This window comes from Mustelus asterias, unplaced genomic scaffold (genome assembly GCF_964213995.1).
Source record: "Mustelus asterias unplaced genomic scaffold, sMusAst1.hap1.1 HAP1_SCAFFOLD_740, whole genome shotgun sequence".
Lineage (NCBI taxonomy): Eukaryota > Metazoa > Chordata > Chondrichthyes > Carcharhiniformes > Triakidae > Mustelus > Mustelus asterias.
In genome coordinates, this window is record NW_027590689.1 from 68933 (window position 1) to 208000 (window position 139068).

Consider the following 139068-nt stretch of genomic DNA (forward strand, 5'->3'; position numbering starts at 1 on the left):
GAGCAGATTCAGGATTGAGTTGAGGAGGAACTTCTTCACCCAAAGGGTTGTGACTTTGTGGAATTCCCTGTCCAGTGAAGCAGTTGGGACTACCTGATTGAGAGTTTTAAGGCAAAGGTAGATGGATTTTTGAACAGTAAAGGAATTAAGGGCTGTGGTGAGCGGGTGGGTAAGTGGAGCTGAGTCCATGAAAAGATCAGCCATGATCTAATTGAATGGCGGAGCAGGGTTGAAGGGCCAAATGGCCTACTCCTGCTCTGAGTTCTTGTGTTCTTTTTAAAAATCAATATATTTTAGCCTGAGTTCCTGCACAGATTCTGCAGATTCCAGACTATAGCCAGTACACATGGTTGCATACCCATGGTTCATGGAATCATAGAATCCATACAGTGCAGAAAGAGGTCATTCAGCCCATTGAGCTTGCACTGGCAACATCCCACCCAGGCCCTATTCCTGTCAGCCCCATTGCCAAATTCCCTGACACTCAAGGAACAATTGCGCATGTAACCTGCACATCTTTGGACTGTGGGAGGAAATTGCACAGACACGGGAAGAATGCGCAAACTCCACAAAGACAGTTACCCAAGGCTGGAATTAAACCCAGGTCCCTGGTGCTGTGAGGCGGCAGTGCTAACCACTGTGCCACCATGCTGCCCACATAGAAACATAGAAGATCGGAGCAAGAGGAGGGAGGCCATTTGGCTATTCGAGCCTGCTCCACCATTCACTGAGATCATGGCTGGTCATCCAACTCAATAGCTTAATCCTGCTTTTTGCCCATAACCTTTGATCCTATTTGCCCCAAGTGCTATATCCAGCCGCCTCTTGAATGCATTCAATGTTTTGGCATCAACTACTTCCTGTGGTAATGAATTTCACAGGTTTACCACTCTTTGGGTGAAGAAATGTCTCCTCATCTCCGTCCTAAATGGTCTATCTTGAATCCTCAGACTGTGATCCCTGGTTCTGGACTCCCCCACCATCGGGAACATCCGCCCTGCATCTATCCTATCTAGGCCTGTTAGAATTTTATAAGTCTCTATGAAATCGTCCCTCATTCATCTGAACTCCAGCGAAAACAATCCTAACCGAGTCAATCTCTCCTCATACATCAATCCCGCCATCCCTGGAATCCGCCGAGTTAACCTTCGCTGCATTCCCTCGAGAGCAAGAACGTCCTTCCTCAGAAAAGGAGACCAAAACTGCACACAATACTTTAGGTGTGGCCTCACCGAGGCCCTGTATAGTTGCTACAACACATCCCTGCTGCTGTACTCAAAAACTCTCGCGATGAAGGCCATCATGCCATTTGCCGCCTTTACCGCCTGCTACACCTGCATGCTTACCTGAAGTGACTGGTGCACAAGGAAACCCAGGTCCCGCTGCACACTCCCCTCTCCCAATTTACAGCCATTCAGGTAGTAATCTCCGCCTTGTTTTTGCTTCCAAAGTGAATAACCTCACACTTATCCTAATTATACTGCATCTGCCATTGATTAGCCCACTCACCCAACCTGTCCAGATCATTCTGAAGGATCTCTGCATCCTGGTCGCAGTTCACCCTCCCACCCAACTTGGCTTCGTCTGCAAACTTTGAGATGTTACATTTTGTTCCCTCATCCAAATCATGAATATATATTGTGAATAACTGGGGTCCCAGCACTGATCCCTGTGGCACCCTACTAGTTACTGCCTGCCAATTTGAAAAGCACCCATTAATTCCTATTTGTTGTTTCCTCTCTGCCGATCAGTTTTCTATCCATCTCAATACACTTCCTCCAATCCCATGCACTTTAATCTTGCACAATAATCTCTTGCGCGGAAGTTTGTCAAACGCTTTCTGAAAGTCCAAATATACCACATCTACTGGTTCCCCCTTGTCAACTCTACTAGTTACATCTTCAAAGAATTCCAACAGATTTGTCAAATCCACGCTGACTGTCTGATCCTGCCACTGCTTTCTAAATGCTATAAAATCCTTGATCGTGGATTCGAGACTTTTCCCCACTACCAGTGTTAAGCTTACTGGTCTATTATTCCCTGTTTTCTCTCTACCTCCCTTTTTGAATATTGGAGTGACATTCGCTACCCTCCAATCTGCAGGGACTGTTCCAGAGTCTATAGAATCCTGGAAGATGATCACCAATGCATCTACTATTTCTAGAGCCACTTCCTTCCGTACTCTGGGATGTAGATTATCAGGCCCTGGGGATTTATCTGCCTTCAATCTCATCAGCTTTCCCAGTACCACTGCTCTACTAATATTGATCTCCCTCAGTTCTTCCCTCTCACTCAATCTTGCATACGCCAACATTTCTGGTATCTCATTTGTGTCCTCTTTTGTAAAGACAGAACCAAAGTATATATTCAGTTGTTCGGCCATTTCTTTGTCCCCTCTTATACATTTCCCCGTTTTTGTCTGCAGAGGACCTACATTTGTCTTCACCAACCTCTTTCTCTTTACATATCTATAGAAACTCTTAGTGTCTATCTTTATGTTCCCTGCAAACTTACTTCCGTACTGTATTTTCCCCATCTTAATCAATCCCTTGGTCCTTCTTTGCTGAAATCTAAACTGCTCCCAATCCTCAGACCTATTATTTTTCTTGGCCAATCTGTATGCTTCTTCCTTAGAGCAGATATGCTCTCTAATTTCCTTTATAAGCCATGGATTGGCCCACTTACAACATCAGGTTAAAGTCCAACAGATTTATTTGGTAGCACAAGCTTTCAGAGTGTCGCTCCTTCTTCAGGTGAGTGAAGAGTTGTGTTCACAAACAGGGCATGCATAGACACAGATTCAATTTACAAGATAATGGTTGGAATGCGAGTCTTTACAGGTAATCAAGTCTTTACAGGTACAGACGATGTGAGTGGAGAGAGGGTTAAGCACAGGTTAAAGAGGTGCGAACTGTCTCAGCCAGGACAGTCAGTGATATTTTGCAAGCCCAGGCAAGTTGTGGGGGTTACAGGTAGTGTGATATGAACCCAAGATCCCGGTTGAGGCCATCCTCAATGGATGAATGAAGACTGCTCGACAATCGCCAGGCAGGAGTGTTCTCTTCCTGTTGGGGAACACTTCAGCAGTCACGGGCATTCAGCCTCTGATCTTCGGGTAAGCGTTCTCCAAGGTGGCCTTCACGATACACGACAATGCAGAATTGCCGAGCAAAAACTGATAGCCAAGTTGCGCACACACGAGAACGGCCTCAACCAGGATCTTGGCCTTGACTCTAGCTGCAAGCCTCTTGAGGAACCATCACCCTCACCAATGTCCAGAACAGAGAACTCAATTGTTTATGGGATGGACTCGGGGGACTCCTGCATTAGGCTATCTGCCTGATGCTTCTAGATTGACTATTGCGTCTCTGTACTCTTTTAACTTGTAGTGTGATCGATCACCACCTTAAATGTGCTATCCATGACTCGGTCTCATAGCTGCGTCATATTAACTTCAGTTGTCTCACAAGCTCTGAAATCCAGAGCTCAAGTTTCTGGTGACACTTCCTTAACTTGTAGGCATGTAGGCCACAGGAAGCAACCACAACTTTCCACATGTTAAATGATGAACATTCCATGTCGCCAAATTATCCTGCCTGCCTTACCGTTACAGATTACCCATTATAAACTTGGAGATTAGAAACCCTAGACTGTACTGTTCCTAATACTACTAATAAAACCTCACAACGACTGCTAAAGTATCCGAGTTTTGAAAGTTGTGAGCAAAATGCTACAACCAGTCTCTTGCCTGTTTTCTCGGAATGTGACTGATCCATCGAGCATTAGATATTTTAAACTGGTCTACCACTCTCCGTGCTTTTTCAAGCTCAGTTAAGGTAGCTACTTGCATAAAAAGCACCTCCTCCCAATTCCCTCATTCACCAAATTCCCAAGTTCTCACCCTGTGACGAGCTGCAATCAGTGATCAGCTGCTGTTTTCATGCTTGCTCACTTAAAACAGTGTAATGATTATAAGTAAAGATGGAGTGGAACACGAAGGTTTGCAGAGTTTAACTGTAATAGTACATCGGGCAGTAAGATCTATGCAGAGAATGGTAGTAAAAAAATTAAAGGCTCTATCTGAATCAGTATGGGTGGAAATTAGGAATAGCAAGGGTGAGTAAATACTGGTGGGAGTAGTTTATAGGCCTCCTAACAATAGTTGCACCACTGGACAGAGGAATAAACAAGAAACCCTTGGGGCTTGTAGTAAAGATGATGGCTGAGATTTTCTGCTCCCTTTTGCATTGGGCAGGTTTGGTGGTGAGAGTTGCGAGAAGTCTTTAGACGTGATAAATGACATAGATTTAGGGCGCGATTGCCCCTCCTCCCATTGGTGGCTGGTCACATTTCCTGTGTTCAACATCGGAATCTCAATGTAATATATTTGCATATCATTATCGGGCCCATAAGTTGGAATCATGCCCCCACGTCAAATTAAACTCAGAATGGTTTCAAGAGACACAAGCAGACCAGACCTCCGAGGGCAACTTGGAGTTGAGTGAATTCAAGCTGGCACCTGTGAATCGGCTCTACATCTTCGTTTTGGGGTGGTGGGGGCACAGGCAGCTTTCTTGGCGGCTTTGTGGTGCCGGTGCTTCAATGCAAGCCTGAAGAGAGGGATATGAAGGGAAGCCTGGGGCAAAGGTTTCCAGGGAGGGGATGGAAGGGAAAGCCAGAGAACCGTCCAATTTTTGATCAGTGGAGGGCCCCCTGATCTCGGCACCTGAGATTGCTGGTTCACCTCTCCTTGCATGACATCCTGCCTCTTAACTTTCTTAAAACCCTTAATTTATTGGAAAATACAGTGGGAAAACCTGGCGAGGCAGCTGGTGGGCTATCCTCCGTTTTTCCTGCCTGAGACAACACCTGGAAAAGAAATGGGAAAATTCTGCCCAGGAACAGCATATGGCAGAATGAGAGTTACTTTTCAGTGACCAGAAAGGCTGCACCGAATGATCTTTTGGCAAATGAGCTCTTCAAATTCAGATACACGCACTCAGATCTGATGGGACGCAAGAAGCTAATTTTTTTTAAAAAATCCATGCAAAATTATTTGGTATAATAAATTGCCTTGTTATATCATCAAAGGTTTCAAGATCTTCTTCATATATATGTCATTGTTATGTCATTGGAATAATGCTGATCTGTATCCACGTCGTAACATTGGGTATAGCAACGATAAGTTATTAACCGAGGCAACATATAAGAGCCACATCAGCTAATTCTACATGGCATTTTAACATAACAGCCCTCATGCTCTTCCATGTGTAATCGACAGCTGCAGGTACATTGTGGCATTTTTACAGCAGATGTAAATTGTGTACTTATACTACATCATCATATTTTCATAAATATGTTTTCCAAAATGAAAATTGCACTCTTTGGCAATTAATACTACTGAATTACGAATTTAGTTTACAATTCTGTCAGAATAAAAATGAAATGTTTGTTTATTTTTAGCGTTATTTTCGTAAAATGCGGAAGAGATTAAAGAAGGCTGAAACGTGGAAAAATCCAATTAATGGTAATGTTGGAATTAATGAAAATTTGTAAAGTTTGCAACCAATTTTGGAGATTAAAACATATTAATTGTGTAGTTATTGATAATTCTGACATTTCTCTACTCTTTGACTTAGAGTCAACTGAAACAGAGCAAGAGCTGGAAATTGACAAATGTGTGCCCTTACGTAAATATAAACGAGGTTTACATCGCATGAAAAAGTAAGTTTTAAATTTCAAAAGATGTTCCAGAAAAGCATCAACAAGTACATGCCATTTTTCCTATTCATTTGCTAAAATCAGACATCTCAATGAAACTATAGTAGTTATTTTGGTGACTTCAGACAAAGGACAATCACTTTCAGATGTCCATGTAATAATGGTAGCAGAGCAATGATGAATAACTTTCATAGAGCACTATGAAGCATATGTAGCTGTCAGGAAAGCAATATGTTGAGCATCAAAAATATATTGTACCTTCCTCAAGGAATAGTGTTGAAAAAATGATTATAAAGTGCACGTTGTGTGTAATGTTTCTGTTGCTGGCAGGAGCCAGGTTTTTGTCCAAACTAGCAATATGTAAACAAGAAAGCAAATTTATCAAACTTTTCTCCCTTTCGATTCCTTACTTCAAGGGAAAATTAATGAGGATTTAGAACGTATTATTAGTTCAGGAATTAGCATGGTTTGTTAAAGGCACATTGTATTGGCAAATTTTACTAGTTTTTTGAAAAACGAAGTGTGTATGGATTTTCAGAGGTATTCAGTCAAGTATCTCAAAAGAAGCTTGTCAGAAAAATATAAGTATGTTATATACAAGAAAAAATAAGTGATTAGTTTCGGGGGTTTTTCAGAGGCTAAGTATTGAGCTTAACTTTAGCTAATACAAAGACTCGCAACACAGTATCCTGGCGAAGGAAGTTTCTTTATTGACCAACGCAAGCTGGGAAAAGAAGGGTTGGGCAGTCCAACTCTTCTCTGAAGTTACATCACAGCGGCAGTACAATTATACAACTTCCAAAAGACATTTTACTCGCCTTCTGGCTCATCATCATTAATACAGATCAGTCATGATTAGTAAATGCCATATACCTTGGCCAATCACAGTTATTCTCTGATAGCATGGAAACAATAGGTTCTAGCGGTTTCTGCCTGACTTTCCCATGGCCACCTTCCTGGATTCTTCTCTGGCTTATTCATTAGCTGTCTGGAATCAGTAGTCTGTCCTTGTTCAATGAATATCTCATTCACTGAGCTGTCTGGTACCCATGCTGATAAGGGCTATGCTTCTATGGGTGTATTGTTATCAGGAATGTGGTTCACTTTACTGGCCTATTTCCCACAATGCCTTCGAACCCTGTGCCTTTAGCCAAGATCCATGCCTGTTCAATAATACTTTCAAAAATACATGTTTGAATGATCTAACTGTGGTTATATGTGTTACTATGCAGACAGTACCTCTGTAACATATATATGAAGCAGTCTGTGATTCTTATCTTAAGTTAATCCACTCTGTTCTAATAGTCTTTATTGGTGTTTTAAATCCCAGAATAATTTGAAGTCCTCCAATAATGAGAAAGTTAGTTCACGGACAAGTAATTTAAGGCAAATGAATATTGCTTTGATGAGAGAACATTTGGAATTGATGTTACAGGGAACAGTGCTGGCTCTACTTGTATTTTTGTTGTAGATAAATGATTTTGATTTGGTCAAAAAGGACATAATTTTGAAATTTGTTGATACAAAAACAAAGGATGTAACAAATCGCAAGAGGAACTATATAGATTTCAGAATGACAGCAATTTAGCTACTTGTTTTCAGCCACTCTGATCTCTGTTAAATAGGAATTGGTGCGATAATGGATGAACCAGACACAAGACAGGATAAAACCCCTGGGCCGATGGATTCTATCCCCACACATTAAGAGAAGTTGGGGCAGAGTTAAGGAAGAGCTAGCAGAAGCACTATTAAATATCATTAGAAGATGGAATAGTGCCATAAGTTTAACAGTTAACGTGATGCCTAGATTTGAAAACTTGTTTAAGAACAAGTTCAGGGAACAATAGGCCAAATAGGTTAACTTCAGCAGTAAGAAAGATAATGGAAACCTTATCAAAGATGGTGATATAGTAGTAATCCGGAGGCCCAGGCTAATGCGCTGGTGACATGGCGACATATCCCTCCAAAGAACAGTACAGCACAGGAAACAGGCCCTTTGGCCCCCAAAGCCTGAGCTGCTCATTGGTCCAACTAGACCAATCGTTTGTATCCCTCCATTCCCAGGCTGCTCATGTGACTATCCAGGTAAGTCTTAAACGATGTTAGCATGTCTGCCTCCACCACCCTACTTGGCAGCGCATTCCAGGCCCCCACCACCCTATGTGTAAAAAACATCCCTCTAATATCGGAGTTATACTTCGCCCCTCTCACCTTGAGCCCGTGACCCCTCGTGATCGTCACTTCTGATCTGGGAAAAAGCTTCCCACCATTCACCCTATCCATCCCCTTCATAATCTTGTACACCTCTATTCGATCTCCCCATATTCTCCATCTTTCCAGGGAGAACAACCCCAGTTTACCCAATCTCTCCTCGTAGCTAAGACCCTCCATACCAGGCAACATCCTGGTAAACCTTCTCTGCACTCTCTCTAACGCCTCCACGTCCTTCTGGTAGTGCGGCGACCAAAACAATGCTGTGGGTCTGGAGTCACCTATAGGCAGCTTTCCTTCCCTAAAGGATGTTAGTGAACCAGATGGATTTCTGTAACAATCAATTATCGTTTCATGGTCACCATTACTTAGACTAGGGGAACGCTCGGGGTCCTGCTCCAGGTGAAAGGCCTGAGCTCCTCTGGAAGGGTGTCCGTCTCCCATGGACCAACCAGGAGTCCGGAGCACTTGGCCCAGTTGATCCTGGCGGAGGATGCGGCGGAGTACACTGCCTGGCATTCTCGCATCCTCCGCAGGTCAGCCGGGTCCGTGAACATGAGGAGCACGTCATTGGCGTAAGCCGACAGGACCACCCCTACGTCCGGGCCGCGCAGAGTCAGACCCGACAACCTCCTCCGCAAGAGGCGCAGGAATGGCTCGGTGCAAATCGAATACAGTTGGCCGGACAAGGGGCAGCCCTGCCGTACTCCTCTCCCAAAACGAAGGGGCGAGGACTCATCAGGTATTTCTTTCGATACCAACCAAATAAACAAACTCAAACTAACTTAGGGACAAATTAAAAGGGGCAGCTCCCCAAAAAGAAGGGGGAACAGCCCGAACCAAAAACAAAGTCGAAAGGAAACTTAAAACATCAACCCAAAAGGTGATTATCAGGGTCGATAATACACCCCATCCCCTGCGGTGCCCAGCGGTCGCGGAAGGCGTCAACTGCGCCGGTGGACACCGTATGCTCCCTCTCCAGAGACACCTGGCCGCGAATGAGCCGCGGTAGAGGGGCAGACAGTCAGGATGGACGGGCCCGTTGATCGCTCGCTGCGTGGACCTATTGATGGCGCATCTCGCCAGGCCCAGGAGTAGGTTCACGAGGAGGTCGGCATCCCGATCCGCCCCTCTCTGCACCAGGTGCCCGTAGATCAGGAGCGTGGGACTGAAGTGTAAACAAAACATCAGTAAAAGGTGTTTGAGGAAACCAAAAAGGGTGTGCAGTCTCAAACACAGAACATAGACATGGTCCACGGACTCCACAAGGCCACAAAAAGGGCAGTCTTGGGAGCCCGTGAACCGGAAAAACCTACGGTTGTACGGCACTGCTGCGTGCAGCACCCTCCACCCCAGGTCCCCAAGATAATTGGGGGAGATCCCTCCGTAGAGGGACCTCCACTGGGGACCTCCGCCGCCTGGCGGCAACAAGGCCCGCCAAGATGTATCCGGGCGACAGGCGAGGACGCGGTAATGAAAGGTGTGCAGCAGCAGCCCGTACAGGAAACGCCTCTGCGTGGTGGAAAAGGGCACGGAGGACATTTCCGCGAGGCAGCACATGCAGTGGGGCACCTGACCCGGGGGGGGGGGAGGTTTAGGCTTTGGACCAATGTGAAATTCCGTCCGAGCAGGGAAACGCTTGGGCAGGATCCCACCGCACGCCTCCAGACCGCGTGCGCACTCAGGGCCGAGCACGACCGTCTTAAGGTCTTGGATGGCTTTGGCCGCGCGCCAGACGGCCACCCCCGCGCGCTCAGCCAGCATGTGGGGGCTCATCCAGCCCGCTCCTCCGCCATCCAGCACGTCCCCGATCCTGGTCACCCCGCCGTCCGCGGCCCTCCTCTCCGCCAGCCACCTGAAGTTGTAAGGCTGGAGGTGCGGATTCCTGAGCAACGGCTCTCGCACAAGAGCCGCTACTCCTGACGGGGGAGAGCTGCGTCGCGAGGCGACTGCGTTCCAGACCGTAAGGAGGTCCTGGTAAAAGACGGGCAACTCCCGCAAGGAGGTCGGAATACGCCCCAGGTTGATATGCAGGAGCTGCACGTCGTAGTTGAGGCCATGCAACTGGCGGAAAAAATACGTCGCCATCGTGGAGGAGGCTCGACGTAAAGGTATCTCTGCAGGGTCTGGAGGGGGAAGGTCGCTACCTATGTGCGGAGGCACACCAGACCTTGTCCGCCCTCCTCAAGCGGGAGATGCAGAAGCTCGGCAGAGACCCAGTGCAGTCGGTTGTCCCAGAAGAACCGCACGACGGCTTACTGCATTTCGGTGACAAAGCCAGGGGGAGGGGTCAAAGTGACCAGCCAGTGCCACAGCATGGAGGCGACCAGCTGGTTTATGATGAGAACTCGTGCCCTGTAGGACAGCACTCGGAGCAGTCCTGTCCAGCGACCCAGGCGGGCGGAGACTTTGGCCTCCAGCTCCTGCCAGTTTGCCGGCCAGGATTCCTCGGCTGGGCAGAGATGGACCCCCAGGTAGAGGAGGTTGGTCCTGCTCCAGGTGAAAGGCCTGAGCTCCTCCGGAAGGGGGTCCGTCTCCCACGGACCAACCAGGAGTCCGGAGCACTTGGCCCAGTTGATCCTGGCAGAGGACGCGGCGGAGTACACCACCTGGCATTCTCGCATCCTCCGCAGGTCAGCCGGGTCCGTGAACGTGAGGAGCACGTCATCGGCGTAGGCCGACAGGACCACCCCTACATCCGGGCCGCGCAGAGTCAAACCCAACAACCTCCTCCGCAAGAGGCGCAGGAATGGCACCACGCACACAGAATAAAGTTGGTCGGACAGGGGGCAGCCCTGCCGTACTCCTCTCCCAAAGCGAAGGGGCGAGGACTCATCAGGTAGTTCATACTCGAGCAAGCCAACCTCATTACCCTGGCTGAAGCCATCACAGCTACCTCACCCTGGATCCCATGAGGTTTAACCTTATGCAACAACCTACCGTGCGGTACCTTGTCAAAGGCCTTGCTAAAGTTCATGTAGACAACATCAACTGCACTGCCCTCCCCATATCCACCTTGGTTACCTCTTCAAAAAACTCAATCAAATTTGTGAGACATGATTTTCCACTCACAAAGCCATGCTGACTGTCCCTAATCTCTCAATGCCTATAGATCCTGTCTCTCAGAATACCTTCCAACAACTTACTCACTACAGATGTGAGGCTCACCAGCCTGTAGTTCCCAGGCATTTCCCTGCAGCGCTTTTTAAACAAAGGCACGACATTTACCACCCTGCAATCTTCAGGCACCTCACCTGTGGCTGTCAATGATTCAAACATCTCTGCTCGGGGACCCGCAATTTCCTCCCGAGCCTCCCACAACGTCCTGGAATACACTTCATCAGATCCCGGGGATTTATCTACCTTGATGCTCTTTAAGACTTCCAGCGCTTCCTTCTCTTTATATGTACAGTCCTCAAGACATCATTATTTCCCCAAGTTCCCGAGCATCCACGCCTTTCTCAACAGTAAATACTGATGAGAAATATTCATTTCGGATCTCACCCATCTCTTGTAGATCCGCACATAGATGACCTTGTTGATCCTTAAGAGGCCCTACTCTCTCCCTTATTACTCTTTTGCCCTTCATGTATCTGTAAAATCTCTATTTGGATTCTCCTTTGCCTTATCTGCCAAAGCAATCATGTCCCCTTTTTGCCCTCCTGATTTCTTTCTTAACTCTACTTGTATACCCTCTATGCTCTTCAAGTGATCCACTTGATCCCTGGTGTTGTTAAACTTCTTACTGTGTTTACCCCAGTCCAACGCCGGCATCTCCACATCATTATTTCATATTACCAGATCTAGATAGCCTGCTGCCTGGTTGGTTCTCAGAAACTCTCTCAAAAAAACCTTCATGGACTCATCTTCTGCTACCTCTGCCCATCTGATGCGCCCAACCTATATGTAGATTAAAATCATCCATGACTATTGCTGCAGCCTTCTTTCAAGCCCCCATTAATTCTCCCTTTCACTTTTAGGGCATAGAGGAGGCCTGTAAACTACTCCCTCAAGCTTCATTTCTGCCTTTTACTATTTCTTACCTGTAGCCAGACTGATTCTCCATCTTGATCTGAGCTCATCTTTCCCTCTATGACATTGTACTCATGTCATACTTAAGAGCTACTCCTCCACATTTTCTTAACTTGCTGCCCAAAAGAAAGGTCACCCTTGAATATTCAGGTCCCAGCCCTTTCCTCACCTTGCCTTAAATGACTAGTCTATGCAATGAACGTATACTTTCACAGTATTGTTAGGTAGGGCCAAAGTTTTTGATGTAGCAAGAATGAAGGATCGGTAATATAGCTGCAAGTCAGATTGGTGTGTAGTTCAAAGATGGTGGTCCCATGTGCTCTTGTTCTTCTGGGAGTTTGAGAGGAGCTGTCGAATAAATTTTGGAAAGTTGTTTAGTGAAGCCTATTCATAGAATAATAAAATCCCTGCAGTGTAGAAAAGCCATTTGGCCCATCAAGTCTGCACTGACTCTGACAGAATATCTTATCAAGGCCCACCCCCCACCCTATCCCTGTAACCCCCACACATTTACCCTGCTAATCCCCCTTACCTACACATCTTGGGACACTAAGGGGCAATTTAGCTCAGCCAATCCTTTTAACCTGCGCATCTTTGGACTGGCGGTATCAATAGTGGAATGGATATTTAGAGTGATGGATGAGACTATTTGTCACATGGACTACTTTGTCTTGGATGGTATTGAGATTTGAATCTTGTTGTCCCTGCACCCATCCAGGCAAGTCAAATATTTTTCATTACACTTGTGACTTGTGTCTTTTTAGGCTTTGGGGAGTCAGGAAGTCAGTGGTTCACTGCAAAATACTCAGCCTCTGAATTGGTTTAGTAGCCATGGCATTTATATGGCTGACCTAATTAAATTTCTGCTCAGTGTTGATGGTGGGTGGTATAGTTGCAATATCCACATCATTGCCATGTAACTGGGACCAATATAGCACCTATACATCCTACAGCAGATCCTGGTAGTGAGAATAGCACAGGGACAGGAAGGTACCAAGATGAGCCTGGAGCCTGAATTCTTCCACAGCCTTGGTGGGACGAAACCTGGAGTATTATGTATAGCTTTGGTCTCCTTATCAAGGAAGGATATACCTAACATAGAGAGAGTGCAACAAAGGCTGACCAGGCAAATTCCTGAGATGGTGGGATTGTTTTGAGGAAAGATTGAGGAAACTGGGCCTGTACTCTAGAGTTTAGAAGAATGAGAGTTGGAGCCTGATTTTACCATCACATTGCGCCCGTTTCCGGGTGTGAAAACCTGGTAAAGTCGGGCATGAGGCAGGTAGTATGATCCGTGCCCCGCCTCCCCCTTTACCAAGGCCCAAAAATGGCCACGATTGGGACCGGGCGCGACGGCCATTTAAATGCGTTTGCATGCATTTCAGTTGACTTAATGGGCTGCATGCCTAACTTTACCAGCATTTCTCCCTTTACCACTACGTTCGTCCATCTGGAATTGGCGTGAAATAGACATGCTCTATGGAAGTCCGATTTGGACGCTCCATCAGTGAGGGTTCGTGAGGAGATAAGTGCTTGGCGTCTGACAGTTCTCTGCTTGAGATTGATGGGGCGGGGGGATGGTGGGTCCACTGCCACTCTGCTTGAGATCGGTGGTGACGGGGAACGGGGGGGTCCGCTGCCACTCTGCCTGAGATCCGAGGCGAGGGGGGGAGGAGGTCCACTGCCAATCTGCTTGAGATCGGTGGTGTAGTGCGGGGGGGGGGGTTGGTCTGCTGCCACTCTGCCTGAGATCAGTGGCGGGGGGTAAGGAGGGGTCCGCTGTCACTCCGCCCGAGATCGAAGGGGGAGGGTGGATCACTGCCTGAGATTGGTCGGGGGGAAGTGGAGGTTCGCTGCCCTTCTGCTTGAGATCGATGGGGGGGAGAGTGGGAGAGGAGGGGCCCACGATTGGTCTGGGTGGCAGGGGGTTGGGGGATAAGGGGGTCAGTAATGTTGGGGAGGTGGTGGGACATTGTCTGTGGGGTGGTGGGGGGGGGCCTGGAGGGATGTGGCTAAAAGGCTACATTCTGTCAGTAGTTGGAGGCGCCGATCGGAGCTGCAGGGTTGTGGGCGCATTGAGCCCTGCTCACAGGCTTGTGCAGCGTGATTCGGAATCGTTGATATTTTTTCGGGCAGTATGTGTATGGGAGTGCCTGAGAACAGGTCTAAAAGTCAGATCTGAAACACTCCCAGATTCAGCACTTAGAATCAAAATGGTAAAATAGGGCCCTTGATCTCATGGAAGTGCATGAAATTCTTACAGGGCTTGAAAGGTAGATGCAGGAAGGATATTTTTCCTGGTTGAGGGGATATCTAGTATCTGTATCAGGCGGCACTGTCTCAGAATAAGGGGTAGACCATTTCGGGTTGAAATAAGGAATTACTTCAATCAGAGGGTGGTGAACCTTTGGTTCCCTGTACTTCAGAGTGCTGTGGAAGCTCAGTCATTTGAGTATGTTCAAGACTGAGGTTTATAGATTTCTAGATACCAATCACATCAAGGAATATGGGGATAGTGTGGGAAGATGAGATTGAGGTAGACGGTCAGCCATGATGCAGTTAAATGGCAGAGCAGGCTGGAGGGGCCAAATTGCCTGCTCCTGTGTTCTTGGGTTCATTGAACAACCCTTAACCTGAGCTATTCCTGATCCCCACTTCCATGCATTCCCATTCCAAAATCACTTCTTAGAATCCTTCCACTTCAATAAAGCTCTGCTAATTAATTAACAATAATATAAATGGTATGTGGCATTGCAGGATCAGCAGCCACTATAAAAATGCTCCATAGACCAGCTAATAATTGGAAATGCTTTCACATTTTAATGGCTTACTATGATGCCATAACGTAATATTCTCAGCGGTGCGAGTTCATAATATTCCTAAATTTTACTTCTGGCTACGCTATGCTTCTACAAGTTGTATTGCAGTGGTTTTAGCAAGGAAAATGTAAAAATGCTGCTGCTCAGAAGAAGGCTGTAAATATGTTCATGATTAGTAATCTCGAGGAATTGAGAACTCCGAGATCGACTGCAGTTTGCAGTGTTTCAGCCCAGATGTTGTGCACATCAATCAGGGGTATTTGAACGATCAAACACGTTGTTTTATTGAGAGAGAGAGCAGCATATGCCAACCACATCTGTGATACTTATACCCCTGTAATAGAGAGAGTCTAAATCAGCATTCTGACTGATGCTGGAAATCTATAACTGAACTTCCGATATAGGAAGTCACCATCAACCAAGTCCAAGGAAAAGGTGATGGTTTCGCCAAAGCCTGATTGACTGACATCTATGTGGATTTGACTATAGATTTGGCTGTCACTCAGCTCGTATTATTCCACTTTAGACTTAAAATCTGGTTTGAAACTCCTGGATGCTGCATTGCATGAGTACATTGACGGAGGTGTCAGATTCAGGATAAGATGTTAAACCAAGGTCCCGTCTGCTCTCAAGTGAAAGTAAAAGATCCCATCACATTATTTTGAATGTAATTTGTTATGTATTTATCCTCCCATCCAAGTAAATTAGCATAGTGGTAATGTCACAGAATTAGTAATCCAGATACCAGAACAGGAGTCCATTTTCCACCACAACAGCTGGTGAAATTACTAACAAGTTCAGTTAGTAAATCTGGAATAAAAAGATAGTCATGTAATGGTGACCACTTGATTGTTTTAAAGATTTATCCAGTTCCCTAATATCCACTTTAGGGAAGGAAATCTGACATCCATGCATGAAATGGTCTCGCAAGCAACTTAATTACATCATCTTCCACATCATACTTCTTCGGTTGTATCTTCACATGGTGCTGACTCTCATCTCTGTCTTTAGATTTTAGCCCTTCCTGTCCTTCATCATCTAAGAAGCTATCAACTTTCTCCATATCTTCCTCTGGCCAGGGACCCCCTTTGAAGCGCCAGGTTTTGAAGAGCACAGTAGACTATGATTATGTGGGGTACCTTCTACAGGTTCTTGCAGAGCCCCATCCCCACCTGAGCGGTCCAAACATTCAAAGTGATGTTTTTGGATTAAGGTGCTAATGGTCTGCTCGATGATGGATTGTGTCAATCTATGCGCCAGATACACTTCTCAACTGAAGAACTCTGAGGTCGACACGTGGGTGTCTAGAGACATCGTTTGATTCGTTACCACTTATCCCCACGCAGCCAGCCCTGTAATTACTGAGTCCCTTCGATGCAAAGTATCTGGGAGTGACTCAGGATGTATGTGAATCATGGGAACTCCCAGGGTACCTGTTACAAACATGTTCTATGTCCTTCCGATGATTGCACACCAATGGTCAGTGAGTGAAACCTTTTCCTGTTGATGAACATCAAGAGCTGCTGCCATGGAGCTCTCAAAGCTATATGTGTGCAATCTGCACCTTGAACTCGAGCATATCCTGAGATCGCTGCAAACCCCAGAAATCGAACAGCCTGAATAGCTTCATCACATGTGAATTTCAGTAGAGGGCATATGTCACCTGCTCGATACATTTATGTGCCAAGGACTGAGATGCTGCATAGGTTCCCTCTGGATGCTTGCAATGATCCTCAGACAAAGAAATTGAGTGCACCAGTGATCTTCAGTTTGATTGGCAGGAGATGTCCTCCCAGATCATGGGGTGTTTGATCCTCCCACACTATGTGGCAATTCTGATCCACTACATACCTTGACAGATGCAGATATATGTGACATTGTCTTTGCTCATCTCCAGAAAGGAGAGACTTTTCGATATACCCTTGGTTGTGCAGGTGGCCTCCATTAGATGGGTCTAAACTCCTCATCCTCTGGGTGGCACTGGGGCTCCCCTGAACCATGGACCTCAGGCGAGGCCTCCTCTGGAAGATGGGCTAGACGGTGCGGGGCCCTTCTCCCCTCAATTGAATCACTGCCATCAAGAAGGCAGCAATGAGCACCAGGTTCCATTATTCAATACTCCTTCACCCTGGGACTGTTAGATGTGAATGAACAAAGTATACTTTCAAGTCAGGATGTGGAGGTAGTTTGAGATAAACATTAGTGTTCTTATGTATCTGCTGCCCTTTTTTTTTATAGATGATAGTGGTTGTGGGTTAGGTAGGTGCTGTCAATGGAGCCTTGGTGAGTTCCAGCAATGCACCTTTCATATGGTATGTACTGTTGCCGTTGTGCCTCACTGATGAAGGGAATTAATGTTTGTGGAAGAAGTGTCAATGAAGAGGGCTGTTTTGCCCTGGATGGTGTTGAGCTTCTTGAAGAAGGTATTGGCAGTCCAAATAAGGGGAGAATATTCTATAACGCTCCTGACTTATGCCTTGTAGATTGTGGACAGGCCTTGGGGAAGGAAGTCAAAAGGTGAATTGCCACAGTATTCCCAGCTCCTGACCTGTTCTTATAGTCATTATGTTTATATGGCTAATCCAGTTCAGGCTTTGATCATTGTTAAATCCCTGGATGTCGATGGTGGGGGATTCAGCGATGGTAGTGCCATTGAATGTCATGGGGAGATGGTTATTGGCATGAATGTTACTTGCCACTTGTCGGCCCAAGCCTGGATATTGTCCATTGTCTTGCTGCATATGTAAGAAGTTTAACAACAGCAGGTTAAAGTCTAACAGTTTTATTTGGTAGCAAAAGCCACACAAGCTTTCGGAGCCTTAAGCCCCTTCTTCAGGTGAGTGGGAATTCTGTTCACAAACAGGGCATATAAAGACACAAACTCAATTTACATGAATAATGGTTGGAATGCAAATACTTACAGCTAATCAAGTCTTTGAGATACAAACAATGTGAGTGGAGAGAGCATCAAGAGAGGCTAAAGAGATGTGTATTGCCTCCAGACAGGACAGCCAGTGAGACTCTGTAGGTCCAGGCAAGCTGTGGGGGTTACAAATAGTGTGACATGAACCCAATATCCCGGTTGAGGCCGTCCTCATGTGTGTGGAACTTGGCTATCAGTTTCTGTTCAGCGACTCTGCGCCATCGTGTGTCGTGAAGGCCGCCTTAGAGAACGCTTACCTGAATATCAGAGGCCGAATGCCCATGACCGCTGAAGTGCTCCCCAACAGGAAGAGAACAGTCTTGCCTGGTGATTGTCGAGCGGTGTTCATTCATCCGTTGTCGCAGCGTCTGCATGGTTTCCCCAATGTACCATGCCTCGGGACATCCTTTCCTGCAGCGTATCAGGTAGACAACGTTGGCCGAGTTGCAAGACTATGTACCGTGTACCTGGTGGATGGTGTTCTCACGTGAGATGATGGCACCTGTGTCGATGATCCGGCACGTCTTGCAGAGGTTGCTGTGGCAGGGTTGTGTGGTGTCGTGGTCACTGTTCTCCTGAAGGCTGGGTAGTTTGCTGCGGACAATGGTCTGTTTGAGGTTGTGCGGTTGTTTGAAGGCAAGAAGTGGGGGTGTGGGGATGGCCTTGGCGAGATGTTCGTCTTCATCAATGACATGTTGAAGGCTCCGGAGGAGATGCCGTAGCTTCTCTGCTCCGGGGAAGTACTGGAAGGCGAAGGGTACTCTGTCCACCGTGTCCCGTGTTTGTTTTCTGAGGAGGTCTGTGCGGTTTTTCGCTGTGGCGCGTCGGAACTGTCGAATGATGAGTCGAGCTCCATATCCTGTTCTTATGAGGGCATCTTTCAGCGTCTGGAGGTGTCTGTTGCGATCCTCCTCATCCGAGCAGATCCTGTGTATACGGATGGCTTCTTTAACGTGTTTAGGGTGGAAGTTGGAGAAGTGGAGCATCGTGAGGTTATCCGTGGGCTTGCGGTATAGTGAGGTGCTGAGGTGACCATCCTTAATGGAGATGCGTGTGTCCAAGAATGCAACAGATTCCGGAGAGTAGTCCATGGTGAGTCTGATGGTGGGATGGAATTTCATTATATCGTTGTTTCGGTGATTGTTCACCACGAGTCCCAAGGAAGAAAATGTCATCGATGTATCTAGTGTATGGCATCGGTTGAAGGTCCTGTGCGGTGAAGAAGTCTTGTTTGAACCTGTGCATGAAGATGTTGGCATATTGAGGTGCGAATTTGGTCCCCATGGCTGTTCCGTGTGTCTGGATGACGAACTGGTTGTTGAAGGTGAAGATATTGTGGTCCAGGATGAAGCGGATGAGTTGTAAAATTGCATCTGGAAACTGGCAGTTGTCGGCGCTGAGCACTGAGGCCGTTGCAGCAATGCCATCGTCATGGGGGATGCTGTTGTAGAGTGCCGAGACATCCATTGTGACGAGGAGCGCTCCTGGTTCAACTGCTCCATGTGTGCCGAGTTTCTGTAGGAAGTCCGTCGTGTCGCGACAAAAGCTGGGGGTTCTTTGTACAATGGGTTTCGGGATGCCCTCGACATAGCGGGAGAGGTTCTCGCACAGGATCCCATTGCCCGATACGATGGGACGGCCGGGTGTGTTTGCCTTGTGTATGTTCGGGAGGCAGTAGAGATCTCCAATGCAGGGAGTACGTGGGATGAGAGCACGGAGGGTGCTCTGAAGGTCCGGATCAAAGGTCTTGATCAGAGTGTTGAGTTGACGGGTGTGTTCTTTGGTCGGATCGGCGGGTAACTGTCTGTAGTGTTCCTCGTTGTTTAGTTGTCGGTACACTTCTTTGCAGTCATCCGTTCTGTTCAGTATGATGATGGCCCCTCCTTTGCTGGTTTGATAATGTTGCGGTTGGTCTTGAGAGCGTGGATGGCGTTGCGTTGTACTTGGGTGATGTTCGGGGCTGTCTTGTGAGTGCGGCTGATGAATTTGGTGTTGCCGCACCTCCTGATGGCTTGGGCATACATGTCAAGTCGAGGGCAGCGGCCTTCCGGAGGAGTCCAATTCGACTCTTTCCTCTTCGGATGCACTGCGGATCTCTCTGTCGGCTGTTCCGGTTCATTGTCTGTCTCATTGTGTTTGCTGTTGTCCTCTTGGGGTTTGTGGAAGAACTCCCGCAGCCTCATTCGCCTGATGAATTCATGTGTCTGCTGCGAGACTGATGTGGTCTATTTTGGTGGTGGGGCAAAAATTAAGCCTTCGGCTGAGAACTTCGATTTCATCTGGTTGAAGTGTGCAGTCAGACAAGTTGACAATGGACTTCCCTGCAGTGGTACTGTTTTCGACTGTGGTACCGGGGAAGGCTTGGTTGCTGCTGGTGGTGATGCCGAGTTTCTCAAGTTTCCTGTTCTTGGTGTGCATGTAGATGGTGTAGTTCCTTTGTCTAGTCTGCTTGGCAGAGTTTCGCAGCTGGGCTGCATCCTGAGCGCAAGTTGAGAATGTGGACTCTATCTTGGTTTCCAGGCTGCGGCGTTTGCTGTTGAGCTGGTGTACGAGGTGTTTGAGGAGTGTGAGAGAGGTGCGACGGCAAAGTCTCTCAGCGTAGTCTGTTATAGTTTGACGTGAGTGGGTTCGTGATCTGTAGTCCTTTTGGTATCTTGTCTGCTTTCTTGCATCTTTGTAGAAACTTGATGTCTGTGTCGATATGCGCGATCTTCTTGGAGATCCTCTCCACTTGGAGGTGGCAGTTTGCGGTGTCGATGGTAGTCATGATGTGGAGATGCCGGCGTTGGACTGGGGTAAACACAGTAAGAAGTTTAACAACATCAGGTTAAAGTCCAACAGGTTTATTTGGTAGCAAAAGCCACACAAACTTTCGGAGCCTTAAGCCCCTTCTTCAGGTGAGTGGGAATTCTGTTCACAAACAGGGCATATAAAGACACAAACTCAATTTACATGAATAATGGTTGGAATGCGAATGCTTACAGCTAATCAAGTCTTTGAGATACAAACAATGTGAGTGGAGAGAGCATCAAGAGAGGCTAAAGAGATGTGTATTGTCTCCAGACAGGACAGCCAGTGAGACTCTGCAGGTCCAGTCAAGCTGTGGGGATTACAAATCGTGTGATATGAACGCAATATCCCGGTTGAGGCCGTCCTCATGTGTGCAGAACTTGGCTATCAGTTTCTGCTCAGCGACTCTGCGCCGTCGTGTGTCCTGAAGGCTGCCTTGAAGAACGCTTACCCGAATATCAGAGGCCGAATGCCCGTGACCGCTGAAATGCTCCCCAACAGGAAGAGAACAGTCTTGCCTGGTGATTGTCGAGCGGTGTTCATATGGACATGGATTGCTTTCTCATCTGAGGAATCATGAATGGTGCTGAACATTGTGTAAACGTCACCAGACCTCTCCAGTTCAGAGTTTATGATGAAGGAAGGTCATTAATGAAGCAGTTGTTAATAGTTGGGTCTTGGACATTACCCTGAAGAACTCGATGACTCCTGCAGTCTCTTTCTGACACACATCAAAAGGGGACGGCTCCAATTGCAGGTTCTCAAGGAAATCTTTCTCCCAGCTCGAGCATCATTTCAATGTTGAGTACCAATGCAGTTCGAGGGTGCCCCCTGAAAGCAACCCAGTCCTGGGCTCCTTCCACACTTCTCAGACCCATGCTGTGCAGGCTTTGATTTCAAACTGTAACAACTTCAGGCTATGGTGCTGCAACCTTTTTGTTTAAAGACGAGCTGCAAACCTCTCCTTGTCACTTTTCGGGTTCCTCCAAATTTCCTGCAACTCCACAATTGTAGGAAAATGTCCTTCTGGTTATTCTTATAAGGAAAGGTTCGGTAGAGATGTGCGGGGGAAATGTTTTACACAGAGTGGTGGGGGTCTGGAATGCACTGCCAAGTGAGATGGTTGAGGCAGACATGTTAGCGACATTTAAGACTTATCTGGATAAACATATGAACAGCTGGGGAATAGAGGGATACAGACGGTTGGTCAAGATAGAACAACGTGATCAGCCCAGGCTTTGAGAGCCAAAGGGCCTGTTCCTGTGCTGTACTGTTCTTTATTCTCCAGCTTCCGAGTAACCCGAGATCCCATTGTAATTGTAATGAACATTTCAGCCACCTGAACTCATCAATACCATAGGTCATGTCCCATGTAGACCTCACCCCTCCCAATCTTGAGGATCTGTACACTATCATATACCGAGGACAACGCGCCACACACACACACACACAAAGTTTGACTATTCCTCTTTATCATGTTTTCCTGATTTACAAGCTCCCCTAACCGTACCATCTGCAACTCAGTACTGAGCCAGACAAGCCTATGGCCACTGATGGTAAGACCATGTTCATGCCCTGCATACTAAGCCGTACCTTATCCAAATTGAGCACTTAAACTTTGTCCCTCCCTGGGATAGTACAGTAATGTACATGTCTTGCATAGTGCTGTAGCCTGGTCCTGGAAGCCTCAAGACTGTCTTTAACATCTCACCGAATGTGAGGTCGACTCAGCCCAACAACTGTTTTTCATTTCTCACCTTGATCCCCTCGCCCTGACTAGTGATTATGACTTTCTTTCAAGGAGCTCTCCACTTCCTCTTTATACTCTCCCAGCCCCCACCTCCATTTGTCACTGTGCGATCTATCTCACCAGCCGCAGCAAACCTTGTATCGACCAATCTAATTTCTCACTAAGGTGATGCAAGATTAGAAGGTGGAACCAGCAAATAGACTTATATTGAGTATTCATGACATGGTAATGTACCCAAATGGCATTCCTGTCATGGATCAGTGGGAAACCCAACTCGCCATTTGTCTACCATGAATGTGGTGAGGGGAAAATTCCAAATTAATTTCCTGCCAGAAATCTGATTTTCGGCTTCTCTCTGTATTTTCTGCTCCTGCCCAACATGAAACCCGCCACAGGCAGGACCAGAAAATTCAGCCCTATGAAACTGAGTGACAATCTACGAAATCTTGTACTTGTTCTTTAAAATGTACATTTGTGAGAAGTTGCCTGTATAACATTGTTCTGTTAATATATATTGATGAGATAATTTGAATTATTTTTAATGTGTTGACTTGTATGTATTGCAACTAAACAGAAAACAACGTAATGCAAGAGAAGAATTTGACAAGTCAAAGTTTGAAGAAGGTGAAGGAGCACTAAATGAAAAAGCATTACATCAAAGCTCCAATGAGATACCTTTACGTGATCATCATCGCCATTGCGGCAAGGATACATCCCTTCATTCATTTGGCTCAGTTACATCTGAAAAATTAAATTACAAAAAGTCCAGCTCAGTTTCTGATACCTCTTCTCTTAACAATGCTTTAAACGGTGGTGGAAAGAGCTGTATCGCCTCATCAGACTTGAAACAAAAATGCTCAGAACAGAATTTGTTCGAAAACTACACCTCGATTGGAACAAACACATCTGACCAGTTCTCTTCTGAAGAAATATGGAGGATGACTCTGAGCATTACATGGCGAAGTACTGATGAGCAGTGCACAGTTACGAGTAATACTGTGTATGAAACCTTGAGTGAAATAGAAACATCAGGATGCATGCCATCCTCCTGTCTAACATCCCCACCAGGCCAGACCTTGCTTGCCTCCACAGCAATAATTGACAAAATAAAAAGCGTGCCAGTACAGAATGATTTTATAAACAATAATTACACTAATGGTCTTCATGTAACAGTCTTCCCAGACTCAGAGACAAAACAGATGGAATCATTAGACGTTTCTAACTTAAAGAACCAGCTACCTTTGCCTGAAATTTACCATTTGGGAGAACATGAAAAATATGCATTGGCAAGCAATACTAATTTTCATGTTTATCCACGCATTCAGAAAGTTGCTTTGCTGACCAAAGAAAATGTTGAAAAATTTGAGTTACTTCAGCTCAGAAGAAAACTTCATTCTGTTTCAACACCAGTTACTGAAGAGTTGGAAATTGACAAAAAAATTCAGGGAGTGAATGGAGAAGTTCAGCAAATGGAAAATGCGAATGATCAACCAATACCTTCAGTTCCTCCAAGCTTCCCTAATAACCGGGTTGGTACTCTTGAGCTGAATGTTGCTCAGATGGCATTAGAAGGTCAGTGGGGATTGCCATTTATGCATAAGAAGTCACTTTCACTGATACTGCTTCCACTGTTATCCTTACCTAAGAAATCATGTATTGAACTCATCGGAAAGGATTTGAAAATGCCAGCCCTTCTGGAACCTGACATTTATGACTTGGAATTTAATTTGCAAAGGAGGATTGGAATTCATCAGTGGAGACCAATATTAATCAAGGGGGTTAACCTCATAGATTCTGTTAATGTGAACATAATGAAGTCACTTCCAGAACCATTCAATGAAAGCCATGTATTGATTATTCCACCAGTCTCCATTTTTAGCACTCAGACATTGGTTAATTTAAAACCTCAATATCTTGATACGAAACAGGCTCCACCATCTGTGACCCAAGCAATGGATTCTAAACAAATTAATTGTTTTGATGAGATCAAAACAGACAGAGCTGAATTTAGAACACAACAAAAAGCAAGTAACAGCCATTCATCATTTCAGTTTAGTAAATCTTGCAGCACTGACATAGCCATGCCGATAGAGAAGGTTCAGAACATTACAAATGAATCTGAAATGTACGTTGCTGAGGAACAGTTTGAAATTCCATCTGATATTCAAGAATCAGTCAGCAGTGTTCACCCAAATGAAATACCTTTAATTAACTTTACTCCTCTTGATAGAAGAAGTCAGAGGCCAAGGCCGCGATGTGTATCATTTATTGAGCAAGATGCTGTTGATTGCTTGGAGATGAAATTAAAGCAAAGACTTATTTCCCATCTCTGGCAATATCCAATTTCCTTTGAAAATTCAGTGAGAAAGGTGACTCCTAAAGAAACATTCACAACCAAGGCAAATGATGCCCAAATAAAGCCAGTTCATGTGGAATCAGTTTTCATTGATGACAAAACAAGGGACAGTCTTGAATGGCATGTTACACAGGGACAGCTCGAACACAACTGGGATTTATCCACAGATTTCCAGAAGCCAGCAGAAGCATCCCTTTCTTCAGTTAATTTGATTTCTTCACCGCTAAGTCTAATTGATACGGTTACTACCACCGAATTACCATTCGTAACTCCAGAACATAAAAAAATTGAAAGAAATGTGAATAGAAGAATTACAAGTAATAGGTGGAGTTCCTCCAGGTTTGTCCAGCAAACCTTAAATGGTTATAACGTTCCTGCACCGCTACAATCAAAAAGCACTGATAGAAATAATTCAGTGTTCAATAACACTGATATATCATATTCTTCTAAAATCATTCCCTATCAGGAAAACATGCTTCAGAATGAAAGCAAAAGCATGCTTCTGTCACTTGAACGTAATCATAGGAATGGAGAAACAAAAAACTTAAAAGAGGGATTTGCTGTTACCAGCTTCAGGCCAGAATATGAAAATAAATTAATTATGTGCTTAACAAAACAAAAGGTTGAAATGAAGCTAAATTGTTTACCAAATCCGGTATTGGAATCGTATAATGATTCCTATTTTCTAACGTCAAAGAAACGTTTACCAGTATTGATTAGAGTTGGAAAAGGATATAAAAAGTCAAGGCCATTGTATATATCTTTTATGGAACATGATGCCGTTGCTCGATTGGAGGTAAACTTAAGCCAAAAGCTTATTTCAAGTTTGTTGGGATTCCCAACTTCATATGAAAAGTCCTTGGAAATAATGATCCCTAAAGCACCACCATTACCTCCACAACTTAAGACACGTGCGACTAAAATAGAACCCACCAGTACAGAAACTACTTTCCTTGAAGATAAGGTCAGAAACTATCTGGAAAGGCATGTTATACAGATAAAACTTCAGTTTAATTGGGGTCTACCAACAGAAATTCAGAGATCAAGAGATGCACTCATTCCACCTGCACCAAAGTTGATTTCTTCCCAGCTAAATCCACTGCCTTGTTCACAGTTAGCTGTTGTCCTAACTGAACTGACAGTTATAAGTGATAATCATAAGAAAATGTTGGACTGCAATATGAAGAAAAAGATCATTAATAATAGACGGGGTCTCCTTCCCAATGTTGTGCAGAGATCGTCAATTAATTTCTTTGATTTTAGTTTAATAAAAGATCTCATTGCCCATTCAGCCATTATAAAAAGAAAAGCAATGTCTGTCAGCAGTGAACATCGTAAGGAGATACTGCAATACACCCCACAATTGCCATTTCTAAAGAATAAAAGTAGGAGGAAAAACATAGATCTCAAGAAGATAGAACTTAAAGAAGTGTTCATGTGCATAGCAAAACAATGTTTAGCCATTAAAATGGATTATCTTCCTAATATAGTAAAAGAGATGTACAAAGTCACATATCCTTTAGAATCAAGAAAAGATTTACCAAAATTAATTACATTTGGCAAAGGTAATAAGAAACTACGGCCATGTTATATACCTTTTTTTGAGCAGGAGGCAGTCGATCGCTTGGAGCTGAACCTAAAGCACAAACGGATTTGCCATCTCTGGGGGCTTGAGACATTACATGCAAAGTCATTACGGATGATGATTTCTAAGGTACTACCTGTTCCTCCAGTAATCAAGGCAACTGACGCTACAATACTACCTACGGCTGTAAAGACTTCTTTTATTACTAATAAAGCCAGGTTGATTTTAGAGTGGCACGTTACACAAAAAAAACTTGGAAGTAACGGGAGTTTTCCGTTACATATTCAAAGATCACAAGAAGCATTCATTCCACCTGCTCCAAAACTAATTAATTCACAGATCAACCCATGTCCTAATTTTGATGTGAATGTTGTTACAATTGATCCTGCATTTCTCGACGTTGGAAATCAGAAACGAATGGAACTGAATGTAAAAAAACGGATCATAAATCATCATTGGGGTCTCCCGAAGCTTGTTCATTTGTCTTTAGAGAGTTTTATGTCTCATGCACCATCAGTAAAGGGTATCAAGTCACAGTCAGAAATATCAGAAGAAAGTGAGGTTTTGTTAAAGAGTAAGTTTAAAACAAGTTGTTTGCAAAGCAAGTTGATACAACTCAAGAGAGAAAAAACGTCTGCACCATTCTGTGACCAAGCTATCAAATTAATGAAAGTGAAGAGAAAACCAATGTTATCTGTGATTGCTACCCTGGAATCGCAGCATAAAGATCAGTTAGATATGTGTTTAATAAAACAATGTCTCGAAATAAAACTGGACAATTTACCAGCAATTGTACAAGAATGCTACAAAAATACATACCCCCCAACACCAAAAAAAACTTTAACAAAATCTTTTCCACCTGGTGAAGGTTGTAAGAAAACAAGGCCGTGGTATATACCATTTTTTGAACAGAATGCTGTTGATCACTTGGAAATGAATTTGAAGATCAAACACATTTCCTACCTATGGGGATTTCAAACTCCACATGAAGAGTCAATAGAAATGATGATTCCCGAAGCTCCATCTGCACTTCCAGCACTCAAAGCAAATCGAGGCCAAGTACTGCCTGTGTCCATGGGAACCACTTTTATTAGCAAAGAAGTCAGAGATAAATTTGAATGGCATGTTACTCGAAAGAAACTTCAACACAATTGGGGCAAGCCATCATATTATCAGAAGTCAGTAGAAGCATTCATTCCAGTTGCTCCAAAGTTGGTTCCATCTCGGCTGAGCCCAAAAGCTGATTCTGTTTTGGTCATTACTCTATGTGAGTTGCCATTTGTAGATGTTGAAATTAATAAAATGTTGGAGCTGAACACCAGAAAAAAAACCATCAATCAAAGGCGGGGTCTCCCTAATTTTTTTCAGTCATCTTTAAGAAAATTTGTTGCTTCTGCACCATCAATGAATGATATTATGGAGTCAAAAAACATGGCAAGAAAGAAACCAAAAGCCAATAACATTGAAATAGAGAATAATGAAATGAGCTTTCAACAGAAAATGTTTGTACAACCACAAAGAGAAAAGACGTTCTCAGTACAATACAGAACAGGTAAAAGGAATTCAAAAACAGCTAAATTAGGTGAGCAGTTTGTCTTTGCTCATCTGAAACAAAAAGTTAAAAATAAACTGGATGTATGCTTGATGAAGCAATGTCTAGAAATGCGCATGGACTGCTTGCCAGAAAGAGTGAAGCAGTTTTATAAAGTCACCTATTATCCGACCTCAAAGACATCATTACCACAGCTAATTGTACCCAGAAATGGATTCAAAAAGCCAAGAGCAATGTATATATCTTTTATGGAACAGGATGTTATCGATCACTTAGAACTTAATTTAAAACACAAACAGATGACCAATTCTTTGGGACTTGCAACTCTGTATGAGGAATCAGTGGAAATGATGATTCCTAAAGCACCACCTATGCCACCACCTTTCAAGATGAATGGAGCTCAAATAGAGCCTGTGGGTGTGGAAATTAATTTCTCCAATGATGAAGTTCGAAAAGACCTTGAAAGGCATATTACACAGAAAAAGCTTCAGCAAAAGTGGGGTTTACCACTACATATTCAGAGATCACAAGAAGCTTTAATTCCACCTGCTCCAAAACTAATATTATCTGAGTTAAATCCCCAGCCTAATTTTGTGACTGTCTTTGCCCCGCCTGAGCCAACATTCCTTCACAATGAACATAAAAAAAGACTGGAGTTCAGTCTAATGAAGAGAGCTGTAAATCAGAAATTAGGCCTACCCAAGCTCATTATGTCATCTTTAAGTAATTTTATGGCTCCTGCTCCATCAGTGAAGGACTTCATGCTACAAACTGAAATAATTAAAGACAAGAAAAAATTGAGCAACACTCCCATTGAAAAGGTAAAGAGTGATCTGTTTCCTCGAGGCATATTTCCACTGCGCATTCGAAGAAAGATTTTGTTGCCACAATCTAAAAGAAGTAGTAATAACAAGACATCAAACAAAATAGATGATTTTGCTGGTCTGAAATCAGCACAGAAAGATAAACTATGTATATGCTTAACAAAGCAAAGCCTACAAATCAAAATGCACAGTGTTCCAGAACTCGTAAAACGTTTGTATAAAGATACCTATCCTGTGCAATTAAAGAAATGTCTTCCAAGGCTAATTACACCTGGTGAAGGATTCAAAAAGCCAAGATCGTTGTATATATCTTTTATCGAACAGGAGTCTGTTGATCGTTTAGAATTCAACTTCAAGCACAAACAGATTATTCATCTCTGGGCACAGGACACACTGTATGAAAAGTCAGTCAAAATGCTGGTTGCTAAAGGACCAAATGTGTCGCCAATACGTAAATCAAATGGAGTTCAAATTGTAACTGTAGGTATGGAAACATCTTTCATTAACAATGATGTTAGAGACAAAATGGAATGGCATATTACGAGAAAAAAACTAGAGAATAATTGGGGCTTTCCATTCCATATTCAGAAATCAATGGATACATTTATTCCATCGGCTCCGAAATTGGTTTCCTCTGAGCTAAAGCCACATTGTATTCATGATATAATTGTGACATCAACTGAACCACTTATTATAAGTGCTGAAGATGGAAATAGATTGGAAATGAATACAAAGAAAAAGATCATAAATCAAAAATGGGGTCTCCCAAATCTTATTCAGACATCCTTGAAGGACTTAATTACTCCAACGCCATCACTACAAAGTGACACATTACAGTCAGGAAGCATAAAAGGAAGTAAAACATTCACTCACAATGTCATAGATCTTAATTCAAAAATTACTGCAGGGCACAAGAAGGAAAAGTTCCCTTCACTGCTTTGCCAGAAAGTTTATAAAAGAGCAAACTTTAAGAAGATAAGTGCATTCCCAGATTCTTCCAATCTCAAATCAGAATGTAAAGATAAACTAAATATGTGTTTATTAAAGCAAACTCTTGATATTAAAACACATAATTTACCTGACATTGTACAGGGATTTTATGAACGTACTTACCCTACAGCAGCAAAAAAAGAATTACCAAAACTTATTGTTTCCAATGAAGGTTGCAAAAAACAAAGACCATGGTGCCTACCATTTATTGAACAAGATGTTATTGATCATTTAGAGCTGAACTTAAAGCACAAGCAGATTATCCACCTTTGGAGACTTGAAACTGTATATGATAAATCAATCAAAATGATGATTCCGAAAGGACCACCTATGCCTCCTGCAATCAAAGCAAGTGAAACTAAAGTAGAACCTGTGGGTATGGAAAGCACTTTCATTGAATATGATGTTAGGAGCAGAATAGAATGGCACATTACACAGCAGAAACTTCAACAGAACTGGGGCTTACCGTTGCATATTCAATTGTCAGCAGAAACCTTTATTCCACCTGCTCCAAAACTGATTCCATCCCATCTATATCTACAGTTTAGCTTTGAAGTAATTGTTGCTCCAACTGAAATTACATTTCTAAGTAAAGGACTTAGGAAATTATTAGAACTTAATACAAAGAAGAAGATAATAAATCACAAATGGGGTCTTCCAATACTTATTCAGTCTTCATTAAGAAAGTTCATAGCCCTTTCTACATCAAGAAAAGATTTAGTGTTACAGTCAGGAATAGTCGAAGCCAACGAAACAGAACCCAGCAATATTGATAGAAGAAGTAGGATGAGAATTCCTTCGCAAATGCACAAAAGTAAAGATGGTAGCAAAGACACAACACCGAGCAAAACAGCTGAAGTGGCCATTTTGTTCAACTTCAAACAAGAGTATACAGATAAACTTAATATGTGCTTCGGAAAAATGTGTCTAGAAATTAACATGCATTGTTTACCAGAAATAGTAAAAGAATCTTATAAAAAAAATTATCCTTCCATGTCAAAGAAGCTATTAAGGAAGATTATTGCACCTGGTGATGTATATAAAAAGCCACGTTCATTATATATAGCGTTTATTGAGCAGAGTGCAGTTGATCGTTTGGAGCTGAACCTAAAGCATAAACGCATTTGCTATCTCTGGGGACTTGTAACCCTAAATGATAAATCATTGGAAATGATGATCGCTGAAGTGCCACCTATGCCTCCAGCAATCGAGTCAAGTGGAGCTAAAATAGAACAAGTGGGTAGGGAAACAACATTCATTGATCGCAAAGTGAGAGACAACTTTGAAAGATATGTTATGCAGAAAAAACTCCAGAAAACCTGGGGATTACCATTAGATGTTCAGATGTCAGAAGAAGCATTTATTCCACTTGCTCCAAAGCTAATCCCATCCCAGTTAAAACAAGAGCCTGCTTTTTCAGTCGTAGTTATTTCACCCGAGCTGCCATTTCTTCGTAATGAGCATAAGAAAATATTGGAGATGAATACAAAGAAAAAGATGATCAATTACAGATGGGGTCTTCCTAATCTTATCCAATCCTCTTTGAATAAGTTTATAACTACTGTTCCAGATGCATGCTGCAACATTAATGTGGGCAATAAAGAAAACAAAATGTTTCTTCACAACACATTGACAGCAATCAGAAGGGGGAAATCATCAGCGCTACAATATGAAAAGAATAACAAAAGCAAGAAAACTAAAAAAATGGATGAGAAATTTTCACTTGCGAACTTCAAACCAGAATTGAAAGACAAACTTGAAATTTGTTTAACAAAGCTGTCTCTAGAGATTAAGACCGGGTGCTTACCTAAAATGTTAAAGGAATTTTATAAAAATAGCTATCCTTCGCAATCGAGGCAATCTTTGCCAAAGCTCATAGCACTTGGTAAAGGACTAAAAAAGCCAAGACCGCATTGTTTACCATTTATTGAACAGAATGCTGTTAATCACTTGGAGATGAATTTAAAGCACAAACTGATTACCCATCTATGTAAATTTCCAAATCTTTATCAAGAATCAATTGAAATAATGATGTCTAAAGGTCCATCTGAACCTCTAATCATCAAGAGAAGTACAGCTCTAGTATACCCTGTTGGTAAAGAAACAAGGTTCGTTGATGATAAAGTTAGAGACAGACTGGAATGGCACATTACACAGAAGAAACTTCAAAATGGTAATTGGGGATTACCATTACTTATTCAGAAATCACAAGAAACATTTATTCCACCTGCTCCAAAGCTAATTCCTTCGGAGCTAAAACCACCGCCTGGTTTTCCTTTGGTTTTTGTTTCACCTGAAATGGTTTTCTTAATCTCAGAACATAGAAAAAGACTTGAGCTGAATACAAGAAAAAGAATCCTAAATTACAAGTGGGGCCTCCCCAGTGCTATTCAATCGTCTTTAAGTAATTTCCTAGCTTCTCCTATGCTGCAATCTGAAGTGTTGGAAAAAAGCAAAATATCTTCCAGCAATAGTCAAATGGAAGATGTACAAGTCGATGCCTCAATTAACACATTTTTACAGACGAAGAAAATAAAACTGTCTTCAAAACAGAGTCAGAACTATAGCAGTAATCTGAAACCTTGCAATGTAGAAGAGATACGGCTTTCCCCTATACTCAACCAAGAAAGTAAGAACAAGGTAGAAATATGTTTGATAAAACAGTGCCTTGAAATTAAAAATAGTGGTCTTCCAGAAATAGTGAATGAGATGTATAAAGCCACCTACCCTTCACTGTCAAAAAAGCCTTTTTCAAAACCAGTTGCCCCTGGCAAAAGATTTAGAAAGCCAAGATTGTCATACATATCTTTTATTGAACAGGATGCTGTTAATCATTTAGAACTGAACTTAAAGCACAAATTGCTTACCCATCTCTGGGGATATACAACCCAATATGAACAATCAATGGCAATTATGATTCCAAAAGTACCACCGGAGCCTCCAGTGATCAAAGCAAATGGAGTCCAAATAGAATTTGTGGGTCAGAAAACAACCTTCATTGACAATAAAACGAAGGACTTAATAGAATGGCACATAACACAGAAGAAACTTCAGCACAACTGGGATTTTCCACTCCATGTTCGAAGATCACAAGAAAACTTTATTCCACCTGCCCCAAAATTAATTCCATCACAGTTAAAACAAGAGGTTTTTTTGGTGAAGATCTGTGTGCCGGTTGAACTGCCCTTCCTTAGTAATGGACACCGGAAAATACTAGAAAGGAATACAAGATAAAGAATTATAAGTTGCACATGCGACATTCCGAAGATCATTCAGTTATCTGTAAAGAATTTTATACCTGTTGTCCCAAAAACAGAAGATTTAATTCTACAGCCACAAGATGCGGCAATGCCCATTTTCATTGTGCCTACTTCAGACAGTATTATCCAATTAAGAAAATTGCCTTTATCAAAGTATCAAAAAAGCACAGAAGTGGAAAAAAATATCGAGGTATTTTCTTCTGATAATCACGGCGTTACATGTAGAGGTTCTATAGATTTCTGCTTAATAAAGCAGTGTTTAGAAATTAAAACAGAGCACCTACCTGAACTGGTAATGAATACCTACAGTGCTCTCAATGCTCAGACATCAAAGAAGATTTTGCCTAAAGCTATTTTACCTGGCATAGGTTTTAAAAAACAAAGATCAACATATATGCCTTTTATTGAACAAAAAGCAATTGATCGTTTGGAATTGAATTTAATGCACAAACAGATTACACATCAGTGGGGATTTCCAACTCCCTATAAAGGATCATTGGAAATGATGATTCCAGTGGTACCAGCATTGCCTCCAATAATCAAAGCCAGTGGAGCTCAAATAGAGCCTGTGGGTATGGAAAACAACTTCCTTTACAAGAAAATAAGAGACAAGCTCGAACTGCAAATAACACAGAAGAAACTTCAGTACAATTGGGGCTTACCTTTGCACATTCAAAGATCGCTAGAAGTCTTAATTCCACCTGCTCCAAAACTTATTCTAACCCAGTTAAATTCCCAGCTTGATAGTGCAATAGCTGTTGCTCCTTTTGAACCGGCATTTGTTACTGACGAACATAGGCAAACCCTGAATCAAAATATAAAGAAAAGGATCATAAATCAAAATTGGGGTCTTCCAAAAGTTATTAACTCATCTTTAAAGCAGTTTATGGGTCCTACTCCATATGATGAAAGCTTCGTCCAACAATCAGAAAATGTTAAAGAAAGCAGCACAGTATTCAATAGTGCCAATTTGGGTAGAAGTTATGAAATATTTTCTCGGGGCACAACCTTGCGACTGAAAGGAGGAAAATTAGGTTCACAATTTGGAACAGACGAAATGCACATAAATAAAGTGAAAGAGATAGCTGCCAATGTTATCCTTAGATTGAAGTCTGACAAAAACCTTGATATGAGTGTGCTAAGGCAGTGTCTGGAAATTAAAACTGAATGCTTGCCTAAACTGGTAGAAGAGTTCTACAAATGTACCTATCCTTCAGTGTCAAAGAAATCTTTACCAAAGCTTATTGCACCTGGGAAGGGAATTAAAAAATCAAGAATCAGGTATATACCTTTTACTGAACAAGATGATATTGATCAGATAGAAATGAACTTGAAGCACAGGCAACTTTTATATCTCTGGGGACTTGAAACACAGTATGAAAAGTCAGTAGAAATGATGATTCCCAAGGGACCACCCATTCCTCCATCAATTAAGGCTAGTAGATTTCAAATTAAATCTGTACCTGGACAAACTTCTTTTTCTGATGAAACCAGCAACTTTCTAGAATGGCATATTTTGCAGAAAAAGCTTCAGTGTCCTTGGGGTTTCCCATCACATGTTCAAAGATCAGCAGAAGCATTTATTCCACCAGCTCCGAAGCTGATTTTAGCCCGGCTCAATCCAGGGTTTAATGTTGAAATAGTTATTGTTCCAATCGAGTTAGAATTCATGAATGATCAGCTGAAAAAGGCACTAGAAGTTAATATAAAGAAAAGGATTGTAAATCACGTATGGGGCATTCCCAGGCTTGTTGAGGCATCTTTAAATGAATTTATGGCACCTCCTCCACCTATAAGGGATTTTGTAGAACAATTTAAAATTAAAAAACAGCATAGAATGAAGTCCAGAAAGAAAGGCTTATCAAATGCTGATAAAACAGTTTCTTCTTCGTGCACATCTCTTCTGAACAAAGAACAAAATAATACTTCATACTATGGAAATTTGAAGGGAAGTGTCCAAATGAAAAAGAGAGAAAGGAGGAAGTCTACTCTTACTGAACTTGTACCAGAATGTAGTAATAAGTTAAATATGTGTGTGATAAAACAAAGTCTATCTATTAAACTGGATTGTCTTCCTGAACTGGTGAAGGAATTGTACAAACAAAGTTATCCTCCAGCATTGAAGAAATCATTACCAAAGCTGAGAACACATGTTGAAGGATTTAAAAGAACAAGATTACCATATATTCTGTTTGCTGAACAGGATATCATTCATCACTTAGGTACAAACTTAAAGCACAAACAGATTAATAACCTTTGGGGCATTGCAACTACATTTGACAAGTCAGTAGAAATGATGATTCCTAAAGCACCATCTTTGCTTCCAGCAATCAAACCAAGTGAAGCTAAAATAGAGCACATAGGTATGGAATTAGCCTTTCAGTCTACTGAAACCATTGAAATCCTGGAATGGCACATCACAGCAAAAAGATTTCAATCCCATTGGGGCATACCATTGCATATCCAAAGATCAATAGACAAGTTCATTCCATCACCTCCAAAACTGGTTCTGTCCCAATTTAGCCAGTATCTTGATATTGATATTGCTGTTTCTGTAAATGAGCTAATATTCCTAAGTGAGGAATTTAAGGAAGCATTGGAAATAAATACAAACAACCGGATCATAAATCACAGACAGGGTCTTCCCAATATTATCCAGGCCTCATTTAAGAGCTTTATAACTCCTTTTCCATCAGTAAAGGATTTCATGCCACTGGTACAGACTGGAGAAGGAAGTACAACAGCACTGAATAGATCTGAACTGAGCAAAATTGATACAGATGTATCTGCTAAACAGAGGTTATGTGCAAGCACAGTTTCTTCACCAAATTGTAAAGATGGTAAAGGCAGTGTAAGTAGCATGGAAACATTTCCAGTCAATCCAAACTTGGAACCTAAAGATGAAGTGGATACAGATATGACAAAGCAATCTTTGGAACTGCAATCAGTGCACAGATGTTCTTACACAAGTAAATGTTTGCTGAAGCTAAATACCCCTTATAGAAGATTCAAAAAACAAAACCGAAAGAGTAAATGGAGTGATGATTGTCTTGAATTAGAGTGTTCCATAGCCTCACCCAGTTATAGGCCAAAATGCATGAAAACTGTGGGCTCTTCAACTTGGACAACAGATCCAAAATTGGCTGATTTGACATATAAACCAGTGACTATTGTGGGACTGTCTTTAGGTCCAACAATGATGGGAGCAAATGCACCTTTATCCCCCATGACTGTGCAGGAGGATTTCAACATTTATCTGAAACAAAACATGGGTTCCGTTTTATTGCCACGTCTCATTCCTTCTGCTGATTGTGAAGAAACCTCATCAAAAAGTGCAAGAGAGATTGGGAATGATGTGTCCTGTTCAGAACAATTGACTGAGGAAGCAAAAAGTCATATTCAACAAGGTGAAGAACATGGATATGTTAAAATAATTGCAGGAGCTATTGTTAAAAATCAGAATGAAGAAGAAAAGGTGCAAGTTGATCTATCGGAAATAATTTGTGCACAGCGATCACCTACAAGACCTTGTGACACCTTGCAAGAGAGAATAATGATTACATCTCAAGATCCTGATGATGGAAACTACTTGTGTGTTTCTGATGAGGAAGTCTATGATGATTATTATGAAAACTTCAATAAATCATACCATACTTCCAGAACCCATGTTGCGAAGAAAAAGTCCAAGAAAACTTTTCAAAGTCGGTATTCAAATCAAACAAAGCTAGATAAAACTTTGGTGAATTCAAAGAGTAAATTTTCCAAGCCAGACTGTCAGAGATCAAGAATATTTAAACATGAAGAAGGGAGAAAACCTGAGTTATGTAACGAAAGCACTCTTTTTGTTAGCCCAACTGAAGAACTGTGTTGGTCAGACACAGACCAAAAGGAGAAATGTTCCTCTTACTCCTCATATTGTGACCAACCAGAAAGTCCAATGTCAACAAGAGAAATTTCTCACAGTTGTAGACATGATGAAAGGTCCCCACAAAGTTCCACATCTCATAATCCAGGATGTCAGCAAGTATTGTCGCATGAGGATTCTCCATTTGCAACAAATGAAGACTGTGAAGGTACAGTGTAAGATGATGTTTTTGTCAGACAGTTGAATGATATAAACATGTACAATTGACTTATTTTTTTTACTTTCAAAGTTTGTATAAGTAAAATGTAATTTAAGATATTTAGTTGTGAGCATCCTAAATTAACTAAAATTGGTAGACATTTTATGTTGTCCTAATTTGGAACTATGATATGGATAGCTTTATGTTGTAAGTGTTAAGAATTGGGGAAAATTAAGATTAACAGATGAAATTGGAATATAATACAAGGGAATTGATAAAGGCACCTGTTTGAAGGGATGTTTTGATGGGGAAATTAGCATCAACTATGTGACTGGGGGAAACAATGGGGTGTAGAAGAGGTGACTTCACAGTGGAAAGATAAGGGAATTGGCACTGTCAGAGGGTAAGAATGACACATCCATAACACAATAACTGGAGAAAGGCAGCAGTTACTGTTCACAGCCACACCCTTTAAAAACAGAGATGAGGAGGAATTTCTTCAGCCAGAGAGTGGTGAATCTGTGGAACTCTTTGCCGCAGAGGGCTGTGGAGGTCAGGTCATTGAGTGTCTTTAAGACAGCGATAGATAGGTTCTTGATTAATAAGGGGATCGGGGTTATGGGGAAAAGGCAGGAGAATGGGGATGAGAAAAAAATCGGCCATGATTGAATGGCGGAGCAGACTCGATGGGCCGAGTGGCCTAATTCTGCTCCTATGTCTTATTCTATCTTCATTAGAATAGTTAATACAGCTTGCACCGATTTCTGGTGTGGAGCTGAGAGGTCCGGAAATCTGGCGGCCGGACACTCGTAGAGGCCATGGCACCCAGCGGGGAACCTGCTAAATGGCCTCCACGTGAGTCTCTCGGCAGCGCAGCGGGCTGGGAGAATTGCCCACCCCTTCTCCTGGAGTCCTGTGTACACTTTTGGTCTCCTTACCAAAGAAAGGGAATACTGCCCCAGAGGGATTGCAGTGATGATTCGATCGGCTGATTCCTGGGAATCAGGATTGTCCTATAGGAAAGATTAAGTAGCCTATATTCCCTTACAGTTTAGAAAAGTGAGAGATGATCTCATTGAAACATGTAAAATTCTTAAAGGGCTTGAAAGGTCATTGCTGGGAAGATGTTTCTCTGGCTGGAGAGCATAGAACAAGAGGTCACAGTCTTAGAATAAGGGAATGGCAATTTTGGACAAAGATGAAAAATATTTACTCAAAGAGTTTGTATCTTTAGAAACTCCACCTGAGAAGGCTGTGGATGATTGTTGGTTGAGTAAATTCAAGTGAGAGATCTTGGATACCAAAGAGTTAAGGGGTATGGGTTACTCACTGAAGTTGTTTAAAATCTCTCCTGTTAAACTTCCAGGTCATATACAATCAATGCATGATTACACTAATAAGGAAGAACTAAATAAATGTCTGTATAACTTCAACTAATAGGTAGACATTGATCTTACCAGTACTTAAGTGATGAGGATGACTTTCATAGTTGGCATGCGTATCAGATTTCTTATCACACACCACCCTCTTTGGTATTTAGTTGCTGTCTCTTCATTATAACCTTTAGGTCTCCTGTACCAGTGGGTCTCCTTCTGGGTCTCTCTCAAAGGCACTGATCATGTTACCATTCTCTGCCTTGGGAAACCACAGTTCCGATGATTTCCATATTGTCTCCTTTTACCATCGAATTTCAGTGCTAATTTTCACATTCTAAGATATTCTATTCTCTATTGGTACACTAGCTCTCTGGAGAGACATTTGTTTGTGTTACTTCACTTCTTACAGCACTCAATGTCCGAGTGAATCTATGCAAGTCTATCACGCCACATATGTTAATTTACTGGAGCAGGCATTGCCACACCTGCATTGCATTCTTTTATTATGTCAATGAATTTCTAACTCTTCAGGACTTACTTTCTAAATTATCAATCTGATGTATCATTGCTGCATATTTTATTTATTTTACGATCTAAGGCACCCAATCTAAATTTATTTCTTATCCTGTAGTGTACTTTCAGGATAATAAAAAATGCCCCCAATGACTGTATGCATGTACTGATGTTGTATTCTTGAGCCTTACTTTCGAGAAAGGTCGCAGATAACATCACTGAATTGTATTGAATCAATACATCTCAGTTTAACATCTCATCCGAAAGACGATTGAGTAATTACTTGCACCATATTTATAGTGTTTGCATCTTAACCCTTTAACCTCACTTTAAGCCATTGAATGTAATGTCGAACAGAATTAATTTGATGGCATCAATAACATGAATGAAAACTATAGCACCTTTAGAAACCAAGTCATGCAGACTGTACATTATTTTGAATGGCACAGAACTTGATAACAGATACAGATTGCATCATAGATTTGAGTTCATACTTAATTTATATTTTTCTGTTTTAGTCTATTACCGATGTGAGAGTCCAGTGGTATTTCACACAGTACACGAGGAAGAATAAAACAAGAAAACGTGAAACGGGTAATGTATGTGTAATATTCAGTTTTTAATAGCCATTTATTACTTGCCAGAGTGACATCCTAATAACATGGAAAATTGTTTTCTTGAATTGCAGGTTCATCAGCAGGATTTCACAAGACAGGACATCGATGAAGTAAATGAATATCTTTTTGCCTGCTGATATGATTTCATATCATCACGTGTAACATTTCACTTGCTTCAATAAACATCAAAATGGCAAAGTGAATCATTCCTGATCGCCTTGTAGATCATTGCAAAAATAATTTGAAAAGAGATTGTGAATGCGAAATAGTGACAGTCAGTCTTGAAACATTCACATACCAGCAACTTAAATTTTCACATAGGGTGGAATTTTACACTCTTGCTGACAAATTTGGAAGGGGACGTTGATGATGGGGGTTGTTAAATCCAACTTGTAGTCTGCCTACATGGTCCCTCGTAATCATAATTATGTGAGGAGAGTGGGGGTTGATATATATGCTGGATCATGCCCCTTTAAGAGAATGGGTCAGGTGACCTGGAACTCAAGCTCCACCCTGGATGGTGCTTGCCTAGGCAGAATGTGCTACGATGAAGATTATTGTCATAAACTGTTCCACTCACTCCCACTCACCTGACGAAGGAGCAGCGCTCCGAAAGCTAGTGGCGTTTGCTCCCAAATAAACCTGTTGGACTTTAACCTGGTGATGTTAGACTCCTTACTGTGTTCTTCCATTGAGCCAATGTCTAATCCAATTTACTACCTCTCCATGTATCCCGAGCGACTGAACCTTCCTGACTAAACTCCCATGCGGGGCCTTGTCAAAGGCCTTACTGAAGTCCATGTCGACGACATCCACTGCCTTCCCTTCATCTACTTTCCTCGTAGTCTCCTTGAAAAACTCTAATAGATTGGTTAAACATGACCTACCGCGCACAAAGCCATGTTGACTCTCCCTAATAAGTCCCTGTCTATCCAAATATTTGTAGATCCTATCTCTTAATACTCCTTCCAATAATTTACCTACTACTGACGTCAAACTTACCGGCCTATAATTTCCCGCATTACTTTTTGATCCTTTTTTAAAGAACGGAACAACATGAGCTATTCTCCAATCATCCGGCACCTCACCCGTGGATACCGACATTTTAAATATATCTGCCAGGGCCACTGCAATTTCAACACTAGTCTCGTTGAAGGTCCGAGGGAATACCCTGTGCGATCCTGGGGATTTATAGAACATAGAAAAGCTACAGCACAAACAGGCCCTTCAGCCCACAAGTTGCGCCGAACAATTTCCTTACCTTCGAGGCTCATCTATATCCCTCTATCTTACTAACCTCCATGAACCTATCCAAAAGTCTCTTAAAAGACTCAATCGAATCCGCTTTCACCACCACTACCGGCAGCCGATTCCACGCACCCACCACCCTCTGAGTGAAAAACTTACCCCTAACATCTCTATACCTACTCCCCAGCACCCTAAACCTGTGGCCTCTCGTGACAACCATTTCAGCACTGGGTAAAAGCCTGTGAGAATCCACTCTATCAATACCTCTCAACATCTTATACACCTCTATCAGGTCACCTCTCATCCTTTGCCTCTCCAAGGAGAATAGACCTAGCTCTCTCAACCTATCCTCATAAGGCATACCACTTAATCCCGGCAACATCCTCGTAAATCTCCTCTGCACCCGTTCTATGGCTTCCACATCCTCTCTGTAATGAGGCGACCAGAACTGGGCACAGTACTCCAGGTGGGGTCTGACCAGGATCCTATACAGCTGCAGCATTATCTCCCGATTTCTAAACTCAATTCCTCTTGATGAAGGCCAGTATTCCATACGCCTTCTTAACCACAGCCTCTACCTGCGACGCCGCTTTGAGCGTCCTATGAACCCAGACCCCAAGATCCCCCTGTTCTTCCACACTGCCAAGCGTCTTACCCTTAATATATTCTTCCATCCTATTCGACCTGCCAAAATGAACCACCACACACTTATCTGGGTTGAAGTCCATCTGCCACTTCTCCGCCCAGTCTTGCATCTTATCTATGTGTCGTTGCAACTGCTGGCATCTCTCTGCACTATCCACAACACCTCCAACCTTTGTGTCATCAGCAAACTTGCCAACCCACTTCCACTTCCTCATCCAGGCCATTTATAAAAATCACAAAGAGCAAGGGTCCCTTAACAGATCCCTGGGGCACCCCACTGGTGATCGATCTCCACTCTGAAAAAGACCCATCTACAACCACGCTTTGCCTTCTGTGGGCAAGCCAGTTCTGAATCCACAAAGCAACGTCCCCTTGTATCCCATGCCCCTTCACTTTCTCCATAAGCCTTGCATGAGGCACCTTATCAAACGCCTTACTGAAATCCATATAAACCACTTCTACCGCTCTTCCCCCGTCTAAGTGTCCAGTCACATCTTCAAAAAGCTCAAATCAGACTCGTAAGGCATGATCTGCCTCGGACAAAGCCGTGCTGGCTACTTCTGATCATACTATTTCTTTCCAAATGTTCATAAATCCTGCCTCTCAGGATCTTCTCCATCAACTTACCTGCCACTGAGGTTAGACTCACCGGTCTATAATTTCCTGGGCTATCTCTTCTCCCTTTCTTGAATAACGGAACCACATCCGCCATCCTCCAATCCTCTGGAACCTCTCCCGTCTCCATTGACGATGCAAAGATCATCGCCTGAGGATCAGCAATCTCTTCCCTCGCCTCCCACAGTAACCTGGGGTACATCCCATCCGGTCCTGGCGATTTATCTAACTTGATGCTTTTCAACAGCTCCAACACATCCTCTTTCCTAATGCCCACATGCTCAATCTTCTCAGTCCACTGCAAGTCTGCGCTGCAACTACCAAGATCCTTTTCCACTGTGAATACTGAAGCAAAGTATTCATTGAGTACCTCTGCTATTTCAACCGGTTCAATACAGACTTTCCCACCGTCACATTTGATATGTCCTACTCCTTCACATCTTATCCTCTTACTCTTCACATACTTGCAGAATGCCTTGGGGTTTTCCTTTATCCTGTCTGCCAAGGCCTTCTCATGTCCCCTCCTGGCTCTTCTAATTTCCCTCTTTAGTTCCTTCCTACTCGTCGTATACTCTTCTAGATTTCGAACATTACCTAGCTCCCTGAACCTTTTGTAGGCTTTTCTTTTCTTCCTGGCTAAATCCGTTACAGCTTTCGTGCACCGCGGTTCCTGTAACCTCCCATAACTCCCCTGTCGCACTGGAACATTGCCGTGCAGAGCTCCAGACAAATTTTCCTTGAAAATTTGCCACATTTCTTCCGTACATTTCCCTGAGAAAACCTCCTTCCAATTTATGCCTCTAATTTCCTGCCTAATCGCATCATAGTTGCCCTTACTCCAGATCAACACTTTCCTAGCTCGGCTGATCCTATCTCCCTCCAATGCGAGTGTAAAGGAGATAGAGTTATGATCACTATCCCCAAAATGCTCTCCCATTGATAGATCTGACACCTGCCCAGGTTCATTCCCTAATATCAAATCAAGCACAGCCTCTCCTCTTGTAGGCTTATCCACTTACAGTGTCAGGAAGCTCTCCTGAACACACCTAACAAACTCCTCTCCATCTAAACCCCTTACCCTAGGGATATTCCAATCGATATTTGGGAAATTAAAATCTCCCATCACAACCACTCTGTTATTATCACATCTCTCCAGAATCTGCTTCCCAATCTGCTCCTCCACATCTCTGCTACTATTGGGCGGCCTATAGAAAACACCCAGTAAAGTTACCGACCCCTTCCCGTTCCTAACCTCCACCCACAGAGATTCCGTAGACAGTCCTTCCGTGGCATCCATCTTTTCTACAGCTGTGACACTATCCCTGATCAACATTGCCACTCCCCCACCTTTTTTGCATCTTTCCCTGTCCCTCCTGAAACATCTGAAACCCGGCACTTGAAGTACCCAGTCCTGACCCTGAGATAACCAAGTCTCTGTAATGGCCACCACATCACACTTCCAAGCAGCGATCCACACTCTGAGTTCATCCATTTTGTTCACTATACTCCTTGTGTTAAAATAAACACACGTCAACCCTTCGGTCTGAGAGCTCCCCTTCCCCTTCACCTGCCTATCCTCCCTCTCACACTGCCGACCAGCCCCTCTTACTTTTACTCTAACCTCCTCTCTCCCAGTCACCACATTTTGATTCCCACCCCCCAACCATTGTAGTTTAAACCGTCCCCAGTAACCTTAGCAAACCTTCCCGCCAGAATATTGGTCCCCCTGGGATTGAAGTGAAACCCGTCCGTTTTGTACAGGTCGCACCTGCCCCTAAAGAGGTCCCAATGATCCAGGAACCTGAATCCCTGCCCCCTGCTCCAATCCCTCAGCCACTCATTCATCTTCCACCTTATTCCGTTCCTTCCCTCACTGTCTCGTGGCACAGGTAGCAATCCTGAGATTACGACCTTCGTGTTCCTTTTACTTAACTTCCCACCTAACTCCCGATATTCTCTTTTCATAACCCCTTCCCCTTTCCTGCCTATGTCGGCAGTACCAGTATGCACCACAACCTCTGGCTCCTCTCCCTCCCACTTAAGGATTTCTTGAACCCTGTCGGAAACATCCTTGATCCCGGCTCCAGGGAGGCAAACCATCATCTGCGTTTCTCGACTTCTTCCACAGAAACGCCTGTCTGACCCCCTCACTGTGGAGTCCCCACTCGCCTTCCGACTCCTTTCCTTTCCTTTTTTTGCTACAGGGCTGGACTCCGCACAGGAGGCACGACCACTGCTGCTTCTCCCAAGTGGGCTGTCGCCCCCAACAGTACTCAAACAAGAGTACTTATTCTTAAGGGGCACAACCACTGGGCTACTCTGATCCACCTGACTCTTCTCTTTCCTAACTGTGACCCACTCGCCTGATCCTTGTGGCCCCGGTGTTACCACCTGTATATAACTCCTATCTATCACCTCCTTGTTTTCCATGACCAGATGAATGTCCTCGAGCTGCAGCTCCAGTTCCCTAACTCGGTCCCTTAGGAGCCACAGCTCAATACACCTCGCGCAGATATGTACCTCTGGGAGGTTAGGCGACTCCACGACCTCCCACATCCGGCACTGAGCACAGCAAGCTGGCTTCACATTCATATTTCCCTTTTTCCTCAGAATCCGCAGGGGAAGAAATAAGAGTTAAACGTTGCAGCCCCCCGACCTACCCTGCCTCTGCCTGTTTACGCTGAAGCCCGCTGAGCCAAAGCCTTTCAGCTCTCACTCTGCTCCCTTCTTACTCCACTACCCGCTCTCAACGTTGCCCACTGTATACTGCAGCTTGCTTTTTAAACCTCCTGCACGCTTAAAAAAAAACTAAATTCCTTCCCAGGTCGCCCCGCGGGCAGCCTACTTCCGCTTTTCAAATCTAAACTCCTAAAACGACAAACCCCGCGAAAAAGTAAGTAAAAATAATCAATTTCTTACCCCTTTAGCTGAACACACAAATCGCTCCTCTCTTCTTTGCTCCTGTCGAACTCCTCCCCTTTAATCTGTATAGGTTCCATGACTTGTTTGCCTTATTTCCGTAGATTCCATGCCAGCTTCCTTAGTAAATACAGATGCAAAAAACCCATTTAATATCTCCCCCATTTCTTTTGGTCCCATACATAGCCGACCACTCTGATCTTCAAGAGCACCAATTTTATCCCTTACTATCCTTTTGCTCTTAAAATACCTGTAGAAGCTCTCAGGATTATCCTTCACCTTATCTGCCAAAACAACCTCATGTCTTCTTTTAGTCCTCCTGATTTCTTTTTTAAGTAGTTTCTTGCCCTTTTTATACTCCTCAAGCATCTTATTTGCTCCCTATTGCCTTTACATGTCATACATCTCTCTCTTCTTTATCAGAGTTCCAATATCCCTCGAGAACCAAGGTTCCTTATTCTTATTCACTTTGCCAGATTGGCATTGCCCAGGGCCAGGGTGGCACTGCTCAAGGGGCACATCCCCTTGCCCTTGGCCTCCCTGGGGAGCTCTGTGGCCTCCAGTTCCAATGGCGAGGCGAAGTTGACTGCTCCCCTTTCATGGGGAGCATGTCTATTCCTCGCCGACACGAACCTTTCCTGGCGAGGTCATAATGGCAGTAGAACCCGGACGATTGAGCACTGGACTCGATAAGCAGATGTTGAACAGCATTTAAATAAATTTAAATACATTAACTTGCTTCTCCTCCATTTCTGGCGAGAGGTTGACCGCGCCGGAAATCCGGCGCTCGTAAAATGGCACCGGGCGCGCAAACTGGTGGCAATCGCACTAATCACTTTACCCCCCACTGTACCGCGTCCAAAAACGGGCACAACGGGTAAAATCACCCCGTCAGGAACAACCTGGAGCCCCAGTTCTCCCTCCACCTTTTGCACTTTCTTCAACAGCATCTCCAGAGAGCACCTTCGACTGACAGCCAAGCAGCACAGCATCTCCAGCTCCTTGTATCTCGTGACACGTACCATCGGACTGACCAGACCCACCAGATCACCCGGTGAGATGACCCGAAGTCCAGAACCAGCCCTAGACGAGAGGGGAAGCCCAAATGGACAAACTGCAGATCCTGAAACATCAGCCAAAAAGACCGAGGAACAGCCTTATTGAACAGGTATTACCAGTCTTTTCAGACAAATAGTTTAAATGTAGTAATAGGGATCTTTGGATAGGGTGCAGCACACTGTTTACTCAGAGATTTAAGACTATTTACTGAAGAGTCCTGTAAAAAGAGTGATAGTTTTATAATTTAATTAAGTACAATAGTAGAGTCTGATAAATATTGGGCGGTATTTTACCATTTTTTGTGCAAGTGCTGGGCGGACTTGAAACATGGAGAATTTCAGATCTGTCTTTTGAGCTCGTTGTTCGCGTCCAATCCTCGTTGCAGAAGCCTGTGGGCAGGGATTAACATGCCCAAAACCCTGCAGCTTCAATCAGAGTCTCCAACTGCGCACGCACAAAAAACAAATAATGCTGCTCCCCTGCCAGATCCCTCCCGGGCTGGATAATGCCTCCCCCGGCCCACACGGACATTGGAACCCCCCCCAACATTACTGACCCCCTTACTGCCCGCCACCCAGACAGATCACGCCCATCCCCCCAGTGATCGCAGACAGAGTGGCAGTGGACCCTCTCATCCCCCCACCGACCACAGGCAGAGTGACAGCGACTCCACCCCCCCGCCCCCCCCACCCCCCCTCCGACCTTGGACCCTCCTGCACAAGGCCCCCATCTCCCCATGATCCCCATGACTCCGATCACTGTATGCCACCTCCCTCTCATCATAGAGGCACAGACCAACACGCACATCAGCACACCTGCAAGTGCTCACTTGCTTTCCCATCAAGCTAACAAGCAAACTGAATTTAACTTGCTGGAATACTCTCCCAAACTGTCTGCAGCTGATCTGCCCTAACAAGGCTCCAAAAAACCCCAAGGATGGACAGGCAGGCAGACAGTGCAGGAACAAGTGGCAAAGTCAGCGCCCAGATTCACTGAGGGTGACCTCAGCAGGTTGCTGAATGCTGCAGTGGCAAGGCAGGGCGCACTCTTCCCCCCAGCAGGAGGCAAACCCAGGGGAGCTGACGGGAAAGCAGCCTGGGAGGCAGTTTCTGCCTCAGTGCCATGGCACTGGCCCCCAGAACTGCGAAGCAGTGTCACAAAAAGGTCAATGACCTCATCCGGGCAGCAAGGGTGAGTGGTTAACCCCATCTAACATCTTTCCCCAAATCGCCCCCAGATCCTCCTATCCCCAGCACCCTGAATTCTTCCAGCCCCTGACCCCAAAGCATCTCCTCCCTCCCCCCCACTCCCAAGAGTACCACTGCGCTTGCCCTCTGAGGACCACCACTTGATACTCTGCAGGAGTCACACCATCATTTATTTCATGGCTCCTATCTCCACAGGAGAAGAATGCCCATAACACTCGTGAAAGGGCGGACAGGGAGTGGTGATCCTCATCACCGGGTCCTCACCTCCTTCGAGAAGTGCGTGCTGGAGCTATCCAGAGAGGAGGACATCCGAGTTGCCAGTGTCAGCATGGACGGGCTGGAGTCGAGAAGTGAACACCTGTCAATTTTCCATTCAATTTAAGTCAATTATAAGGGGCATAGGTTTTGGGTGCAAGGGGCAAGATTTAAAGGAGCTGCATGAAGTATTTTTATTTACACAGAGGGAGGTGGGTGCCTGGGACTCGCTGCCGGGAGAGGTCGTGGAAGCAGATATGATCGTGACCTTTAAGAAATTTTGAAAGAAGTTTGACAAATACTTGAATGGGATGGGTATAGAGGCATATGGTCCCCGGAAGGGTTGGGAGTTACAATTCAGATGGCAACATGGTCGCTGCAGGCTTGGAGGGCCAAAGGGCTTGTTTCTATGCTGTAATTTTCTTTATGCTTTGTTCTCCGTTCAATGGAGAAATGTGAATCAAGTTTTTTGAATCCCAGATTCCTCTCCTTCCCTTGCACTTACCTTGTGTACAGTATTGCAGGAGCAGATCCGGATGCTGCAGAGCCATCTGGAATTGAGGCCCCTACTACAGCTCCAGCCCATCCTGAGACTGACAGCTCCAAAGACTCCTTGGAGGAAGCGGGTGAAGGGACCTCCGAGGGTGGCACCTTTTTGGTGTAGCTTCCACTTCACAACTCACGATTCCAGATACTCTCACATCGGTGGGTCCAGTTAGTGTTGAAGTTTCTGGGTCACTCTCTGGTGAGCACGACACATCTGATAAGGTAAATCGGGTGAAAGAGGGAACGTTCAAGACCTCTGGCATGTGGGGGCCTGCTGGAAGTGAGGACTCAGCTGGCCCCAGGCTTCTCTCTCAGCTGCTGGAGATGCAGCAACAGAGCCAGGGAATGCAGGAGGCGCTGACAGCCACACTGGATGGACTGCGAGGCTGTTGGGAGGAATCTCAAAGCTTTCAGACGGACCAGCTATTGCCTGTCTTGCGTGGTTCCCAGGCCAACGCTGCAAGGGTTGCATCCGCGGTGGAAAGCCAAGGGCAGGGATTCCTCACCATGAGTGGCAGGCTCCAAGTGATGGCCGAGTCACAACAGATTCCCAGAGGGCCACAGCTGAGTCACAGCTGAGGGATTCAATAGGCTTCTCGAGGTTCTGCGGCCCATGGCTGAGAGGTTCGAGAGCTTGCACAAGACCCAGCGGAACAGCGCTGAGACACAGAGGGCAATGGCAGCAGCCCTTGGGAATGTGGCCCAGTCACAGAGGGTCATGGCTGAGGGACTGCAGAGCATGGCCCACTCTCAGAGGGCACTTGCTGCAGCCATTGACAGGTGGGCCCTCGACTCAGGTGGCCATCACAGAGAGCTCGACCACCATGGGCAGAACGTAGGTGGACTCCAGGTTTGGTAGGGCCAGGTGACGCCAGAGCTTCTGGAGCTCACTGCAGAAGCACCATTATCCCATAGAGTGACCCAGGGGCCCACAGGAACCCCAAGGGAAGAGGAAGGGCTGGAGCCTATTCCGGAGCCTTCCAGCCACGAGACTGTGGCTGTGGCTACACCTTCTGACTCCCCCCTTCCTGACACCGGGGCATCTCAGGGGCAGCGGGATGAAGAGGGTGTCACGGGTACATCCCAGACACCTGGAAGGCGGCCAGGCCTTCAAGGTCCAGGCCCTCCAGAGGATGCCCACCAAGCACATCACAGGCCATGGGGCAAGGTAGGCAGCTGGCCCCCTCCACTTCGGATGTACATTCTGGGGAGACACAAATACATCGTGGTAAGCCACGTAAGGTTAGGAAGTTGTAGTTGCACTGAGATGGCACAGGTGAAGAGCTGCACTGGTTACATAGATTTTTAAGCACCTTACAGTTTTCTGTTCACACGTTTTTCTGTTGGCACTTTTTATTTAGACACTTATTGTAAACAATAAATGTTTTTTCACCACCCACCTGTGACTAATTTGTCTCAGATTTGCTTCGAACGGGGATGCAGTTACCCTGACAGTCGCCGGTGGGATCCTTCATGTTGATGTCAGCTGGGGAGGCCCCTCAATGCTGTGTCACTGAGAAAATGAAGCCATTGGTTCCCCAGAACCCACGAGCGATTCCCTCCCCTCCCCCACTCCACCCGCCCCGAGACTCCTGTATGGGGGTTCACTGATCCCTTACTCACTACACAGACGTGGGCCCAGGTGCCAGCATGCATATGGAGCTCAGGTAGGAGTCAGACTAATTTGCACCAGGGCATCATCATCATGGTGCTGAGCGAGTTGATGTCAACCTCCTGCCTGCCAAAGAAACTTGCTAACACAGCATACCCAGGCTCACCACTCTGGTGTTACAATGTTTCAGGAAACAGTAGGATTTGGGGGTGGGGGCAGAATGGAACCCACGAGCAGAAACACAGGCCCCTTGTAAGCGAAGCACCTGGTGATCAGGTCCTCCCTCATCGCCCTCGCATGTCTGAATCTTGCTGCCAGCCCTCCAGCGTCTGGGTGGTGTTACTCGGTGTGGTCCTCCTCCTCTTCCTCCTCCTCCTCCTGCTGGGCAGCCTCCTCCCCAGCGACGCCCGGCGGGTCAGCCTCCACGTCTTCTTCCTCCAGTAAGTCAACTCTCTGCTGCGCCAGGTTGTGAAGGACACAGCACACCACCACGATGGTGGAAGAAATCAGGGGGGCGCTGTATTGTAGGGCCCCGCCAGAGTGGTCCAGGCACTGGAACCGCATTTTCAGGAGCGCGATGCACCTCTATTATAGAGCGGGTGACAACATGGGCCTCATTACAGCAGGTGTCCACCTCAGTCTCAGGCCTCCGCACCAGTCATCAGTCAAGTCCAAAGCGGGTTACCAATGTCACCCATGAGCCATCCCTGCACCCTGGGCTCCTTCTCAAAGGCCTCCAGTATGTCTGAGCTCCTCAGAATAAAACTGTCATGCACGCTGCCGGGGCTTTTGGTGCAGACGTGCGTGATTTCATCTTGTCACAAACCAACTTAAGGAGTGGAACCCCTTTCTATTGATGAATCATCGTGGATTCCTGACCAGGGCCTTGAGGGCAACGTGGGTGCAGTCTATAGCCCCCTGCATATTGGGCATACCTGCAATGGCCACGAATCCTGCAGCCCAGGGTTCCCGCTGAGCCTGATCCAGGTGAAATTTGACATATTGGCCAACCCGGGCATAAGGGCATTCATGACCTCATTGACACAGGTATGGAGAGCTGATGGTGAAATGCTACATACAACTCCGCTGGGAGTCTGGAAGGAGCCCGTGGCACAACAGTTTAAAGCGGCTGTCAATTTGACAGCCACCGAGAGTGGATGTCCACCCTGCCCCAAGGTACCAGATCCTGCAACAAGTGGCACAGGTGTTGCACTGTCTCCTTTCAGAGCTGGAACGGTCGGTGGCACATGGTGTGCAACATTTGTTCAAACGACACTCATGTGCGGAATTACTGGGATCTTTGAAAGCTATCCCGTTCGTTTCAGGCTGGGTCCTGATGTTCCTGGCTCCACAGTAGTAAAATAAAAATAATATTTGGTCCCTTTTGTGTAGGTGTTACCAATACGTTTTTGGTTAGTCTGCATTGCATGATGTAAATAGGGAGAGCATTGTCAGAGCATACTCCTAACTTAAGTTAAAATTTGCAACCAGAGTCTTGCAGCAGCGCACCATTCCTATTTTCATATTTGAACATACTCCGACTTCAAATTATTGGGCATGCTGTTTTCCCATTTACAGGTAGCTTAAAAATTGCATTCCGGAGAAAGGAGCAGTGATTGACCCCATAATGTGAAGGAGATGCTGAAGCATATTATTAAAAACAAATGTACTTTCAATGAAATATTGCTTTTAATGAAAGTGTCCACCGTCTGATACATCTGTATAAAATCCACTTGTAAGACATGAAAGTTGAATTATTTTATGCTTGAATTTAATTTCTCAGAAAAATGTATTGTAGAAAAATCTGTAAAGGTCTGCTTTTATACTTTGCTAGAAATATGCACTTTTAGAGTGAACTTCTATGAATATTACAGTTGTTACTCTTAACGTTGCTTTTTAACAGCAAAGCACTAGCCTGGTAAACATTTACAATTATGTGCTGATTAAGAAGCAGTTTTAAATTAACTTATAAATTGACCACAGGAAGATAACTTCTATTTCTAATTCTTGTTGCATAATCACAAAGACTTAATGTAATCACATATAAATTACAACACCGAAACAGGCTATTTGGCCCAACTTTAGAATATGGCATGGCCGATATCAAAGGTGTCATTTACTGCCATCCCTCGTTCTGAGAAAGTGGTGATGGGTTTTCTTCCTGAACTGTTGCAGTCCCTGTAGTAAAGGGACTCCTCGGTGCTATTAAGTCGGAACAGGAAATTTCAAGGATTTGGATCTCGTGACAATGAAAGAACGGTAATTCATATTTTCAAATGGTAGGTAAAATAACATTATAAAAGATATAGCGAGATTAACATGTAATTTAAAGGACCTTATCAGAGTAAAGATAGAGAGCTTTTAATTTTAGAAAGCATGAACTTTGAGGAGATCTTTAAAATAATGACAGCATTAGTCTTGGCCCATATGAACAATAATTTGAGGTTGGTAGACTTTGGAGGACCAGATCACATAAATATTATTTGGGTAAGAAGTAGTTTAGATGTCAAGAGGTATTTTTCCCACTTATTGACCAATAGAACAAGTTATAATCCAGAAGACCAGGTGAAGGATAGAACTGAAGCCAAACTTTTACAAGCATTAATTTACAGAGATATACGTTATACAGTTACCTCCTCAGCCAAAAACCACAGTTTCAGTCTGTTTCTTTCTATAGAGGCACAAATGAATTCCCCAGTTAATGTATACAGTTAAATACAATTAATATACAAGCTATTGTATGCTCCAATTGTTCAAAAAGGAATTGAAAGATTTTTTACTGTGGTCAAGTCTGTATATCGGTGAATTTGTCTCCCAACCATAGATTGCTATTAAGATTTGAAGAGGTGGCATAATTGTTGATACATTAGTCATGGCTCACGATAGTCCAAAACCATCTTGATTCATGAACTGACCCCTTAGATTGGAAAACTTCCAATTTCACTCCATTATTTAGGAGAGTTAAACTAGGAAATTATAGGTCATCAGCCTAACGCTGTTTTAGAGAAGCTACTAAAATAGAATGAACAGAATCCCGACAGTCGAGTCTGCACCGACCACAATCCCACCCAGGACCTGTTCCCGTAACCCCACGTATTTACCCTGCTAGTCCCCCTGACACTAAGTGTCAATTTAGCATGGCCAATCCACCTAATCTGCACATCTTTGGACTGTGGGAGGAAACTGGAGCACCCGGAGGAAACCCACACAGACACGAGGAGAATGTGCAAACTCCACACAGAGTGTGGAGGCCGGAATTGAACCCGGGTCCTTGGCTCTGTGAAGCAACAGTGCTAACCGCTGTGCCATCCCCATCTGTTAATGGGGTAAGATGACAGAACATCTGGACAAATATCGATCTGATCAGGAAGGGCCAGCATGGAACTGCAAATGTTGAACAAACCTCGCAAATTTTTGAGAAGGTAACTGTCATGATAATTGAGTGATTGTTGTCGTGGACTCTAATATTAGGTACAATATGGTACACTCTGCTTCACAGGGTTCCCTGACCTGGGGTTTGAAAGTCAGAAAGTACATGTAAGAAAAGTTGTAACAAGGCTTCAGATGCTTTGCAGTTGTGTGTTCATGTCTTGAAAATTAGTTAGTTTACAGCAATGATGTCGGTCATCCTGCATCATAAAAACAAGACGGGGGGTGTAATTTACCCGGCCCGCTATGCTGCTCGAGTAGCGCAGTGTGATGGGAAAAACCGACGAGAAGATGCCGGTCACGACTTTCCAAGACTGTTTTGTATGGCACAATCAGTCTCGCGCCAGGATACGGTGCGAAGCTGATTACCCGATTGAAATTGACATTTGAATCGCATTAGTGAGCCCGTGACGGCATTGTCTGGGCTTGCTCATGTTTCTGACTCTGCCGGGGGATGTTCCCATCAGTGGGGATTAAAGCTCAGGGCGGATCCAGTCTGCAGGCAGACCGATCGGGGGCGGGGGCAGGAGGCGGGGGCAGTGGCGGGGGAGGTGGGGAGAACCGCTGCTCTGCGATCAGTGGGGTGAGAGGGGGATGATCAGGGCTGGCCATGGTGGGCGGGGCCGGGGGGGTGCGATCAGGGCTGGTCATTGGGGAGGAGGTGTCGGGGCCGGCTATTGGGGGTGTTCTGGAAGCTAATGGGAGGCTGGCAGTTCGGGAGGCAGTGCGCATGTGCCAATCTCCCTACCGGGCCGCAATCCCCCGCCCCAGGCAGACTCTGTGAAGCATGGAGTGCTGGAAATTCAAACAACTAACTTTGCCCAAAAAACAGATGGGAAAATCTCCTGTTTTTACGCCCGTCGGGCATGTAGTTTTCTTTTGGGAAAATCGCCCCATGGTGTTGGAAGTGAACTAAAGACAAAATGGACGCTCTGAAAAGACAGACAGAGCTCAGTTTGGAGGGTAACCTTGCCGACAACTGGAGGAGATTCTAGCAGCGCTTCGACCTGTACCTCACAGCGACAGGCAGTAATATGAAACACTCGCAGGTACAGTTTTTTTCCTTTCTTCATGTCGTAGGGAAGAAGCCCTAGAAGTTTATAACACATTCACATTTGAAAGTAATAGAAAATGAAATTACTTGAAAGAAGGAATGGAAAAATTTAAAGCTTACTGCAGTCCTAAGAAAAACATCAGATGTGAAAGATACAATTTTTTTGTGTGCATGCACGGCAGTACGTAACGGAGTTGAGAAGACTAGCTAAATCCTGTGAATTTGGAGAGCTTGAACAATCACTCGTCTGAGATTAAAACATTTAAATGGAGTTGATGTGGAACAGACCATTATGTACATAGTTGTCCAGCCTCCGGAAAGCAGTGCAAGAACTGTGATAAACGAAATCACTCTGCAAAGATGTGTAACTCAAAGAAAGTGCACTCGAGTGCAACTGATGTCACAGACACTGAAACTGAACCTTTGGTTCAGTAACAGCAAATTCTATAGACAAATGGAAGGTTGGTTTAAAAATTGTCAAAAATTTAACATAGAAGCAGCTGCTCCTCATAGTTGAAGGGTCAATAACAAAGGGGCATAATTTTAATGTGTGGGCAGGAGATTTAGAAGAAATTTGCAAAAAGCTCTTTCACTCAGAGGGTGGTAGGAGTTTGGAATGCACAGCCTCGGAGGGTAGGAGAGGTGGGAAACTTCATAACCTTTAAAAAGTATGTGGATGAGCACTTGAAACGTCATAACATTCAAGGCTATGGGCCAAGCCCTGGAAAGTGGGATTAGTGTAGATTTAGTGTAGTTTCGTTGGTGCAAAGTTGATGGGCTGAAGGGCCCCTTCTATACTGTATGACTCCCAACAGGATGGTGAATTTCAAGCTTGACACAGGTGCACAAGCAAATACCATTACCATCAGCTTTCATTGTAAGATAAGTAAAAAAAACAGCTAACTAAAACAAAAGTGAAGTTGTCTACCTACACAGGTGCAAAAGTTGCTGCAGAAGCCGAATGCACACTTCAAGTGAACTACACAAAATGGTCACAAGCACTTCCATTTATCGTAGTAAAAAATTATTCTTCAAATCAAAGCTGGTGAAAATCTGAAGCCAATCAAGAGAATAATGACTGCCACGTCTGCTGACACCCTGAGTAAGTTCAAAGTGTGTTCAAGGCGATTGGTTGCCTAAAGGGAGAACACACCATCACGGTTGATTAAACCGTGATACCCAAAATACATCCCCTCAGGAAAGTACCAGTAATGCTGAGAGTTGGACAGAATGGAGAAGCTTCCCATCGTAAAGAAAATTGAAGAACCAACGAAGTGGGTAACCCACTTGTTGGGATTCAGCAGGTCTGTCTGGATCCCAGAGACCTAAATTGGGCAGTAGAAAGAGAGCATTATCAGTGCCCACAGTAGAAGAGATCATGTTTAAGCTTGCTGATGCTAAATACTGTTCAGTCTTGGATGCAAGTTCAGGCTTCTGGCTGGATGAACGCAGTTCCTTTCTCTGTATGTTCAATACACCCATACAGGCTACAGATTTTTATGTTTACCTTTTGGTGTTAATTCAGCTCCTGAGGTGTTCCATGGGACAGTGAAGCAGCTGTTTGAAGGGTTAGAGTGTGTAGAAACCTACACTGACAAATGTGCTGGTCTGGGGAGCTATACAAGAAGAACATAACCACAGAATGAGGTGGAGCTGAGAAGAGCAAGAGAAAGGAACTTCAAGTGGAAGAAGCAAAAGTGTGAAATAGCTCCCTTGGGACATGTGCTAACAAGTTAGGAACTGAAACCAGAGCAAAATTGAAGCAGTCGTGAAGTTCCCACCCACAACATGTAAGAAAGACTTGGAGAGGTTTTTAGACATGTTGATCTGTCTTGGGAAATACATTCCATAAATGTCAGACCTGACAGCACCTCACAGAGTTTCCACAAAATTATGTGGAGTGGCATGGGGAACAATGTCACCAAGAAGCTTTGATCAGTCTAAAGAAAACACTGACCCAGATACCAGTGTTAAAATATTACAATGTCAATCAACCAGTCAAGATATCAGCGGATATCTTGACAGGCTGATTGAAAATGTTCTGGGAGCTGTCCTCTTGCAAAATAAGACAGAAGTGGTGGTATGCTTCAAAGGCAATGACTGAAACAACAACATTATGCCCAAATAGATCAATAAATACGAGCAATTGTGTTTGGCTCGGAACGTTTCCACCAGTTTATCCATGACAAAGACCTGGAGGTAGAGTCTGATCATAGGCCTTTGAAAACTATACTTAAAAGCTCCTGAACTGAAGCAAGAATCCAAAGGTTAATGCTGCATCTGCAGAAGCACCAGGTCTGATTTAAATACAAACCAGGCAAAGAAATGTACATCGCAGACAACCTGTCACATGTATATCTATCCATCACGGAAGAAAAGGACAAAGAAACGGAAGCGCATGTTCACATGCTGACAAAACACTGACCTGCGACTATAACCAAACTGGATGAGATCAGGGAAGCGACCAAGAATTACGTCACCCTTTGAAGATGGCAGTGACTTGTACAAATTGGCTGACTCACAAGCCAGAGAAGAGCCTCTTCTTCTGTACAAGAACTTTTGCGAGGAACTTCATGTAGCAGAAAAGATAGTAATTCCTGTCACACTGAGGAAAGAAATGGTGCAACACATACATGAAAGTTACCTCAGCATAGAAACATGCAAGAAAAGAACTCAACATGTAATGTATTGGCCTGGAATGGGAAGACAAATTGGGGAAATGGTGAACCCTTGTGCCGTGTGCCAAAAGTACGCTAAATGACAACAAAAAGAACCACTTCAACCAAACACTGTTCGAGAAAGACCATGGCTGAAAATTGGAATGGACCTGTTCACATTAGACAACAGTTGAGTCCCTACTAGCTGTTGAGTATTACTGAGTTTTTAATTTATGCTGTTAAGAGGATAGTAAGAGCATCACTTTTTTTTTGCTCACCATGGCATACCTGAAGTGCTCATCTCATGTAACAGTGCACAATTCTCAGGCACTGAGTTTTGCAAATTTGCACAGGATTCAGAGTTTTGGCACAATACATCAAGTCCCAAATATCTACAATCCAATGAAATGGTGGAACATATCATGCAGACCTTAAAACATCTGTTGAAGAAGGCAAAGGTAGACAAAAGAGACCTCTACCTATTGAATTGAACATGGGAGAGACACTGAGGATTCTGCAGGAAGGGATCTGGAATCCTGCCGTTGTCACAGGAATCACAGACCAAGGTCTTGCACAGCGGAGACTCCAAATGGACAACAGTATAGGAGAAACTGGAAATTCCTATGGACAACAAAAGAAATGTGACCCTGCTCTGAACCAGTACATGTAGCAAAAGATCAAGAAGCAGAATCCACCGGTGAAGCAATAGATAACCAGACAAAGCCTGAGACTCCTGAAAAATACCTCAGAACATCCAGTGAAAGAATTGTGTACCACAGAGATATTGAGATGAATAAAAGATCAAACAGACTGATCAAAACAGTGTGAAAGAGTAAATAAGAGATTCTGTGTACACGAGTCGGCAGTATTCACAATCTATTTTGTTTTAACAGAGACTCGCCAGAAGTGCTTCTGGTTTATAAAAAGGAAATATTATGATAATATGTGGATTATGGTTGTGGACTCAAGTATTAGGTACAATATGGTACACTCTACAGATCAGGTAACATATGTGAGGGAAGGTTGCAACAAGGCTGTAAATGCCTTGTCATTGTGTGTTCATGTTCTGAAAATGTTATTAATAAAATTGGTATCAGTCATCCTGCGTCATAAAAACAAGACAGTAACAAATGTAAGAATGGAATACCAGTGGATTTTATTTATTTCAACAAGTTTGCAACAAGATCCTCATAAAAAGATCATTAACAAAACTGAGAAAGCATGGATTGGTAACAATTTATTGGCTTGAATAGAGAGTTTGTTGGGAGTAGGAGACAGGGATAGGGATAACGGCTATGTATTCTGATTGGGAGGATGTGATCAGAGGGGCTGGATTTTACGACCCCGCCAATAATATGCTCATCCATCACACACTCTGAATAAAGAGTTACACACATCACCCTATTTTGCAGTCCCAGCAGCACTCACTACTGAGCACTCAGCACTAGAGCTGTCGGCCAAGATTGGACTGCAGCGGAAGCTCTCATGGAGGCAACTTATTTGTACTGAGGAGCGGAAGTCCGACTCTCATCTTGTTGAGGATGCTCAGAGTGAGTTGTGGCTGTGGAACAAGCCTGGTTTAAAGTTGGTAGATTTGCAGGGAACAACTTCCAGAGTGATGAACTAAACACCCTCCCCCCACTGTAAAATCCAGTCCATGGTGGGGGATTTGTGCTGGGGCCTCAGATTTTCAATTGGAACTGAAAATGTAGATTTGCTGGCAGTACTGAATTAGATGAAACATTAGATTATGTAAATAGGAGCAGAAAATTGCAAGAATACATTGATACATTTAGTGAAAAAAATTGTAGTTGGTGGCGCTTCTACTCTCGACCTAAGAAATATTGTTATACTTGCTAAGAGGCAAAAAACTAGAAACTGTAGATGAGCTGAAATGTTTAGATGTCCAACTTAAGAAGCAATGAAAACCTGGAGCACGGGTACAAAAGAATTCAAAGGCCTGATAAAATGTCGGCCCTTACTTTTAAGAGGGTTGCAATACAAATGGATGGCAGAGCTCTGGTCAGACACAATTTGTCACAATCAGGCACTGTTTTAAGACCTGGGCTGAAAGGTCCTCAAGAAGGAAATATTGGCCTTGGATGGAATGCAATGCAGATTCACCCAAATTATTTAGGATCTAAAAGGATTAAAATATGAACTTAGATTGCAAAAATTAAGATTGTATGTCCTTGACTATAGAAGATTAAGGGCTGATCCAATTTGGGTGTTTAAGAGGACCAAGTATATTTAAATAATCAAATAAATCGGTAGGATTCCCTGTTCTGGATTCCCCCATCAACTCCTCTGATGGGGGAATCCAGAACAATGCCGCATAATCTTAAAATCAGAGCTAGATCATTCAAACATGGTATCAGAAAGCATTAATTGTTTCCACAAAAAGCTGTTGAGGCTCGGTCAATTAAAATTCTGAAACTGTGATTTGTAGATCTCTGTTAGGCAAAATTATAAAAGTTACAGAATCAAGGTGAGAAGATGGAATGAAGAAATGGAAGAACCAAGACCTACTGGAATGACAGAGCAGGCTCAAGAAACTGAATGGGCTCCTGTTCTTATGTTTAAAATTATTCACAAAACATTTTTCCTCTTCTGAGTGGCCCAACAATTTCCAATTATTACATGCTTTTTCTTTGTCACTATGTTTGCAGCACATTTTGTTTTAAGTAATATAAGTAAGCCGACCATTGCTGTTTGTTTCTTCTTCAGTCATTGATTGCAGCCTAAATATTGAGATAAAAGTCTTCTGTCAGTTGTGAAGTTGCTGCCTGATGTGGGATAATAAGAGTAGTGAGATTTTTTTAAATCAGTACACATTAAGGCACTGACAGAATTAGCAACATTCAGTTAAATGACTTGAAAATAAGCTGGCAAGAAGCAATTTCCACTTATGGGATGCAGTGATTGATTCAAATAAGTGATTATGATTGTAAAATATTTAATGCTGATAATTTAAATATTATTGTTGATTTTGAGGAATATTGTTCACTTTGGTCAAAAAGCATTTTACACCAGGGAGCAATGTGGAAGGAGGATTGTGCAAGGGGTGGGGGAAGGGCAAACACTAAGGGACTATGTGGAAGGAGGGTCGTGCAAGGAGTGGGGTGGGTTAAGGGTAAGGGAACCTGAACCAAAATGGGACCAGCGTCCTCGCAGGGAGATTTGCTAATACCGTTGGGGAGGGTTTAAACTAATTTGGCAAGGGGGTACGATCGAGAGAGAAGGTTCAGCCTTTTGGAGGTGTACCTCCAAAATTAGAAGAGACAGCAAGTGAATCAGGAAGGCATAGAAGTTATGGACCACTTAAGGAACAAGGGAGTTTGGCAAGATTTGATGGTATCTTAATGCAAGAAGTCTGACAACAAGGCAGATGAGTTAAGGGCATATAAATTAAACATGGGGGTATGATGTCACTAAAACAGAGGTAGGATTGACAACTCAATATTCTATATCGGATCTTCAGTCGAGCAGTGAAGGAGGTGAAAAAGGAGGGGGTGTCACAATTTTGATAAGGAAATCAGTTAGAGCAGTAAAGAGTTAGTGTCTTCAAATGAAGCCATATGGGTAGAACTTAAAAATCAAGAAGAAGCAATCAGATTGCTGGGAATGTTCCATAGGTCCCCTAATCGTCTGAGAGAAATAGAAAGCAGATATGTCGGCAAATTTCAGAGAAGTGTAAAAATAATAGGGAGTGATAGTGACGGATTTCAACTTCACCAACGTTAACTGGGATAGTCATAGTGTGAAAGATTTAGAGGGAGCGGAATTTTTAAAGTGCACCCAGGAAAATCTTTTAAGCCAGTATGTAGAAGATCTTACAAGAGAGGGGATGATGCTGGACTTCAATTTATGTAAGTGGTTGAAGTATCAGTCGGAGGATATTTTGCAGACATCGATAATAATTCTGTTAGATTCAAGATTGTTATGGAAAAGGACAAAGATGGGCCTGAAATCTAAGTTCTAAACTGGAGAAAGGCCAATTTTAATAAGATCAGATATGATTTGAGCATAGTGGAGTAGTAGCAGACACTTTTAAGTAAATCTGTGACAGAAAGGTGGGACGCATTCAAGAAGGAAACAGGGAGCATATAGGGCCAATATGTTCTAAGAAAGAAAAACAGTGGGACCAATAAATCCAGTGAGTCCTGGATATCGAGGGACATAATACAGCATTGGACAAAGAGAAAAAGAGAGGCTTTTGGTTGATATCAAGGTCTCAAAACAGCAGAAGCCCTCGAGTATAGAATGTGGAAGAGGGAACTTAAAAAGGAAGTTGGGAGAACAAAAAGGGGACATGAAAGGATACTGGCAGATAAAATAAAGGAAAATCATAAGTTGTTTTACAAGTACATTCATAGTAAAAGGAGAACTGTGGAAAGAACAGGGCCCATTAAAGACCACAGTGGTAATTTGTGTGTGGAGCCGGAGGATGTAGGTAAGGTTCGAAATAAATACTTTGTGTCAGTATTCATGAGTGAAAGGGACATTGCAGGTATAGAAATCATGGAAAAGGACTGTGATACAATTAAAGTAGTCCCATCCCCAAGCACAGCACCTACCATTTTCGCAAGGTGGAAGGCGGGACGGGGGGGGGGGGGGGGGGGGGCGGGTGGGGGGGGGGGGGGGGGGGGGGGGGCGGTGGGGGGGGGGGGGGGGGGGAGGCGGCAGGCGGGGGGCAGTTTTGGGGGTGGATTCCAAGTTGCACATCTGTGGCTCACTGAGGCTGCTGCCCATATTAAACAACAGCTGTCTCCATTCATGTCTGATTTTTGTTAGTAAGAAGTTTAACAACACCAGGTTAAAGTCCAACAGGTTTATTTGGTAGCAAAAGCCACACAAGCTTTCGAAGCTCTAAGTGGCTGTCTTGTCTGGAGACAATACACATCTTTTTAGCCTGTCTTGATGCTCTCTCCACTCCCATTGTTTTGTTTCTTAAAGACTTGATTAGTTGTAAGTATTCGCATTCCAACCATTATTCATGTAAATTGAGTCTGTGTCTTTATAAACTCTGTTTGTGAACAGAATTCCCACTCACCTGAAGAAGGGGCTTAGAGCTTCGAAAGCTTGTGTGGCTTTTGCTACCAAATAAACCTGTTGGACTTTAACCTGGTGTTGTTAAACTTCTTACTGTGTTTACCCCAGTCCAACGCCGGCATCTCCACATCATGATTTTTGTTAGCCAAGAGAAAAAAATAGCAGGCAAATCTGATAGGAGCAGATCTAAGCTTTGTCGAGTTGCTTGAATATGTAGGACATTCTTTTGGTTATGGTCACAGGACACCTTGGTGGTCAGGTGTCCTTTTGTGTTGTTAAAAGTAGGTATGAATATATGCAAAAAACAAACTCATTGGAACTATCAAGCAGATTTGAACTGTCAAAACCAACTGTCTAAAGGAGCTGTTGAGGTATTTAAAACTCCCATCCTTTATTTGTGAATAAAACTGGAGTGTTAAAAAAAATCAATGCTTGCTATATCACTATCTTGACTTAAGCCTGAGGATTATCATTACTGGATTAGTGCTGCATGAATGATTTAATAAACTTCCATTATCACAGTGGAGTGTCTGCCATTTCAGTCATTTGACAGTCCTGAGTAGTTATCACCTCTTTGAAGTGGGACCAGGAATACTTGATTTTATAAGTAATGAAATGAAATTAAATGGTTTTTAAAATCAGCATTTTCTTTTCAAATAGTGAATTCTTCAGTAGACCCATAAGAACTTTATTTGATCTCATCTTAACACAAATCCTGAGGTCTTTCTATGACAGATACTGGATGGATTGGCATAGTGTAAAGAAAAAGGATGGTGGGTGGGGAATGGAATGCTATGAGTTGGCATAAAGGGGCTATAAAGGGCCATGTAGAGTGGATGGAGGAAATAGCTTTCCATAGATGCTCTAAGGAGCCATGGGAGGTGGGTAAATGGCATGGGGAGTGTGAAGGTTGGAGGGATGTTATTGTTTTCATTTAAAATGTCAACGCAGTGCTGAAACACTGAGGCAAGCCATCCACCCAGCCCACATCCACACCCAGCAGCCTCTGCATAGTTTCCAAAAATTATGGCCTGAATGTTTGTTCTCAGGTCAGGTTGAAAGTGCACTGAATTCCCATCCCCCTTCTATTAAGTCCTGAGTCAGAATGCTTGTAGGCTACCTTCCCACCTAAAAGCTCCAAATCTTGTTGGGTTTGCCTGCGGCTCTCTGAAGTGGAGAGGTGGTCCCTCGTTCAAAGGCACTATGTGTCCTACTGAGGCACCTGGAATCAGGAAGGTGGGGCCTCAGAGTGAGCCATCCTTGCTGGTGATCCCACACCTCCCTCCCCCCATCTCCAATGACCAGCATTCCCCTTCCAGGGAACCCCACTGACCTGATTCCAGAGGATTAATTGTTGATTCCCAGTGCATTACTGGGAGTGGGCAGCTCTCCTCATGGTGCTGCCGAACTACAAAGCTGTCAGCCTCGAGATTGGGATTTCTGCCTGACGTGGGCCTTACTTCAGTGGGAGCCCTGATGGTTTCGGAATAGTATCAAGCCTCCTGTGTAGAGGTAATGTGGAGCTCCCATTGGTTCTCCATTGGGTGGTTTCCATGTCCCTGCTATTAAATTTCACTCATAGCTTTGTAAAAGGTACTGATCTATTGGAGATTAAATAATCACTCATCAGGTTTATAAATCAACCGTCCATCCATATTAGTTCAGGTTTTAAGAATAGCAACACATGATTTTTATAACAAATTGCTTGGATTAAAGGGTTTCTCTCGATTTGAAATTAATGTTCTGCCTTGTGGTGCCCAGAAGTCCGAAATGACCATGCTATTTTAGACAAATGCAGTAGCTTTCATCCAATGTGTTGCAAATCAATGTTATTGTTGCCATGGTGCAGATTGTAGTGCAGAGTGAGTGATGTGGTATTTGACAATATAGTTCCTAAATCATTTTAGAGTAATATAACAATATAACAGTACAGTTGGCATGAGTGTGAATTGATCCCCGGAACTCTTTGTATTAAAATTCTCATCGGGAACTACATTGATTTGAGGAATTTACAAATACAGAATGACCAATTTTCTATGCAACCATTCCCAGATAATACAAGCCAAATATTATCTCGCTCCTGTTAGTGCATTTGTTTCAGAAATTGTGAAGCAAATAGGTTAAAAGTACACTTCTATTGATGTTTGACTCTGTATTTCTTAAATCAGTTTGTCGCATAACATGTTTTCAGGTTCCTATTCTTTTGAAATAACTTCCTCTTGAAAGAAATTTGAACCCTAAACGTGTCTCTCAGAATATGGTGCAAGTCCTGTAGGTGTCCTGTTCCTCTGACCCTGACATACTGTTTACCCCTGACCTTGCCAGCGCACAGTGCTGTGCCTCACTCACTCCCTCTTGGTGTGTGTGATCCCTGGCGATTGCTGCTCGCTGGAAGGATCAGCGCGGGAAGGCGAGCAGCTGAGATCAAGCTGCACATTGGGCTTCAGCGGGCGGGGGTAATGGCGCTTCATCTGGACGACTCCTTCCCTTACCAGAGTCTGCTGCTGAAGAAGGAGACGGGCGCCGCGTCTTTCCTCGCCCGGTACCCGGAGTACGACGGCAGGGGGGTTCTGATCGCTGTCTTGGACACGGGAGTGGATCCGGGAGCACAAGGACTGCAGGTAAAGGCAGGCGATCGCAAGCTCGGCATCGTGAAGCCTCGGCCTCGTACACAACACAGCCACGTAGACTTTTAGAAGCAGCATTAAATCGACCACCATTCACCTTGGAAGCAAGATATTATTATCTTACACCACATTTAATACATGTAAAATAGCATTTGATTACAACCCGGATGTGTTAATAAATTATTGGATGGTGGTGATCAAGACTTAACTGGCCTCTTTCAAATTAAGAAGTTTAACAACACCAGGTTAAAGTCCAACAGGTTTATTTGGTAGCAAAAGCCACACAAGCTTTCGAGGCTCTGAGCCCCTTCTTCAGGTGAGTGGGAATTCTGTTCACAAACAGAACTTATAAGACACAGACTCAATTTACATGAATAATGGTTGGAATGCGAATACTTACAACTAATCCAGTCTTTAAGAAACAAAACAATGGGAGTGGAGAGAGCATCAAGACAGGCTAAAAAGATGTGTATTGTCTCCAGACAAGACAGCCAGTGAAACTCTGCAGGTCCACGCAACTGTGGGAGTTACAAATAGTGTGACATAAATTCTGATTCTAGGATCGCATGATAAAGACTCAGGAGGAAAAAAGCAGAAATATTTATGTGAAATAGTGTGACATAAACCCAATATCCCGGTTGAGGCCGTCCTTGTGTGTGCGGAACCTGGCTATCAGTTTCTGCTCCGCGACTCTGCGCTGTCGTGTGTCGCGAAGGCCGCCTTGGAGAACGCTTACCCGAATATCAGAGGCCGAATGCCCGTGACCGCTGAAGTGCTCCCCAACAGGAAGAGAACAGTCTTGCCTGGTGATTGTCGAGCGGTGTTCATTCATCCGTTGTCGCAGCGTCTGCATAGTTTCCCCAATGTACCATGCCTCGGGACATCCTTTCTTGCAGCGTATCAGGTAGACAACGTTGGCCGAGTTGCAAGAGTATGTACCGTGTACCTGGTGGATGGTGTTCTCACGTGAGATGATGGCATCTGTGTCGATGATCCGGCACGTCTTGCAGAGGTTGCTGTGGCAGGGTTGTGTGGTGTCTTGGTCACTGTTCTCCTGAAGGCTGGGTAGTTTGCTGCGGACAATGGTCTGTTTGAGGTTGTGCGGTTGTTTGAAGGCAAGAAGTGGGGGTGTGGGGATGGCCTTGGCGAGATGTTCGTCTTCATCAATGACATGTTGAAGGCTCCGGAGGAGATGCCGTAGCTTCTCCGCTCCGGGGAAGTACTGGACAACGAAGGGTACTCTGTCCACTGTGTCCCGTGTTTGTCTTCTGAGGAGGTCGGTGCGGTTTTTCGCTGTGGCGCGTTGGAACTGTTGATCAATGAGTCTAGCGCCATATCCTGTTCTTATGAGGGCATCTTTCAGCGTCTGGAGGTGTCTGTTGCGATCCTCCTCATCCGAGCAGATCCTGTGTATACGGAGGGCTTGTCCGTAGGGGATGGCTTCTTTAACGTGTTTAGGGTGGAAGCTGGAGAAGTGGAGCATCGTGAGGTTATCCGTGGGCTTGCGGTACAGTGAGGTGCTGAGGTGACCGTCCTTAATGGAGATGCGCGTGTCCAAGAATGCAACCGATTCCGGAGAGTAGTCTATGGTGAGCCTGATGGTGGGATGGAACTTGTTGATGTCATCATAGAGTTGTTTCAGTGATTGTTCACCATGAGTCCAAAGGAAGAAAATGTCATCGATGTATCTAGTGTATAGCACCGGTTGAAGGTCCCGTGCGGTGAAGAAGTCTTGTTCGAACCTGTGCATGAAGATGTTGGCATATTGAGGTGCAAATTTGGTCCCCATGGCTGTTCCGTGTGTCTGGATGAAGAACTGGTTGTTGAAGGTGAAGATATTGTGGTCCAGGATGAAGCGGATGAGATGTAAAATTGCATCTGGAAACTGGCAGTTGTTGGCGCTGAGCACTGAGGCCGTTGCAGCAATGCCATCGTCATGGGGGATGCTGGTGTAGAGTGCTGAGACATCCATTGTGACGAGGAGCGCTCCTGGTTCAACTGCTCCATGTGTGCCGAGTTTCTGTAGGAAGTCCGTCGTGTCGCGACAAAAGCTGGGGGTTCTTTGTACAATGGGTTTCAGGATGCCCTCGACATAGCCGGAGAGGTTCTCGCACAGGGTCCCATTGCCCGATACGATGGGACGGCCGGGTGTGTTTGCCTTGTGTATCTTCGGGAGGCAGTAGAGATCTCCAACGCGGGGAGTACGTGGGATGAGAGCACGGAGGGTGTTCTGAAGGTCCGGATCAAAGGTCTTGATCAGAGTGTTGAGTTGACGGGTGTGTTCTTTGGTCGGATCTGCAGGTAACTGTCTGTAGTGTTCCTCGTTGTTGAGTTGTCGGTACACTTCTTTGCAGTAATCCGTTCTGTTCAGTATGACGATGGCCCCTCCTTTGTCTGCTGGTTTGATGACAATGTTGCGGTTGGTCTTGAGAGCGTGGATGGCGTTACGTTGTGCTTGGGTGATGTTCGGGGCTGTCTTGTGAGTGCGGCTGATGAATTTGGTGTTGACGCACCTCCTGACGGCTTGGGCATACATGTCAAGTCGAGGGCAGCGGCCTTCCGGAGCAGTCCAATTCGACTCTTTCCTCTTCGGATGCACTGCGGATCTCTCTGTCGGCTGTTCCAGTTCATTGGCTTTCAAATGTGCAGTTTTAACACTTTGCTCCTCTCATCACTGTGAGGTTATTAATTCGTGCATATTTATTCACTCATTTTGATATTCCCACTTGATTAGTATCGTAGTATTCGTATAGTATATTAGATAACTGGCTGGACCAAGTATACTGGATATTGAGTTCACTCTTTGAGACCAATTTCCTCTGTGCCATGAATAGTATAAGTTTATTATGACTGTTAGAAGATTGTGGAGAGATGTGTGTATGCATATATATATACATACACACACACACCCTTGGTCAGCTGGAATTTGGGGAAGGGATGTGTATTATAACAGTACTTGTGCTCAATTTCCAGTGACCGGAAACTACAGGCTTTCCTCTTGACAGTGCTATGACAATGCACAAGCCGAATTTCATGTTTGATCTAGAGTGGAATTTTGCGATATAAATAATTTTTCCAGTCACCCTTTTATTTCTTAGCAAGGTACCAAGGTTACACTTTAACGTACGGTTAAAAAGTTGTATAAATTATTTCATCCTTCATTGCATATTGTTTATAATTGCCCGTGGAAGCAATTGATCTATTATATCATTTTGGAATAAACAGACAATGCAGTTTCCAATATGACCTCAAGAAAAATAAAGTTTGTTTTCAGGTTCCAAAGAATATTATGTCACCCTCTCCCCTCCACCCTTCTCCAAAAAAAAAACAAACTTCCCTGCCTGCTGATAAGTCAGAAAATGAAGGGAAAGTGACAGCTTCCAAAAATTAGGATACCTTTTAAATGTGGTGTTAATTAGGAACCCAGTTGTGTACTACATACAGAAAAACGAAGAACTGGATGTAGTTTGATCCTAAATTTCTAAAATTAGATTGGTAAGTTATTAAAGTGAAGTTGAGGTCATCATAGACTTTTGACCTTTTCATTTCACTCATTTAAGCACATTTTAAAGTGTAATTAAATTAGAAGGCCAAAATCTTGTTTTTAAATATTTTTACATGTATTGAACTGGAAATAATGCCTCATACACAATTATGGTTGATCATTCCAGTTACTTTCATGTAACTGTCACAGGACATAATGGATGTGAAAACTTAGAAACATTTTTGCTGCGGAAAGAGCTCATTTGGTCATCTTGGCCATGCCAATTGGGAAAATTGTCACCCAGTCCAATCTCTCCTTCCAGCTCTTGGTCTCGAGCCCTGTAAGTTAAGACGTTTAAAGTGCATATCCAGATTTTTCTTAAATGTGATGTTGCCTCTACTATGCTTCCAGGTGGTTAGTTCCAGAATCCCATCACACTCTGGTTGGCAAAATTGTATTGCCACTTTCTCTAATCCTTCTGCCAATTTATGCCCCCTGGTTATTTCTGCAAACAGAAATTGGTCATTCCTATTGTTGGAGTAAAATTGAGACTGTTCAAGCCATTATTGTGACTTATAAAACTTTTTAAGCCATCATTGTGAATGTAAAACTTTTTAAGACAAGAAAAGTTGTGTATGTAACTTTTGCACTCTGTGGTTAACCACAAACACTCGAGCCTTGACTAGTGACAAGCTGGGGTGAGCCATGTCTCATTTTTAGTGTAAAAGTGCAAAGCAAGCAGGAATAGTCAGACAGCAAAGGACAAGAATAGTTAGGTCGCTCAGGGGCAGATGGCCTGAAATTGGCCTAGAACAGTGAGGTATTTTCAACGAAATGTGATTGGGAGTTATTGATAACTAACTATTGGCAAGGGGCACACTTGGCCAAACTATGTAACCGCCTACGGCTTGATGCAAAACTGCTGATGTTTGCGATGTTTTAACGGATATAAATGCACTTGCTGCCAAGCCAGATTGAGGAACTCTGCCCAGAGATCCTCCCAAAGCTTCGATTCAATAAACTGCATGTTGAATCTCAAGTCTGATCTCCGAGTGGTGACTTTTCCCACAACACCTATCGACGCCATCTAGGCTCTTCATACTTTTATACAATTGAGTTAAATCTGCCCTTAGGTCCTATTTTCCAAAGAAAACAACTCTAGCTTATCTAAAGGAGCTAATTACATTAGCTGATGTAAGCCTGCTATTCAAAAAGGGAGTTAGAGAGAAAACAGGGAACTATAGACCGGTGAGTCGAACTCTAGTTGCTAGAGGCTATTATCAAGGATTTCATAACTCGGCATTTAGAAGGCAGTGGTATAATCAGACAAAGTCAGCATGGATTTACAAAAGGGAAATCCTGCTTGACGAATCTATTGAAATTCTTTGAGGATGTAACTAGTAGAGTTGACCAAGGAGAAGCAGTGGATGTGGTTTATTTGGACTTTCAGAAGGCTTTTGACAAGGTCTCACATAACAGACTACCATGTAAAGTTAAAGCACATGAGATTGTAGGTAATGTCTTGAGATGGATAGAAAACTGGTTAGCAGCAAGGAAGCAAAGAGTAATAAATGGGTCTTTTTCCGATTGGCAGTCAGTGACTCGTGGGGTTCTGCAGGGATCTGTGCTAGGACCCCAACTGTTCACATATATTAATGATTTGGAAGAGGGAACTGAGTGTATTATCCCCAAATTTGCAGATGATACAAAGTTGGGTGGGAGAGTGAGCTGTGAGGAGGATCCAGAAGTGGGGATCAGGATATTGAATTTGATGACCAGCCATGATCAAAGTGAATGGTGGAGCAGGCTCGAAGGGCCGAATGGCCCATTCCTGTTTCTATGTTAATCTTCACTTGTAGCTAAAATTTCCTGTTCTTGGACTACATCAAATACTCTACCCTAGTTGACTCTCCTTGTTATTACCTGAACAAGTTGAATCATATTAGTCTGAAATGAGACCTATCTTTAACAAATCCACGCTGACTGCCCCTGGCTGATGAGTACCTCGAAATGACAATTTATTTGGTTTCTCAGAATTCTTTCACTTGCCCACCATTGAGGTTTGGCTGACTGGTCTGTAATTACTTGTACTATCCTGTGTCCCTTTTTATACAGCAGTATAACATTAGCAGTCCTCCAGTAATACCCCTGCAGCAAGAGAGGATTGGAATAAGATGGTCAGAACCACTGCTATTTCTTCCCTTGCTTTAGCAGTCAAAGCAAAAATTGAAAATTTTGACTGGTCCATTGGTGATGGTATTATTTGATGTCAAACAATTTTATATGTCTCTATGTGTATCATATCAGTTGTCAGGTACCTTTATATTTTTTAATTGTTATATGATGCAAAAAGGTTAAGTTAATTTTAGGTGAACTGAGCTAGATGGAATCTCAGCTTTATAACAACCGACAAAACTTAATACTTTTAAAGTAATTTTGATAGATGAAAATACGTGTCGGGGGATATGTAAATAAAAAGTCTTGTGTATGGTACACATTTCCTGTGCACAAATCTTTTAAGATTTTACCTCAACATTTATAATAACAGTTGGTTAAAAAAACACTGTAATTGGTTTCCTGTCAGGGTGTAGATGCAAGTTCCTGCCTTTTGTGGTGCAAATTGATGAGCAGAGGCATTCTACCAATTTTCACTCAATGTGAAGGTAACTTTGATTTTTAATCAATCTTATCTCATTTAAATTTTTTAAAAATTATTTTCTTTTATTATTCTCTCCCTTGCCACCGTCTGAAATTCTTCACAATTCCTATCCATGATGCAGCCTCAAGTCATGGGCCAATTTTTTTCCGCCTTATTCAGCTTTGCATTGCAACTCTCGTGTCAGACGTAGACCAGGTTCAAGTTCCGTTCCTGTCCTCTTCCTCATAGACACTGTACTGTTCCCTTCTAACACTTGCCTCAGCTTTCTGCACATAATCAGCTGGGCAGCAATATGCACATTTTAAAAACATAATATTTCATAAACTTAGATCAACTTTTTTGATGAAATAACTTTTGTATGTATATAGACAGAGACAATCATTTACAGAGCATTTTTTAACCAGTTGCCCATTATAAATGTTGATGTAAAATCCTGGAAGTGTGTACCATACCCAAACTTTTGAATTATATGTCTCCCCAACATGTTTTTCATGCATCAGAATTACATCCAAAGCATTTAGTTTTATTGCTTATTATAAATAATTTAGATTCCATCCAGTGCCATTGTTTTTCATGTTTATTACTGACCATAGAACCATTGAAAATTACAGCTCAGAAACAGGCCTTTTGGCCCTTCTTGTCTGTGCCGAACCATTTTTTGCCTAGTCCCACTGACCTGCACTTGGACCATATCCCTCCACACCCCTCTCATCCATGAAACCGTCCAAGTTTTTCTTAAATGTTAAAAGCATTTACCACTTTATCTGGCAGCTTATTCCACACTCCCACCACTCTCTGCGTGAAGAAGCCCCCCTAATATTCCCTTTAAACTTTTCTCCTTTCACCCTTAACCCATGCCCTCTGGCTTTTTTCTCCCCTCGCCTCAGTGGAAAAAGCCTGCTTGCATTCACTCTATCTATACCCATCAAAATCTTATACACCTCTATCAAATCTCCCCTCATTCTTCTGGGCTCCAGGGAATAAAGTCCCAACCTATTCAATCTCTCTCTGTAACTCAGCTTCTCAAGTCCCGGCAACATCCTTGTGAACCTTCTCTGCACTCTTTCAACCTTATTTACATCCTTCCTGTAACTAGGTGACCAAAACTGTACACAATATTCTAAATTCGGCCTCACCAATGCCTTAGATAACCTGACCATAACACTCCAACCTTTATACTCGATACTCCGATTTATAAAGGCCAATGTACCAAAGGCACTCTTTACGACCCTATCCACCTGTGACGTCACTTTTAGGGAATTCTGTACCTGTATTCCCAGATTCCTCTGTTCAACTGCACTCTTCAGAGTCCTACCATTTACCCTGTACGTTCTACTTTGGTTTGTCCTTCCAAAGTGCAATATCTCACACTTGTCTGCGTTAAATTGCATTTGCCATTTTTCAGCTCATTTTTCGAGATGGTCCAAATCCCTCTACAAGCTTTGAAAACCTTCCTCACTGTCCACTACACGTCCAATCTTTGTATCATCAGCAAATTTGCTGATCCAATTTACCACATTATCATCCAGATCATTGATATAGATGACAAACAACAATGGACCCAACACTGATCCCTGCGGCACACCACTAGTCACAGGCCTCCACTCAGAGAAGCAATCCTCCACAACCACTCTCTGGCTTCTTCCATTGAGTCAGTGTCTAATCCAATTTACTACCTCCCCATGTATACCCAGCGACTGAACCTTCCTAACTAACCTCCCATGAGGGACCTTGTCAAAGGCCTTGCTGAAATCTCGGTGGACAACATCCACTGCCTTCCCTTCATCCACTTTCCTGGTAACCTCCTCGAAAAACTCTTAATAGATTGGTCAAACATGACCTACCACACACAAAGCCATGTTTACTCTCCCTAATAAGTCCCTGTCTATCCAAATATTTGTAGATCCTATCCCTTATCACACCTTCCAATAACTTGCCCACCACCGATGTCAAACTTACTGTTCTATAATTTCCCGGATTTCTTTTGGAACTTTTTTGGAACAACGGAACAACATGAGCCACCCTCCAATCATCCAGCACCTCCCCCGTGAATACTGACATTTTAAATATGTCTGCCACGGCCCCTGCAAGTTAAACACTACCTTCCCTCAAGGTCCGTGGGAATATCCTATCCGGTCCTGGGGATTTATCCACTCTGATTTGCCTCAAGACAGCAAGCACCTCCTCCCCTTTAATCTGTAAAGGTTCCGTGACTTCCCTACCTGTTTGCCCTATTTCCGTAGACTCCATGCCCACTTCCTCAGTAACTACGGATGCAAAAAAACCATTTAGTATCTCCCCCATCTCTTTTGGTTCTATACACAGTCTACCATTCTGGTCTTCAAGAGGACCAATTAAAATTCTCCTGAACACATTTTACAAACTCTACCCCGTCTAAACCTTTAACAGTATGCAAGTCCCAATCTATATGTGGAAAATTAAAATCCCCTACTATCACAACTTTGTGTTTCTTGCAGTTGTCAGCTATCTCTCTGCTGATTTGCTCCTCCAGTTCTCGCTGACTATTGGGTGGTCTATAATACAACCCCATTAATGTGGTCATACCATTCCTGTTTCTCAGCTCCACCCATAGGGCCTCTGTAGACAAGCTCCCTAATCTATCCTGCCTGAGTACCGCTGTAACATTTTCCCAGACCGACAATGCCACCCCCCCCCCCCCCCCCGCCCCCACCTTTTGTCCCTCTGCCTCTATCCCGCCTCTATCCCTCTTGTTGCTGTGGAGAAAGGCAGAGCTGTGACTGGTGACAGGATTTTTGGGGTAAGAATTAGTTTTAAGTACTTTTCCGCGGGTGTTATTTATTTATTTAATTTAGTTTTAAATTTTGGCGCGCAACCGGCAGTGGCCGCGGGGTTTACTGGGAAGGGTCAAAAGTTCTATATAAGTCAGTTAGTTGGGAGGTTAGTCCTCTTGTTGCTGTGGAGAAAGGCAGAGCTGTGACTGGTGACAGGATTTTTGGGGTAAGAATTAGTTTTAAGTACTTTTCCGCGGGTGTTATTTATTTATTTAATTTAGTTTTAAATTTTGGCGCGCAACCGGCAGTGGCCGCGGGGTTTACTGGGAAGGGTCTCTTGAGTTTTTTTTTTAGTGCACAGGAGGTTTAAAAGGCAGGTCCCACTATCTAGCGGGCAGCGTTGGGAGCGGGCAGCGGAGTGAGACGGAGCTGAGTGAGAACTGAGGGGCTTTGGCTCATCGGGCTTAGGCAGAAAGGGCGAGCAGGGGTGAGTTTCTTATTTTAAAAAAATTTTATTTATAAGTTACTTTTCTCCGGGTACCTTGGTAGAAATAATTTGGAACAGAGAGGAATAATCTTCATTCACTTTTTTCCCTGTGTTTAAAAGGGCAATTATGACTGTCAGGCCAGTATGTTGTTCCCAATGTAGGATGTGGGAGGTCCTGGAGGCTCCTAGCCTCCCGGACGACCATATCTGTGCTGGGTGTGTTGAGCTGCGGTTCCTAAGGGACCATGTTAGGGAACTGGAATTGCAGCTCGAGGACCTTCGCCGGGTTAGGGATAGTGAGGAGGTCATTGACAGGAGCTATCGGCAGGTGGTCACACCGGGACCACGGGAGGAGGGTAACTGGGTAACAGTGAGGAAGGAGAAAGCTCGGGTGATGGTGAGCACCCCGGTGGATGTGCCCCTTAATAATAAGTACTCCTGTCTGAGTACTACTGGGGTGGACAGCCCACCTGGGGGAAGCAGCGGTGGCAGTGTCTCTGGAGCTGAGCCTGGCCCAGTAGTGCAAAGGGGTAAGGAAAGGAGGGTAGTGCTAATTGGGGACTCTACGGTGAGAGGGTCAGATAGGCGTTTTTGCGGACACAGACGGGACTCTCGGATGGTGGTTTGCCTCCCTGGTGCAGGGGTCCGGGATGTCTCTGGTCGAGTCCCAGAAATCCTGAAGGGGGAGGGAGAGGAGCCCAAGGTCGTGATGCATATAGGTACTGCTGACATCGGTAGGAAGAGGGAAGGGGTCATGAAAAGAGAATATAGGGAGTTGGGTAGACAGCTGAGAAAGAGGAATGCAAAGGTAGTAATCTCGGGATTGCTGCCTGTGCCGCGGGAGAGTGAGAACAGGAATCGGTGGAGAATTAATGCGTGGCTGAGGGACTGGAGCAAGGGACAAGGATTTGGGTACTTGGATCATTGGGACCTCTTTAGGGGCAGGTGTGACCTGTTTAAAAAAGACGGGTGGCACTTGAATCCCAGGGGGACCAATATCCTGGCGGGAAGGTTGGCTAAGGCTACTGGTGAGACTTTAAACTAGAAAGGTTGGGGGGAGGGAATCGAAATGAGGGGACTGAGAGCGAGGAGGTTAGCTCGCAAATAGATAAGGAATGTAGACAGGGTAAGAGGGAGGTTAGACGAGTGAGGGAGAAGGGAAGTGCTCAGGCTGAAGGTCTGAGATGTGTCTATTTTAATGCCAGGAGTGTAGTGAATAAAGTGGATGAGCTTGGAGCGTGGATTGCTGCTTCGAATTGTGATGTGGTGGCCATTACGGAGACTTGGATGTCTCAGGGACAGGACTGGGTGCTTCAGGTGCCGGGTTTTAGATGTTTCAGGAAGGACAGGGAGGGAGGCAAGAGAGGGGGGGGAGTGGCACTGTTGATCAGGGATAGTGTCACGGCTGTAGAGAAGGTGGACGCCGTGGAGGGACTGACTACGGAATCTCTGTGGGTGGAGGTTAGGAACAGGAAGGGGTCGGTAACTTTGCTGGGTGTTTTCTATAGGCCGCCCAATAGTAACAGAGATGTTGAGGAGCAGATGGGGAAACAGATCCTGGAGAGATGTAGGAATAACAGAGTTGTTGTGATGGGAGATTTTAATTTCCCAAACATAGATTGGAATATCCCTAGGGCTAGGGGTTTGGATGGAGAGGAGTTTGTTAGGTGTGTCCAGGAGAGTTTCCTGACACAGTATGTGGATAAGCCTACTAGAGGAGAGGCTGTTCTTGATCTGGTGCTGGCTAATGAACCTGGACAGGTGGAGGATCTCTCGGTGGGTGAGCATCTTGGGGATAGCGATCATAATTCTATCTCCTTCACGATAGCATTGGAAAGAGATAGGGTCAGGCAGGCTAGGAAAGTGTTTCTCTGGAGTAAAGGGAAATACAGTGTCATCAGGGAGGAAATTAGACGGGTAAATTGGAAGGAGGCATTCTTGGGGAAAAGTACCGAAGGAAAGTGGAGGATTTTCAAGGAATGTTTGTCTGGAGCTCTGCATGACAACGTTCCGATGAGACAGGGGGGTGTTGGTAGGGTACGGGAACCGTGGTGCACGAAGGTTGTGATGAACCTGGTAAATAAGAAAAGAGAGGCGTACAGAAGGTTCAGAGAGCTAGGAGGTGTTAAGGATTTAGAGGAGTATACGCGATGTAGGAAGGAGCTTAAGAAGGAAATTAGGAGAGCGAGAAGGGGTCATGAGAAGACCTTGGCGGGTAAGATTAAGGAGAATCCCAAGGCTTTCTACAAATATGTCAAGAGTAAAAGGATGAGATGTGAAGGCATAGGACCCTTAAAAGGTGAAGGGGGAAAAGTTTGTGCGGAACCGTTAGAAATGGCGGAGGTGCTTAATGAATACTTTACCTCGGTATTCACGGTGGAAAGGGATCTGGGTGGTTGTACTGCTGGATTGCGGAGGACAGAAAGGATCGAGCATGTGGACATAAAGAAAGAGGATGTGTTGGAACTATTGAATGGCATCAAGGTTGGTAAGTCGCCGGGACCGGATGGGATGTACCCCAGGTTACTGTGGGAGGCGAGGGAGGAGATTGCGGAGCCTTTGGCGATGATCTTTGCATCGTCGATGGAGACGGGAGAGGTTCCGGAGGATTGGAGGATTGCGGATGTGGTCCCTATATTCAAGAAAGGGAACAGGGACAGCCCGGGAAATTACCGACCGGTGAGTCTAACCTCAGTGGTTGGTAAGTTGATGGAGAGGATCCTGAGAGACAGGATTTATGATCATCTAGAGAAGTTTAGTATGATCAAAAGTAGTCAGCACGGCTTTGTCAGGGGCAGGTCGTGCCTTACGAGCCTGGTTGAGTTCTTTGAAAATGTGACCAAGCACATTGACGAAGGAAGAGCGGTGGATGTGGTCTATATGGACTTCAGCAAAGCGTTCGATAAGGTCCCCCATGCAAGACTTCTTGAGAAAGTGAGAGGGCATGGGATCCAAGGGGCTGTTGCCTTGTGGATCCAGAACTGGCTTGCCTGCAGAAGGCAGAGAGTGGCTGTGGAGGGGTCTTTCTCTGCATGGAGGTCAGTGACCAGTGGAGTGCCCCAGGGATCTGTTCTGGGACCCTTGCTGTTTGTCATTTTCATAAATGACCTGGATGAGGAAGTGGAGGGATGGGTTGGTAAGTTTGCTGACGACACCAAGGTAGGTGGTGTTGTGGATAGTTTGGAGGGATGTCAGAAGTTGCAGCGAGACATAGATAGAATGCAAGACTGGGCGGAGAAGTGGCAGATGGACTTCAACCCGGATAAGTGTGTAGTGATCCATTTTGGCAGATCCAATGGGATGGAGCAGCAGTATAAAATGAAGGGTACCATTCTTAGCAGTGTAGAGGATCAGAAGGACCTTGGGGTCCGGGTCCATAGGACTCTTAAATCGGCCTCGCAGGTGGAGGATGCGGTCAAGAAGGCGTATGGCGTACTGGCCTTCATTAATCGAGGGATTGAGTTTAGGAGTCGGGAGATAATGCTGCAGCTTTATAGGACCCTGGTTAGACCCCACTTGGAGTACTGCGCGCAGTTCTGGTCACCTCATTACAGGAAAGATGTTGAAGCCATTGAAAGGGTGCAGAGGAGATTTACAAGGATGTTGCCTGGATTGGGGGGCATGCCTTATGAGGATAGGTTGAGGGAGCTTGGTCTCTTCTCCCTGGAGAGACGAAGGATGAGAGGTGACCTGATAGAGGTTTACAAGATGTTGAGGGGTCTGGATAGGGTGGACTCTCAGAGGCTATTTCCAAGGGCTGAAATGGTTGCTACGAGAGGACACAGGTTTAAGGTGCTGGGGGGTAGGTACAGGGGGGATGTCAGGGGTAAGTTTTTCACTCAGAGGGTGGTGGGTGAGTGGAATCGGCTGACGTCGGTGGTGGTGGAGGCAAACTCGTTGGGGTCTTTTAAGAGACTTCTGGATGAGTACATGGGATTTAATGGGATTGAGGGCTATAGATAGGCCTAGAGGTGGGGATGTGATCGGCGCAACTTGTGGGCCGAAGGGCCTGTTTGTGCTGTGGCTTTCTATGTTCTATGTTCTATGAAACATTGGAACCCTGGAACATTGAGCTGCCAGTTCTGCCCCTTCTGTAGCCAAGTTTTACTAATGGCTGTAATGTCATATTTCCATGTGTCTATCCACGCCTTTAGCTCATCTGCCTTCCCCACAATACTCCTGGCATTGAAATAGACATACCTCAAAAGGTTATTTCCACCACACTCAACCCTTCCATTTGTGATTTTGCTTGAACTAACCTGTCTTTTTACCCCTGCTCCACTATCTGCTCTGGTGCTCTGGTTCTCATCCCCCTGCAAATCTAGTTTAAACACTCCCCAATAACACTAGCAAACCTCCCTGCAAGTATATTGTGCATAATTTCAAAGTTTGTGCATGATAGAAAATTTGGAACTGTAGAAAACAGGAGGGCAGTACCAGACTTAAAGAGGGACATGCAAAACCAAAGAACAGTGCATGCTGGAAACCTGAAATACAAATACACGATGCTAGCCAAGTCAGGCAGCGTCTGTAGAGGAAGAAGCAGAGTTGGCATTTCAGAACTGTTATGTTTCATCAAGTCACTGACCTAAACTGTTAACTTCACAGATGCCTGACCGGCTGAGTCTAGCATTTTTGTTTTTATATTTCAGAGGAACACAGTCATTCTGATAAAATAGGCAGGAACATAGCAGATGAAAATTAGCAGAGGTATGAGACGATGCATTTTTGAATGAAGAATGAGAGGGCAGTATAAAAATAAATGGTATCAATTTAAATGGAATGCAGGAATATACAGACCTGGGCATTCACATACAAATTTCTGGGCAGGTGGCAGGACAGGTTGAGAAGGCTATTTTTTATTAACGATGTGGAGTCCTTATGGTATTTTCAACTCTCAAGGAATGACCAGGAGTTACTTGTAATGATGAATTTCTCCCCCAAGTGCTGCCTCTAGCAACCTGGGAGATCGGTGATTTAAATGTTCCACTGGAGCGGAAACTTTGCCATTGCTCTCAAAGAAGCCTGCAGCTTGATGTGGGACTCTGGAATAGTGGGGAACCTTAGAAATCAGGTGGAGTCTTGAGTGCGGGTAGTGACTAGGGAATGGGAGGAGAGGAAGACTGGGGAATTGGGGTGACAATGAAATCGGAGTATGGGGTGAGAGGGAGACTGCTATGGCAGATTCTGGCAGGGCTGGGAGAGGGGAGCGGAGCATCGAAATGAGTGAGCAAGCGGGGGAGCAAGTGGGGGAGGGGCTGAGACATGAGCGGGCTGGGCAAATGGAGCGAGTGAGCAGGTGGGCTGGGGGGACTTCGGCTTTGAAGCGAGAAAGTACCATGGATTTGACAGACTGTGGAGAGCAAGTAGGCCTGGGGAGGGCGAGGGCCCGGGGAGGGTGAAATCCTGGTGGGCCCGGGGGGTGGGGAGGGTGAGGTCCTGGAAGGCCCACGGAAGGTGAGGTCGTGGTGGGCTGGGAGGAGACAATGTCGTGGTGAGGATGTGGGAGAGAGAAACGAACAAAGTGTGTTTGTGTGTGGGAGCGAGAGTGAGATACTGACTGAGTGGCAGCACGGTGGCACAGTGGTTCACACTGCTGCCTCACAGCACCAGGGACCGGGGTTCAATTCAAGTCTCAGGTCACTGTCTGTGCGGAGTTTGAACATTCTCCCCTTGTCTGCATGGCTTTCCTTCGGGTGCTCTGGTTTCCTCCCACAGTCTGAAAGACATGCTGGTTTGGTGCATTGACCATGCTAAATTCTCTCTGTGCACCCAAACAGGCGCCTGTGTGTGACAACCAGGGGATTTTCACAGTAACTTCATTGCAGTGTTAATGTAAGCCTACTTGTGACGAATAAACTTAAACTTGATATGAAGGGTGAAGGCGAGAGACTGAGTGAGTGAGTGCGAGTGTGTGCGAGAGACTGAGTGATTGTGAGGCTGAGTGTGAGAGAGAGGGAGTACGAGTGTGAGTGATCGCGAGATACTAAGTGTGAGTGAGTGTGAAATACTGAGTGGGGCGAAGTTTCCTGTTCCGCCCACCATGAGAACCGGAGCGGACGAGAGGCTGACCATGGAAAAGTCCGTTGACCTCGGGCGGGATTTTCCAGTTTCGGGGCGAGCGCAGCCAGAAAATCCCCCCCAGTGAGCGAGCTAGTGAGTGAGTGTGGATGAGTGCGGGAGAGTGAGTGAGTGAGTGCGGGAGAGTGAGTGCGGGAGAGTGAGTGAGTGAGTGCGGGAGAGAGTGAGTGAACGAGTGAGTGAACGAGTGAGTGAGTGCGGGAGAGTGAGTGAGTGAGTGAGTGAGTGCGGGAGAGTGAGTGCGGGAGAGTGAGTGAGTGAGTCCGGGAGTGAGTGAGTGAGTGCGGGAGAGAGTGAGTGAGTGTGGGAGAGAGTGAGTGAGCGGGTGAGTGAGTGCAGGAGAGAGCGAGCGAGCGGGTGAGTAAGCGAGTGAGTGAGTGCGGGAGAGAGGGAGGGAGAGAGATATGACTTACTCTTTTTTAATTTAATTTATTGTTAGGACATTGCTGTACTTTTCCTCACCAATTCTTTTCCCTTAAAACCTCGACATGTTTTTGAAATTGAGTTTATTGCTGTGCCAGAGCTTTTCTGTGTGAAATTTGTTCCTGAACCCCCTGAGTGAGAAAAATATGCAAATCTCCCATCCCAGCCACACACCGCCGCCCCCCCCCCTCCGACCCACCCCGGCCACCGCGCCCCCCCCCCCCCCCCGACCCACCCCGGCCACCCCACCCCCCTGCCCCCCCCCCCCGACACACCCCGGCCACCCCACCCCCCCCCCCCCCGACCCACCCCGGCCACCCCACCCCCAAACACCCGAGCTACACCCCCCCCATCCCAGCCACCCCCCCTCCCCCCTTCCAACCCCAGCCACTCCCACCCCGGCCAGCCCCCCCTCCACCCTGGCCACCCCCACCCATCACCATCACCACCCCAGCCACACCCCCCACACCGGCCAATGCACCCCCCCCTGCCTGGCCACCCTGTACCCACCTCCACGCCGACCACTGCCCCCCCCCCCGCCCTACCCCGGTCACCACCCCCGTCCCCACTCCCCCAGCCACCACCACCTCCCCACCCCTGACAAGAGAAAAGATTGGACAAGTCAGGTCTAACACGTTGCTAACCTTCATTATTAGATGGTATCACTGTCCTTGTTATAGCCATCTTTTTTCTGATTTTTGAGATGTGTCACAGACAAGGCTGGGATTTATTGCCATCCGTACCTACCCTGTGAAGGTGACAGTGGGCTTGCTTCTTTAATCATTCGTAGCAGTCAGATAAAACTAAATGACTTGCTCAGCCACTTCAGCAGCAGTTAAGCATGAACCACAGTGGCAGGGAACTGGTGTCACGGACTGAGCTGAATGGGTGAGAATAGGAAGTATGCTTTCCTCAAGAGCATAACTGAACCAGTTAGGTGTTTAAGACAATCTGCCAGTTTCATGGTCACTTCCACTTGTATCATTTTTTTTAATTTCTAGATTTTCTTAAAAATGGCCATTAAATTCTCAAAATGCCACAGTGAGATTTGAACTCACATTTGCCAGATTATTAATCTTCAGATGAAATCAAACAAGCTAGCCAGCTGTATCAAATTGCTACAGAGGTTCAAGGGAAAGGCCTAGCATCACTCTCAGGGCAATAAAGGCTGATCTTGTCAGAGATACTTATGTTCCAAAATGGTTAAAGACAAAACAGAGCAGATTAGATTTTTTCAACACCTCAGTTATCTCCATGATTAATTTCTTTCAGTGCAGCCAACAGCCTTTTCAAAGCATATTTAATATTGTGAGCATATGGAACATAAAATGGCCACATTTTTGCTTAATGGCTGTAATTCCAATAGCCAGATTAATCCTTCTGTTTGAAAGGTTGTAAGTAAGCCATTACACATTTTTAAAGAATGTAAATCCATTACCTCACTAGTTGTGCAATTTCTTACTTTTATTTCATTAACACAGGAGTACTTTCAAGTTCCAGTGTGCCTCAGATGGATTTTCCAATCTTGTGAATTTTACTTTGAAATTATACCTCTTTTGAGGCATCTAAAAGCAAATTAATAACTGTGTCATTCCTTAAACTTCATGTACCTGGACCCTGGTACTAAACAGGAAATCAATCATTCGGGAATAAGATAAAGAACTTATTCGCGTGGGCACAGTAGTTTCCAGAGGTCGCTTTGACAGTGCAATTTGCCCAGAATCGGCAAAAGCAGTATAAAATGGAATTTCAAATCAAGTTTCAATGATTTTTTTGTACTAGTTTATAAACATAGTGCTGGAATCCAACCTGGCCAACAAAACTGACCTACATAGAGAGCAAATTAACACCATGGTATGTTTCCACTAATTCTTTTTTAGCTTACTTGGTGGATATGGGCATTACTCACAAGACGAGAATTTGTTATCCATCCCTAATTGCCCTTAAATTGAGTGGCTCACTATGTCATTTCAGAAGGTAGTTAACCATATTGCTGTGGATGGAAGTTATGTAGGCCACATTAGGGAAGGATAGTAGATTTCCTTTCCTAAAGGACATTCGTGAACTAGATTTTTTTTCTTATTCATTCATGGGACATGCACATTGCTGGCTGGCAAGCATTTGTTGCCCAAATGCTAGGCAAATCGTAATTACCCAGGGCAGGACTTATTCAGTTAATGGTAGGGCGATGGGGAGAGTTACAGAACAAAGAGATCTAAGGGTACATGTTCATAGCTTCTTGAAAGTGGAGTCACAGGTGGACAGAGTGGTGAAGAAGGCATTCGGCATGCTTGGTTTCATTTGTCAGAACATTGAATACAGGAGTTGGGATGTCTTGTTGAAGTTGTACAAGACTCTGGCAAGGCCACACTTGGAATACTGTGTATAGTTCTGGTCACCCTATCATAGAAAGGACATGATTAAACTGGAAAGAATGCAGAAAAAATTTACTACCATGCTACCGGGACTTGATGGCTTGAGTTATAAGGAGAGGTTGGATAGACTGGGACTTTTTTCTCTGGAGTGTAGAAGGCTGAGGGGTGATCTTATAAAGGTCTATAAAATAATGAGGGGCATAGATCAACCCAAAGGAAGGGAAGTCTAAAATTAGAGGGCATAAGTTTAAGGTGAGAGAGAAGAGATACAAAAGGGTCCAAAGGGGCAATTTTTTTCACACACAGGATGGTGAGTGTCTGGAACAAGCTGCCAGAGGCAGTAGTAGAGGCGGGTACAATTTTGTCTTTTAGAAAGCATTTAGACAGTTACATGGGCAAGATGGGTACAGAGGAATATGGGCCAAATGCGGGCAATTAGGAATTAATTGGGAGTTGGCAATTAGGGGTTTAAAGAAAAGGGGCAGCATGGATAAGTTGGGCTGAAGGGCCTGTTTCCATGCTGTAACCATCTATTACTCTCTGGGCCCGATTTTACCATTGCATCGCGCCCATGTTTGGGTGCAAAAACTTGGTAAAGTCGGGCGTGAGGCAATTAGCACGATCCGCGCCTGCGTCTGCCCACTTTACCAAGGCCACTTTATCAAATGCATGCATTTGAATTAATGGGCTGCCCGGCCAACTTCACCAGCATTTCTCCCTTTACCATCACGTTCGCCCATCCAGATTCGGCACAAAACAGACATGCTTGGCAAAGGTCTGTTTCGGGTGCTCCAACTTCTGAAGAGGTAAGTTTAGAGCTTCCAGCGGCTCTCTAACTCAGATCGATTGTTGGGAGTGGTCGGGGGGAGGGGCAGGCGGAGGGAGACGATCCAGATCATTCTCTGGTTTGGGGGGGGTGGGGTGGGGGGGGGGGGGGGGGGGCGGCGCGGTAGGAGGGAGACCAGAATCGCTGGCTCCTTAGTTTGGCTGATGTCAAAACAGAGCCAGCATTTTTGGGTGTTCAGGGGAGGTGAGTATTATCACGGTTACAGGAGGAAGTATTGTTGAAAGGGTCGGATGGGTGAACATTTTGGGGGCTACGGGAGACGGTGAATATTGTCAGGGAGGTGAGGGACGGTGAGCATTGTTGGGAGGGTGTTGGAGGTGTGAGCATTGTTGGCATGAGGGAGGGATGAGCATGGTTAAGGATGCAGGGGTGTGACCAGTGTCGTGTGCTAGTGGGGGGGGGGGGCGCTTTGTTGAAGATGCAATGTGGGTGAGGAACATTGTCAGGTTTGTGCAGGGACATTGTTGGGGGCTGCGCAGTGGGTGATTATTTACAAGGGGGTGGGGGGTTGCAGAGTGGTGAGCATTGTTGTGCGGTGCAGGGAGTGAGCATTATCAGGAGGGTTGGGGGGGAGTGAGCAATGCCAGGAATAATTGAGAGAGGTGAGCATTGTTGGGGGTGCAGGGTAGATGAATGTTGGGGAGTTAGAATAGAATAGAACAGTACAGCACAGAACAGGCCCTTCGGCCCACGATGTTGTGCCGAGCTTTGTCTGAAACCCAGATCAAGCTATTTCCTCCCTATCATCCCGAAGTACTCCATGTGCCTATCCAATAGCTTCTTAAATGTTCCTAAAGTTTCTGACTCCACTATCCCTGCAGGCAGTCCATTCCACACCCCAACCACTCGCTGAGTAAAAAACCTACCTCGGACATCCTTCCTATATCTCCCACCATGAACCCTATAGTTATGCCCCCTAGTTACCGCTCCATTCACCCGAGGAAATAGTCTTTGAACGTTCACTCTATCTATCCCCCTCATCATCTTATAAACCTCTATCAAGTCTCCTCTCAACCTCCTCCGCTCCAAAGAGAAAAGCCCAAGTTCCCTCAACCTTTCCTCATAAGACCTACCCTCCAAACCAGGCAGCATCCTGGTAAATCTCCTTTGCACTCTTTCCAGTGTCTCCACATCCTTCTTGTAGTGAGGTGACCAGAACTGCACACAATATTCCAAATGTGGTCTCAGCAAGGTCCTGTACAGTTGCAGCATAACCCCACGACTCTTAAACTCCAACCCCCTGTTAATGAACGCCAACACACTATAGGCCTTCTTCACGGCTCTATCCACTTGAGTGGCAACCTTCAGAGATCTATGGATATGAACCCCAAGATCTCTCTGTTCCTCCACATTCTTCAGAACCCTACCTTTGACCCTGTAATCCACATTTAAATTTGTCCTACCAAAATGAATCACCTCGCATTTGTCAGGGTTAAACTCCATTTGCCATTTTTTGAGTGTCACAACTGGTGTTGTGACCAGTATCAGAGATTATGGAGGGGAAACGGTGTTAGGGGAGGCTGAGCAGTGATGTGAGTGGTTGAGGAGGAAACCGAACAAAGACAAGAGATTTAAAATCTCTTCAGGTCAATGAACTTAAGGGATATGTATTCATAAAATCAGAAGAATTAGGAGAAGTTGTAGACTATTCTGCCAATCAAACTCAGCCATTTGATAAGATCTTGGCTCATCTGACTGGCTTTACCTTCACTTTCCTGCCTGCTCCCATAACCTTTGACTCCCTTGTTAATCAGAAATCTGTCTTACTCAGCCTTGAATATATTCAATGAACCAGTCTCCACTGTTCTCTATGGAAGAACATTCCAAGGAGAGTTCCTCTCAGGATCTACTCTCAGCACCTCCCTTGTGAAGCCCCTTCAGAACCTCACATGTTTCAATATAATCACCTCACATTCCTCCAAACTGCACAAAGTATAGGCCCAACCTGCTGAACCTTTCCTCATTAGACATGATAAAGGGCATCAGTGCAATTAGGTTTTGCCACAAGGCCTCCCCAGATTGCTCGGTGATGATTCAAGCTGGAGCTGGGACAGGAATATCCAAAGGCTTGAGCACTGGATAAGCAGTGAGAAAGCACTGCTCAGTAGCTGATTGGAAACCTGGGCCAATACTTCAGATAGGGTCTGGTCAAGTTTAAGGAGAACTTTCTCCCTGTGGAATTGGGTTGATAACTCTAATTTATCCTGTTGAGCTGAACATGTGACATCTGCCAGCAGTGTGAACATTGTGAGGGAACCCAGAGTTATAAGATTAAAAAGCGTGATTTCCCCTGTGAAGTCGGGATAAAAATTAAAAGCTGGATTCAGCTGCTGCACAAAGGTTCAGAGGTTTATAAGCATTCCTTGGCATAATTGTGTGCTCAAGGACACTAACATCATGGGGCATACGATATGATATATCCTTCTTCATCAGGCAGTTTGTGAATAACAGGAACTGGCATCTACATCACCACAGCAATGCATTGATAAATTGTAAGATACCATAGTCTAACAATGATGTGGAGATGCCGGCATTGGACTGCTGAAGGAAGCTCATCCCTCTGAATTACTCCTGGCATTGTTCACTCCCCCAACCCTCCTGATGATGCTCATTCCCTGCACCACATAACAATGATCATCACTCTGCAACCTCCCCCCGCCCCCCATCTTGTAAATGTTCACCCACTGCTCAGCCCCCACCTGCTGAAGGAGCAGCGCTCTGAAAGCTCGTGATTCCAGATAAACCTGTTGGACTTTAACTTGGTGTTGTGGGACTTCTTACTATAATCTAACAATGGATAACATTAAGGATGGCCTTAAATCACTTGTCAATGAATTCTGGAAGCAGAGTGAAACAAGAAAGTGTTCACCTCACAGTATCATGTTTACTCGAAGAATGTTGACGAAAACAAAAGATGTTGGGGACAATTTTCTGCGCATGCGCTGATCTGTCAGTGGGGAGATTGAGCACGCAAACTGCACACCCTCGCCCCGCGCCCCCACCCCCCCGCCCTCCCCCCACCCCGCCAAATTGCCGGCCTCCCGATCGCCAGCTTCCCCGACCAAACCCCATGATCGTCGGCCTCCATGACTTCTCCAATGGCTGGCTTACCCAACCGACACCCCCCATGACCAGCCCCAATTGCCCTCCTCCTGCTTAACCCCACCGATCCCTAATGTAGAGTGCGCAGCAGGGTCCCCCACCACTACCGATCAGCCTCGTCCTCAGAAGGCCCCACTCCCTTGGCACTGCTGGGTGTCCGGTGAGCAATGCCAGGGTTCCCAGTGGAACCCCACCCCTTGACCTCCCGGAGTGCGTGGGGGGAGCCTCAATGGTCTCTGTCCCCACCAACGGAGTGATCATGCCTGGTCCTTGTTGATGGAAACCAGCTTCAGTCCCTGCTGGTGGGAACCTCAGCTGGCTGGGGGGTGGGTGGAGAGGGAGCATGAACGAGCCTCAATGGTATCATCCAGGCTCACTCATGATATGGAAATTGGAATTTCCACATGGTAATCAGCCTCACACTAATTTCCCGCGTGAGGCTGATGACGTTCTAAAAAAAGGGCCATTTCTCAGCCTGCTGGCTACTTCAGTGCAGCAGGCCAGGAAAATTGCACCTGTTGCCCAGCATGTGTGCTTTTTGCTGGTTCAGCTTCTTTATGGGTTTTTAGATTCACTCCAGCAGCTTTCATGGTAAAAGTATAACTACTGTAGTGTGACAGTGATAGTTCTCCCCTTAATTGGGATCGTGCCATCTTACTGTCCTCTGTACATTACTACTCAGGGATTTAAAATATATAGTCTCCAAATATTGATAGGTATCTTAAATATCTATCTGGAACATTATTCAAATTGACAAGGTACTTGCTCCCTGTGTGGATGAAGAAAAGGACTGTAGGGAGGATAAGCTAACTGACCACTGCACTGTGGCACAGGCAGCCATTCAAGAGGGGGGTGTAAAAAGAAAAGTGGTAGTGGGAGGCGATTCTGTAATTAGGGAGACAGATAGCATCCTTTGTAAGCAGGATAAAGAGTCCCGCATGGTATGTTGCCGACCTGGTGCCAGGGTAAGGGACATATCTTACCGGTTTGAAAGGATATTGAAGTGGGAGGGGGAGGGGGTGGATGGATCCAGTTACTGTGGTCCATGTAGTGACAAACATGGGCAGGAATAGGCAGGAGGACCAGTTTGGGGAATATCAGGAACTAGAAACCAAATTAAAGAACAGGTCCTCAAGGGTTATAATCTCTGGATTATTACCCGAGCCACATGCGAATTGGCAAAGAGAGAAGAAGATTAGGGAGGTAAACACGTGGCTAAAGGAGTGGTGTGGGGAAGAGGGGTTCCATTTTGTAGGGAACTGGCATCAGTCTTGCAACAAGAGAGAACTGTACTGATGGGATGGGCTCCAACTAAACTGATCTGGGACCAGGACCCTAGCGGAAAGGCTAAATAGGGAAGTCACAAGGGCTTTAAACTAGTAAAGGGGGGAGCGTGAGGGGCAGGGGCAGAGCTCAGTAGAAGTTAGTAAAGTTTCCAGAACTAGTCATAGAGTAGAGAGTATGGAAATTGGCAGGAATAAAACTTCAGGCACAACAGATAAAGGGACAACTATGGGAAGAAGGGCAGTCAACACAGCACTGAGGGTGCTGTACCTAAATGCGCGCAGTATATGGAGCAAGGTAAATGAGCTGGAAGCACACATTGTAATTGAAGGGTACGATGTTGTGGGCATCACAGAGACGTGGCTGCAAGGGGATCAGAGGCGGGATCTGAATATCCAAGAATATGTGTCCTATCAAAAGGACAGGCAGATGGGTCGAAGAGGCGGTGTTGCCTTGTTGGTAAGAAACAAAATTAATCATTAGTAAAAAGTTGGGGAAGGGATGGGTAGGATCTGTGTGGGTAGAGCTGAGGAATCGCAAAGGGAAAAAGACCTTGATTGGAGTTATGTACTAGCAGTACTCAGGAATCTTGTTGGACCGAAAATAAATCAGGATATAGAAAAGGCAATATTACAGTAATCTGGGGGGATTTCAACATGCAAGATGGACTGGGAAAATCAAGTTGGTAGCAGACCCCAAGATAAAGAATTTGTGGAATGTTTATGGGATGTTTTTTTGGAGCAGCTTGTGCTGGAACCTACTGGGGAACAGGCATTTCTGGATTTGGTGATGTGTAATGAGGCAGACTTGATCAGGGAACTTAAGGTGAAGGAACCCCAAGGGGGCAGTGACTACATATTCTAGAATTCACCTTGCAGTTTGAGAGGGAGGCATTAGAATCAGATATGACGGTGCTACAATTGAGTAAAAAAAAAACTACAAGGCCATGAGGGAGTTGCTGGCCAGATTTGATTGAAAAGGGAGCCTGGCAAGAAAGACTGGAACAACAGTGGCAGGAACTTTTGGGGATAATTCAGAAGGCACACGTAAATTCATTCCAAGGAAGAGGAAGCATATTAAGGGGAGGACGAGGCAACCATGGCTGACAAGGGAAGTCAGAGATAGCATAAAAGCAAAGGAAAGAGCATACCGTAAGGTGAAGAATTGTGGGAAGCCAGAAGATTGGGAACCCTTTAAAAGCAAGCAGAGGACAATGAAAAGAAGAATGGAGAAGATGAAATATGAGGGTAAGCTAGCTCGTAATATAAAAGAAAATTGCAAGAGTTTTTTTAGATATATAAAAGAGGGGCAAGAATGGACATTGGACCACTGGAAAATGAGGCTGGAGAAGTAGTAATGGGGGACAAAGAAATGACAGAGTAACTTTGTATCAGTCTTCACGGTGGAAGACATCAGTAACATGCCAGAACTTCGAGACAGTCAGGGGGCAGAGGTTAAAGTTGAAATCAAAATTCCCAATTGAAGTCTCCAGAGTGTCTTTGTAGTGCTTTCTTTAACTACCATGAGAGTGCACCTCAGAATCAATTTCCCCATAGAAGATTTGCTTTGTACTCTGGCTAGATGACCAGCTCAACTCAGTTGAGACTGTCTCAATATGATGATGTTGGATGTTTGGCATGCCAGCTCAAGGTGAGCACTTCAGTGCCTGGTATTTCGTTCTGCCATCTGATTTTCAGATATTTCCAAAGTCAGCTTGAGTGAAAGTGAATGGTTGAGTTTCTCGGCATGGCACTGGTCGGCAGTGTAAGTCTTGCATGAATAGAGCAGACTGGGTGACAATTGCTCTATAGGCCTTCAGTTTGGTCGGCAGACATACAAAGTCCACTGAAGGCTACACATGCTTTGGTAATCCTTGCATGCGTCTTGTTGTCAGCATAGTCAACTCAGGGGAGAGCATGCTGCCGAGAACAATGAACCTATCCACTGCTGACAGATTCTGGTCATGGACTGAATCCTTACGGTTGAGATACCTGGCGAGTGCATTACTTCAGTTTTCTTTGTTCTGATCATATGGATTGTCATATGCATTGGAGAATAAGCTTTGCTGCTTGACAGGAGTTTGATTGCATTCAACGTTTCTAACAGCGTGGGAGGTTCATCAGATGAACGGTTGATTGTTTCTTCATTGCTGAATGGAGGTTGATCGAGGATGTGGTTAAAGTGCTCTGCCCATCTTTCCAAAATTTGGGCTTTTTCCTGTGAGCAGTGTTGACCCATCGGCCCCGTGGCTTCGTGAGGAATCAGTAGAGTGGGGTCGGGAGACAGATTTCAAAGCATTGTAGAATCTCTTCCAGTCTTTGTGGTCTGCATTTGACTGAAGTTCGTCTGTCTTTTGATTCAACCAAGTGTCTTGCATCCCTCTGAACTTACTTTGAACCGTCCTGTGGGTGTTTCAGTCGGCATCAGGCTCGGATAGTGATGCCTTGTCATTCAGATAAATGCTATCGAGCTGATGTTTCCTCTACATTTCCTCATTGGTTCAATGAAAACAATCTTGATGCTTATGAGAGGAAGGGTAAAGGGCTACTTGAACAGTGGAGTATACAATATCCTTGAAGATCGCTCAGTCATCCTGAATGCAATGAGTCCATTTTCACTGCACATTCGTGACTCTTGAGTTTCTCAGAGAGATTTCTTCATGACTACTTGTTTGAGCCTCGAGAAATTGTGAAACATCTGGACCTTCATGCCCTGGGGGTGCCCAAGGAGATAAATCTTGAGGTTTAACATTGATAAGATAGTGGTCAGTCCAGGAGTCAGCACTACATATAACATGCAAATCCAGCCTGTTCCTCTGCCTGGTAAAGACATAGTCCACGAGATGTCAATGCATAGCAAGGTGGTGCATTCAAGATGCTTTGTTGTGAATCAGTCAAAATGTTTCCTCACGAAACAACTTAATTCCTGCCAGGATCAACATTCAGTAACCCAAGGATGCCTGAACAATCATTGATTTAATTTGCAAAGTTAATTCATGCCCTTTAGGGAATATTACCCACTGTTCTTACCTGATCTGGCCTATTTCTCAGAATCCCTACAATGCAGAAGGAGGCCATTCAGCCCATCAAGCCCACACCTACTCTCCGACAGAGCATCCTGCCCAGGCCCTATCCCCGGAACTCCATGTGTTTACCCTGCTAATCCCATTAACCTGCACATTTTGGGAGATTAAGGAACAATTTAGCATTGCCAATCCACCTAACTTGCACATCTTTGGACTGTGGAGGAACTGGAGCATCCGAGGAAACTCACGCAGACACAGGGAGAATGTGCAAACTCCAGATAGACATTCACCAAAGGCTGGAATTGAATCCGGGTCTTTGGCACTGTGAGGCAGCAGTGCGAACCACTATGCCACCATGCCACCCAATGCATATTTGATGCAAGTCCCACATTTATGTGGCTGACTCTTAACTGCCCTCAGTGGCCTAGTAAGCCATTCAAGACAACTAAGGATGGGCAGTAAATGCTAGCCTTCTCAGTAATGCCCATAATCTGAGATTTAGTTTTTGTTTTAAATTGTCTTTTTTTTCTGTTCTAAATCCTCCTAATGATATTAACTCTGTACAAGTGGGTTATTTTTGAATGGATTAAAATCAGGTTCAGTAAGTCAGCCTACAAAACTTTGAAAGCTTGTGCTACTCTATACATTTCTCTTTTTTTAATTCATTCATGGGATATGGGTGTTGCTGGCTAAGCCAGAATTTGTTGTCTAATTGCCCTTGAATGGAGTAGCCATTTCAGAGGGCAATTCAGAGTCAACCACATTGCCTTGACCTGGAGTCACATGCAGGCCAAACCAGGCAAGGATGGCAGATTTTCTTCCCTGAAGGATATTAGTGAACCAGATGGGTTTTTATCACAATTGATGAGATTTCATCCTTAGACTTTTACTTCCAGATTTCTATTGAGTTTGAATTTCACTATCTGTCATGGTGGGAATCAAACTCCGGTCCTCAGAGCATTACCCTGGGTCTCTGGATTACTAGTCTTCTACAATACCACCATGCCAATGCTACTGTTGCTGTAGTGATTACCTTGAATGCAACAACTTAACCAACATGAGTCTGGTTTGTTTCTTGTGAGGATCTTCAATCTACAGCATGCATCAGCACTTCATCTTGTGGTCCAAAAGAACAAATGGTTGTTCCTCGTGAAACTTGAATCACAGTTTAAATAAATCTGGATCACATCCAGGCAGCAGCCAAACCCCCCAGTCGCTGTAAATGGTTTTGATGTGGCTTTTAAAATAGGTGGATCAATAGATGCTGCTGACCAATTGTATTTCATTGAAAGTCATGTCACATCTGAAGGCTTCTGTAAATTATTTCAAGATTTCTCGGAATACTTGTGCCCTGAAGGACTAGAGGTTCTCAGTGCAATGAAGGACTGGCTGCAAGGGGTATGATATAGCAGGAAAATGCTTTCAAGATGAATGTCAGCTAGTGACAGTCATTCAACATCCAATAGATTCATTAAAGTTATTCCAAATTTTATGGAATGCTTGTGCCCGACAGGATTTTTTCTACGGACAGAAAAATTAATCTCTTCCTCCACAAATTGTTAAGTTTAACCTTTGCTGTGCGTTTTCTTCACTACAGTAACAATACAATGTCGGTGATTTGGACTCAGGTTTTAAATTGATCGAAAGCATCCGAGTCTGGAAATTAGAATATTGATTGCGAATAAGCATTTTAAAAGCAATAAGTGAAAATGCCAATCTGAGGCTGATTTATTGGCTCTTTAAATATTGGTGCTTAATTGTTGTTTACTGAAAGGGCTCTGATGTGTGCCACCATTAGGTTTATAAGGCGAAACCTCAGGAATGCTAATTTTCAATGACCTTCTGCAAACGACAAAGAGAAAACAAACACGCAGCTGAAACACAAGGACCTCAACTTGACAAGGTCAAGGTCACCGTAGCTCTATAAAGAGCTTATATATTGATACTGGAAGGAAACAACTCAGTGCACCAGTAGGATTGTCCCATTGCTTTGTAATCAAAGTTCAATAGCCAAATGGCTTTCACAATGGTCCTGTTTTAGTTTTTGTTCAATTTATTAATACACAGGGTAATAGAATTTTGGCTATGGGAGAAGTAGTGACATTGCGGTAATGTCACTAGATAATAATCCAGAGGCCGAGGCTATTATTTTGGGACACTGTTCAAATCCTGCCAGGGCAGCTGGTGGAATTTAAATTCAATGAATAAAAATTAAAGCCATTCTCAGAAATGATGAGTCTGAAACTGTAGTCAATTGTTGTAAGAACCCATCTCATTCATGAATGCCCTTCAGGGAAAGAAATCTGCTACATGTAACTCCAGACACAGAACAATGTGGTTGATTCTTAAATGCTCTCTGAAATGGCCTGGCAAGTTACTCAGCTCTACCAAACCATTACAAAGTGAAGAAGAATTGAAAACGGTCAGACTATCCAGTATCGACCTAGACACCGAAATGACAATGGCACACCTACACCTGTCAATTATTGGTGAGGACCCTACACCTGTCAATGCTGCAAGGTCCTCACCACTAACATCTGGGAACTTGTGCCAAAATTGGAAGAACTATCCCACAGAATAGTCAGTAAACAGCCTGACATAGTCATACTCACCAAATCATCTCAACGCAAATGTCCCTGACTCCTCCATTGCCATCTCTGGGTATATGCTGTCCCACCAACAGGACAGACCCATCAGAGGTGGCAGCATAGTTGTATACAGTCAAGAGGGAGTTACCCCAGGAGTCCGCAACATCAACTCCAGACCTCAAGAAGTTTCATGGCATCAGAATCAACATGGGCAAGGAAACCTCCGATCACTTACCACACCACCATTCCATGCTCACTCCTCAAGTGATGAATCAATACTTCTCCACGTTGAGTACCAGTTGAAAGAAGCACTGAGGGTGGCAAAGGCATATAATGTATTCTGGATAGGGGCCACAATATCCATCACCAACAGTGGATTGGTAGCACTACTACTCACTGAGTTGGCTAAGCCCTCAAGGATATAACTGCGAGACTGGTTAGAAGATGTGGGACCAACAAGAGAGAAAAACCTACTTGACTTCATCCTCACCAACCCACCTGTCACAGAAGATAGTAGTGACCATTGCACAGTCCTTGTGGAGACGAGGTCCCATCTTCACATTGATGATACCATCCATTGCTTTTTGTGGCAGTGCCGCGAGGCTGAATGGGATAGATTTTGAACATATCTAATTACATATCCACTTGGTACTGTGCATCATTGTCAGCAGCAGAATTGTATTCAACCACAATCTGTAACCTTATCGTCTGGCATAACCCCCACTCCACCATTACAACCAAGCTGGGGATGAACTCCGGTTCTCTTAGTGCAGGGGTGCATGTCAGGAGAGGCATCAGGAATACCTGAAAATGAACTTCTAACCTGATGAAGCTGCAACACAAGACTACTAGCGTGCCAAACAGTGGACGCAATATACAATAGACAAGCCTAAGTATTTCATAACCAACAGATCAGATCGAAGATCTGCAGTCCAGCCACCAGTCATGAATGGATAGTTGATTGGATAGGTAACTGGCTATCTAACAGAAGACAGAGGGTGGTGGTGGATGGAAAATTTTCGGACTGGAAACCGGTTACCAGTGGAGTGCCACAGGGATCAGTGCTTGGTCCTCTGCTATTTGTAATTTTTATAAATGACTTGGAGGAGGGGGCTGAAGGGTGGATCAGTAAATTTGCTGATGACACCAAGATTGGTGGCGTAGTAGATGAGGTGGAGGGCTGTTGTAGGCTGCAAAGAGACATAGATAGGATGCAGAGCTGGGCTGAAAAATGGCAAATGGAGTTTAACCCTGACAAATGCGAGGTGATTCATTTTGGTAGGACAAATTTAAATGTGGATTACAGGGTCAAAGGTAGGGTTCTGAAGAATGTGGAGGAACAGAGAGATCTTGGGGTTCATATCCATAGATCTCTGAAGGTTGCCACTCAAGTGGATAGAGCCGTGAAGAAGGCCTATAGTGTGTTGCCGTTCATTAACAGGGGGTTGGAGTTTAAGAGCCGTGGGGTTATGCTGCAACTGTACAGGACCTTGCTGAGACCACATTTGGAATATTGTGTGCAGTTCTGGTCACCTCACTACAAGAAGGATGTGGAGACACTGGAAAGAGTGCAAAGGAGATTTACCAGGATGCTGCCTGGTTTGGAGGGTAGGTCTTATGAGGAAAGGTTGAAGGAACTTGGGCTTTTCTCTTTGGAGCGGAGGAGGTTGAGAGGAGACTTGATAGAGGTTTATAAGATGATGAGGGGGATAGATAGAGTGAACGTTCAAAGACTATTTCCTCGGGTGAATGGAGCGGTAACTAGGGAGCATAACTATAGGGTTCATGGTGGGAGACATAGGAAGGATGTCCGAGGTAGGTTTTTTACTCAGAGTGGTTGGGGTGTGGAATGGACTGCCTGCAGGTATAGTGGAGTCAGAAACTTTAGGAACATTTAAGAAGCTATTGGACAGGCACATGGAGTACTTCGGGATGATAGGGAGGAAATAGCTTGATCTGGGTTTCAGACAAAGCTCGGCACAACATCGTGGGCCGAAGGGCCTGTTCTCTGCTGTACTGTTCTATGTTCTATGAATGGTGGTGGACAATTTTAAACAAATATTTAATATCCTTACCCTAAAGGATGCGGGATTGCATTTACAATACAATCTTTGTAAAGCTGCATTTACAACCATCTTTGGCCTAAAGTGCGGAGAAGATTCCAATTTTGGCCTCCTCCAGAGATGTCCAGTATCTCACATGCCAGTCTTCAGCCAATTCAGTTCACGCCACCTGATATAAGTAGTAACTAAAGATATTGCAAAGGCTCTGGGCCTTGACAACATTCCAGCAGCAGTGCTAAAGAGATGATCTCCAAAACAATCTTTGTCACTAGCCAAGATGCTCCAGTACAGCTACAACACTGGCATCTGCCGGAACAGGTGGAAAATTGTCCATGTATGTCTTGTTCACAAAAAGCATGACAAATTCAATCCTACCAATTACCCCCCCATCAGGTCTAACCTTGAGTGTCAGTGAAGTGATGGAAGGAGTCATTTGAAGAGCTATTAAATAGCACTGACACAGCCAGTACATGCTCACTGATGTTCTGCTAGGACTACTCATCTCCTGACCTCATTACAGTTTTGATCCAAGAACACGGACAGAAAAGCTGAACTCAAGAAGTGAGATGACAGTGAATGTCTTTGACATCAAGTCAGTATTTGACCGAGTGTGGTATCAAGGAGCCTGAGCAAAACTAAAGTGAATGGGATTCATGGAGAAAATTCTCCACTGGTTGGAGTCATACTTGGCACAAAGGAAGATGGTTGTATTACGAGAGGTCAATCATCTCATTTCCAGGACATCTCTGCAGAAGTTCCTCAGGGTAATGTCCTAGGCCCAACCATCTTCAGCTGCTTCATCAATGACCTTCCCTCCATCATTAAGTCAGGATATTCGCTGATGATTGCACAATGATCAGCACCATTTGCAACTCCTCAGATACTAAAGTGGTCTTTGTCCAAAAGCAGCAAGACCTGGACAATGTTGATGCTTGGGCTGATATGTGACATGTATCATTCGCACTACTGACCACCTTCAAGTTCTCCTCCAAGCCACATAACATCCTGTCTTGGAACTATATCACCGTTCCTTCACTGTCACTGGGTCAAAGTCCTGGAATACCCTATGTACAGCACTGTGGGTTTACCTACACCACTTGGCAGTTCAAGAAGGCAGTTCACCACCACCTTAAGAGGAAGTAGGGGTGTGCAATAAATATTGATCTAGCCAGTGATGCCCACATCCTATAAAATAATTTTTTAAAAATCTTCCCAAAAGGTTATGGATTCTCGGACAACGAGAATTTAAGGGTGACAGAGATACATGTTTGTTAGGGTTATGGCGTTAAGGTGGGTAAATGTAATTGAGGGACAAATCAGACATAGAATCAGAGATGAGTTACAGCTGAGAAGGAGACTATTGGCTTGTCATGTCCACGCCAGCTCTCAGTAAGAACTCATCTAATCTCACTCTGCCTTTTCCCCATAGCCTTGCAAATTATTTTCTCTTAAAAATGATCCAATTCTTTCTTTGAAAGCCATGATTGAATTTGCCACCATCACATTCTCAGCAGTGCATGGCAGATCCTAATCACTTATTGAGTGATTACAGTTTTTCCTCATATTACCATTGCTTATTTTGCAAATCACTTAAATCTTTGCCCTTTGGTTCTTCATCTTTCCACCAATGGGAACAGTACCCTACCTACTCTGTCCAGACACTCCATGATTTTCAACACCATTATCAAGTCACTCCTCCCCCTTCCCTCCAAAAGGACCCTCCGGGTTTGTCAATTTATCCATGTAACTGAAGTTTCTCAGCCCATTCTTGTAAATGTTTTCTGCACGCTCTTCAATACCTTCCCATCCTTCCTTAAGTGCAGTGTCCAGATTTGGACGCAATGTCCCAGTTCAGGATAAACCCTTATCTTAAAGATAAAAGCAAAATACTGCAGATGTTGGAATCTGAAACAAAAACAGAAAATGCTGTAAAATCTCAACAGGTCTGACAGCATCTGTGAGGAGAGAACAGAGCCAACATTTGGAGTCTGGATGACCCTTTGTCAGAGTGAGTATCTTATAAAGGTTCTATAATTTCCTTGCTTTTGTACTCAATGGGTGGAATTTTACCATCTCGCCCACCACAGGAATTAAAACAGGCGGGACATGGACCATACAAAGGTCCATTGACCTCAGGTGGGATTTTCCAACCTTGGAGAGAGTCTGCAGATAATGCATTGGATTTATCAACTTTAGAGACATTAGCTTTATCAGCGGCAGAAAATGTCTCTCTAAAACCCAGGATCTCAAATGCCTAATTAACTGTTTTCTTAACTCTCCGTACCATCTTCAACAATTTGTGCACACATATCCCCAGGTATCTCTGCTCCTGCACCTCCTTTAAAATGGTAACCTTTATTTTATATTGCCTTTCTTCTTGCTTGCTATTATGAAGTTTGAAATTGTGCCCTGCACACCCAAATCTATTGCCAGAATTTTACCACCTCGCCTGCCCGAGGCTCATAAGATCCTGCTTGAGGCCAATAGAGAATGCTGTTCCTGTATGTCGATAAAATTCCGGCACGTCATTATTATAGATGAAGAAGCGCAGCAATCCAATGGTAAACCTTTGGATACCTCCTCCTGTCTGAAAAAAAATTGTTTCTCGTCTCTCAGAGAAATTCGTTTGCTGTGGTCCTTTTTATTCCATGGGCTTCTCCTTTTTAGGCAGTCCCTTAGGTTCGAGGATGATCTGCTTTGACACTGGCTTGATAAATTCTAAGATGGCTGATAAATTCAGTGCATTATCTGCAGCCTCTACTGCATATGGGGCAGCTGGTGCTTGAAAGGTTGGGCAGATGGCTTGTTTGGAAGTTTGTATACTCCCTCCAATGCCTCAACTTTGCTCCTGCAGGTTTCCAATTAAGTAGCTCAATGTGTTTGGTGCATTCCCAAATGAGCCTTTGCCATTTTGGTCACTCACAAACTAAAGTTTCCCATGAGTCTGTGGGGCTTAAGTTCATCACTGATGCATCGATGACCTCTCCAAAGAATTTCTGCCATCCTCCTGGGAGTCTGTTGCTATGAATGAGTTGAGCAATTGCTCCGGAGTCTGGTCTCAGATATACAAGCGACATTTCTGGCCCAGTGCAGCTGAATTTGAGTGATTCGCAGCTCAAGCTAAACTTTGCTGAGAAACCTGTCATGTGGTGCTTTCTAAAATGCCTTTTGAAAATCCCGGTACACCACATTATCCTCATTAACCATCCACGTTGCTTCAAAAAACTCAAATCAAATTCGTTAACCATGATTTTCCCTAAAGAAATCAGTGCTGGTTTTCTTTCATTAATCCACATTTAATTCTGTCCCAGATTATCATTTTTAGAAGTTTTCCCACCACTGAGGTTAAACTGCCTGGATGCATATGGTTTTGAGCCATTCCAGATGATCAGCCAGTATTGTAGTGCCAAGTCTGGTGTCAAGTTTGAAGTGGAGATGCCGGCGTTGGAGTGTCAAGTTTGAAGTCAGTTTTAAAGCCTTTAACTTCCATAGTGACTGACCCAAAAGTCTTGTTTGTGATCCCTTAGGAAATCTATATTCTCATTTCTTGCTTTATTCACAATTTCTTGAATTGTCAGCATTTCATAGACATTCTCTTGCCTTCTTCCTTCGATTCTTTTTTAGATTTACAGAACTGCATCAAGTGTCTTGTCTTTCCACATTGGAAATACTCTGTACCCCCTACTAGGCAATCTTGCTGCAGCATAAGCACCTCAAGATGGCTTTTGTAGCGTTTCCAGCCCTTTTGCTCATTTTGGCAAGTTTTAGTGTGGGTGTGGATGCCACTTTTGGGCCTAACCACCAGAGTTATCCAAAGCCTTGGTATTTTGACAGATTATTGCCCGAATGTGCTCCCTAACTTTGACCTGTCACGTATATAGAACCACTTTGGGTTGAGGAATGCAATGAATGCTTTTAGAACATTTTCAAAGTCTGAAAAGAGCTCCTCTCTGCCCTGTGTCAGGAGGACATCAGAAATAGGCGAACTAACCTGGCATGCAAACCCAACACTTCTCAATAGTGTTGGAAGTGTTCATTCCACAACTCCCAACGTTGGCTCCTCTGTGGACCTTGAAGATTTTTGAACGGCTGCGGAAAGGTCAGTGACTGCTCGACTGGCAGTTGGATTGCTACTGATTATCAGTTTGCTCTCATCAAGGGAAGTATTCTTATTCTTCCTTTCAAATCTTTTTTCCACCTTTTTCCTTCGGGAAAAAGATACAAAAGTCTGAGGTCACGTACCAACCGACTCAGAGGTAGAGGTAAAGACTCAAGAACAGCTTCTTCCCTGTTGTGCTGTCAGGCGTTTGAATGAACCTTGCATTAAGTTGATCTTTCTTTACACCCCAGCTATGACTGTAAGACTATATTCTGCACTCTCTCGTTTCCTTCTCTATGAACGGTATGCTTTGTCTGCATAGGCGCAAGAAACAATACCTTTCCCTGTAAATACATGTGACAGTAATAAATCAAAAATCAAATCAAAGAATTTCTCTTCCAATTTCTCCTTGTAGATGTGTTACCAATGGCACCAAATCAGTGTTAGATTGATGTCTCTACCTCTGCTACCATGTTTTGTGGCTTACTTCATGGCCTAATTTATACTGGGAGGGGTTCCCTCTATGCATGGGGCCTTATGTTTGACTCGGGTAGATTTCTTCAAAATTATTTTATTTGCATGATAACCTACTCGTTAAGTGCATCTCTCGTGTGTGCACTATTCCATCGTGTCCTTAGGATCTCCAGCACATGACTCTGATGTCACTTTTATGTCATGATACACATCAACATCTCATGAGCACAACTATTAACCTACTGTGCTACAACAGGTACAGACAAAGCCCTAAGGCTGACCTGGAAATCTAATTGTCACTCAAACAACAACAAGAGTGATGTTTGGTGAGCATCCTGACAGAAATATCAAACTTTTTTTTGTTGTTCTCAAAGGAATGGGCAGCTTCTCTCTGGAAGGACCAGCTGGTAAGGTGGCTGTTTGGAACCCCCCAGCCGCTAATCTTCATTGTTTAATATCAGGTTAATTTAAAATAACATTTTTGGCCAGTCTGTGCCCACAAATAAATATCCTATTGGTTGCCTGAGGCTTGGCATTACCAAATTCAAAACATTGGACGTAAGATGATCCAGTGCTGGAATAGACATGGACCCACTGAAAGTTGGACTGCCTGGCACAAAACCAGAAGAATGGCCAACCTACTGGGTTCGCTACATTCCGCCTGCAGGATCTCATCCCCCTTTCTCCCTCTGCTGACTACACATCCCCTGACCAGATTAATTCAATGGTTGAATAACTTAGTCATGTTCCCATGTTCCAAATTAATTGGTAATCTCCGTGATAATTTATCTGGCCAATTTCTTCTCATTGATTATCTTTTAAATTTTAGATAAATTTCCTTTGTGAACTTACATGCTTACTTTTAACATTTAGGGCCCTATTTTACCATTTTGATTCCAAGAGCTGGGCAGACTTGAAACTGAGTGTTTCAGATCCGACTTTTAGTCCTGTTCTTAGGCGCCCCCATACGCACTCTGCCTGCAAAAATATCAGCGATTCCGAATCAGCCGACCCTCACTGATGAAGCGCCTGATTCAGACTTTTATTCAGCAGGTCCATTACGGCGCGGTTCCGGATTGGCAAATGTGGTGGTAAAGGGGGAAATGCTGATAAAGTTGGGCGGGCAGTTCATTAATTCAATTTAAATGCATGCAAATGCATTTAAATCCCCGTTGCGCCCGTTTTGGGCGTGAAGCGGATCGCCATCATTCCCGGGTTTCGGTAAAGTGGCGATCTGCGCGGACGCGGGTGCGGATCGTGATGATGGCCTCTCACCCGACTTTACCACGTTTTCGTGCCCGAAATCGGGCGTGAGGCAATGGTAAAATAGGGCCCAATGTTACCATGGTTAAAATGACATCGTTTTTTGCGGTTTCACCTGTGTCCCTTTAAAAACATTGATATACGAATGTATTAAAATAAGGGATTAAAATGTTTTTAACTTCATTAAAGTCCCCTGATTTCCAATTTAATTCTTATCCTCACTATAACATCACACTCATATCTGCATCAAAGTACCTTTGGGCATTCTTTCAATTTAGCTGACACAAGTTAATGGAGACAGTTCTTTTCATGGGGTATTTTCTCCGTAACCAATTATTTCCTGGGGTCTGTCAATAAGAATATATTTAAATGCCAGGGCTAATGAAATTACTGAATGAGGACAATCTGCATGATTTTATTTTGGTCACAACATTTTAAATTAGCAGGGTTCAGTTTCAATTCTGTGGAATAGTCGCTGAATGAACAGAGAGTATTGACATATGGAACAAACTTCTCTGCTTTCAAGGTTTGGACTTGGATGAAGATTTCCAAATAGGTCCTGTCTCTGATAAATAGTATCTTGAATTTACTGACACATCTCATCCAATATTATTGTCAAATGCATTCTATTTGAATGCATTTGCAATTGATGATATGTTTGATTAGAGCCTGTAATTCATATAGTAGATATCCCAGCAGGTGGTAGTGCCTGAATGTTTATAGAATACTGAATTTGTGGCATTCAATTCGCTGAACATTTTGCATGCAATTCTCATTACCTATGTAAAAAGTGATTAGCATAATATCCTATGCATCTGATTTCACTTGAACTCTAAATTTCTTAATGGACAACATGAACATGACTGCTGAAAATTTAACTTTGCCGATGAACTTTCAACTTAAGGCAATGTTTAGTTACAATTTTAACTGCAATTGTTCCACTTTTAGCTTCATATTAGAAGAGTACTCGACAATCACGAATACAAATGATAAGTTTAGAAAATTCTCAGCACACTTGGAAACAATTTTCCTGTTCTGCCCAACATATAATAAATTTCACACTCATCTCCACATGATTTCATCTTCATTCGAGAACCCACTTCCAATTAAATAGTATCGAGTAGATTTAGATTGTCACCCATGATGCAATATTTCACAGGCCAGGAGTATAGATAGCGCATTTCCAGGCCTCGCACCTTTGATTTGGAAATCAAGCTAAGAGTTACCTCAACCCTTGAAACTCAGGGAAACTCAACCCTTTTGGTCCACTTTCCAACTTGTGACATAGAACAGAGAACTGAAAAAAGGGATAAATTATTTATTAGCTATCGAGCAATGGTTTCCATTTGTGGGTGAGCCCAGATCAAGGGTTATAAACATAAGATCGCCGTTAATAAATCATAGAAAGAAGTTTAAAGGGATTTCTTTACACAGTGAGAGTGGTGTAAGAGTGGAATTCACTGTCATATGGAGTGTTTGAAGCAGAAAGAGCAAATGGCTTTAAGTTGAGGCTTACTTTATCCCAGATAGTGTTGAACTTCGAGAGTATTTTTGGAATTGCACTCATTCAAACAAGTGGAGAGTATTTCATCACACTCCTAACTTGTACCTTATAGGTGGTGGACAAGCTCTAGGAATGCAGAGGTGTTATTCACTACAGAATTCCCAGCCTTTCACCTGCTTTTGTGGCCACAGTATTTATATGGCTGGTCCAGTTCAGTTTCTGATCAATAGTAACCCCAGGATGTTTTTGGTGGGGATGGTAATGCCGTTGAATGTCCAGGGGAGATGGTTAAATTCTCTCTTGTTGGAGATGTGCATTGCCTGGCACTTGCATAACTTGTAGCTTCACCAGGTTGACAGCTCATTTTAAGCATGGCTGATGCTGTTCCTGGTATGCTCTCCTGCACTCCTCATTGAACTAGAGTTGCCACCTTGGCTTGATGGTGACAGTGTAGTGAAAGATATACGAAGTCATGAGTACTCAGACTTTGGTTGAATTCCACTGCTGCTGCTGAAGGTGCACGAATACTTTTTTTAAAAATTCATTCATGGGACATGGGCGTTGCTGGCTGGCCAGCATTTATTGCCCATCTCGAGTTGCCCTTGAAAAGGTGGTGGTGAGCTGCCTTCCTGAATCGCTGCAGTCCATGTTCTGTGGATTGACCCAAAATGCCGTTAGGGAGGGAATTCCAGGATTTTGACCCAGCGACTGCGAAGAAACAGCAATATATTTCCAAGTCAGGATGGTGAGTGGCTTGGAGGGGAACTTGCAGGTGGTCGTATTCCCAATTATCTGGGAACAGATAATTGTCCGAGATGGAAGGGGTTGTGGGTTTGCAAGGTGCTGTCTAAGTATCTTTAGTGAATTGCTGCAGTGCATCTTGTAGATAGTACACACCGCTGCTACTGAGTGTCGGTGGTGGAGGGATTGAATGGAGGCACCACTCATGGATGCCCAATTTTGATGTTAGATTGTTTTGACTCTATCCCATTTAGCATGGTGGTAGTGGCACACCACATGAGGGACAGTATCCTCATATGAATCTGGGACTTTGTATCCATAAAGACTGTGCAATATTCTCCCATCAGTACTCTTGTGGACCGATGCACCTGTGACAAATGGGGGGTGGGGGTGGGGGGGTCAAGTATGTTTTTCCCTCCTGTTGGTTCCCTGCTGCAGTTTGGAAGATACATCCTTTATGACACAGCCTGTTCATTCAGTGGTGTTACCAAGCAACTCTTGGTGATGGTCTTTGAAGTTCCCCACCCTGAATACATTCTCTGCCCTTGCTGCCCTCAGTGCCTCTTTCAACTATTGTTCAACATGGAGGAGTGATGGTAATCAGCAGGAAGTTTCTTTGCTCCTGTTGGCATGAGATTTCAGGGGCTCCGAAGTCAATGTTGACTCCCAGGGCAATTTCTTCCTGGCGGTATAGCACTGTGTCCCTGCCTCTCATGCACAGCAGGTATACCCAAGGATGGTAATGGTGGAGTCCGAGTTACTCATTATAGGTATGGTTCAGTGAGCATGTCTATGTCAGGCTGTTGGCTTGATCAGTCTGTGAAACATCTCTCCCAATTTTGGCACAAACCCCTCAATATTTGTGAGGAGGACTTTACAGAGTATGGTGTGCCATTGTCATTCCAGGTGCCTAGGTTGATGCTCATCCCGTTTCTTACATTTCTGCAATGGTTTGGTATAACTGTATGCCTTGCTCAGCTATTTCAGAGGGCAGTTAAGAGTCAATCACATAGTTTGTGTTTGGAATATCCTGTAGGCTTCGGTTATATCTCTCACCACCTGGTTATCTTGAAGAGAACACTCACTCCTATTGCCTCCCTTTCACCTTTAAAGTATACAATTAGCTTCTATTCTTCCACTTCTCTTATCCCTTAATACACTCCCCTCTGAAGGTAACAAGAGGCCTCCTTGTCCCTTCCCTCTCCTCCTTCCTCAATCCTGTATCCCTTTCCTTGCCACCATGTGTCCCAGCAACCTAACACTTCCTGTCCTCTTTAATTTTCATTTGCAGCCGAAGCACCTAACCAGCTTTCCAACAATAAGTTGGGAATCAAGCAATTTGTTTTTAAGATGTTTATAGCACTATGTTCCATTCATTGGGCCCGATTTTACCATTGCGTTGCACCCTTTTTCAGGCGCGAAAACTTGATAAAGTTGGGCGTAAGGCGAATAGCACGATCTGCGCCAACGCCAATTCCCCCTTTACCAAGGCCCGAAAATGGATGCAATTGGGACAGCGCCCAAAATGGGCGCGACGTCAATTTAAATGCATTTGCACACATTTAAATTGACTTAATGGGCTGCACGCCCAAACGTACCAGCATTTCCCCCTTTACCATCGCGTTCGCCCGTCCAGATATGGCTGAAAAAGACCTGCTTGGCAAAAGTCTGTTTCAGGCGCTCCAGCTTTTGAAGAGGTAAGTTCAGAGCTTCCGGCTGCTCTCTGACTCAGATCGGTGGTGGGGGGGGGGGTCGTGGAGCAGGGAGGCCAGATCATTCTCTGGTGGGCGAGATTGGGGAGGGGGGAGGTGAGGATGGAGGCCAAATTGTTCTCTGGTGGGGGAGAGGTGGGTGAGGAGGAGGGCCAGATGGATCTCTGGTGGGGGGGGGTCCACTGCCACTCTGCGGGTGATCGGTGAGGGGTTGCGAAGAGGGGGTCCGCTGCCACTCTGCAGGCGATCCGTGGGGGGGCAGGGGGGGGAAGGGAGGCAGGGGGTCACATTCGGTCTGGGTAGCAGGGGGAGGGGTGGGTGGATAAGGGGGACGGTTATGTTGTGGGGGTGGGACAATGTCTGTGGGGGCCATATCTCCCATTTTATGCGGCCTGGGAGCGATGTGGCAGGGCAGCGGTTTTCAAATTTATTTTACTGCGCATGCGCAGTTGAAGACTCCCATTGGAGCAGCAGCGTTTCAGGTGTGAGAAGCCCCGCCCACAGTGCGATTCAGACTCGCAACTTTTTTTTCAGGCTGAGTGCGGATGGAGGTGCCTGTGAACAGGTTTCCGAGTCGGATCTGAATCATGCCCAGATTCAGCACTAAGAATCAAAATGGTAAAATCGGGCCCACAGTTCCAAAGATATTTTAAAAAACAAATTGCTGGCTGGAGGCAGAGTGTGGTGACAGGGAATATGAGGAAGAAAGATAGGATGTGAGGATTGTTGCAGGCATGGACTGGTGGCAAATAGCTTGACCGGAATGGCACAATGGGCTAGCATGGGAAATGGGGAGAAAGTGGCCACAGTCCCAAGCTAGTGAGTGAGCCCTGCGAGATTTGACAGGCCTTGGGAAAGGGAAGCCGATAGGAAGGGGGAGAGAAAATGATCTGTCCAATAAAACACAGATGGTAGCAATGAGAAATGAAAGTGACAATTAAAACAAAACCCTGAGGGGGAAGACTGGCTGGCATAAATTCAGGTTAAAAAACCAATAAATAAATCGCAACATTAGATAATGGAGCAAATAGACAAAGCTCAGAGAAGCAATAGCGCCATCTCGTGACAGGCAACTATAATGACACCTTAGTTGAAAATAGCACCCAGATCTGCCAGAAATTAACGTGACAAAGGGGACATGAATGCCAGATCCAGAATTTTTATTACAGGTACAAGACTGATGTCCAGTGCAATTGCTAATGGATTCTGAAGCCTTATTAGGAAAATAAAGCCAACCAGGATCAGCTGATAGTGAAGTGATGAATTTGGATAATATTTACACAAAAAAATGCTGGAGCTGTGTAGAGCAGAGGGTTAATCTAAAATGGACCAATTTTAAAGGGAAAAAGATAGGGGGAAACTTAGACAAAAGGTTCATAATTAAAGAAGGAGCTCTGATCAAAAATCAAAAAAATAGTTACAAGGTATATTGCAAAATGTGAGCAATAAACCAAGGGAATTAATTTTACATGAAATTCTAGTCTCTAGCATTTAAAAAGTCTGATTATAAACTAGATAAGAATCAGATACAATACATGCAGACGAGAGAGAAAATTTGCCACCTCTGCACAACTTTTCCAAAGGTGGCTTCTCAGGGATGACAGCCACCCACCTAGTAGTGGTGGGCAGTCAATAAGGGTGATTAAGCAGGTACAGAGAAATCTATTGCAATTTGTCAGAAGCCCATGGGCCGTACACAGGTTCAGCACCTCATGGAAGCTGATGAGCTATTGTCTATAGCAACAGACATTAAAAAGGGAATCAGAAAAGAGGAAGTCAAGCATGGTCAATGACCTACCATACTTTTAGCAGATCTCTCAGATTGGGAGTGCTGAGAGAGGGAGGGAATGGGATTTATAGTGGGGTTCATTCTGAGCTGCAATGAGTGCCACATTCATCTCAGCATTCCATGGGCAGTCCATTCCCATGCGAGGGTCAGCACTGCCTCAGGGAACTCTGACACACAGTCACACATTTCCTTTGCTGGTCCACAAGCACCTGTTTATTTGTGGCCCTCGAGGCTCGGCATCTCCAGCCAGGGGTTGAGCTTGGCTGGAGCGTTCCTCTGTCCTTTGATAGGCACTGCCAGATCAGACATTGCCTCTATCATCTGCTCCTGCTGATGACGTTATGACGTGACAAGACGAGAGTATATGGTGTTCCGACTGATAGAGTGTCGATAGAGGACTGGCTAATTAACAAGAAAGTCAGAATAAATGTGCCATTTTCAGTTTGGCAAACTGTGACTAGTGAAGTGTTGCGGGGTCAGTCCTGGGACTCAACTACTTCGGACTTAAAAGGAAAGTTCAACTGTATTGGAGCCAAATTTGCTGATGATACAAAGGTAGGTAGGAAAACAGTTGTGAGGAGGATACAAAGCGTTTATAAAGGGATATCAACAGGTTAAGTGAGTGGGCAAAAAATGACAAATGGTGTGTAATGTAGGAAATATGAGGCTGTCCATTTTGGCAGGAAGAATAGAAAATTTTATGAGGAAAGATTAGACAGGTTGGGCACGTATGCATTGGAGTTTAGAAGAATGTGGGATGATTTTATTGAAATGAATAATTTCCAAGGGAAATTGACAGGGCGGATACTGGGATGGTTCCTCTCAAAGAATATCCTAGAACTGGGACACAGTTTAAAATTAAGAGATTTCTCATTTAAAATGGAGATGATTCGTTGTTTTTTTCTCACAGGATGGAGGGAATTTGGTGAAGATGACAGAATGTGCTCCTTTCCTTTTCTACTTTTCCTCAGAAAGAAGAACAGCAGGCAGCATTGGTAAGTAAGACCTAGTGAGTATTTCTACTGTCCTTAATTTGCAGATGACACAAAGATAGATAGGAAAGGAAGCTGTGAAGAGAACATAAGGAGTGAGCGCAAAACTGGCATATGGAGTACAATGTGGGAAAATGTAAAATTACATATTTTGGAAGGAACAATAAAAAAAGCACATTATCTGAATGGTGAGAGATTTCAGAGCTCTGAGGTGCTGAGGGATCTGGGTGACATAATGCATGAATCACAAGAGATTAATATGCAGGTACAGCAAGTAATTAGGAAAGCTAATAAATGTGTACATGTCCCTTAACAGTAATCACATGCTTGAGTGGCATAGAAAGGAAGGAATAATGGGAGTTATGACAATAATCATGGAGGATTTTAATTTACACACTGACTGGAAAAATCATGTGGACAAAGGTAGCCCAGATGAGGAGTTCAGCAAATGTTTTTGGGAGTTTCTTCGAGCAGACATTGAAGAGCCAACCAGAAAGCAGTCCACACGAGACCGGATATTGTGTTATGAGACAAGATTAATTAATGGCCTCATAGTGAAGGCCCCCTCGGTAGCAGCAAACATAATGGGCCCGATTCTCCCATCGCAACGTGCTAGTTTTTTTGTCACGTCGGCCATTTCATGGGAACGCATGTGCGTCTCCCATCGCCAGAGAGCAGGTGCAGTTGAGACCACGCTGGAAACCGGCAGGAACACCAAGTAAGTGATTTTAATCTTTTTAATGTAATTTAAATGTCATTATTGGGCCCGGGACTGAATTCTCCGGGCCCAATAGCATCTCCCACACCGCCACACCACATTTCACTCGGCGGGGTTTAGAGTAGCTCCCCACATTCGGGGAACTTGCGAGAGATCCCGCTGGAGTGAAGGGGAGGCAATCAGGGCCCCCTCGGGGTTGGTGGCAGGGGGTGATGCTCCCTGGGTATGGGCATCCTGGCAGTGCCAGCCTCTTCCCCCTGGCACTGCCCAGGGGGAACCTTGGCACTACCCACCAGGCATGGGGCAGTGCCAAGGGGTTGGGGCCTATTGTGGGCGGGACCATCGGTAGGGGTTGGTGAGGGTCCCACTGTCACTCTGGATTGGAATCTGGTTGGGACTGGAGAGAGGCCAGTGATTGGGGCGGGCTGGAGGGGGGTGGTTTGCCAGAGGTGTTTGCCTCCCAGGGGTGTCTGCCTCCCGTGGGGGGTGGTCTGCCAGGGTGGGAGGGGTCTGGAGGTTGGGGTGCTCCCGGACTGGGGAAAGTTGAAGCTGGCCCGGAAATGTTCATGGAGGCTGCAATCAGGCCGTGGAGTGTTGGGGGGCAACATTGCGAGGGTCCCAGGTTGGCCAGCGATCGAGCTGGCCAGCAAATGGGAGGCTGACAGATCGGGGTCCCTGCGCATGCACAGAGGCCTGGAACTGTCCGACTCTGACGTGAATTGGCCCCGCCCCCCGAGCTTTTAATGATATTCACGATTGTGACCTCTGCAGTGCACAGAGTGTGGGAGATTCGAGTCTGAACTCCCACTCGAAAAACAATCGTTATTTACATCATTGTTCCCGCCAATTCAGCACTTAGTATTTTTTTGGGAGAATTGGGCCCAAGGATTGAATTTTACTTTGAGTTTTAGGGAGAGAATGGGTCTAAAATTAATATTTTAAACTCAAGTGAAAGCAATTATGAGGGCATGAAAACAGAGCTAGCTAAAATGAACTTGTAAATAAGGTTAAGGGATAGGTCAATAGTGACACAGTGACAGGCATTTAAAAGAATATCTCAGAATACACAGAATAGACAAATTATAATGAGAAATAAAAATTCCAAGGGGAAAAGTTAAAGATAGGATCAACCTGAAAGAAAAAACATATGATTGCACAAGATGGAAGTCAGAAGATTGGACAGAATATAAAACACAGCAAAGAATGATTAAGATTAATAAAGGAGGGAAAAAAGTACGAGAAAAAGCGAGCAAATAAGATCAAAGCATGAAGATTCTCTGTAAATATTTAGAGTTAACTTTGAGCATTGGTCCTATAGAAAATGGGTCTGGAAAATTAATAATGATAAATGAGGAGATGGCAGATGAGTTGAATGGGCATTTTGCACCAGTCTTCACAATAGAGAATAAAATAATAACATCCCAGATATCGCTGTAAATCAGGAAATAAAGGGAGAGCGAAATGCAGGAAAATTACATTCACCAGGGAAGTGGCATTGAGCAAATTGCTGGAGCTGCGGTTGACAAGTCCCTGGGTCCTGATGGATTTCATCCGAGGATCTTAAGAGAAATTTCTAGTGAGATGAGTGATGCATTGGTTTTAATTTTCCGACATTTAGTGAAGGTTCCATTCATTTGGAAAATAGTGAATTCAAAAAGGGAGGGAGACAGAAAGCAGGAAATTACAGGCAGGTTAGCCAAACATCTGCCACAGGGAAAAAGTGAGAAGCTATTATTCAAGACATTAAAGCAGGGCGTTTAGATTAATTCCAGGTCATCAGGCAGAGTCAACATTTTGAGAGAGGGAAACCATGTTTAATCAATTTATTAGAGTTCTTTGATGAAGTAAGATGTGCTGTGGATAGAACATAGAAATACTACAGCACAGTACAGGCCCTTCAGTCCACAAAGTTGTGCCGAACATGTCCTTACCTTAGCGATTACTAGGCTTACCTATAACCCTCTATCTTACTAAGTTCCATGTACTTATCTAAAAGTCTCTTAAAAGACCCTATCGAATCCGCCTCCACCACTGTTGCTGGCAGCCCATTCCACGCACCCACCACCCTCTCAGTGAAAAACTTACCCCTGACATCTCCTCTGTACCTAATCCCCAGCACCTTAAACCTGTGTCCTCTTGTGGCAACCATTTCTGGCCTGGGAAAAAGCCTCCGACTATCCACTCGATCAATACCTCTCAACATCTTATACACCTCTATCAGGTCACCCCTCATCCTTCGTCTCTCCAAGGAGAAAAGGCCGAGCTCACTCAACCTATGCTCATAAGGCATGCTCCCCAACCCAGGCAGCATCCATGTAAATCTCCTCTGCTCCCTTTGTAAGGCTTCCACATCCTTCCTGTAATGAGACAAACAGAACTGAGCACAGTACTCCAAGTGTGGTCTGACCAGGGTCTTATATAGCTGCAACATTATCTCATGACTCCAAAACTCAATTCCTCGATTGATGAAGGCCAGTACACCATACACCTTCTTAACCACAGCTGCTTGGAGCGTGCTATGAACTCAGAACCCAAGATCCTTCTGATCTTCCACTCTGCCAAGAGTCCTACCATTAATATTATATTCCGCCATCCTATTTGACCTGCCAAAATGAACCACCTCACACTTATCTGGGTTTAACTCCATCTGCCACTTCTCCACCCAGTCTTGCATCCTATCAATGTCTCGCTGCAACTTCTGACATCTTATCTTAGAATCTTAGAATCCCTACAGCACAGAAAGAGGCCATTTGGCCCATCGAGTCTGCACCGACCACAATCCCACCCAGGCCCTACCCCCACATGTTTACCCACTAATCCCTCTAACCTACGCATCCCAGGACACTAAGGGCAATTTTAGCTTGGCCAATCAACCTAACCCACACATCTTTGGACTGTGGGAGGAAACCAGAGCACCCGGAGAAAACCCACGCAGACACGAGGAGAATGTACAAACTCCACACAGACAGTGACCCAAGCCGGGAATCGAACCCAGGTCCCTGGAGCTGTGAAGCAGCAGTGCTAACCACTGTGCTACCGTGCCGCCACATCCCTCCACACTATCCACAACACCTCCAACCTTTGTGTCATCAGCAAACTTACCGACCCATCCCTCCACTTACTCATCCAGGTCATTTATTTTTTTAAAATCACAAAGAGTAAGGTTCCCAGAACAGATCCCTGGGGCACTCAACTGGTGACCAACCTCCATGCAGAATATGATCCATCGAAAAAGGGAACCGGTGGATACTGAACCTAAGAATTCCAGAAGGCATTTGATAAGGTGTCACATTAAAAGTTAATGCGGAAAATAAAAGGTGATGGTGGGGGTAAGGAGGGAAGTGATGTTAAATATTGGCTTGGATAGAAAATTGGCTGGCTCACAGTAAACAGAGGGTAGGCAGAAATGGGTTATTTTCTGGTTGGTAAGATGTAAAGAACGGTGTGCCACTGGGATCAGTACTGGGGCCTCAAGCTTTTAAAATTTGTATAAATTACTTGGATGAAGTGACCAAAGGTATGGTTGCTGAATATGCTGATGATACAAAGGTAGGTAGGAAAGTGAGATGTGTGGAGGATATAAGATGGCTGCAAAGAGATAAAGATGGTTTGTGTGTGGGCAAAGATCTGACATGGAGTACAACATGGGAAAATACAAAATTGTTCATTTTGATTGGACGAATAAAAAGAAACATAGTACATAAATGACGAGATTGCAGAGCTCAGAAATACAGAGGAATCTGATGTCTTAGTCATGATTCACAAAAGATTAATTTGCAGGTACAGCAGGTAATTAGGAAAGCAAATAGAATGTTATTGTTTAGTGTGAGGCGAATTGAATACAAAAGTAGGGATGTGATGCTTCAACTGTACAGGGCATTGGTAAGATCACATCTCGAACACTATATGCAGTATTGGTCTCCTTATTTCAGGAAGGATGTAAATGTATTGGAAGCAGTTCAGAGAAGGTTTGATGAAGTAATACTTGAAATGGGAGGGTTGGACAAGCTCAGCTTGTGTCTGCAGGGGTTTAGAAGAATAAGAGGCAGCTTATTTGAAGCATATAAGATTCTGAGGGATCTTGACAGGGTGGATGTGGAAAGGATGTTTCTTCTTATGCAGGAATCTAGAACTTGGGGGTCACTGAAAATTAATAAAACAATTGAACACTACAAAAGCCATCATGAATTCAATCGGTCAAGTTCTATGTCATTATGACTATATGTTTGCCATTTGGGCATCTTGCATTAGGGAGAGAAACAAACTATTCAGCTATTCCATTCTCCACTCCCCTCAAGACACCAGATGAAGCTTTTTGGAATTTTAAAATGGCCTTTATTCAAGCTGTAGCTCAGCAAACAGCTTTCCACAATGTGGTCTACTGATCCCCAGAACAAAGGAATACAATGGTAATTATATCTTTAGGCTCAGCTGCAAGTAATTAACATGTATAAATCAAGATTGCACACTCATTCAAAAGTAATCAATATCCAATCCTAACTAATAGTTCTGATCACTTCTTTCATTTCCCACAGTGTGTTTAACCAATTACAACTACTCTACACTTGCCTAATTACAATATCCAATCATTAACATGGCACATACACAGAGCTATATTATCAATAAATACATGCTTATGGTCCTGGACTGTCTGGCACCTGGGTATTTCTTTTGGTACCAATCAAGTAAACAAACTCAAACTAACTTAGGGACAAAATTAAAAGGAGCAGCTCCCTAAAAGGAGGGGCAGCAGCTCGAACAAAAAACAAAGTCAAAAGAAAACTGCAAACATCAAATTAAAATGTGATTGTCGCAGTCTATTCTCCACCCCAGCCCCTGCGGTGCCCAGCGGGCACGGAAGGCGTCAACTGCACCCGCAGACACTGCATGTTCCCTCTCCAGGGACACCTGGCCATGAATATAGCCGCGTTAGAGGGGCAGAGAGTCGGGATGGACGACCCCATCAATCGCCCGCTGCCCGGACCTATTGATAGCTCGCCTTGCCAGGCCCAGGAGCAGGTTCACGAGGAAGTCATCCTCCCGACCCGCCCCCCTCCGCACCAGGCTGGCACCCTGGGTAGTGACTTATGATTCATATCAAAACACACTGCAGTCTTGGGCTGTCATCAGAACAGTAAGAAGTCTCACAACACCAGGTTAAAGTCCAACAGGTTTATTTGGTAGCAAATACCGTAAGCTTTCGGAGCACAGCTCCTTCGTCAGATGGAGTGGATATCTGTTCTCAAACAGTGCAAACAGACACAGAAATCAAATTACAGAATACTGATTAGAATGCAAATCTCTACAGCCAGCCAGGTCTTAAATGTACAGACAATGTGGGTGGAGGGAGCATTCAACACAGGTTAAAGAGATGTGTATTGTCTCCAGACAGAACAGCTAGTGAAATTCTGCAAGTCCAGGAGGCAAGCTGTGGGGGTTACTGATAATGTGACATAAATCCAACATCCCGGTTTAGGCCGTCCTCATGTGTGCGGAACTTGGCTATCAGTTTCTGCTCAGCGACTCTGCGCTGTCGTGTGTCGTGAAGGCCGCCTTGGAGAACGCTTACCTGAAGATCCAAGGCTGAATGCCCGTGACTGCTGAAGTGCTCCCCCACAGGAAGAGAACAGTCTTGCCTGGTGATTGTCGAGCGGTGTTCATTCATTCGTTGTCGTAGCGTCTGCATGGTTTCCCCAATGTACCATGCCCCGGGACATCCTTTCCTGCAGCGTATCAGGTAGACAACGTTGTTCAATAAATGGTAGGCACCATGGTCTTTGTTTTTTGCAACCTTCATTGGAAACATAAGTCTTGGTAATTCTTTTTTTGCTGCTGTAGGGTAACTACGCTCATAAAATCCCTGTACAATGTCAGGTAAATTATGTGTTTTAATATCAAGAGTTTGCTTTAACAAACACATATTTAATTTATCTTTACATTCTGATTTGAGATTGGAAGAATCTGGGAATGCACTTATCTTCTTAAAGTTTGCTCTTTTATAAACTTTCTGGCAAAGCAGTGAAGGGAACTTTTCCTTCTTGTGTCCTGTAGTAATTTTTGAATTAAGATCTATGACATTGTGAGTGGATGTTTTACTTCCTTTTATGCTTCCTGACTGTAATGTGTCACTTTGTAGTGATGGCGTTGGAGTGATGAAGTCCTTCAAGGATGTCTGAATAAGATTTGGGAGACCCCATTTTTGAATTATGATCTTTTTCTTTGTATTCATTTCCAATCTATTTCCATCTTCAGCACTTATAATAAGTGGTTCAGTTGATGTCACAATTATATCATGAATACAATGTGGCTTTAGCTCAGAGGAAACCAATTTTGGAGCAGATGGAATAAATGTATCCATTGATTTCTGAATATGTAATGGAAAGCCCCAATTATTCTCTAGTTTTTTTCTCGTAATATGCCATTCCATTTTGTCTCTAACATCATTGTTAATGAAAGATGTTTCCATACCTACAGTTACAATTTGAACTCCACTTGATTTACGTATTGGCGACACATTTGGTCCTTTAGGAACCAGCATTTTGACTGACTTTTCATACAGTGTGTCCTGTGCCCAGAGATGAATAATCTGTTTGTGCTTGAAGTTGAATTCTAAACGATCAACAGACTCCTGTTCGATAAAAGATAGATACAACGATCTTGGCTTTTTGAATCCTTCACCAGGTGTAATTAGCCTTGGAAGACATTTCTTTAATTGCACAGGATAGGTATCTTTGTACAAACGTTTTACGAGTTCTGGAACACTGTGCATTTTGATTTGTAGGCTTTGCTTTGTTAAGCATATACATAGTTTATCTTTCTGTGCTGGTTTCAGACCAGCAAAATCATCTATTTTGTTTGATGTCTTGTTATTACTACTTCTTTTAGATTGTGGCAACAAAATCTTTCTTTGAATGCGCAGTGGAAATATGCCTCGAGGAAACAGATCACTCTTTACCTTTTCAATGGGAGTGTTGCTCAATTTTTTCTTGTCTTTAATTATTTCAGTTTGTAGCATGAAGTCCTTCACTGATGGAGCAGGAGCCATAAAATTACTTAAAGATGACATAATGAGCTTGGGTAGGCCTAATTTCTGATTTACAGCTCTCTTCATTAGATTGAACTCCAGTCTTTTTTTATGTCCATTGTGAAGGAACGTTTGCTCAGGCGGGGCAAAGACAGTCACAAAATTAGGCTGGGGATTTAACTCAGATAATATTAGTTTTGGAGCAGGTGGAATTAAAGCTTCTTGTGATCTCTGAATATGTAGTGGTAAACCCCACTTTTGCTGAAGCTTTTTCTGTGTAATATGCCTTTCAAGGTCTTTTCGAACTTTATCATTGGAGAAATTAATTTCCACGCCCACAGGCTCTATTTGAGCTCCATTCATCTTGAAAGGTGGTGGCATAGGTGGTGCTTTAGGAATCATCATTTCCACTGATTTCTCATACAGAGTTGCAAGTCCCAAAGAATTGGTCATCTGTTTGTGTTTTAAATTAAGTTCTAAGTGATCGATAACATCCTGTTCCATAAAAGATATATACATTGCTCTTGGCTTTTTGAATCCATTTCTGGGTACAATTAGCTGTGGTAATGATGTCTTTGAGGTCGGATAATAGGTGACTTTATAAAACTGCTTCACTCTTTCTGGCAAGCAGTCCATGCGCATTTCTAGACATTGCTTCATCAAGCATACATCCAGTTTATTTTTAACTTTTTGTTTCAGATGAGCAAAGACAAACTGCTCACCTAATTTAGCTGTTTTTGAATTCCTTTTACCTGTTCTGTATTGTACTGAGAACGTCTTTTCTCTTTGTGGTTGTACAAACATTTTCTGTTGAAAGCTCATTTCATTATTCTCTATTTCAATGTTATTGGCTTTTGGTTTCTTTCTTGCCATGTTTTTTGACTCCATAATATCATTCATTGATGGTGCAGAAGCAACAAATTTTCTTAAAGATGACTGAAAAAAATTAGGAAGACCCCGCCTTTGATTGATGGTTTTTTTCTGGTGTTCAGCTCCAACATTTTATTAATTTCAACATCTACAAATGGCAACTCACATAGAGTAATGACCAAAACAGAATCAGCTTTTGGGCTCAGCCGAGATGGAACCAACTTTGGAGCAACTGGAATGAATGCTTCTACTGACTTCTGATAATATGATGGCTTGTCCCAATTGTGTTGAAGTTTCTTTCGAGTAACATGCCATTCAAATTTATCTTTTTTTTTGTGTAATGTGCCACTCTAAAATCAACCTGGCTTTATTAATAATAAAAGAAGTCTTTACAGCCGTAGGTAGTATTGTAGCGTCAGTTGCCTTGATTACTGGAGGAACAGGTAGTACCTTAGAAATCATCATCCGTAATGACTTTGCATGTAATGTCTCAAGCCCCCAGAGATGGCAAATCCGTTTGTGCTTTAGGTTCAGCTCCAAGCGATCGACTGCCTCCTGCTCAAAAAAAGGTATATAACATGGCCGTAGTTTCTTATTACCTTTGCCAAATGTAATTAATTTTGGTAAATCTTTTCTTGATTCGAAAGGATATGTGACTTTGTACATCTCTTTTACTATATTAGGAAGATAATCCATTTTAATGGCTAAACATTGTTTTGCTATGCACATGAACACTTCTTTAAGTTCTATCTTCTTGAGATCTATGTTTTTCCTCCTACTTTTATTCTTTAGAAATGGCAATTTTGGGGTGTATTGCAGTATCTCCTTATGATGATCGCTGCTGACAGACATTGCTTTTCTTTTTATAATGTCTGAATGGGCAATGAGAACTTTTATTAAACTAAAATCCATGAAATTAATTAACGATCTCTGCACAACATTGGGAAGGAGACCCCGTCTATTATTAATGATCTTTTTCTTCATATTGCAGTCCAACATTTTCTTATGATTATCACTTATAACTGTCAGTTCAGTTAGGACAACAGCTAACTGTGAACAAGGCAGTGGATTTGGCTGGGAAGAAATCAATTTTGGTGCAGGTGGAATGAGTGCATCTCTTGATCTCTGAATTTCTGTTGGTAGACCCCAATTAAACTGAAGTTTTATCTGTATAACGTGCCTTTCCAGATAGTTTCTGACCTTATCTTCAAGGAAAGTAGTTTCTGTACTGGTGGGTTCTATTTTAGTTGCACGTGTCTTAAGTTGTGGAGGTAATGGTGGTGCTTTAGGGATCATTATTTCCAAGGACTTTTCATATAAAGTTGGGAATCCCAACAAACTTGAAATAAGCTTTTGGCTTAAGTTTACCTCCAATCGAGCAACGGCATCATGTTCCATAAAAGATATATACAATGGCCTTGACTTTTTATATCCTTTTCCAACTCTAATCAATACTGGTAAACGTTTCTTTGACGTTAGAAAATAGGAATCATTATACGATTCCAATACCGGATTTGGTAAACAATTTAGCTTCATTTCAACCTTTTGTTTTGTTAAGCACATAATTAATTTATTTTCATATTCTGGCCTGAAGCTGGTAACAGCAAATCCCTCTTTTAAGTTTTTTGTTTCTCCATTCCTACGATTACGTTCAAGTGACAGAAGCATGCTTTTGCTTTCATTCTGAAGCATGTTTTCCTGATAGGGAATGATTTTAGAAGAATATGATATATCAGTGTTATTGAACACTGAATTATTTCTATCAGTGCTTTTTGATTGTAGCGGTGCAGGAACGTTATAACCATTTAAGGTTTGCTGGACAAACCTGGAGGAACTCCACCTATTACTTGTAATTCTTCTATTCACATTTCTTTCAATTATTTTATGTTCTGGAGTTACGAATGGTAATTCGGAGGTAATAACTGTATCAATTAGACTTAGCGGTGAAGAAATCAAATTAACTGAAGAAGAAAGGGATGCTTCTGCTGGCTTCTGGAAATCTGTGGATAAATCCCAGTTGTGTTCGAGCTGTCCCTGTGTAACATGCCATTCAAGATTGTCCCTTGTTTTGTCATCAATGAAAACTGATTCCACACGAACTGGCTTTATTTGGGCATCATTTGCCTTGGTTGTGAATGTTTCTTTAGGAGTCACCTTTCTCACTGAATTTTCAAAGGAAATTGGAGATTGCCAGAGATGGGAAATAAGTCTTTGCTTTAATTTCATCTCCAAGCAATCAACAGCAGCTTGCTCAATAAATGATACACATCGCGGCCTTGGCCTCTGACTTCTTCTATCAAGAGGAGTAAAGTTAATTAAAGGTATTTCATTTGGGTGAACACTGCTGACTGATTCTTGAATATCAGATGGAATTTCAAACTGTTCCTCAGCAACGTACATTTCAGATTCATTTGTAATGTTCTGAACCTTCTCTATCGGCATGGCTATGTCAGTGCTGCAAGATTTACGAAACTGAATTGATGAATGGCTGTTACTTGCTTTTTGTTGTGTTCTAAATTCAGCTCTGTCTGTTTTGATCTCATCAAAACAATTAATTTGTTTAGAATCCATTGCTTGGGTCACAGATGGTGGAGCCTGTTTCTTATCAAGAGATTGAGGTTTTAAATTAACCAATGTCTTAGTGCTAAAAATGGAGACTGGTGGAATAATCAATACATGGCTTTCATTGAATGGTTCTGAAAGTGACTTCATTATGTTCACATTAACAGAATCTATGAGGTTAACCCCCTTAATTAATATTGGTCTCCACTGATGAATTCCAATCCTCCTTTGCAAATTAAATTCCAAGTCATAAATGTCAGGTTCCAGAAGGGCTGGCATTTTCAAATCCTTTCCAATGAGTTCAATGCATGATTTCTTAGGTAAGGATAACATCTCCCAAGCCCTCTCCTCCTTTTGCTAGTTGTTTATTCACTATAGTCCTGGCATTAGAGTAGACACCTCTCAATCCTATGGTCTGACCTCTCCCCTTCTCTGTTCCCAGTCCACCTGCCCTCTTGCACTGCCTATAACCCTTCTCTGTTTGCGAGCTACCTTCCTCACTCTCAGTCACGTCGCTTTGATCCCCTCCCCCCAACCTATCTAGTTTAAACTCTCCCCAGTAGCCTTAGCCAACCTTCCTGCCAGGATATTGGTCCCCCTGGGATTCAAGTGCCACCCGTTTTTAGTATACAGGTCACACCTGCCCCTAAAGAGGTCCCAATGGTCCAGGAACCTGAATCCCTGCCCCCTGCACCATTCCCTCAGCCACACATTCATCCTCCACCTCACTCCATTCCTTTCCTCACCTTCCCGTGGCACAGGCAGCAATCCCGAGATTACTACCTTTGCTTTCCTCCTTCTCAGCTGTCTCCCTAATTCCCTATACTCTTTTTCCATGTTCCCTTCCCCCTTCTTACCCACATCAGCGGTACCAATATGTACCGCTACCTCCGGCTCCTCTCCCTCCCACCTCAGGATTTCTGGGACTCGCCCAGCGACATCCTGGATCCCAGCCCCAGGGAGGCAGACCACCATGCGAGACTCCTGCCTGCCTCCGCAAAATCGCCTGTCCGTCCCCCTGACTGCCGAGTCCCCGATTAATACCACCTTCCTCCTCCTTTCCTTAGCCCTCTGAGTTACAGGGCCGGACTCCACCCCGGAGACACGGCCACTGCTGCTTCCCCCAGATGGGCTGTCCCCCCCAACAGTACTCAGACAGGAGTACTTGTTATGTAGGGGCACTTCCACCGGGGTGCTCTCAATCACCCGTGTTTTACCCTTCCTGGCTGTCACCCACTTGGCCTCCTCCCGTGGCCCTGGTGTGACCACCTGATGATAGCTCTTGTCTATCACCTCCTCATTCTCCCTCACCTGCCCAAGATCGTCAAGCTGCAGTTCCAGCTCCCTAACACGGGCCCTCAGGAACCACAGCTCGACACACCCCTCACAGATGTGGATGTCCGGGAGGCCAGGTGCCTCCAGGACCTCCCACATACTGCACTGCGAGCACCACACTGGCTTTACACTCATATTTCACCCTTTCTTCCGAGGTACACAGAGAAAAGTAAATTATAAATAAAAAAAATAAGAAACTCACCCCTGCTCGCCCTTTCTGCTTAAGCCCGATGAGCCAAAGCCCCTCAGTTCTCACTCAGCTCCCTCTCACTCCGCTGCCCGCTCCCAACTAGATAGTGGGGACTGCCTTTTAAACCTCCCGTGCACTCTTTTAAACCTCCCGTGCACTCTTCAGTAACAGTGAAAGCAGTATCAGTGAAAGTGACTTCTTATGCATAAATGGCAATCCCCATTGACCTTCTAATGCCATCTGAGCAACATTCAGCTCAAGAGTACCAACCTGGTTATTAGGTAAGCTTGGAGTAACTGAAGGTATTGGTTGATCATTCGCATTTTCCATTTGCTGAACTTCTCCATTCACTCCCTGAATTTTTTTGTCAATTTCCAACTCTTCAGTAACTGGTGTTGAAACAGAATGAAGTTTTCTTCTGAGCTGAAGTAACTCAAATTTTTCAACATTTTCTTTGGTCAGCAAAGCAACTTTCTGAATGCGTGGATAAACATGAAAATTAGTATTGCTTGCCAATGCATATTTTTCATGTTCTCCCAAATGGTAAATTTCAGACAAAGGTAGCTGGTTCTTGAAGTTAGGAACTTCTAATGATTCCATCTGTTTTGTCTCTGAGTCTGGGAAGACTGTTCCATGAAGACCATTAGTGTAATTATTGTTTATAAAATCATTCTGTACTGGCTCGCTTTTTATTTTGTCAATTATTGCTGTGGAGGCAAGCAAGGTCTGGCCTGGTGGGGATGTTGGACAGGAGGATGGCATGCATTCTGATGTTTCTATTTCACTCAAGGTTTCATACACAGTAACATGTGCATTTCCTGTTTCAGTATTCATGCTCGTACTTGTAGACCTAGATGATTCGGAAGGCCACTGAATATCTGAACAACGGGCAAAAGAGAAACAACCATCACGACTGCAGAATGGAATGGTTTCAAAACCAGGAGTTGGCACTGGAGAAAGTGGGTCGCAAACTTGGCTTTGTAATGTAAAGTAAGGTGCCAGATTATTTATATTGACGGATGGTATTTTTCTCATTGATGTTTCAGTATTGTAAGAACTTTTGATTGTTTGTGTACTGTAATTAAGAGATGACTCAGGACTTGATCATCGTGAACGTGCCATTTTGGCATCCTCACCACCTGTTATCTTTGACATAAGTGCTTCATCCTTTCTAAATTGTGACGGTGATACAGAATATTTCTCACTCTTGTAACTCCTGGAATCAGCTTCTTTCAGTGCTGTCTTACTTCTTGGTCCTGAACAATATTTGTCCATTGTGTTACTAGTAACTGTGCACTGCTCATCAGTACTTCGCCATGTAATGCTCAGAGTCATCCTCCATATTTCTTCAGAAGAGAACTGGTCAGATGTGTTTGTTCCAATCGAGGTGTAGTTTTCGAACAAATTCTGTTCTGAGCATTTTTGTTTCAAGTCTGATGAGGCGATACAGCTCTTTCCACCACCGTTTAAAGCACTGTTAAGAGAAGAGGTATCAGAAACTGAGCTGGACTTTTTGTAACTTAATTTTTCAGATGTAACTGAGCCAAATGAATGAAGGGATGTATCCTTGCCGCAATGGCGATGATGATCACGTAAAGGTATCTCATTGGAGCTTTGATGTAATGCTTTTTCATTTAGTGCTCCTTCACCTTCTTCAAACTTTGACTTGTCAAATTCTTCTCTTGCATTACGTTGTTTTCTGTTTAGTTGCAATACATACAAGTCAACACATTAAAAATAATTCAAATTATCTCATCAATATATATTAACAGAACAATGTTATACAGGCAACTTCTCACAAATGTACATTTTAAAGAACAAGTACAAGATTTAGTAGATTGTCACTCTGTTTCATAGGGCTGAATTTTCTGGTCCTGCCTGTGGCGGGTTTCATGTTGGGCAGGAGCAGAAAATACAGAGAGAAGCCGAAAATCAGATTTCTGGCAGGAAATTAATTTGGAATTTTCCCCTCGCCGCATTCATGGTAGACAAATGGCGAGTTGGGTTTCCCACTGATCCATGACAGGAATGCCATTTGGGTACATTACCATGTCATGAATACTCAATATAAGTCTATTTGCTGGTTCCACCTTCTAATCTTGCATCACGTTAGTGAGAAATTAGATTGGTCGATACAAGGTCTGGAAATGGGTGGCATGCAGCTGCTGGGCCTCATATCGCTCGTGCTTTTGAGATGACTGCAACATTCATAATTTACTTGCAGCAGCACTACTCCAGATTCTTACCAATAACAGTGAGGCCAGAGTGGCGGAGGATGCAGGGTAACTCTGCTCACTGACACTCTCCGTACTCCAGGAGGGCATGTTCTGCAGGGCTAAGTCAGGGCTGCAGCACAAGACAGAGAACAGCATTGATACGTTTGGGAGTTGCGGGGAGGGGGAAGGATTATGGAGTCATGAGTGACAATGGGTAGTAGTGGAGTTGGTGGGTAGAAATGGCAGGCAGAGGGGAGACTGAGTGTGGGGAAGCTGGAGCCTGATGTGGAAGACTAGAATGCAGACACAAAGCTGGTGGATGAGATCGAAGTGTTTGAATGGGAGGGAATAGACACAGACACCAGAGAGGTGCGGTGGGAGTGGGGGGGGGGGGGGGGGGGCTGCGGCTGGTGAGATAGATCGCACAGTGACAAATGGAGGTGGGGGCTGGGAGAGTATAAAGAGGAAGTGGAGAGCTCCTTGAAAGAAAGTCATAATCACTAGTCAGGGCTAGGGGATCAAGGTGAGAAATGAAAAACAGTTGTTGGGCTGAGTCGACCTCACATTCGGTGAGATGTTAAAGACAGTCTTGAGGCTTCCAGGACCAGGCTACAGCACTATGCAAGACATGTACATTACTGTACTATCCCAGGGAGGGACAAAGTTTAAGTGTTCAATTTGGATAAGGTACGGCTTAGTATGCAGGGCATGAACATGGTCTTACCATCAGTGGCCATAGGCTTGTCTGGCTCAGTACTGAGTTGCAGATGGTACGGTTAGGGGAGCTTGTAAATCAGGAAAACATGATAAAGAGGGGGTAGTCAAACTTTGTGTGCGTGTGTGTGTGTGTGGGGCGTTGTCCTCGGTATATGATAGTGTACAGATCCTCAAGATTGGGAGGGGTGAGGTCTACATGGGACATATGGTATTGATGAGTTCAGGTGGCTGAAATGTTCATTACAATTACAATGGGATCTCGGGTTACTCGGAAGCTGGAGAATAAAGAACAGTACAGCACAGGAACAGGCCCTTTGGCTCTCAAAGCCTGGGCTGATCACGTTGTTCTATCTCGACCAACCGTCTGTATCCCTCTATTCCCCAGCTGTTCATATGTTTATCCAGATAAGTCTTAAATGTCGCTAACATGTCTGCCTCAACCATCTCACTTGGCAGTGCATTCCAGACCCCCACCACTCTGTGTAAAACATTTCCCCCGCACATCTCTACTGAACCTTTCCTTATAAGAATAACCAGAAGGACATTTTCCTACAATTGTGGAGTTGCAGGAAATTTGGAGGAACCCGAAAAGTGACAAGGAGAGGTTTGCAGCTCGTCTTTAAACAAAAAGGTTGCAGCACCATAGCCTGAAGTTGTTACAGTTTGAAATCAAAGCCTGCACAGCATGGGTCTGAGAAGTGTGGGAGGAGCCCAGGACTGGGTTGCTTTCAAGGGGCACCCTCAAACTGCATTGGTACTCAACATTGAAATGATGCTCGAGCTGGGAGAAAGAGAAAGATTTCCTTGAGAACCTGCAATTGGAGCCGTCCCCTTTTGATGTGTGTCAGAAAGAGACTGCAGGAGTCATCGAGTTCTTCAGGGTAATGTCCAAGACCCAACTATTAACAACTGCTTCATTAATGACCTTCCTTCATCATAAACTCTGAACTGGAGAGGTCTGGTGACGTTTACACAATGTTCAGCACCATTCATGATTCCTCAGATGAGAAAGCAATCCATGTCCATATGAACACCACTCAACAATCACCAGGCAAGAATGTTCTCTTCCTGTTGGGGAGCATTTCAGCGGTCATGGGCATTCGGCCTCTGATATTCAGGTAAGCGTTCTCCAAGGCAGCCTTCACGACACACGACGGCGCAGAGTCGCTGAGCAGAAACTGATAGCCAAGTTCTGCACACATGAGGACGGCCTCAACCGGGATATTGCGTTCATATCACACGATTTGCAATCCCCACAGTTTGACTGGACCCGCAAAGTCTCACTGGCTGTCCTGTCTGGAGACAATACACATCTCTTTAGCCTGTCTTGATGCTCTCTCCACTCATATTTGTATCTTAAAGACTTGGTTAGCTGTCAGTATTCGCATTTCAACCATTATTCATGTAAATTGAGTTTGTGTCTTTATATGCCCTGTTTGTGAACAGAATTCCCACTCACCTGAAGAAGGGGCTTAAGGCTCTGAAAGCTTGTGTGGCTTTTGCTACCAAATAAACTTGTTGGACTTTAACCTGATGTTGTTAAACTTCTTACTGTGTTTACCCCAGTCCAACGCCGGCATCTCCATATCATGACTACCAGCGACACCGCAAACTGCCACCTCCAAGTGGAGAGGATCTCCAAGAAAATCGCGCATATCGACACTGACATCAAGTTTCTACAAAGATGCAAGAAAGCAGACAAGATACCGAAAGGACTACAGATCACGAACCCACTCAGGTCAAACTATAACAGACTACGCTGAGAGACTTTGCCATCGCACCTCTCTCACACTCCTCAAACACCTCGTACACCAGCTCAACAGCAAACGCCGCAGCCTGGAAACCAAGATAGAGTCCACATTCTCAACTTGCACTCAGGATGCAGACCAGCTGCGAAACTCTGCCAAGCAGACGAGACAAAGGAACTACACCATCTACATGCACACCAAGAACAGGAAACTTGAGAAACTCGGCATCACCACCAGCAGCAACCAAGCCTCCCCCGGTACCACAGTAGAAAACAGTACCACTGCAGGGAAGTCCATTGTCAACTTGTCTGACTACACACTTCAACCAGATGAAATCGAAGTTCTCAGCTGAAGGCTTAATTTCTGCCCCACCACCAAAATAGACCCCATCAGTCTCGCAGCAGACACAGAGGAATTCATCAGGCGAATGAGGCTGCGGGAGTTCTTCCACAAACTCCAAGAGGACAACAGCAAACACAATGAGACAGACAATGAACCAGAACAGCCGACAGAGAGATCCGCAGTGCATCCGAAGAGGAAAGAGTCGAATTGGACGACTCCGGAAGGCCACTGCCCTCGACTTGACATGTATGCCCAAGCCCTCAGGAGGTGCGTCAACACCAAATTCATCAGCCGCACTCACAAGACAGCCCCGAACATCACCCAAGTACAACGCAATGCCATCCACGCTCTCAAGACCAACCGCAACATTGTCATCAAACCAGCAAAGGAGGGGCCATCATCATACTGAACAGAACAGATGACTGCAAAGAAGTGTACCGACAACTAAACAACGAGGAACACTACAGACAGTTACCCGCAGATCCGACCAAAGAACACACCCGTCAACTCAACACTCTGATCAAGACCTTTGATCCGGACCTTCAGAGCACCCTCCGTGCTCTCATCCCACGTACTCCCCGCATTGGAGATCTCTACTGCCTCCCGAACATACACAAGGCAAACACACCCGGCCGTCCCATCGTATCGGGCAATGGGATCCTGTGCGAGAACCTCTCCCGCTATGTCGAGGGCATCCCGAAACCCATTGTACAAAGAACCCCCAGCTTTTGTCGCGACACGACGGACTTCCTACAGAAACTCGGCACACATGGAGCAGTTGAACCAGGAGCGCTCCTCGTCACAATGGATGTCTCGGCACTCTACAACAGCATCCCCCATGACGATGGCATTGCTGCAACGGCCTCAGTGCTCAGCACCGACAACTGCCAGTTTCCAGATGCAATTTTACAACTCATCCGCTTCATCCTGGACCACAATATCTTCACCTTCAACAACCAGTTCGTCATCCAGACACACGGAACAGCCATGGGGACCAAATTCGCACCTCAATATGCCAACATCTTCATGCACAGGTTCAAACAAGACTTCTTCACCGCACAGGACCTTCAACCGATGCCATACACTAGATACATCGATGACATTTTCTTCCTTGGGACTCATGGTGAACAATCACCGAAACAACGATATAATGAAATTCCATCCCACCATCAGACTCACCATGGACTACTCTCCGGAATCGGTTGCATTCTTGGACACACGCATCTCTATTAAGGACGGTCACCTCAGCACCTCACTATACCGCAAGCCCACGGATAACCTCACGATGCTCCACTTCTCCAACTTCCACCCTAAACACGTTAAAGAAGCCATCCGTATACACAGGATCTGCTCGGATGAGGAGGATTGCAACAGACACCTCCAGACGCTGAAAGATGCCCTCATAAGAACAGGATATGGCGCTCGACTCATCAATCGACAGTTCCGACGCGCCACAGCGAAAAACCGCACCGACCTCCTCAGAAGACAAACACGGGACACGGTGGACAGAGTACCCTTCACCTTCCAGTACTTCCCCGGAGCAGAGAAGCTACGGCATCTCCTCCGGAGCTTTCAACATGTCATTGATGAAGATGAACATCTCGCCAAGGCCATCCCCACACCCCCACTTCTTGCCTTCAAACAACCGCACAACCTCAAACAGACCATTGTCCGCAGCAAACTACCCAGCCTTCAGGAGAACAGTGACCACGACACCACACAACCCTGCCACAGCAACCTCTGCAAGACGTGCCGGATCATCGACACCGAGGCCATCATCTCACGTGAGAACACAATCCACCAGGTACACGGTACATACTCTTGCAACTCGGCCAACGTTGTCTACCTGATACGCTGCAGGAAAGGATGTCCCGAGGCATGGTACATTGGGGAAACCATGCAGACGCTGCGACAACGGATGAATGAACACCGCTCGACAATCACCAGGCAAGACTGTTCTCTTCCTGTTGGGGAGCACTTCAGCGGTCATGGGCATTCGGCCTCTGATATTCGGGGAAGCGTTCTCTAAGGCGGCCTTCACAACACACGATGGCGCCGAGTCGCTGAACAGAAACTGATAGCCAAGTTCCGCACACATGAGGACGGCCTCAACTGGGATATTGGGTTCATGTCACACTATTTGTAATCCCCACAGCTTGCCTGGACCTACAGAGTCTCACTGGCTGTCCTGTCTGGAGGCAATACACATCTCTTTAGCCTCTCTTGATGCTCTCTCCACTCACATCACATTGTTTGTATCTCAAAGACTTGATTAGCTGTAAGTATTTGCATTCCAACCATTATTCATGTAAATTGAGTTTGTGTCTTTATATGCCCTGTTTGTGAACAGAATTCCCACTCACCTGAAGAAGGGGCTTAAGGCTCCGAAAGCTTGTGTGGCTTTTGCTTCCAAATAAAACTGTTGGACTTTAACCTGCTGTTGTTAAACTTCTTACATATGCAGCAAGACAATGGACAATATCCAGGCTTGGGCCGACAAGTGGCAAGTAACATTCATGCCAATAACCATCTCCCCATGACATTCAATGGCACTACCATCGCTGAATCCCCCACCATCGACATCCAGGGATTTAACAATGATCAAAGCCTGAACTGGATTAGCCATATAAACATAATGACTATAAGAACAGGTCAGGAGCTAGGAATACTGTGGCAATTCACCTTTTGACTTCCTTCCCCAAGGCCTGTCCACAATCTACAAGGCATAAGTCAGGAGCGTTATAGAATATTCTCCCCTTATTTGGACTGCTAATAACTTCTTCAAGAAGCTCAACACCATCCAGGGCAAAACAGCCCTCTTCATTGACACTTCTTCCACAAACATTAATACCTTCATCAGTGAGGCACAACGGCAACAGTACATACCATATGAAAGATGCATTGCTGGAACTCACCAAGGCTCCATTGACAGCACCTACCTAACCCACAACCACTATCATCTATAAAAAAAAGGGCAGCAGATACATAAGAACACTAAAGTTTATCTCAAACTACCTCCACATCCTGACTTGAAAGTATACTTTGTTCATTCACATCTAACAGTCCCAGGGTGGAGGAGTATTGAATAATGGAACCTGGTGCTCATTGCTGCCTTCTTGATGGCAGTGATTCAATTGAGGGGAGAAGGGCCCCGCACCGTCTAGCCCATCTTCCAGAGGAGGCCTCGCCTGAGGTCCATGGTTCAGGGGAGCCCCAGTGCCACCCAGAGGATGAGGAGTTTAGACCCATCTAATGGAGGCCACCTGCACAACCAAGGGAATATCGAAAAGTCTCTCCTTTCTGGAGATGAGCAAAGACAATGTCACATATATCTGCATCTGTCAAGGTATGGAGTGGATCAGAATTGCCACATAGTGTGGGAGGATCTAACACCCCATGATCTGGGAGGACATCTCCTGCCAATCAAACTGAAGATCACTGGTGCACTCAATTTCTTTGTCTGAGGATCATTGCAAGCATCCAGAGGGAACCTATGCAGCATCTCAGTCCTTGGCACATAAATGTATCGAGCAGGTGACATATGCCCTCTACAGAAATTCACATGTGATGAAGCTATTCAGGCTGTTCGATTTCTGGGGTTTGCAGCTATCTCAGGATATGCTCGAGTTCAAGGTGCAGATTGCACACATATAGCTTTGAGAGCTCCATGGCAGCAGCTCTTGATGTTCATCAACAGGAAAAGGTTTCACTCACTGACCATTGGTGTGCAATCATCGGAAGGACATAGAACATGTTTGTAACAGGTACCCTGGGAGTTCCCATGATTCACATACATCCTGAGTCACTCCCAGATACTTTGCATCGAAGGGACTCAGTAATTACAGGGCTGGCTGCTTGGGGATAAGTGGTAACGGATCAAACAATGTCTCTAGACACCCACGTGTCGTCCTCAGAGTTCCTCAGTGGAGAAGTGTATCTGATGCATAAATTGACACAATCCATCATCGAGCAGACCATTAGCACCTTAATCCAAAAACATCACTTTGAATGTTTGGACCGCTCAGGTGGGGATGGGGCTCTGCAAGAACCTGCAGAAGGTACCCCACATAATCATAGTCTACTGTGCTCTTCAAAACCTGGCGCTTCAAAGGGGGTCCCTGGCCAGAGGAAGATATGGAGAAAGTTGATAGCTTCTTAGATGATGAAGGACAGGAAGGGCTAAAATCTAAAGACAGAGATGAGAGTCAGCACCATGTGAAGATACAACCGAAGAAGTATGATGTGGAAGATGATGTAATTAAGTGGTTTGCAAGGCCATTTCATGCATGGATGTCAGATTTCCTTCCCTAAAGTGAATATTAGTGAATTAGATAAATTTTTAAAACAATCAAGTGGTCACCATTACATGACTATCTTTTTATTCCAGATTTACTAACTGAACTTGTTAGTAATTCCACCAGCTGTTGTGGTGGAAAATGGACTCGTGTTCTGGTATCTGGATTACTAATTCTGTGACATTACCACTGTAAGGGGAAAAATACAAGGGAGCACACTTTAAAATGGCAATACAAGAAAGCACACTTTAAAATGGCTGCCTGGCATATAAAGGGTTAACTGGGAAAGCCAAAAGAGCAGACACAGGCTCCTGCTGTTCAGAAAAACCTAACAGACAAGCCATTTCCAAATCACAGGCAGTGACTCATAGCAAACAAACACCTCAGGAAGCCAAAGCCAAGGGTCAAGACATCTTTTAAGATAAGGAAACCCCAAAACAAAGAGCTTAGATTAATGTTAAAGGAAGGCGGGAAATATGAATGCGAGGGAACCGATTAGCACCTGAATGAGACGAAACTAGCCATTGATAGACCCATTCATAAAATGTTAAATGTCTATACCTGTTTGTACTCTTGTAAACATGGGGAAATGTACCCATTCATGAAATGTTAAATACTTGTACTCACTTAAACAATGTGATAATCTTCGAATCACCGGTATGCCCATTGTGTAAAGGGTATAAAATTGAACCGCTCCCGGTATACAATTGAGAAAAGGTGTTCTACGAACATAGTGCCTTCTCTCCCGGGGCTCCGTTTAATAAATCGTATTTTCTGAATCTCGAAGTCTGACTACTAGTGGATTTTTCCCACAACAATTGGCGTAGTCGGCTAGGATCCTATTACTGGTGAGATCGATTGGCCACGGTCGCAACCGGGGTAGAGATCGCGGAATCTGTGACAGTCAGACTGGATCAGGAAATACGGTTCATAAGGGGAAACATTTGTACTGTTTATTGGTGATAAGATTTGTTATAGTGATAAGTACTAACTGCTGATAGGAATAAGAATAACTGTGATTTGTGCTGATCAACAAAAGGACAAGGTAGTGCCTGTCTCAAAACCTCTGCCTTAGACTGGCTATTAAGAGCAGAAATCTGCCACGTGAAGGTCAGGAATTGAAGTGAGTGAGAGACACCAAGGGCACTAAAGGATTGTGAAGCACAAAAGGGCAGAAGTCGGTTTAACATCACCCTCTGTAGTGGCGAACAGACGCAGAGGTGCCAGCTGATTGCATGAAAGTTATTGAACAGTTGGGAACTGTACTGTCAATGTGGTGAAAAGCGGGGCGGAACAGGAGTTTGATCAACTCTGACCTAAACCGAAATCCGGTGGAGAAGCACATTGCCGAAGTGGTAATCGTGGAAGCCGTGAGTATAACTTAAAACCCTGTAACGGCAGTAAAACACGGTGTGAGAATAGCAATAGTGGCCTGGGGTAGTGAAGTCCCTACGGTAGTTAGCACACTTTACTAAAGAATAATCGTGGCCGGGGTTAGTGAAGTCTGCGAAATGGCAGACAGTGAAGTTAAAAGGGGATCTGCAGGTTCCCTGATTGAAATCTACATGACAGACAGGAAGGAGTTAATAAAGAGAATGCAAAAGGATGGCTGGGATACTTCTCAAACCTTAGAGCAGCAGAGAAAGTGGATAGATAAAGTAAAAAGAAACAGAACGAAGAAAATAGGAATAACGTTAACACATCAGTTAGCAGGTCTAATTGAACAAACAATTGCCTCTACAAGGAAATGGAGAGAGGACAAAGAAAGAATTAGAGAACTAGAATCCCAAGTGAGGGAATTGGAAAAACGAAATCAGGTTTTAGAAAGGCAAGGGGGAGGAGAAACTGATCCTCTACCTTCTTATGAGTCTACCCAGCAAGGGCCAACGGCACCTTCAGAAGAGTGGGAACAGCTGGAACACAACTTAGCGCCCATAACTAGAGGGGGGACAGCAGCGCGACCCAAGGCAAATTATAAACCCTTTACCCCAGGGGAAAGACAGCAGATAATGGCTTCCCTGGGCAAATTACAAACCAGAAGCGCGAACACTACATTCTGGGAAGAATTAGACACAATCTGGGTAGGACATCAATTACACCTAAGAGACGTACACCAGCTGGTCAGGGCAGCCTGTCCAGCGGATAAGTGGAGGCAGGTAGCAGGGGGACCCGTTGCCCCTATAGCACAGGATTATAATGGGGGACGGTGGACACATGTAATCCCCCTAACAGCAGAAATAGATGTCCAACAGGCACCCTTCTTACAGTTTAAAGAAGAAATTCAGAGGGTCTTAGGGAATGCTCCCACTAACTGGAGCAGAATTACCACCACAAAGCAGCTAAAAGGAGAAGGAGCCTCTGAGTATGGGGAACGATTGTTCCGAATATACCAAGAGTGCTCAGGACATGGGAATCCAGGGCGAGGAGATCGAGCGTTCATCCAGGCTTTTAAGGATGGACTCTCTAGTTCTCACCAGGTCATCCTAAAAATGGGAGTGATTATGTCCCAAGATTACGATGAATTGGTAGAATGGGCTAGTGGCATACCTGCAGATGGATAGGAGAGATCTTAGTTTTTGTATTTCAGTGTGTTTGTGAGATCTGGTAGCCTGTCGAATGTAGGTGGTTGTTGTTGTAATTAGATTGAGAGCAGGGAGTCGGAGAAGCCTCTTTGTTCCTGTGGAGTGTTTGCTGCAGGCAGTGGGTGCAGTGTATTGCACCTTGGTTTAGCCTCAGGGGGCTGGGAGAGTGTTAAAACTGTAAAGATTAAAGTGATAGGATTTCTTGAATTTACTTCTGTTTTGAGTCAATTACAGTTTGGAAGAAAGAAGAATAAAAGCGACTGTCTTAATCAATGTTCTGTATTCTCTTTGAATGTTTTACACTCATCCCAGTCTGAAATGATAAGTTTGAATGAAAAAGGATGTGCTGTGGAATGACTTTTGGAAGCTTCCATGTGTGTGTGTGTGTTTAAACAAAGTGGTTGCGTGGATGCTTTGTTGTTGTTTGCTTTAATGTTTTAATGTTAAGAAAGAATTTAAATCTTGAATGAAAAAGGATGTGCTCTTTCCTTTGTCTTGAAGTAGAAATTATAAGAGTTAGTTGAGGAGTTAAGAAAAGAAAATAAGTTATTTTGTGGAAAGGTAGAAAAGCAGGGACAAAAGACTAAGGTAAATATATTGTCTATGAGTCAGTTTAAAGTATACCAAGTCAGTGAAATACAGTATTAATCGCAGAATATCGCGATTTGCGAACGTCAGATAGTTTAGTATTCTGAACTAGTTAAAATTATGTACTGCCGTCGGAATTTCATGAGCCATCAAGGTTCAAGGTTTGCCAAATATAAAAGCACTGCAAAGCTTAAAATCTAGCCAGTTAAGAAACCAAAATGTTCCTAATCAAATAACTGGTATGTATTGTACCTGCTTTGATTTTGATTCGGCGCCTGTTACTTTTCCTAGAGTGCGGGGGTTTCGATCTGGAGCTCAGTTTAAAAATAGAAACGGCTTGAATTAAAACGGTTTGGATATCACGGTTACGATGTGTAAAGTGGTATGATACAACTGCCGCTTGATTGTTGATATTATACAGTATAGCACTGCCATATAGACACAAGAATAACATCAAATCCTGAAAAGCCTTAACCAACTTTGTATGATATATTCATATACTATATTGTGTATTGATAAAGACATAATTATTTTGTGAAGTACTGTGGTGTAGCGCTTGCACGCAAACAAATGATCAAATTAGAGATAATGTAAGAGCACATCATATAAAGATCGGAACTGAATGGCATGTGATTTTAATGGGGAAAGCGATGTCTTTTGATAAGAATGAATGGATGTCCAACTGCAGCCAAAAAAGGCCAGTACAAAGTGTTATTTAATTCACACTAAGCTTGCTATGGAAGGGGGATATATAGTTAAAATGTATAATGCACTAGCTAAAGCCATACAAACATCAGGGAGAAGGTGGACAGAGTATTGCCCACTATTTTAAAGAAATTAAGAGCTACCACAAACCAGACAGCCAGATTAACCCCTTATGAACTAATGACAGGACGGGTGATGCAACTACCAGAAAGCATCATAACAGGTGGGACCGATGTCGGTCCACTAAAAGATAAAATCAAGAGATACGTTCTGGACCTGAGCACCCAGCTAAAAGGGATGCGCAAATTGGTAAAAGACAATCAGGAAATAAAAGACGCAGAGAAAGAGCTTGAAATGCTCCCTGACGTCCCAACAGCGGGAAGTCGCGTCCTAGTGAAAACATTACCCGACAAACCAGGGTTTGCACCAAAGTGGAATGGGCCACATGAAATTATAATTAGTGGGGACACCTGTGCCTGTATAGACATAAGAGGGAAAGGTGTCTGGAAGCACTGGACGCAGCTGAAATTATACAAAGGAGATAAGTAGCTAAATTGATGAACTAACAGAACTGCTTTCCTCAACACAGGCAAAGACTGCAAGCAAGAGCCGGCGTGCGCGGGTTAATAAATGAAATAACTGTAAAAAATTGAATTGTAGTGTTAAGTTTTATAACTGTTGCGAATATGTATGTAATCGCGTATGTAATTGTATTATTTTGCGTTGTGGCAACTGTAAATCTGACTGGGCTAGAAGATAACTTGTTTTACAAAGCCCACATACATTTACATGGGAATCGAACTGTATGTTACCCATTAACACAATCTGTAGAAGCCCTATTTGTAGCCACCCCTGGGTGGACCCCTCATGACTTATATACTGTAGATACATCAGAGACACCCTGTAAGGGACAAATTGGCAAATATAAAAGAGGTTTACAGGGGAGATGTGTGGGACTTGTAAACCCCACAAATCCTACATGCGAGGGGTCCCAACAGGAGGGAGGAAAAGCTTGCCCAGACACTGCAAGCTATCCGCTTTGTTTCACGGGGCAGGGATGGGGATGTGCCTATGCCTTAGTCCCTAAGAATGATTCTTGTGTACAGACACATTGTGTCCGTCAACATTGTCAGATTAACAAGGGACAGATTACTTGTATTTGTGACGAATGGAAATGTTTAAATATAACCGCGGGAAGACAGTTTATTTGCGGGCAATGTAATGGGACTCACGTAAGCTCAGCCAAATGGACATTCCCCTTTGATACTTACCAGGTGGTGGGATCAAACGGGAAGCCAAATAAACTGAACAATTGGCAGTATGAGCAAACTCACAATCGGGACACTAAATGTTACCGGGCTAAAAAGGGGTATGTATTCCTCTTCAATGGTACCTACATGACAGAAACACCAAACCTCCCAAACCGTTTTGCGGTAGGAACAATCGGGCCACTGACTGTTCCATGCCCTCAGAAGGGGTACATTCGGAGGAGAATAGTAACCCGGGCTATTAGCAGGGAATTCTGCGCTGACTGGGAAGCCCCGGGTACACTGGGATCCTCACTGGAGTATGGGTTCCTCGGAGCTTTATCTCTAGGAGGGTCAGCTGGGGTAATTGGAGCAAAGAATAGAAACCATATTGTTTGTGGGCTAACAATCCTGGGAAACAGCACTTCAAAAGCATTGGAGGCTGTCAACCAAGAAATGGCTGAGTTAAGATTGTATGCTCAGCAGACACGATACGCGGTGGACTACCAGTTAGCACAAGGGGGAGTATGTGCCATCATAGGCAACAAATGCATAACCCATGTCACAGATGAGTCTTACAATATTACACAGGTCATCAATGACATCAGGACACAACTTGATAACTTTAGACAGGGACCCAAAAGAGGAAGTAGTTGGCTCACATGGCTGGTGGGAGAATCCTGGGAATCGTACCTGTTACATGGGTTGATTATACTCATTGTCATTATACTTGTCTGTTGTCTGACTGTGGGATGCCTTAAAGCCTGTTTTAAAATAATGTTGACAAGAATTGTGCCAGGAGCCAGTGTGTACATCGAAGAAGAACCCCTAATGAAGATTCCCGAAGACGTCAGAAGAAATGAAGATACTGGAAGAAATAAAGACATCGAAAGAAGCAAAGAAGGAGAGAAGAACGAAGACCTGTATATGTGAATGTATGATTGTTGGTCTGGGGATTGTTCAAGCTATAATCCGACCAAAAAGGAGGGACTGTAAGGGGAAAAATACAAGGGAGCACACTTTAAAATGGCAATACAAGAAAGCACACTTTAAAATGGCTGCCTGGCACATAAAGGGTTAACTGGGAAAGCCAAAAGAGCAGACACAGGCTCCTGCTGTTCAGAAAAACCTCACAGACAAGCCATTTCCAAATCACAGGCAGTGACTCATAGCAAACAAACACCTCAGGAAGCCAAAGCCAAGGGTCAAGACATCTTTTAAGATAAGGAAACCCCAAAACAAAGAGCTTAGATTAATGTTAAAGGAAGGCGGGAAATATGAATGCGAGGGAACCGATTAGCACCTGAATGAGACGAAACTAGCCATTGATAGACCCATTCATAAAATGTTAAATGTCTATACCTGTTTGTACTCTTGTAAACATGGGGAAATGTACCCATTCATGAAATGTTAAATACTTGTACTCACTTAAACAATGTGATAATGTTCGAATCACCGGTGTGCCCATTGTGTAAAGGGTATAAAAATGAACCGCTCCCGGCATACAATTGAGAGAAGGTTTGCTACAGACCATGTGCCTTGTCTCCACGGATCCGTTTAATAAATCGTATTTTCTGAATCTCGAAGTCTGACTACGAGTGGATTTTTCCCACAACACCACTATGTTAATTTACTTTGATTGGAGGATAAATACATAACAAATTACATTCAAAATAATGTGATGGGATCTTTTACTTTCACTTGAGAGCAGACGGGACCTTGGTTTAACATCTTATCCTGAATCTGACACCTCCGTCAATGTACTCATGCAATGCAGCATCCAGGAGTTTCAAACCAGATTTTAAGTCTAAAGTGGAATAATACGAGCTGAGTGACAGCCAAGTCTACAGTCAAATCCACATAGATGTCAGTCAATCAGGCTTTGGCGAAACCATCACCTTTTCCTTGAACTTGGTTGATGGTGACTTCCTATATCGGAAGTTCAGTTATAGATTTCTAACATCAGTCAGAATGCTGATTTAGACTCTCTCTATTACAGGGGTACAAGTATCACAGATGTGGTTGGCATATGCTGCTCTCTCTCTCAATAAAACAACGTGTTTGATCGTTCAAATACCCCTGATTGATGTGCACAACATCTGGGCTGAAACACTGCAATCTGCAGTCGATCTCGGAGTTCTCAATTCCTCGAGATTACTAATCATGAACATATTTACAGCCTTCTTCTGAGCAGCAGCATTTTTACATTTTCCATGCTAAAACCACTGCAATACAACCTGTAGAAGCATAGCGTAGCCAGAAGTAAAATTTAGGAATATTATGAACTCGCACCGCTGAGAATATTACGTTATGGCATCATAGTAAGCCATTAAAATGTGAAAGCATTTCCAATTATTAGCTGGTCTATGGAGCATTTTTATAGTGGCTGCTGATCCTGCAATGCCACATACCATTTATATTATTGTTAATTAATTAGCAGAGCTTTATTGAAGTGGAAGGATTCTAAGAAGTGATTTTGGAATGGGAATGCATGGAAGTGGGGATCAGGAATAGCTCAGGTTAAGGGTTGTTCAATGAACCCAAGAACACAGGAGCAGGCAATTTGGCCCCTCCAGCCTGCTCTGCCATTTAACTGCATCATGGCTGACCGTCTACCTCAATCTCATCTTCCCACACTATCCCCATATTCCTTGATGTGATTGGTATCTAGAAATCTATAAACCTCAGTCTTGAACATACTCAAATGACTGAGCTTCCACAGCACTCTGAAGTACAGGGAACCAAAGGTTCACCACCCTCTGATTGAAGTAATTCCTTATTTCAACCCGAAATGGTCTACCCCTTATTCTGAGACAGTGCCGCCTGATACAGATACTAGATATCCCCTCAACCAGGAAATATATCCTTCCTGCATCTACCTTTCAAGCCCTGTAAGAATTTCATGCACTTCCATGAGATCAAGGGCCCTATTTTACCATTTTGATTCTAAGTGCTGAATCTGGGAGTGTTTCAGATCCGACTTTTAGACCTGTTCTCAGGCACTCCCATACACGTACTGCCTGAAAAAATATCAACGATTCCGAATCGCGCTGCACAAGCCTGTGAGCAGGGCTCAATGCGCCCACAACCCTGCAGCTCCGATCGGCGCCTCCAACTACTGACAGAATGTAGCCTTTTAGCCACATCCCTCTAGGCACCCCCCCACCACCCCACAGACAATGTCCCACTCCCCCCCCCAACATTACTGACCCCCTTATCCCCCAGCCACCCAGACCAATCGTGGGCCCCTCCTCTCCCACTCTCCCCCCGCATCGATCTCAAGCAGAGTGGCAGCAGACCCACTTTCCCCCCACCACCGATCTCAAGCAGAAGGGCAGCGAACCTCCACTTCCCCCCGACCAATCTCAGGCAGTGATCCACCCTCCCCCTTCGATCTCGGGCGGAGTGACAGCGGACCCCTCCTTACCCCCCGCCACTGATCTCAGGCAGAGAGGCAGCAGACCACCACCCCCCACCCCCACACCACCGATCTCAAGCAGAGTGGCAATGGACCCCCTCGCCTCGGATCTCAGGCAGAGTGGCAGCGGACCCCCCCCTTCCCCGTCACCACCGATCTCAAGCAGAGTGACAGTGGACCCACCATCCCCCCGCCCTACCAATCTCAAGCAGAGAGCTGTCAGACGCCAGGCACTTATCTCCTCACGAACCCTCACTGATGGAGCGTCCAAATCGGACTTCCATGGAGCATGTCTATTTCACGCCAATTCCAGATGGACGAACGTAGTGGTAAAGGGAGAAATGCTGGTAAAGTTAGGCATGCAGCCCATTAAGTCAACTTAAATGCATGCAAACGCATTTAAATGGCCGTCGCGCACGGTCCCAATCGCGGCCATTTTTGAGCCTTGGTAAAGGGG

General features: G+C 44.3%; 1 protein-coding gene across 1 annotated transcript; it reads right to left on the minus strand.

Annotated features, from left to right (window-relative positions):
- Positions 1–59048: 59048 nt before the first annotated feature.
- LOC144487335 (uncharacterized) lies at positions 59049–116669 on the minus strand. Its single transcript, XM_078205413.1, has 3 exons — positions 114342–116669; positions 64175–64406; positions 59049–59083 (listed from the first exon to the last, which is right to left on the minus strand). The coding sequence occupies exons 1-3, from the start codon at positions 116667–116669 to the stop codon at positions 59049–59051; spliced, it is 2595 nt and encodes an 864-aa protein (XP_078061539.1).
- Positions 116670–139068: the final 22399 nt, after the last annotated feature.

What these genes read in the sequence shown, in the direction of transcription:
- LOC144487335 (XM_078205413.1), bottom strand. Translation starts at nt 116,669, where the DNA reads ATGGCAAGAAAGAAACCAAAAGCCAATAACATTGAAATAGAGAATAAT. An exon ending in ATTCAGCCTTGGATCTTCAG is followed by an intron (nt 64,407 to 114,341) that starts GTAAGCGTTCTC and finishes CTTGCTTCCAAG; the next exon opens with GTGAATGGTGGTCGATTTAA. An exon ending in TTCTTCAGCAGCAGACTCTG is followed by an intron (nt 59,084 to 64,174) that starts GTAAGGGAAGGA and finishes TTTGCCTAACAG; the next exon opens with AGATCTACAAATCACAGTTT.